This window comes from Selaginella moellendorffii, unplaced genomic scaffold, assembly GCF_000143415.4.
Source record: "Selaginella moellendorffii unplaced genomic scaffold, v1.0 SELMOscaffold_66, whole genome shotgun sequence".
NCBI lineage: Eukaryota > Viridiplantae > Streptophyta > Lycopodiopsida > Selaginellales > Selaginellaceae > Selaginella > Selaginella moellendorffii.
The window spans coordinates 742,202-875,269 of NW_003314327.1; the positions used below are offsets into that span (position 1 = coordinate 742,202).

The 133,068-nt window shown below is 43.6% G+C and overlaps 23 protein-coding genes across 26 annotated transcripts; 10 read left to right on the top strand and 13 right to left on the bottom strand.

The window, feature by feature from the left end:
• Nucleotides 1-34,639: 34,639 nt before the first annotated feature.
• On the bottom strand, nucleotides 34,640-36,794 carry LOC9649677 (ubiquitin domain-containing protein DSK2a). The gene is made up of 7 exons (XM_002985253.2): nucleotides 36,530-36,794; nucleotides 35,703-36,446; nucleotides 35,442-35,647; nucleotides 35,269-35,382; nucleotides 35,146-35,204; nucleotides 34,972-35,084; nucleotides 34,640-34,907 (listed from the first exon to the last, which is right to left on the bottom strand). The coding sequence occupies exons 1-7, from the start codon at nucleotides 36,750-36,752 to the stop codon at nucleotides 34,756-34,758; spliced, it is 1,611 nt and encodes a 536-aa protein (XP_002985299.1). The 5' UTR covers nucleotides 36,753-36,794; the 3' UTR covers nucleotides 34,640-34,755.
• A 1-nt stretch (nucleotide 36,795) lies between these two features.
• LOC112340554 (putative glutamine amidotransferase-like protein C13C5.04) lies at nucleotides 36,796-38,005 on the bottom strand. The gene is made up of 6 exons (XM_024659189.1): nucleotides 37,814-38,005; nucleotides 37,640-37,758; nucleotides 37,468-37,572; nucleotides 37,224-37,394; nucleotides 37,113-37,144; nucleotides 36,796-37,051 (listed from the first exon to the last, which is right to left on the bottom strand). Exons 1-6 carry the CDS (start codon nucleotides 37,983-37,985, stop codon nucleotides 36,838-36,840), a joined length of 813 nt encoding a protein of 270 aa, XP_024514957.1. The 5' UTR covers nucleotides 37,986-38,005; the 3' UTR covers nucleotides 36,796-36,837.
• Nucleotides 38,006-44,196: 6,191 nt separating this feature from the next.
• On the top strand, nucleotides 44,197-45,099 carry LOC9649678 (transmembrane protein 50 homolog). Its single transcript, XM_002985142.2, has 4 exons — nucleotides 44,197-44,368; nucleotides 44,431-44,521; nucleotides 44,635-44,787; nucleotides 44,852-45,099. Exons 1-4 carry the CDS (start codon nucleotides 44,239-44,241, stop codon nucleotides 44,895-44,897), a joined length of 420 nt encoding a protein of 139 aa, XP_002985188.1. The 5' UTR covers nucleotides 44,197-44,238; the 3' UTR covers nucleotides 44,898-45,099.
• Nucleotides 45,100-49,679: 4,580 nt separating this feature from the next.
• Nucleotides 49,680-51,131, bottom strand: LOC9649317 (equilibrative nucleotide transporter 1). Its single transcript, XM_002985255.2, has 2 exons — nucleotides 50,618-51,131; nucleotides 49,680-50,466 (listed from the first exon to the last, which is right to left on the bottom strand). Exons 1-2 carry the CDS (start codon nucleotides 51,099-51,101, stop codon nucleotides 49,724-49,726), a joined length of 1,227 nt encoding a protein of 408 aa, XP_002985301.1. The 5' UTR covers nucleotides 51,102-51,131; the 3' UTR covers nucleotides 49,680-49,723.
• A 777-nt stretch (nucleotides 51,132-51,908) lies between these two features.
• On the bottom strand, nucleotides 51,909-53,766 carry LOC9649680 (reticulon-4-interacting protein 1 homolog, mitochondrial). 2 transcript variants are annotated; one of them, XM_024659081.1, is made up of 8 exons: nucleotides 53,534-53,766; nucleotides 53,223-53,450; nucleotides 52,963-53,036; nucleotides 52,705-52,864; nucleotides 52,535-52,654; nucleotides 52,370-52,478; nucleotides 52,096-52,318; nucleotides 51,909-52,020 (listed from the first exon to the last, which is right to left on the bottom strand). In XM_024659081.1, exons 1-7 carry the CDS (start codon nucleotides 53,726-53,728, stop codon nucleotides 52,131-52,133), a joined length of 1,074 nt encoding a protein of 357 aa, XP_024514849.1. In that variant the 5' UTR covers nucleotides 53,729-53,766; the 3' UTR covers nucleotides 51,909-52,020; nucleotides 52,096-52,130. The 2 variants fall into 2 exon arrangements, with proteins under 2 accessions (XP_024514849.1, XP_002985302.1); XM_002985256.2 differs by having other exon boundaries at nucleotides 51,916-52,025.
• A 22-nt stretch (nucleotides 53,767-53,788) lies between these two features.
• Nucleotides 53,789-59,458, top strand: LOC9649681 (regulatory-associated protein of TOR 2). The gene is made up of 23 exons (XM_024659079.1): nucleotides 53,789-54,433; nucleotides 54,499-54,601; nucleotides 54,672-54,754; nucleotides 54,809-54,967; nucleotides 55,027-55,143; nucleotides 55,199-55,356; nucleotides 55,404-55,552; nucleotides 55,608-55,752; nucleotides 55,806-55,884; nucleotides 55,934-56,035; nucleotides 56,083-56,166; nucleotides 56,234-56,344; nucleotides 56,399-56,737; nucleotides 56,785-56,968; nucleotides 57,020-57,496; nucleotides 57,550-57,870; nucleotides 57,916-58,039; nucleotides 58,088-58,212; nucleotides 58,265-58,410; nucleotides 58,456-58,557; nucleotides 58,612-58,697; nucleotides 58,748-58,826; nucleotides 58,886-59,458. The coding sequence occupies exons 1-23, from the start codon at nucleotides 53,900-53,902 to the stop codon at nucleotides 59,243-59,245; spliced, it is 4,167 nt and encodes a 1,388-aa protein (XP_024514847.1). The 5' UTR covers nucleotides 53,789-53,899; the 3' UTR covers nucleotides 59,246-59,458.
• A 78-nt stretch (nucleotides 59,459-59,536) lies between these two features.
• Nucleotides 59,537-62,967, top strand: LOC9649318 (ABC transporter G family member 11). Its single transcript, XM_024659080.1, has 10 exons — nucleotides 59,537-60,494; nucleotides 60,565-60,644; nucleotides 60,707-61,168; nucleotides 61,226-61,351; nucleotides 61,443-61,571; nucleotides 61,644-61,838; nucleotides 61,899-61,985; nucleotides 62,037-62,309; nucleotides 62,362-62,469; nucleotides 62,529-62,967. The coding sequence occupies exons 1-10, from the start codon at nucleotides 60,155-60,157 to the stop codon at nucleotides 62,820-62,822; spliced, it is 2,094 nt and encodes a 697-aa protein (XP_024514848.1). The 5' UTR covers nucleotides 59,537-60,154; the 3' UTR covers nucleotides 62,823-62,967.
• A 1,222-nt stretch (nucleotides 62,968-64,189) lies between these two features.
• LOC9649319 (uncharacterized protein ycf45) lies at nucleotides 64,190-66,984 on the bottom strand. 2 transcript variants are annotated; one of them, XM_024659231.1, is made up of 11 exons: nucleotides 66,685-66,984; nucleotides 66,413-66,627; nucleotides 66,191-66,341; nucleotides 65,941-66,132; nucleotides 65,720-65,882; nucleotides 65,499-65,662; nucleotides 65,266-65,442; nucleotides 65,093-65,212; nucleotides 64,721-65,035; nucleotides 64,501-64,658; nucleotides 64,190-64,422 (listed from the first exon to the last, which is right to left on the bottom strand). In XM_024659231.1, exons 1-9 carry the CDS (start codon nucleotides 66,967-66,969, stop codon nucleotides 64,736-64,738), a joined length of 1,767 nt encoding a protein of 588 aa, XP_024514999.1. In that variant the 5' UTR covers nucleotides 66,970-66,984; the 3' UTR covers nucleotides 64,190-64,422; nucleotides 64,501-64,658; nucleotides 64,721-64,735. The 2 variants fall into 2 exon arrangements, with proteins under 2 accessions (XP_024514999.1, XP_002985303.2); XM_002985257.2 differs by having other exon boundaries at nucleotides 64,501-64,673.
• Nucleotides 66,985-77,092: 10,108 nt separating this feature from the next.
• Nucleotides 77,093-82,037, top strand: LOC9649683. Its single transcript, XM_024659149.1, has 21 exons — nucleotides 77,093-77,246; nucleotides 77,292-77,376; nucleotides 77,442-77,481; nucleotides 77,546-77,797; nucleotides 77,850-77,949; nucleotides 78,009-78,083; nucleotides 78,141-78,239; nucleotides 78,294-78,410; nucleotides 78,458-78,573; nucleotides 78,624-78,723; nucleotides 78,784-79,109; nucleotides 79,159-79,489; nucleotides 79,545-79,693; nucleotides 79,749-79,967; nucleotides 80,027-80,213; nucleotides 80,264-80,511; nucleotides 80,575-80,667; nucleotides 80,720-80,821; nucleotides 80,873-81,215; nucleotides 81,277-81,414; nucleotides 81,466-82,037. Exons 1-21 carry the CDS (start codon nucleotides 77,115-77,117, stop codon nucleotides 81,754-81,756), a joined length of 3,543 nt encoding a protein of 1,180 aa, XP_024514917.1. The 5' UTR covers nucleotides 77,093-77,114; the 3' UTR covers nucleotides 81,757-82,037.
• LOC112340546 (mechanosensitive ion channel protein 1, mitochondrial-like) lies at nucleotides 81,855-83,838 on the top strand. The gene is made up of 6 exons (XM_024659150.1): nucleotides 81,855-82,541; nucleotides 82,597-82,871; nucleotides 82,946-83,046; nucleotides 83,100-83,207; nucleotides 83,258-83,479; nucleotides 83,550-83,838. The coding sequence occupies exons 1-6, from the start codon at nucleotides 81,868-81,870 to the stop codon at nucleotides 83,643-83,645; spliced, it is 1,476 nt and encodes a 491-aa protein (XP_024514918.1). The 5' UTR covers nucleotides 81,855-81,867; the 3' UTR covers nucleotides 83,646-83,838.
• Nucleotides 83,839-84,384: 546 nt separating this feature from the next.
• On the bottom strand, nucleotides 84,385-85,222 carry LOC112340535 (protein FLOWERING LOCUS T-like). Its single transcript, XM_024659115.1, has 2 exons — nucleotides 85,144-85,222; nucleotides 84,385-84,869 (listed from the first exon to the last, which is right to left on the bottom strand). Exons 1-2 carry the CDS (start codon nucleotides 85,220-85,222, stop codon nucleotides 84,385-84,387), a joined length of 564 nt encoding a protein of 187 aa, XP_024514883.1.
• Nucleotides 85,223-85,379: 157 nt separating this feature from the next.
• LOC9649320 (F-box/kelch-repeat protein At5g26960) lies at nucleotides 85,380-86,854 on the bottom strand. The gene has a single exon (XM_002985259.2). It carries the CDS (start codon nucleotides 86,816-86,818, stop codon nucleotides 85,505-85,507), a length of 1,314 nt encoding a protein of 437 aa, XP_002985305.2. The 5' UTR covers nucleotides 86,819-86,854; the 3' UTR covers nucleotides 85,380-85,504.
• A 104-nt stretch (nucleotides 86,855-86,958) lies between these two features.
• Nucleotides 86,959-90,501, bottom strand: LOC9649684. Its single transcript, XM_002985260.2, has 4 exons — nucleotides 89,406-90,501; nucleotides 88,769-89,337; nucleotides 88,474-88,693; nucleotides 86,959-88,410 (listed from the first exon to the last, which is right to left on the bottom strand). Exons 1-4 carry the CDS (start codon nucleotides 90,495-90,497, stop codon nucleotides 87,100-87,102), a joined length of 3,192 nt encoding a protein of 1,063 aa, XP_002985306.2. The 5' UTR covers nucleotides 90,498-90,501; the 3' UTR covers nucleotides 86,959-87,099.
• Nucleotides 90,502-90,526: 25 nt separating this feature from the next.
• LOC9649685 (rhomboid-like protein 11, chloroplastic) lies at nucleotides 90,527-91,533 on the top strand. Its single transcript, XM_002985147.2, has 4 exons — nucleotides 90,527-90,796; nucleotides 90,854-91,147; nucleotides 91,207-91,269; nucleotides 91,325-91,533. Exons 1-4 carry the CDS (start codon nucleotides 90,533-90,535, stop codon nucleotides 91,454-91,456), a joined length of 753 nt encoding a protein of 250 aa, XP_002985193.2. The 5' UTR covers nucleotides 90,527-90,532; the 3' UTR covers nucleotides 91,457-91,533.
• A 2,243-nt stretch (nucleotides 91,534-93,776) lies between these two features.
• On the top strand, nucleotides 93,777-94,396 carry LOC112340555. Its single transcript, XM_024659191.1, has 2 exons — nucleotides 93,777-93,892; nucleotides 93,943-94,396. Exons 1-2 carry the CDS (start codon nucleotides 93,809-93,811, stop codon nucleotides 94,288-94,290), a joined length of 432 nt encoding a protein of 143 aa, XP_024514959.1. The 5' UTR covers nucleotides 93,777-93,808; the 3' UTR covers nucleotides 94,291-94,396.
• A 3,999-nt stretch (nucleotides 94,397-98,395) lies between these two features.
• On the bottom strand, nucleotides 98,396-99,867 carry LOC9649686 (chitinase-like protein 1). Its single transcript, XM_002985262.2, has 3 exons — nucleotides 99,414-99,867; nucleotides 99,144-99,297; nucleotides 98,396-99,090 (listed from the first exon to the last, which is right to left on the bottom strand). Exons 1-3 carry the CDS (start codon nucleotides 99,754-99,756, stop codon nucleotides 98,694-98,696), a joined length of 894 nt encoding a protein of 297 aa, XP_002985308.2. The 5' UTR covers nucleotides 99,757-99,867; the 3' UTR covers nucleotides 98,396-98,693.
• Nucleotides 99,868-100,075: 208 nt separating this feature from the next.
• LOC9649687 (peptidyl-prolyl cis-trans isomerase CYP40) lies at nucleotides 100,076-101,980 on the top strand. The gene is made up of 8 exons (XM_002985150.2): nucleotides 100,076-100,270; nucleotides 100,479-100,979; nucleotides 101,052-101,139; nucleotides 101,191-101,243; nucleotides 101,301-101,405; nucleotides 101,459-101,534; nucleotides 101,599-101,636; nucleotides 101,682-101,980. The coding sequence occupies exons 1-8, from the start codon at nucleotides 100,100-100,102 to the stop codon at nucleotides 101,733-101,735; spliced, it is 1,086 nt and encodes a 361-aa protein (XP_002985196.1). The 5' UTR covers nucleotides 100,076-100,099; the 3' UTR covers nucleotides 101,736-101,980.
• Nucleotides 101,627-103,602, bottom strand: LOC9649324 (lysophospholipid acyltransferase LPEAT1). The gene is made up of 8 exons (XM_024659073.1): nucleotides 102,908-103,602; nucleotides 102,757-102,852; nucleotides 102,634-102,671; nucleotides 102,502-102,566; nucleotides 102,373-102,441; nucleotides 102,194-102,327; nucleotides 101,999-102,142; nucleotides 101,627-101,928 (listed from the first exon to the last, which is right to left on the bottom strand). Exons 1-8 carry the CDS (start codon nucleotides 103,580-103,582, stop codon nucleotides 101,851-101,853), a joined length of 1,299 nt encoding a protein of 432 aa, XP_024514841.1. The 5' UTR covers nucleotides 103,583-103,602; the 3' UTR covers nucleotides 101,627-101,850.
• Nucleotides 103,603-103,611: 9 nt separating this feature from the next.
• Nucleotides 103,612-105,276, top strand: LOC112340524 (DNA repair protein RAD51 homolog 3-like). The gene is made up of 9 exons (XM_024659076.1): nucleotides 103,612-103,746; nucleotides 103,802-103,873; nucleotides 103,947-104,069; nucleotides 104,121-104,154; nucleotides 104,229-104,299; nucleotides 104,441-104,622; nucleotides 104,680-104,811; nucleotides 104,862-104,919; nucleotides 104,997-105,276. Exons 1-9 carry the CDS (start codon nucleotides 103,623-103,625, stop codon nucleotides 105,137-105,139), a joined length of 939 nt encoding a protein of 312 aa, XP_024514844.1. The 5' UTR covers nucleotides 103,612-103,622; the 3' UTR covers nucleotides 105,140-105,276.
• LOC9649688 (26S proteasome regulatory subunit RPN13) lies at nucleotides 104,897-106,832 on the bottom strand. 2 transcript variants are annotated; one of them, XM_024659078.1, is made up of 13 exons: nucleotides 106,769-106,832; nucleotides 106,614-106,706; nucleotides 106,498-106,557; nucleotides 106,386-106,424; nucleotides 106,228-106,302; nucleotides 106,092-106,155; nucleotides 105,997-106,042; nucleotides 105,812-105,942; nucleotides 105,722-105,751; nucleotides 105,567-105,664; nucleotides 105,424-105,501; nucleotides 105,309-105,363; nucleotides 104,897-105,242 (listed from the first exon to the last, which is right to left on the bottom strand). In XM_024659078.1, exons 1-13 carry the CDS (start codon nucleotides 106,769-106,771, stop codon nucleotides 105,148-105,150), a joined length of 867 nt encoding a protein of 288 aa, XP_024514846.1. In that variant the 5' UTR covers nucleotides 106,772-106,832; the 3' UTR covers nucleotides 104,897-105,147. The 2 variants fall into 2 exon arrangements, with proteins under 2 accessions (XP_024514846.1, XP_024514845.1); XM_024659077.1 differs by having other exon boundaries at nucleotides 105,997-106,045.
• On the bottom strand, nucleotides 106,776-108,041 carry LOC9649689 (ubiquitin-conjugating enzyme E2 32). Its single transcript, XM_002985265.2, has 5 exons — nucleotides 107,911-108,041; nucleotides 107,720-107,851; nucleotides 107,575-107,659; nucleotides 107,321-107,484; nucleotides 106,776-107,253 (listed from the first exon to the last, which is right to left on the bottom strand). Exons 1-5 carry the CDS (start codon nucleotides 108,025-108,027, stop codon nucleotides 106,843-106,845), a joined length of 909 nt encoding a protein of 302 aa, XP_002985311.1. The 5' UTR covers nucleotides 108,028-108,041; the 3' UTR covers nucleotides 106,776-106,842.
• A 22-nt stretch (nucleotides 108,042-108,063) lies between these two features.
• LOC9649690 (L-2-hydroxyglutarate dehydrogenase, mitochondrial) lies at nucleotides 108,064-109,843 on the top strand. Its single transcript, XM_024659074.1, has 5 exons — nucleotides 108,064-108,290; nucleotides 108,358-108,639; nucleotides 108,984-109,417; nucleotides 109,463-109,616; nucleotides 109,680-109,843. Exons 1-5 carry the CDS (start codon nucleotides 108,075-108,077, stop codon nucleotides 109,785-109,787), a joined length of 1,194 nt encoding a protein of 397 aa, XP_024514842.1. The 5' UTR covers nucleotides 108,064-108,074; the 3' UTR covers nucleotides 109,788-109,843.
• Nucleotides 109,844-119,516: 9,673 nt separating this feature from the next.
• LOC9649325 lies at nucleotides 119,517-120,136 on the bottom strand. The gene is made up of 2 exons (XM_024659177.1): nucleotides 120,021-120,136; nucleotides 119,517-119,970 (listed from the first exon to the last, which is right to left on the bottom strand). The coding sequence occupies exons 1-2, from the start codon at nucleotides 120,102-120,104 to the stop codon at nucleotides 119,623-119,625; spliced, it is 432 nt and encodes a 143-aa protein (XP_024514945.1). The 5' UTR covers nucleotides 120,105-120,136; the 3' UTR covers nucleotides 119,517-119,622.
• Nucleotides 120,137-133,068: the final 12,932 nt, after the last annotated feature.

A 133,068-nucleotide genomic window follows, 5' to 3' on the forward strand; every position in this document is an offset into this window, starting at 1 on the left:
GGATGAGGATCCCCATGCATTCTTTTCTCCCACCATTTGTGTTGTACAGCCTCAGATCCTTGCCTTCCATCCCGAAAGTCCAACTGGTGAGCTCCTCCCCCTTCTCTGCATCCACATTGACAGTGGCTGGAAGAAGAACGCAATTCCTCGCCTGTTCAGAAATGCACAACAATTAGAGTTGACAGATGAAAAGCTAGCAGCTGGAAATAACGTGAAGCCACATGCCATTCACCACTGCATCAGATGTCTTGAGGTTGCATCCTAAGATGGCGTGAGGCTACACGCCATCTGTAACCAGACTGCACTCGAGAGCCCAATCGGTGCATGCCAATGTTGCTACTGAATGGCATGTGGCCTCATGCCATTTTCTACTTGGCCTAAAAGACTTACCATTTGAAGCCGAATGGAGGCGTGACAATCGAGGCCAGACTCGCTGGCGAATGTGCACTGTGTGTGCAGCGGATCGTAGCAGCAAGGCTACTCTGCCACTTACAGTTGGAGAGTGGCGCTGAAATCTCCTGGGACGCCAAGTGGGCTGCGTGTGGGTGGCGGAGTGGGCGGCGGAGTTGGCGGCGAAGTTACAAACTGGGTGTGTCTTGAAGTGGACGCCGATGCACACGAGCGCGATGTGGACAAACGAAAGCTAGCTATAAACATGACGGGATGCAAATAGATTACTAGGCTGGTCCTGCGAAAATAAAAAACCATAATTGAAAACATTGAAAATGCAAAAAGAAAGGTTTATAATATTTTTGAATTTTAAGCAACCAAAGGAATGTAAGTAGGGCATGTGTTTGTAAGTTTAAAAATGCCTCAACCACTTAAATTCCCAAGTAAATAAAGCTGTATTTATTTTTGGTACAGGTAAACTTTATAGCGTGTGGGTTCATGCAATTTTAAAACCAAAAATGCACCAAAAAATGCTCGACTAGCATTATTCTTTGAATGGCGTGTGGCCTTATGTCGAGCATTATTCTTTGAATGGCGTGTGGCCTTATATTGCCATAAATGGACGTACACACACAGCATAATTATTCCTTTACACGGCGAATAATCTTGGCGCGGATCGCTGACATGGCATGGCAAAGTTCGAATCACTGACATGGCACAGCTAAATCGAGGCAAGGACATGATGTGACAAAGTTCAACGTCCGACAGCAAAGTCTAGAAGCTACTCAGTTTGAAATTTGTCAAAGGAATCATAAGATCTGGTTTGTCAGAGGATTTGATGTGACATTCAAGCGTGTGTTATTTTTGAATTCTCGAACTCATTCCTAAGTCTATCATTTTTGTGCGCCGTGTTCTTGGTTCCGCTGAGCGCAGTGAGCGCTGCTTGTTTAAGCAGCGTTGTGAGCTATGGTTTATGCGTCTACGAGCGGTTGCGGCATTGCGAGCGCCATTGCGAGCGGCAGTTTATGCAAGTGGCAGTTTGTGCGAGCGGCGCTACGAGCAGTTGCGGTGGTGCGAGCGGCGCTACGGTACCACTAATGGTATGAGGCCTCATGCCATTAGTGGTACCACTAATGGCATGAGGGCTAATGCCCATTTTGTGAATGCGAAATTTCACGTGGGTGTCAATAGCATGTTTGAATAATGGCATGTGGCCTCATGCTATTGAGGTTGTTTGGTATGTTATGATTTAGGCCATTCTCTAATCATTTTTTGTATGGTCTTAACTTCTTTTCTGCACTTTCAGAATGGCCTCCGCAAGTGCGACGCATGTTCCCTCCGTGGATCTTAAGAACCGTGCTACATGGATTCAGGCAAAGGTGTTTCTAAACAAACCCGAGGGGGAGGTGGTAGCTGAGGGCTTAGCCACAGTTGTCGATCCAAGAGATGCGGTTGCTAATCAAGAATTAGGCTGGGATGATATTGGAGTTGCGATTTTAGAAGTTGTTGACATAGAAGAAAACAGTCTGACTATTGGAAACATTGTGCGGTGGAAATTGAGGCACTTAGTGTTTGAGAATGTGAAGGATTCACAATCAAACACCACTACAACTGATGACAGAACATCTCTTCATGGGAAAAGAAAGTACACCTTCCTAAAGCACAGCCAAAGGGATCTGAGCAACGAACCGAAAAGGCAGAAAATGGCGATGGAGGTTCGAATGGTCTCGACAGTTGCTTGTTGCAAGAGGAGGTGCTGTCAACATGCTGATTGGGATGCTATTGAAGAGGAGAGAGCAAGATACAAGACATTGTCCTGGAAGGCAGCTCGCAATTTTGTGTATGAGGCATTACGGTCATCTGTTGATGCTTCAGAACATCAGGTGGGGGGCATGGTCTTCCAGAGGGGTTTGGTCTGCATGAAGGCATGGAGAATCATTTATGGATTCCCTCGAACCACATTCTACAGAATCAAAACTGAGTTCGAGGAACAAAGGGTTCAACAGGCAGTCCATGGGAACGACGGTACTCACAAAACCAGGGGTCATGTTGTATATGGAGAGGCAATCTTCAAGAGGTTTGTCGAGACATGTAGTGAGCAGCAACCACATAAAACCCGCCTTTTGGAAGATGGAACTCGAGACACCCAACGAGTTCTCCCTTCCATGTATACCAAGGGGGCCATATTGTGTGTGTGCGCATGCCATCGCTCTTCTTTAGCTTCAGATTCAGCTTGTTCACCTTGACAATGAGATTTATTATACAACCAGATGGACTCAGTCTAGACACAAAGTCACCGCGCTAGTCACCATGCCCCAGATATGTCTAGCCCCTGGACAAAAAACATATAATTTCACGTCATTTTCAAATACTTGAAAATTTGTACCTAGTCCCATTTTACTGAATAAATCCCACTTTAACGAAATAGAGCTTTATACTCTTTGATTCTTATGATTCAGTTTTATCCTTTTATTTTTATTTTTTATTTTTACACGTTCCTTTCGGTATTCTCATTCAGACTAGAAGGGTAACTTTACACTTTCTATCATGCCTTAGTAAATATTTTTAGGGATGAACTTATTCAATGGCTTAGGGAGTGGTTCCTCAATTTATATATATTTATTTTGTAATTCTATACATCAAAATTAACATCACTATTCATGGGTCCTTATATACCCATTGTTAACTGTACCAATATCTTTTTGTTTTTATCTACTTTGGATAGTTAGACTTACTCTATTTTTAGCTTTTGCACCCTTGGATATTAGATAGCACCTTTTATGCATTTTTCTTTAAAAACTTAGTCACTGGTGCTTTATTTAATGCCTTTATGATCCCAAACACCACTTCTTGGGTGTTTTAGAGTGATTAGGGGTCTTAATAATGGACTTCTTTAACAATGAGCATTTATTTTTATGACATTGACTTAGTATATTACAATATAAGCAATTTATCCTTTATGGGATATATTAAACTTCCTTCTTATCAAAACAAAAAGTCTTGGGAAGTCAACTTTCACCAATGTAATTAATGATACCATGCCTTTTGCTTAGTTGACTCATAGTCATCAAGTCCTATAACTCATTATTGATATTTCCACACCTCCATTATTATTTGGGTCAACGCACTTGAATTGCAATCTTTCCAACTTAAGTTATGCCAATCCTGTTCCCATGGGATTCCTTTAGCAAAGGGTTTTTATGAACCAAACATATCTCTTGAAACATTTGGCATCTTCACACTATTGGCTCTATATATTTACCCTCACAACACTTCCTACTCGTGTCTAAGTCTTGCCAAGATCATAGTAATCATTTTTTATGCCAACTATCAATTAGCATTACACCACAATGTTCACATATAACTTTTCACCAAAGTTGCTTTCTTCTATGAACACCTTTTCCACAACTATAGTAGGGCATATTCTGCCATGAATAAGATACCCATTGTTTTTATATTTGGATCTTATAATCCTCTTAATCCTTTGTAAGGTACAACACATCTCAATCCAAACATATTTCTACTAATCCTTTGAAACCATTCCTTAACTCCATTGAGTCATTTAGATTTTGGACTTTATTAATCTGACGACTCGTAAGGTTCTAGCCTCATGACTATTTTTAAAGTGCCATCTTACTAGAATACAACTTTTTGTATTCATGTCCTACTCATAAAGACCATCTTTGCAAGTGTTACTTCGACACTTAATTATTCTTTGTACCATATAAGTTATTTTTGCCCCTTGCAACTATATTTCTATATGATGAGAATATCATCTTATCCTCTAAGTACACCCCTAACTCCTTGCATTGTTCCAATATTTCTTAGAGGTAGCTTTAGATACCCTTTCAAGGATATATATCCTTGTCTATATTTGACCTCCTACGGTCTAACTCTAGTCTTTAATTCCTGAGCACCATCCTCAACTATATAAGGGTAATCTTATAACTTTTTTATCATCTAGGAGTTTCTATCATTTCTATAATCCTAATTGTAGTTGTTTATCACAACCATATTTTTAAAGTCAAATGTTTATATGAATTACATCCTCAACTCTCTAAGAAAAACTTTTTAATGTTCTTAAGGTCCCAAAGTCGTTCCCTTATGAGCCCCTTTCTATCCACCACATTTAGCATATCACATGGGGACGTTCAATGTAGTAGAGCCTTTTGTTAACATATGATAGACTAAGGGATCTATTGAGAGTTGCTTGGGTAGAGAACAAATTTTTATGGAGGTCTTATGAAAAAAGAAATATTGCTAATCTTTTGTATAACAAGGTTACTATTGTGCAATCGTAAGAAGTCCCTTTACTCCTCAAGATCTACATATATAAGATTGTATCACTTGACACTTGTTGACATGTTCTAATACCTCACAGCAAGATTACACTCATTTATCCAAAGTGTTTCAAAGTAAAAGAGATGCAAAGGGTATGCAAGCTGTGATGCGCCTTCAAGAGAATGACTTGGCCACTGACTTCGAAGGTTTTACCTTGGAATACAATGAGAAATATGTTTTGATAAGCAACTTTGCTTCATCTATCTTTGTGATTGTTTTCACATTGATTTTGTAGGCCTAGGATAAGGAGCTTGGTGAGGAGGTTAAAAGCTCGATTGTGGATTAAATAACATATTCTAATTGTAGTTTTGAGTTGTTTCTAAAAGCGATTCCAAAGATGAAGTGCATATTTAGAATGATGAGATCAACTTTAACTCATACAAAGGTACTAAGCACTATATGTTCTATGTTTTTCCAACTCGTAATATGTTTCTTATCTATTTATAATTGTGCAAAGAGCAAGGTTGCCTCCTTTGGATGAATTAGTGTTGACTACATGTATGCAAGGTGACCTCCTTGAGCTTCAGAAATGGCCGGACTTGAAACGCAAATAGTATTAAATGACAAATACTTAGTTGGAGATTCTTTATATAAAGGATGAAATACATGGATTGTCATTAAAGTGGAGAGTCATGCCTTCTCAATATGCTACTCCTTGAAGATAGGCCCACTTCTAAGACTTCCTGATGTTAATACAAGTGGTGATAAGAGTTAGACTAAGAAATAACTCTAATACCAAGTTATAAGTGACTAAATTTTTCATTCTACTTTAGTCACTTAACAACACCTTTGACCACTTGGAAGAGTTTCACTCACGACCTTTATAAGTCGTATTTCTAACTTAGGGATGTGCTAACTCCGTGAATAGCATTTGTGCCACTCAGCCTTTGCATTTATTCCAAGTGCTCCACATGTCCAATCTCACAAAGACACCCAAAGGTACTATTAACATGTCAACCCATTATGCTAAGGCCATGTCTATTCACTTTTGTCACATCAATAGTCCAAAACCATATATATCATAGTCTCATCTCCCAAATATTAAGCCATCTATCCATAAGTGGTCATCCCTTATCCCTTGACCACACCTTAGCACCCTTAGGATGCCTAGAAATATGGGGAACGCCCTTCCCTAATATCCCTTCTTCAGTCCTCACTAAGCCCTACTCTGTCCATAGCAATGCTTGCCATTGAGTCAGGGCCTGAAGGCCTGAACACGAAGTCTCATTGACCTCTAAGACTTCCTCACCACGTGACCATGCCCTTAGTGTAGCGCACGTGGTTTTTACCCTTTATCCTATGGTGATTTACCATAGAATAACACTACAAAGCGGAACCTAAACCCTCTTTCTGCCATGTGTCATATGCCATGTGTCCAAAGGACAGTGGTGCGGAACCCGAGGTTCAAGGCCTTAAGCCACTAAACAAATGAACGGTGCCAAACTCCCAAGCATGGAGCCAAGGATGATGGAACCGGACCATGGAGCAACTCCTAAGCATACAGCCCAAGGAGTGAAGGGACAGGAGCCCGGAGAGACTTGGAATAGTCCTAGAGAAACCAGCATCCCATTGCCAAGACCAACACGCAAAACGGAGCCAAACGGAGTCTGGTGCTATTTCGGCATACCGGTGGCCTAACGCAAGGACATGGGTACTCCACTAGCTAGCATGGAATGGAACTTAGGCTTAAACCCAAGCCAGACGCAAAATAAAGACAGGCACGCAAGCAGGAGCTAGACTATGCCTCAAGTTGGTCGGCCATACCCGACCTACCCACTATCCTTACTATACATTTGGAACCCCCCACAGCCGCCCCCCCCCCCCCCCCCTTGAGAAACACACGCTTTGGGCTTTCACCCCAAGCCTCCCTTAGTATCAGGAGTTAGTCTTTGGGACAAGTTCAAAACTTATTAAATATGGAATGTCCCTAGATTGTGAATTTGGACACGGGACGAACACCATTGTGTTCAGGACGATCTCTACATTCCGTAAATATGCCAAATGAGCAAATCTGGACACTTTCCATAAATAGCATTTGAGACCGAAATGAGACCAACACAAAGGGCATGATAGCAAGGGTGTTTGGCCGACACGGTAAGCTATCATTCAGCGATATTGAGGGACTAGTCTCAATACGCGAGGGTTCTTGTCAAGCCAGTGCAAGACAGAGCAAAAGAGAACTAAAAAGCCGGGCCAAGTATGTTTGGTTAAATAGACACTTAGGAATTCCGTCTTTATGTTCATCCGGCCAAGTACAGATGCAAAGTCCAGTTTACGAACACTTGAACAAGAGGGACTGATAAAGGGTCTAGCAATACTGACCTCCTGCCATCGTGGCAGTAAGGTAAGAGTGTCCGTAAGGATTAGCCGACAGGTAACTTTCGATACCCGAAGTCACATTCGCGACACTCTCCCCCCCTAGGGAAGATCGACGTCCTCGTCGATGCATACTCGAGTCTAGAATACCGCCAAGGAAACAACTCCAGAAAAAGTTCACGATATTCACACTATGTGAGAAATGCACCAACTTAAATGAGTTAGGAGGTTGTCTAACGCGGATGCGCTACCAGCTCAGACACCTTCCGGCCATCACCGACAAGGAAATGACCAACGGAGTCAACCACCCTTGTTGCTCTGGGAGTCACCCAGCTTACAAAAGTGTGATATGCTCCTGCCTACAGGTACATAGAGAGAGAAGAAAAAGGCCTCAGCCCTCCTGAGCAAAGAAATCAAACCCGTCGGTAATAGACTACTGTAAACAGGTAGTTAGAGTTGTTTACACGGTCACGCCCTTGTAACGGAATAAGGAACATCGACAAAGAGGCGGGTTATGTGACCAGTCTACAGTAGCTACCCCATGACTAGAGATTTCACCATGCACATGAAGTGTTAAAGCCAATTTGCCTATATTGGCCCAAACGTCAAAGATCAATAGATGGACAATATCAAAGTCATAAACAATGATATCGTAGAGACTTAATTATTAGTGAACATATTGTAGATTAGAACACAAAAGTATTCCAAATAAGTTATCATCTGATAAACTAGTATTATAGTAGACAAGAGCCACCAAGATCATCATAATTGGTAAACACAGAAATCACCATCCAACAAAATTCAATAGTAAGTATATCATCAAGGAAACTCAATGATGAGACTTAACTACTGAAGATGGTAGACAGTATGCCAAACAACTTACTAAAGAGAACTCAAAAACACAAAGTATCATTGACTGACAAACACAATGCTCGCGAATGTATCACCCAAAGGAAATATCATCCAACCTATCAGAACGAACTCAAGCAATAATCAACAGAATAGAATGAATGCGGTAAGACCAATAAACACCCATTCATGCCAACTATCATAGAAGCCAATCTGAACAGATCCCGGTCAACAATGCCAAGGAACTAAAGTTGCTCAAGCAAGCATCGGCAACATCCTATCGATGTCTCAAACCCAAGAGACCAATTCAGAGCAAACCACAAAGAAATATGTGGTATTGCGAAAAGCCAAAAGCTATCAAAGAGAACAACTAACCATTATGAAAGATTATCAATCATCCCATCAATAAAGAGATGCATAATCATCATTGAAGAAAGAATTTAACATTTCGAAGAATAGCAAATCATTCTATATCAACAACAATCAAGCAAAACCTTTGATAAGGATAATCAACTATCTTAGATGATAGTCAATCATCAACAATGATTGCCAAAATGCAAATATTAACTTCAACATCGAAGCTAACAAGCCAAAATGCCTTCCCCAACAACTTCTAACAAATGGACCACAAGCACAAAAACTCAAGGAACCAAAAGTTCGAAGAAGCCTATACCTAAGTCTTACTTAACAACAATCATGAGTCTTGTATAGACTAACTTCAATGCTAAAGAAGAAATCATGGTATAACCCACAATATCCTCCTTAATACATCCAAAAGCTAAACTTCATAATGCAAAGCTAATGAAGAGCACAGCTGCATCAATCAAAAGCTAAGCATAATGGAGCTATGCTCAACAAGTGATCACTAAACGATCCTCCATGAATCCATCTATAGCAAGACGTAACTCACTTCATAACAAGCACAAGAAGAATCATTAATGATCGATATATTCCAACTCAAACCCAATAAAGATTCAAACTTTCCAAATTGATCACTAACTCTTCCGCTTGTAGAGTTAGTATAACCCACGACTAAATCACTTTTCAAGGAAAAGCCAAAGCTCAACCCCTACTAAATAATCTCGTCTAAAACACAACTAACTCAAACTTGCCACTCAGTTCATTTGAACGTCAACATAGTTGCTAACTAGCAAATGCGCGAATGCTAATAACACAAAGCTACAACCAAATCATCAACACTATCTCTATCGAGACCAATAAAACTCAATATCAATCTTAAGGAGAGACATTTCATTTCACTTGAATCTCAACATTAATAATGTTAATGACAAGGCATCACTTCAATGCCATTATCACCATAACAAAGCTAGAAGAAAATAAGAGTGAATCACCACCCAAAGCTCTCTAGCTGTAGCGCACCTGAATTTGGAGCCGAACTCCAAGCCCGTTGCACTACTAAACGAGGGTCCGGTACAATCCCACGAGCACCAGCTCCTCGTATCCAGCACCTGCACGCAAAATGGTGTCAGACGGAGTCTGGCACAATTTTGGTATACCGGTGGCCTAACGTGAGGAGGAGGGTACTCCACCGACTAGAGCAGCGTGGAGCTTGGGCTTAGACCCAAGCCGGACGCAGAACAAGGAGCGACACAGCCCAGCGGGAGCCAAACTAATGTCTCAGGTGGTCGGACATGCATTCCAACCACTATCCCTACTATACATTTGGAACCCCCCACAGCCCCCCCCCCCCCTTGAGGGACACACGCTTTGGGCTTTCACCCCAAGCCTCCCTTAGTACCAGGAGTTAGTCTCTGGGACAAGTTCGAAACTTACTAAATATGGAATGTCCTTAGATTGCGAATTTGGACACGGGACGAACACCATTGTGTTCAGGCCGATCTCTACATTCCGTAGATATGCCAAATGAGCTAATCTAAACACCTTCCATAAATAGTATTCGGGACCGAAATGAGACCAACACAATGGGCGTGATAGCGAGGGTGTTTGGCAGACACGGTAAGCTATCATCCGGCGATATTGAGGGACTAGTCTCAATACGCGAGGGTTCTTGCCAAACCAGTGCAAGACAGAGCAAAAGAGAACTAAAAAGCCGGGCCAAGTATGCTTGGCAAAATAGACACTTAGGAATTCCGTCCTTATGCTCATCCGGCCAAGTACAGATGCTAAGTCCAGTTTACTAACACTTGGACAAGAGGGGCCAATAAAGGGAACCAGCAGTACCGACCTCCTGCCGTCATGGCAGTAAGGAAAGAGTGCCCGTAAGGACTGGTCGACAAGTATCTTTCGATACCCGAAGTCACATTCGCGACACTCTCCCCCCCTTGGGGAAGATCGACGTCCTCGTCGATGCATACCCGAGTCTAGCAAACCGTCAAGGAAACAACTCCGAAAGTTAACGGAAAGCACACTATGTGGGAAACGCACCGACTTAAATGAGGTATGGAACGACCTCTCCTCTACGTCCAAAGATGTTAAGACTCAAACACCCTCCGGCCGTCACCGACAAGGAAATGACTAGCAAAGTTAGCCACCCTTGCTGCTCCGAGTACCACTCGGCTTACAAAGGAATGATACATCCCTGCCCGCAGGGACATAGGGAGAGGGCCAGGGGCCCAACTTCCCCTGAGCAAGAAATCTACCCCGTTGGGAAGATTTAGATAACTACTATAAACTGGCAGATTAAGTTGTTTACACGACCACGCCCCTTTTCGAAAATGAGTCATCGAGAGAGAGGCGGGGACTTGTGATCAGTCTATAATAGTTATCCCCATGGTTATGGATTGGACCCATGCACCGAAGTGCCGAAGTCAGTCTGCCAAAACTGACCCAAGTACGAACGAATGAGAGGAATGACACTTTGATTTATAGAAATATATTACTTTATTAATTTGCAAGATTTATTACAAGGTTTTTACAAAACTAGTCTTTATGGCTATTCTCATATTCCGTGACAAGCTCACGGGCATGGGTAAGATTACTAAGGGGCTCCCAAGTTGATTCACAAGTTGGGTAACCTTTCCACTTAACTAGATACTCCCGACGTTTGGCACGTTTAAGCTAGCGCGAATCCAAAATAGCTTTGACTTCATACTCAGGTTCACCATCCACAACGTCTGGTGGTGGACGAATCTCCCGTTGACGTGCAACATCCATAGTGTAAGGTGCCAATAAATTGGCATGAAATACATTATGAACATTGGACATCTCCGCAGGCAGATCCAACCGATAGGATACATCACCAAGACGTTTTAACACCCGATAGGGCCCAACATATCTCGGCAAGAGCTTCCGAGACAAAGAACCCTTAATGTTCAAGTTTCGGGAAGATAGCCACACCTGATCTCCCACTTGATAAGATACATCCCGACGATGCTGATCCTTATCACGTCGATACCTATCCTGAGCTTTGCCCATCGCCTCAGTAGCTCTAGACCAACCTTGGCGTAGCTGCTCCGCATAAGTCTCAACGGCTGGAACCAACACTTCGGACATTGGTTTCGGTACAACAATCTGTTGAGGAACCCCACGAGCATTTCCTTGCAGCATCTCCCATGGAGAGCAGCCGATAGCGCTGTGAAATGTGTTGTTATAACATATTTCTGCTGTATCCAAATGCTCAACCCAGTCGCGTTGGTCCGCTGCGACATAGTACCGCAGATAATCCTCAACTTGAGCATTCACGCGTTCGGTCTGCCCATCAGTTTGAGGATGATAAGCCGTACTAAACTTCAACTTGGTACCAAACAACTGAAATAGGGTTCCCCAAAACTTCCCCGTAAACCTTGAATCTCTATCTGAGATCATTTCTTCAGGAAGACCACGAACTCGCACTACTTCATGGAAAAAGAGCTTTGCTGCTTGTTTCGCATTTACTGTTCCCACAGTTGGAATGAAGTGTGCAATCTTCGACAACCGATTCACAACCACCATCAAAGTATCATAACCCTTAGACTTCGGCAAGCAAGTGACGAAATCAAGTGTCACACTTTGAAATGGCCATGCCGGTGCTGGAATGCACTGCAACTTTCCAGCCTGCTTCTCAGCTTTGCGCTTACATTGCTGGCATATAGGGCAGGAACGGACATAGTCCGCTACATCACCTTCCATACCAGACCAGAAAAATCCCTTTTTCAATGAAGCTAGCGTCTTTCGCTGTCCACCATGTCCCACTGCTGGAACATCATGATGTTCCCGCAAAAATAACTGCTGCAGATCCTTAGAGGGAAGATACAATCTTTCTTGCTTATAGAATATAAGCCCATCCCGAACTGAGAAGTGAAGCTTCGCATTAGTGCGACTAGCAACTTTTGCTGCTTCGCTACCAGGGCTCTGCTTCAACAACCCCGCACGGCATAAGATTGCCTTCGCCAATGGATCACTTCCATACGAAGCTCGAACGTCTTCTAACCAGTCTGAACTTATTGCCGACATTGTCCGGAATTGAGCCTGACGACTTAACGCATCCGGAACAATATTGTCCTTACCAGGTTTATATATGATTTCAATATCATATCTAGCTAGCTTCTCTTGCCAACGAGCCTGCTTTGGCGTAAGCTTAGGCTGCGTAGCAAAGTAGCTTAGTGTGTTACTATCTGTATAAACCTTGGTGTGTCCACCCAAGTAGTGTCTCCAGTGTTCCAGGGCCGACACTATAGCAAACATCTCTTTCTCATGCGTTGGCCATCTTCGTTGGGTTTCATCCAATTTCTTGGAATAGAACGCAACGGGACAACCATGTCGCCTTAGCGTAACACCAACGGCTTTGTCACAATCTTGCTGTAACACGGCACCAATAGCATAACCAGATGCATCACAATGCACTTCGAAGGGTTTATCAAGATCCGGGATCCTGAGAACAGGAACCGTAGTCAAGATCTCCTTCAATCGTACAAAAGCACGCTGACAAGCTAGTGTCCAATGAAACGGAATATTACTCTTCGTCAACTCAGTCAACGGAAGAGCAATTCTTGCAAAATTGCAGACAAACTTGCGATAGTATCCCGCCAAACCGAGAAAGGAACGAACATCTGATACAGTGGTCGGGACTTCCCAGGACTTCACCGCTTCCACCTTCTTTGGATCGACTTCAATCACGCCACCACCAACTATATGTCCGAGAAAGTTTACGCGCAATTGACCAAAAGCGCATTTACTTTCCTTAGCATACAGTTTGTGTTCGCGCAACTTCTGAAACACCAGCTCCAAGTGTTTCAAATGATCCTCCAACGTCTCGCTGAAGACTAGAACATCGTCGATGTATAGGACAACAAATGCGTCCAAATAATCTCCGAATATTCTATCCATCATAGTGCTGAACGTTGCTGGAGCATTGCATAACCCGAATGGCATGACAAGGAACTCGTAAGATCCGTACCGAGTCTTAAAGGCTGTCTTCTCCACATCCTGATCCGCCACCCGTATCTGATGATACCCGGACCGCAAATCAAGTCGCGTAAAATACTTAGCCTTTAAGAGTTGGTCAAACAAGTCATCAATGCGAGGCAAAGGATAACTGTTCTTGATCGTGATCTTATTGAGTGCCTGATAGTCAATACACATCCTCATGGTTCCATCCTTTTTCATAACAAAAAGGATTGGTGCTCCATAAGGTGACTTGCTGGGTCAGATATGACCTTTGTCAAGTAGCTCCGTGAGTTGCTTATTGAGTTCAGCCATCTCCTTGATGTTCAACCGATACGGAGCTTTCGTAGGTGGTTTAGAACCCGGAATAACCTCAATCCGATGATCAACCTCACGGCTAGGGGGTAGCCCTGGTGGCAAATCCTTCGGGAAGATATCCTGATTCCGCGCCAACAACTCCAATATCTTCTTTGGTACAGGATCCACCCCGTCGCCAATTCGAACAGAGTCACCCACCCTCTCAGCTTCCATCACTTGAACCCAAAAGGTCCGACATCCCCTCTTAGTTGCTTTTTGAGCGGCCCTCGCAGTCAGGAACTTTCCATCCCAATCCTTTGAGGAACACTTTTGCAACTGGAAGGACACATCGGGTCGTCCTTCGGACTTCAACGTGATACGACTTTGTCCAGCACCATAAATCCCTTTTATATACTTGTTGAAGAAATCCATACCAAACACCATCTGAAAATCTGGTATCTTCAACACTACCAAGTCCACTCTTTCTTTCCACTTGGATATCTTTATTGGAACATCACTCACAAACTTTCTGGCTACTTGCCCACCTTCCGCAAACCGGAAGTGCATAGGCGACATTTGCTCAGCATTCAATCCTAACAACTTAACTAAGTCTTCGGATATCACGCTGTGCGTAGCTCCCATGTCAATCATCACTCGGATTCGGTGTCCACGGACAAAGCCTACCAGATACATCAACGGATCAGTATTTGCATTGACTGTAAGAAAAGCTTGAGGAAAGCAACGAAAGTTACTCACCTCTTGCTCCTCATAGTCTGCATTGACCAACTCGTCAACCCCTTCAGCTTCATCACCACCGTCTTCCCTCATGACATTAACTCGAGACCTTGTCTTATGCTTGTTGGGACAATCCGAGGACCTATGTCTCGACTCTCCACAATGGAAGCAATGACCCACACTACCCGTTCCGCTAGGAGCAAGTTTTGCAGGTTGCTGCTGCTTGTACCCACCAGGAGGAGGAACAGAGGGCCTAGGACCAGAAGAAGCTGCTGGTGGTCTCCAACCACCACCACCTTTGTTAACCGTTGCTTGTGAGCCTCCAGGGCGGAACCTACTTTCCACCCTCTGTTTCCGATCACCTTGTTTATTCCCAGAATTCCTATTCTTGTCCGAGTTACCAGCATACGGTTGCTGATATTGTTCCATGAGTGAGTGACTAAAGGCAACTTGCTGCGCTGCCTCCTTACACTCCAGATACGTCTTCGGCTTAAACTTCAAAATCTCATTGCGAGAAAGTGAATTTAAACCCTCCAGAAAATAACTCCGAGCATCTTCGTCACTCATATTTGCAATCATAATGCGCTTCTGAGCAAACGCATTAACGTAATGCATGAGATCACCTCGCTGCTTTAACCGCCGCAGCTCCGCGCGAAGTCTCAGACCAAGATCATCTGGCAAGTATTCCTTACGGATACGAGACCGCATCTTGGTCCAACTTCTAGTCTGCCCTTTTTCAGCACACACTTGGCGCCACCAAGTTTTGGCATGATCGGTGAGAAAGGATTGCGCGCACGCAACTTTCGTACGATCATCTACGTCTGTTGCTATGAAGTAGTTCTCCATATCGTAGACCCAGTCTTCCAAAACCTGATAGTCCCGCATGCCTCTGAAGTTGGGTGGTTTCGGAGGCTTGAACTTTGAAACTCGTGCAATCGGGGGCGGTTGCAGAACTTCTTCGTCCTCAGAACTTGAAGAGGAGTCTGGTTGCTTAGGCTTAGCTGGTTTAGCTGCCTCAGCTTCTTTCTTCCTCTTCTTGTTCTCCTTCTTCAATTTGCGAATCTCCTTTCGCAAATTCTCGATCTCGACTTCCTGAGCCGTACGCTGCAACGCCGCAGCATTTGGCTCTTCCTCTTCCGACTCAGCCTCTGCCTCTACCGCAGCATCTCTAGCAGGACTTTCCTCCTCTCGATTTGCCCGTCTAGAGGTTTCAGCGTCATCAGCACGGTTCCGTTTCACCATCCCGCTAGCTGCATACATGCCTCTATCAGTAACTGAACATGCATACAACGTTCTTACCGAATGGTGCAATCCAACTAATCCTACACAGGTCACTTCGGATCTACTAGAAAAGTCTCTGCGTATGCAACTTGAGTCAGAAAATCTGACAAAAGTTGGATAGGAATCGCTGAGACAATTCCTCTGATACCAAATGTAGCGCACCTGAATTTGGAGCCGAACTCCAAGCCCGTTGCGCTACTAAACGAGGGTCCGGTACAATCCCACGAGCACCAGCTCCTCGTATCCAGCACCTGCACGCAAAATGGTGTCAGACGGAGTCTGGCACAATTTTGGCATACCGGTGGCCTAACGTGAGGAGGAGGGTACTCCACCGACTAGAGCAGCGTGGAGCTTGGGCTTAGACCCAAGCCGGACGCAGAACAAGGAGCGACACAACCCAGCGGGAGCCAAACTAATGTCTCAGGTGGTCAGACATGCATTCCAACCACTATCCCTACTATACATTTGGAACCCCCCACAGCCCCCCCCCCCCCCTTGAGGGACACACGCTTTGGGCTTTCACCCCAAGCCTCCCTTAGTACCAGGAGTTAGTCTCTGGGACAAGTTCGAAACTTACTAAATATGGAATGTCCTTAGATTGCGAATTTGGACACGGGACGAACACCATTGTGTTCAGGCCGATCTCTACATTCCGTAGATATGCCAAATGAGCTAATCTAGACACCTTCCATAAATAGTATTCGGGACCGAAATGAGACCAACACAATGGGCGTGATAGCGAGGGTGTTTGGCAGACACGGTAAGCTATCATCCGGCAATATTGAGGGACTAGTCTCAATACGCGAGGGTTCTTGCCAAACCAGTGCAAGACAGAGCAAAAGAGAACTAAAAAGCCGGGCCAAGTATGCTTGGCAAAATAGACACTTAGGAATTTCGTCCTTATGCTCATCCGGCCAAGTACAGATGCTAAGTCCAGTTTACTAACACTTGGACAAGAGGGGCCAATAAAGGGAACCAGCAGTACCAACCTCCTGCCGTCATGGCAGTAAGGAAAGAGTGCCCGTAAGGACTGGTCGACAAGTATCTTTCGATACCCGAAGTCACATTCGCGACACTAGCAACCAAGCTAACCAAAGTCGAAGATACTTTAGTTAGTATCCAAGATCAATTCTTCAATAATACTCAGCTACAGATAACACTTCATCAATGAGTGATTCACCACATCCAAGACTCAATGAAATTCAACACCACAGACTAAACGTAACCAAATGATATCGATAAAGGTAGAATCGATATGATAACATAGAAAACCCATATAAGTCTAACAACATGATCCTCCGCAACACCATCCGGCAAAGTAAACCCATCACTGCTAAATCATCATCGAGTGAAGCAAGTGTCACAGTCTTTGATGAAGTCTACAAGCAATCACTAGTCGCAAAACAACCAACAATCACTCTTCAACTTGCTTTCACAAGGCCCAAACACTAAACTCATGCCATTAAGTCATATATTTGTCCAATATGAATGTAATACCTCATGGACAAGATAAAGATTCATAGACAAGCATAAACTAAATGACCACTTGAATCTAACTCAACCGCAATAAGCTCACCAATGCATTTAGCCACTAGCTCTGAGCATGCCTTGAAGAGGCTAGCTATGTGTGATTAACACTTAGTCAGAACTAAAGTGAAGACCACGAGATGGACTCCTATCGGTACACAACTTCCACTTTGACAAGGTATAATATAGGTACTAACATCTCAACCTCAAACAACTAAGTTGAACATCACCATCCTTAGCCAAGGCGCAAAACCACCAAGACCAAATCAAGATCAGTGAGAGCTCATTACTCTTATAGAGTCTAACGAAATGCAAGGTGCAACCTACCACCAAGCTGAACACTATAGAAGAAAGGCACAAGGGTCACCTTTCTAGAAAAATGCAATGGCCACCTTTCTACACCAACTCCAGACTCTATCCAACTCAATTGCCTTAGCCCCAAAAGTCAGCATCCCTTTCAGGCCGCATCATACAAACTATCTACTAGAATCTAAGCCAATTGAAGTCAACTCCAACCCCTTCACTAGTTTGTACTAGCTTTATGAAAACATAATGGTTTTTGAGCAAAGTGATCAATAGATCAGCCATTGAAAAAGTCTAAGAAAATTTGTGGAAAATTTCCATCTTAGAGAAAGAATGACTCTTAGTCTAGGACTGTAAACTTTCAAGACTCAACCAACTTCCTCCTACTAACAACTTCACATAAGTTCATTTTAACACAATATCTCATGACCCATAGTATGCTTAAGTCTCGAACATCTTTTTTTGCCCATACTTCTGACATCTAACACTGACATCCGCAAAATGCAAAATGAACATCCAAGGTTTGATCACGAAGACCATATCTTTGGACATTCATAATGCACTAACACTCTTCTTCAACCACCTTCAAGATCCAATGTGAAGCCAAAACACTAACAAGAAAAATGACATAGAAAATCAAGTTAAGGAAAATTCCTCATCACTTGAACAATAATGCCACTTCCACTAACACAAGTGCTAGCGATGTCAATACCTCAATTACACACTTTCTCCATAGAATAATTTACTCCAAGTGTTAACAGATCAACCGACAAGCCATAGCAAGTGAATGCTACAACCCTTTTCCAACACCTCAATGGGCAAACTTAAGGAACAAACTTAAGCTTAGCATAATGAACCATCATCGAGAATCCAGTCAAAGCTACTACAATGCTACTTTATGCAAGTAGACTAGCTTCACCATTAACCACTTTGGGGTTGATCATCGTTTAACAAAGCAACTTCGTAAACATATCGCTCATTATCACATGGATATGATATAAGTATCACAATGACTTGGTCATCAATTGAGCAACACCACGAGCAACACCCATGTCATTACTTCAAAGGTTTATGTGACTATCAAGTGCCAACTCGATCGACAAAATGCAACATAAATGCCACACTCCACTAATAGAGATTTACAACACTGAACACCACTAACTTTTGTTCACAACATGGACAAGCTCAAGCCACTCTCTATCCGACTAAACTCAACACTAATCTAACACCAAGTTACTCAAGGAGCAATAGCAAAGTTCCCTAGAAAAGAATTGAGCATTGCAACCCAAGTCTTCAATAGCAAACCTAGACAAAATGGTATAGCGCTTCACCACTATCCATCCCTTGGCTCACCATTTGCAAGACCATCATTTTCCATATGCACCAAGATAGGCAATCTTTATTGCATAATGTGACCACGAGCAATAAGTTATACCTTGCTGCGAATCATCTCTCCAAGAAGAGAAAATGATTTACATGTTTGATCCTTCGTCCTTGACGACTTTCTTTTCGGTCTCATTTTTTACTAAACCTCAAGCTTGCGTTCGCACTGCCTTCAGTCCAATCCAAGAAAAGTTTATGAGAGAGCATGACAATGATTATTTGAATCAATAGACTCATCCCTACAGTCTTAGTTAATCCACTTGTAATCATGCCTAGGAAGGATCCACTAGTGCTGTGCTAAATAGCTACGGACTAGCATATTTACCACTCATAGCAAACCCAGGGAAAGTTTACTTTCACCCTTGGTACATGGAACAACTCATAGAACCACCGATAGGCTAACATTAATCCTGCCAACTCAAAGTGTATCCTCGAGTTACTAATGCGCCTCACTCACGAGTCCAAGCTCAAACTCGTGCGAACAGAACAACTCAATCCCTCTTGTGAGCCCAAGCTCAAGCTCACAGAATATGGTACAACAAGGGAACCAAATCCATACTCAAGGAACGAATGTGAAGCCTTTGCACCAAACATGTACCCACTTGAATCATCATTTTCATCTCTGTGTATGCAATGAGACTAGTTGCCCAATCTCATTGTATAGTACTCGCTGAGACGTATCCTCTGATGCCAAATGTAGCGCATGTGGTTTTTACATTTTATCCTATAGTGATTTACCATAGGATAAAACCACGAAGCGGAACCTAAACCCTCTTTATGCCACGTGACACATGCCAAGTGTCATATACCACGTGTCCAAAGGACAGTGGTGCAGAACCCGAGGTTCAAGGCCTTGGGCCACTGAACAAAGGAACGGTGCCAAACTCCCAAGCATGGAGCCAAGGATGATGGAACCAAACCATGGAGCAACTCCCAAGCATACAGCCCAAGGAGCGAAGGGACAGGAGGCCAGAGCGACTTGGAACAGTCCTAGAGCAACTAGCATCCCATTGCCAGGACTAGCACTCAAAACGGAGCCAAACAGAGTCTGGTGCTATTTCGGCATACTGGTGGCCTAACGCAAGGACATGGGTATTCCATCAGCTAGCATGGAATGGAACTTGGGCTTAGACCCAAGCCAGACGCAGAATAAGGACAAGCACGCAAGCAAGAGCTATATTATGCCTCAGGTTGGTCAGCCATGCCCGACCTACCCACTATCCCTACTATACATTTGGAACCCCCCACAGCCCCCCCCCCCCCCCCCCCCCACCTTGAGGAACACATGCTTTGGGCTTTCACCCCAAGCCTCCTTTAGTATCAGGAGTTAGTCTCTGGGACAAGCTCGAAACTTACTAAATATGGAATGTCCCTAGATTGCGAATTTGGACACGGAACGAACACCATTGTGTTTAGAACAATCTCTACATTCCGTAGATATGCACAAAGGGCATGATAGCGAGGGTGTTTGGCAGACACAGTAAACTATCATCCAACGATATTGAGGGACTAGTCTCAATACACGAGGGTTCTTGTCAAGCCAGTGCAAGACAGAGCAAAAGAGAACTAAAAGCTAGGCCAAGTATGTTTGGCTAAATAGACACTTAGGAATTCCGTCCTTATGCTCATCCGGCTAAGTACAGATGCAAAATCCAGTTTACTAACACTTGAACAAAAGGGACTGATAAAGGGTCTAGCAATATCGACCTCTTGCCATCGTGCCAGTAAGGTAAGAGTGTCCGTAAGGACTAGCCGACAGGTAACTTTCGATACCCGAAATCACATTCGCGACACTTAGTCACTAAGCAAAAGGACTATTCCTTTTCCTTTCCATAATCTGTGACTTTGGGATGACATTTCGGAACACCATAACCCTATAAGAGCTTTGTGGTACTCTCCCCACCTTCTCCCTTTGAGTGTCCTAGCCATGTTGATAGAGCAAGGTTCTGATAAACCATGCTAAGTAACTAAGTAGATAGTGCCACCCACACTTGGATTGGGAGCATCGACCATTCGATCCCCCTAGGGAGCTAAAACCAGATCTTGAACACTTCACCAAGCTACATAATTTGTCTGTCTTCATTCACTTTATCTTGGGACTCTTTAGTGGTTATATCGTCATCCACCAAGTGGGTGTAGCCTTCCTAGGTCACACTAGCCTTTTCTTGGCTAAATTGGTTCTACTGGAGTCCAAACCTTACACTCTCTCTACTATACTTTTGGAACCCTTTGCAGCCCCCCACGATCGCTTTGGGTTTTCACCCACAACTTGTATTAGTATTCAAACTAGGGAGTTCAAAGTTAGGAGTGGCAATATGCTTCATTGGTTTGAAGGGGCACAAAGTCTGACTATAGGCCTAGTATAGAGATGCATTAGATGTCAAGGACAATATAGTTGGGGTATGTGAGTCATGTGGGACAAGATAGGTGTTGAAGTTGGTATGTCTATTTAGGAGGTTATGGGCCATGAGCATTGGGCGGTATAGTGAGCGATAGGAGTATTGGCATTTTGGGAGGCATGCAATCACTATCACTTTGACGGACAACAAGTGAAGATTTCAGCTATTGTGGCTATGTGGTAGAAATTTACTTTGGCAATTGTGCACCTTCACTATGCCATTCTGAAGGAATGAGTGAAACCTAAGTGGCTTGGAGAATGGTGAAGCTAGTGGCTCTTGTATTTTAGTAAGATGGTCGACAACAAGGTTCGCTACATGGAGGGCATTTGGACATTGACATGATCCACAAGAAACATCCATGTCCACTTTTACTTCAGAACTAGATCCATGTGAAATATGAGAAGAGTAGCTTAAAGGGTAGTAAGCCAGATTTTTGTATTAGCCTCCTTGAGATATTGAAAAATATACATACAAGTTCACTAAAATAAGACTTTGCATATGAGGAATGATAGTGCAAGTGTCTTGGTAGACATGGTAAGTTATTATTTAGTGAATACTGAGGGAATATACTCAATATCATAGGGGTTTTTAACATTAACAAGTATAAGTTAACAACATGAGTTTCTCATCACTATGTCAAGTATGTTTAATTGATAATTTAGAATTTCCTTCCTTAGTGCCTTTCTAGTCTAAGTGCAAATGAATGACTCAACTAGCTTGGGTGGAAATTATTAAAGGGTATAACAATACCAACCTCCTGCCATTGTTGTAGTAAAAGAAGAATTTCTAAAAAGACTTTAATACTTCACAACACACTTTATCTGCCTAATATTACAGCATTTGGTTTATCTAAAGAGATCTTTGCCTAGTGGAATGATTGTTGTGAGCTTTGGTATAATATTCAATAGGCCAATATTCTAGAAATTATGCACAATTGAAGCACTTTGTACAAAGGGATTAAGAATAAATTATACCACTTATAGATCTATCGGTGCTTCCTCTTAATCATTAATAAGAAAACCTTAAATTGCCTTTGATCCTTTTAAGAGGAGGGGACCATGTGAAGTTTAAGTGATAATATATATTGTTATTATAATGGGATTTTAATAACCATCAAATTGATTTAAATTCAGACCACTCACTCTTGTATATAAGTTAGGGATTTTGGGCTAATTGAATATATACATTTTTGTATTCTATGCACTTACATACCTTTAAATGTGGTATTTAAAATAATTTTAATCAATTAATCCCTCCCTGATTGGATCATGTTAGCTTATATAGAAGGTGTTGGAGGGAGTGTTCTAATCTTTTGACAAACTGGAAGACAAAACTAGAAGACTATAGCATTGTCTCATAGAGTATAATGATTTTACATTCACATATATTATATAGTGGAGTAGAGTTTTATGTAGTGCTCATGGATGCAAATGCCTTTGTGACAGAAACTCTAGACTAGTCTCTCATTGTTAGAAATATTATGCAATTCCTACTGAGATTGCTCGAATTCTTTGTTCAAGAGTTATGTGTGTCAAGAGTGTTATCCAAGGACTATATTATAAACATTAAGCAAGGAACTGGAAAGTAGAGGCCAAAGTCTAAGTACAATTTTCCCATCATATCTCTTGATCCTATTTGGAGGAGTGAGAGAAAACTAAAAACCCTAGCTCTCTTATATCTGGATATTTTAAGTATATTCTTTATACTCTAATCATTTTGAACTTCTACATTAATACACATCCCAGGTCTAGGCATATTTAAATTTTAAGTTGAGGTCTAGAAGGGGATCAAGTTTAATAGTGAAGCAACATTAACACCATTGGAACTCCATTCTTGGGAACTAGAGTCCTAGCAACTATGGAGTTGTGATGATAATCAGGTGATGGAATCATTGCAATAAGGAGGCCACAATAATCTTGGCTTGGACTTGAGAGTAAGCCCGACCATGCAAGCCTGCCCACTATACAAGAATGGCATGAAAGCCATGTGAGCTGCCAAGCTCCTATGCAAAGCACTTGGGATTAAACTCATTTGCGTCCTCTCCCCACATTTTGGCACTATATTGCATCATGGTATTGTGCACGGATACTAGTATGAAGAGGTGGTTGACATAGCAATCTTTGAGTGCTACTTGATGAATGATTGGGAACACAGGATGGAGTTGCAACATTTCCATGATATCATCTCAACCTGCTTGGAAGACCATGAGAAAACTATAGAAAGCATACTAGCTTGAACTTTTCTAGCACTTTGGCAATGAGCTCCAAGACTTCCACTCAAGCCTTCTCCTGCTATTCTGGATTCACAGCCAGAAGCAGCATAACCCACAAGTACAACAAAGTGAGTGAGACATGCCTAGTTGTATAGAAGGTTTTATGATATTAAGCTTGTCATAAGTTGTTGTCAAGCATCACACACTCTTGTAAGCAAGGTTGATCCCGATCATTATGAATGGCAACTGCCTGACTAATTGATTGTGGTTATTAATCAGCCGTGAAAGTGTTAAATGGCTGACTGGTTCTTTTTTTTATTTAAAAAAACATTTTTAGTAAAAGAAAACTAATAAATTTTTTTAAAAAACCAAAACATTAGAAATCAATTACTATTCATTTTCTTCAACAATTTTTAACAACTTCCTCAACATCTCCAACATCTTCCTCAACAATCCTTACATTCTCATTTGGAAGATCTTCTTTAACTTCCATCTCTAAATCTTTTATACCAATAAATTTAAACTTAGTTTGCATCTCTACAATCTTCATCCATTATAGTTCTATTGTAATTGTATTAAGATTAATCTCTAAAAATTTCATTCCTTCAATTTCAACACGATCCACCACTCTAGTGTTATAACTTCTTCAAGTTCTCGAGAAGCAAGTGATTCCATTATTTGATTTGGATCAAGTTTCAATTACTTCAATTTTGCTTATATGAAGAAGAATACATTCCTTGTCTCAACACATGAAGTGCAAACTTCCTCAACTCGGGTATCTCATACCTATAGAACTCCCATCAAAACATTGGGAATTTCTTTTTTGCTTTGCACTTTAGCAAATCCTGATTAATAGCTATTCTAATTCCTCGTCAAAACATATTGAATTATTTATCCAACTTCTCTTTCAGCTAAGTGTCCCTATAGCAATAGAGCTATGCATCATAAACCATTGAGCTTTTTGTCTACATTAGTTTTGAACCAAGACACACTTAGTTATATCAATTTTATCTACATCAAACTTGTTATTTTGAACTATAAGCTCTAATCCTTTAATCATACAATATATTGCTTCATAGATTAAATTTGTTGTTGCACCTTTGTGATTGGCAAGACATAACACCTTCAAAATAGGAGCTATTATAATCAATAAAGTAGAAACATTCTTCTAAAATTCATCATTAAAAATTATTGTGCAAACATCTTTGGCATCCTTTTGTAAGTGAATAATTTTTCCATTTTACTTTAATCACTTAACCACACCTCTAACCACTTGGAGGAGTCTCACTCACAACATCCATAAATCCTATTTCGGACTTAGGTTTGCTAGCCCCGAGAATGGCATCCCCGCCACTCAACCTTTGCACTTGGTCCAAGTGCTCCACGTGTCCGATCCCATGACTAACATCCCAAGATACCATTGACATATCAGCCTGTTACGCTAAGGCCATGCCCCTTCACCTTAGTCACACTGATGGTCTAACACCACCTGCATCATAGTCCTGTCTCTCAAAGACTAGACCATCCATCCATGAGTGATCATCCCAGATCCACTCCTTAGCATCCTTAAGATGCCCGTAGACATAGGGAATAGCCTTCCCTAATATCCCTTTTCCAATCCCCATCAAGTCCCTTTCTGTCCATAGCCGTGTTCACCAACACTACCACTACATCAAGGCCCACAAGCCCGACCATTAAGTCCCATGGTCCTCTGGGACTTCCTCTTCACATGACCCTATCCTTGGTCTTTACACTGGAGGACTGCTCCTCTTCCTTTTCACAGTCTAGGACTTTGGGGCAACATTTTGGAACATTGTGGCCTTACGTGAGCTTTGTAGGTATTTTCCCCGCCTTCTGCCTTTGGGTGCTCTAGCCATGGGCTTAGAGTGAGGTTTTGTTGAGCCACACCAGGTATCCAAGTAGGTAGTGCCATCCACACTTACACTGGGAGCATCGACCATTCGATCTCCCAGAGGAACTAAAGTTGGCTCTTGAACACTTCACCAAGCTACCCCACTTGTCGGTCCATATTCACTCTAGTCTTGGAATTCCCAATGGTCAGCTCATCACCTAACACCTAGGTACAGCCTTCCTGGGCCAAACTAGCCTTTCCTAGCCAAACTGGCTCCACTAGGCTCTAATCTCCACACTCTACCTAGTATAATTTTGGAACCCCCTGCAGCCCCCCCCTAGGGGACGATCGCTTTAGGCTTTCACCCAACAGCTTATATTAGTATTCGGACTCGGACTTGGACTCGAACTCGAACTCGGACTCAGTCTCAATCCCGGTTTTAGACTCGGACTCGGCCTCGGTCTTGGTCTTGGTCTCAGTCTTGGTCTCGGTCTCGGTTCCATCTCGGATTCCATCTCAGACTCCATCTTGGGTCCATCTCGGACTCCATCTCGGGTCCATCTCGGACTCCATCTTGGACTCCATCTCGGACTCCATCTCGAACTCCATCTCGGACTCCATCTCAGGTTCATCTCGGACTCCATCTCGGGTCCATCTCGAACTCCATCTCGGACTCCATCTCAAACTCCATCTCAAACTCCATCTCAGACTCCATCTCGGGTCCATCTTGGGTCCATCTCGGGCTCCATCTCAGGTCCTTTTGTGTCCCTTTTCTAGAGACTCACTTATCGCTCATTTTGTCCTTGTTCCTCGAGCATTTCGTTGGGAGTTCCCCTCCCGCTCTTGACCTTTCAAGTTGGAGCTTTTGGCCCAAACGTGTTACACTTGTTTGGCTTTCGCTTCGGCCACTACCATATAGCACCCTTCCGGCTCCACTTTGGGGCTTAAGGATTTTGTGTTTCACAACTCCACCACCCATAGACGAAGTTCGATGTCCTTATCTAACAATAAAATATTTGATAAAGTAATACCAATATGTATTACCCTTTCCATTCTTGGCACCTCGCCAATATTCGTCAATGGTTTGATACTGAAAGTTCACCATGCCTTGCCCATCCTCTAAGGAGGATATTCTCTCCAACTTAAAGACTAATTGGACCACTTGTGGTGGTTCTCTTTTTTTATTGGTTTAATTCTCGCTAAACCTATTAGAGACATCATCTCTATCTTAATCCCGCTACTCCTTCTCAAGTAGTCTCAATTTCTATCAATATAATCTTTGCACTTTGGAACTTTTACTTTTGACTTCTTAAAGTCAATTTCCTAGGTGTCTCTGACACCTTGTATTGCACATATTGTGCAACTCCACTTCCCCATCCTAGGAAGTCCTCTACTTGAGGGCACCATCATCCTCTGTTTTATTTCGTGCCACTTTGGGCACTAAATTCCAGTTATCATAATTTGTGCTAGGGCTATCCATATCCCTATTATTTGGCTACCTTATTGCTCCTTGCCTTAGAGTTTGTATTTTCGCCAAATCAGAGCAATTGGGAATTCATCCTTGGAAACACATTGCCTTTTCCACAATTCGTTAGCATTTAACACATTAGTGTTTTTGGCCAACTTTGCTTTTTTGGATTCTTTCCCATAATTCCCATGGCTCTTTTCTTAGCCACTAGTCTTTTGCTCCTCTCTTTGATTGTTGCACTCAGCAACATCGGATCATTACTTCCTTTCTCGAGGCATCCTTTCGGTTCCATAGCAAAGACTTTGCTTTGCCAAGTCCAAAGGGTGTTCATCCTTAGTACGTCTCTTTAGCATTTTCTACTGTGGGCTCTATTCCTGGCCCAACTTTGGGACCCTCCCAGGGGTCTCTTATAAAGACTACTTTCTTCGGATTCCCTATGCCATTGCATTGTCACAAATCATTTCCCTTAGGTGTTCTTCCTACTTGGTCACCTTGACCAAGCTACACCATCATCCATAGTTCAAATCAACATTTTGAACTAGGAACCTTATCCCTTTTACATCACAAGGACTTAGTCTTTATTTTTAGCCATAAGATCACCTTGTGATTTAACTTTGGCACCTTAACAGGTTTGCTAATAGGTGCTAAGTCCTCCAGACCTTTAAGTTGTTCACCATAACCTCAGGAACATCCCCCACACTTGGCGGTGCACCCAAGCCAGCCCTTACGGCTCCATAGCAACTAAGATTAAGTATCCCCATCCCATTCACCACGTCCTTGGTGCCACTCACACCAAAGTGTTCAAGTTAGATATGCCGAGCCACATTAAGCAATCTAACCGTGCATCACGACTTCGGGGCATCCCTCGCTTAGCAGTGTGCCCAAACCAATCTCCTTACTGAGAATCCATGACTACCGAAAAATGAGTGTCCTTATATTTCAAACCATCACCGCGCTCTAGTGAGTTGGGACTCAAACCCAAGCATTAGAGGGTCGAGACTCGAACCCGTGTGACTCCCCACGCCAGTGCACCAACTTATAGTTAAAGCACGCTATAAATCACAGCTTAGGAACCTAGTTCCTTTGCACTGCCAAGTCCTCTCACTTGACAAGTCTGTGATCATGCATGGACTCCTCTATGCTTGGCCCCATGGGCCACCCCTTTTGGAAGTTGGCACCTTCAACTAGGGGATTTATTCCTCTGACTTGCCAATCTCACTTAGTAAGTCATCCGACTAACGTAATATGGTTTCATGCACAAGCGTGAAAGTCCTCGACCATCGACTTTCATTCAAAGCTATCCCTTTGAGCACTCAGGAACTACTTCCCCAACCTGGATAGCATTGCGTTATGGCAAGCTTCAAGGCCACACTTCTGCTGCGCCACTTTAATTTCGCGCGTTCTATGAACCATTTACCCTTGCTAAGGCCTCTCCTTTCGCAAGCTTTTAAATTGTCATATGGTCTAACATAAACAATTCCATGCTTTAGACTCTCCATAGCATCACAGTTGCTAGTAACAACATGCTTGAGCACCCACTTGATTCTCCACTCCCAATTGACATAACCTTGGTTATGCAATTCAATTCTTATGGTTTAGTTCTATCCCCTTACTACTTGCTTTTAGCCTCACACCTTTCCTTCGGTTATTCTCCTCTAGACTAGGAGGATAACTTTGCACTTTTTACTATGCCGTAGCAAGTATTCTTAGGGATGAACCTACCTGATAGCCTAGGGAGTGGTTCCTCAATCCGGGTATGCTCAACTTATAATCCCACACACTGGGATTAACGTTACTACTTATGGGCTTTTATATGCCCATCACTAGCCTTGCCAAAATTCCATTTTGGCTTTATCCAATTCGAGTAGATAATCTTCTTCTGTCTCCACAACCTTGGACATTTGGATAACACCTTCTATCCATCATTCGCTAGGAACTTAGTCCCTTAGGCCTTATTTATTACCCTCGCGACACTAAACACCACCTTTTGGTGTCCTAGAGTGTTTGGGTGTCCCAATGATGGCCTCCTTGACAATGAGCATTTCCTTTTACGACATTGACTCACTATCTCGCAACATAAGAAATTTATCCCATGTAAGGGTATATCTAACTTCTTTATGCCATTAAGAAGTCTTGGGTAGCTACCTTCTACCCATTTAACTAATTATTTTGCACTTTTTGCTTAGTTGCTTTGTAGTTGTCAAGTTCTACAACTCATTGTTTGGTGCTTCCACACCTCCATCATTATCTGGGTCACCACACTCCAACCGCATGCCTTCCAGCTTAGGCTATGCCATTCCCATTTCCATTAGGATTCCTTTGGGAAGGGGTTCTCGTGAACCTGCCAACTTCATCTTAAGGCATCACGCCTTAGCATATTCGATATCTCCGCACCATCGACTCCAAGAGCCTACCTTAAGACACTTCTTTCTTGTGTCTAGGTCCTTGCCAAGATCAATGCAATTCTTTCTTATGCCAATTGTCCATTAGCACTGCACTATAGAGTTTACACATAACTTTGTGTCAAAGTTGTTCTCTTCTGGGAACACCTTTCCCACAACTTTAGTATGGCACATTCTACCATCCATAAGATACCCACTGTTCTCATACTTGGATCTTATGATCCCCCCGATCCTTCATGGGGCACAACACACCTCAGTCCAAATGCTTTTACCAATCTCTTAGGGCCATTTCTTGACTTTACTTGAGTCACCTAGCATTTTTGGACTTTGTTAATCCAATGACCCGTGAGGTACTATTTTTGAGGTGTCAGCTCGCTTGAATCCAACTTCATGTATTCGTATCCTATTCATAAGGACCATGTTTGCAAGTGTTACTCCAACACTTGATTATTTTCCATTCTCTATGGGCTACCTTTGCCCCTTAGGATTATCTGTTCATTTCATGAGAATACCGACTTTTCGTTTAAGCATACCCCCAACTCTTTGGGTTTGTTTTAGCATTTCAAGCGCCAACTAGCATTTCAAGGACTCGTGTCCTTATCCGTATTTGACATCTTAAGGTCTTTAATTCCGGTCTCAAATTCATGAGCACCAGCCTCAACTATATGAGGATAATCTTGTGACTCCGTTATTGTTTTGGAGTCTCTATTTTTCCCGTAATCCCAACTATAATTATTTACCACAACTACATTAGCCAACTTGCTAAGTCAAATGCTCATCTGGACCACATCCTCAACTCTCTAAAGAAACCCTTATACTGTTCCCAAGATCCCAAAATCATTCCCTTACTGACCCTTTTCTATTCACCACATCGCACCCAAGTTCACGCATGAACTTGAATGGAGAGTCATGTCCTCTTGACATGCTACTCCTCAAGGATAGGCCCACTCCTAGGACCTTCCGATGCCAACATCAATGGTGATATGCTTGAGTACCAATAAAAGTCAGACTAAGGAACAGCTTTGATACCAAGTTGTAAGTGACTAATTTTTCCATTTTACTTTAGTTACTTAACCACACCTCCAACCACTTGGAGGAGTTTCACTCACAACCTTTATAAGTCCTATTTCGGACTTAGGTTTGCTAGCCCTGAGAATGGCATCCCCGCCACTTAACCTTTGCACTTGGTCCAAGTGCTCCACGTGTCTGATCCCATGACTAACACCCCAAGATACCATTGACATATCAGCCTGTTACGCTAAGGCCATGCCCCTTCACCTTAGTCACACCGATGGTTTAACACCACCTACATCATAGTCCCGTCTCTCAAAGACTAGACCATCCATCCATGAGTGATCATCCCAAATCCACTTCTTAACATCCTTAGGATGCCCGCAGACATAGGGAATAGCCTTCCCCAATATCCCTTTTCCGGTCCCCACTAAATCCCTTTCCGTCCATGGCCGTGTTCGCCAACACTGCCACTGGATCAAGGCCCACAAGCCCAACCACTAAGTCCTATGGTCCTCTGGGACTTCCTCCTCACATGACCTTATCCTTGGTCTTTACACCAGAGGACTGTTCCTCTTCCTTTTCACAATCTAGGACTTTGGGGCAACATTTCGGAACACCATGGCCTTACGCAAGCCTTGTGGGTGCTCTCCCCGCCTTCTGCCTTTGGGTGCTCTAGCCATGAGCTTAGAGCGAAGTTCCGTTGAGCCACGCCAAGTATCCAAGTAGGTAGTGCTATCCACACTTGGATTGGGAGCATCGACTATTCGATCTCCCGAGGGAACTAGAGCTGGCTCTTGAACACTTCACCAAGCTACCCCACTTGTCGGTTTGTATTCACTCTAATCTTGGACTTCTCAATGGTCAGCTCAAACTCCATCTCGGGTCCATCTTGGGTCCATCTCGGGCTCCATCTTGGATCCTTTTGTGTCCCTTTTCTAGAGACTCATTTATCGCTCACTTTGTCTTTGTTCCTCGAGCACTTCGTTGGGAGTTCCCCTCCCGCTCTTGACCTTTCAAGTCAGAGCTTTTGGCCCAAATGTATTATGCTCGTTTGGCTTTCATTTCGGCCACTACCACGTGGCACCCTTCTGGCTCCACTTTGGGGCCTAGGGATTTTGTGTCTCACACCTTTATGTTATATGATTCAAATTCCACACTCACTATAAATCATCAAAGGCACAACAAAACATCTTTAACTTGGAGCTGGTTGACCATAAAAAAGATATAAGCAAATCAAGTCTTCACAAGCTTCATGAGTTCTCTAGAGCAAAACTTCTAATATAAAGCAAATATTTATGAATCCCACAATCTTTTCATAGTCATTTATGAACTTAAACACCCAATCAAACCTTTTAATATCCTCCAATATCAAATTCAAAACATGACATATGCATCAATTGTGTAAGATAAAGGAGAATTCTTCTCTCATATGTTCCCCCATCAATACATAATTCAAAGGATTATCAATAACTACTTGAACCACATTTTCAACACTAACATCCTAAATTATTAGTCTACACTGCTCATAAAGCTAAAGACCAATCTTCTCTTCTCTTTAGTGTTAACATCCTACCAAAATACCTAGCCATAGATAGAAGTAATCATGAAGTTTATGATTGATCTACTCTTTATATTAAACCATCCATCAGTCACTGTTATACATCTAAATTGAGTCCATCCATCAAGAAAGGGAGTTAACTTCTCATTGACTAGAGTATAATAATGAGTGAGTTGATTAGTAAAATGTTTGTAACTAAGAATCCTCGATGCAGCATTAAGTTTGGCACTACAAATGGTTGTGATCGTTGCATGAAAATATGAGCTTTTAACAACATTGAATAGTATAGTATTCAAGAAGATGAACTTTGATATTGCATTATCTAAATTCATGTTTTTTGCTTCATCAAACATTTCTCTAATGTTGTCATTTTGCATTCAACTAACAAATGATCTTTCATGGCTTATGTAAGCACTCATAGGCTGAAATTGACTACCACTCTATGTACTAGCTCCAGAAGTAGATGCCTTATCAAAATGCTGATTTTGTGGATTTGCTGTAGAAGGTAAAGCCAAAGAAGCATTTGCAAATTGCTCTATAAACATTTAACGAAATTATTCTTGAACATGAAAAGGAATGTTTGAAACATTACATGTTTCAATGTCATGCCCAAAAACTTTAATAAGATGCACCTTAATTCGTTTTAGTGGACCATTATATATTTTTTCACAATAATTACACTTCTAAACGCCTATCTCCTTTGCTAGAAGCATAAACAAAGAGCTTAATAATATAGGATCATGCTCAATCAAACACCATTGATTCAACTGTGCTAAAATCAATAATTAAATATTACAATCCAATCACTAAAATCATTTGAAGGTGCAAATTAGGGTTTTTTGGGAAAAAAATAAGTTGCTAACCTAAAATGAATAAATGAAAACGAGAAAAAAAAAGAACTACACTCCTGGGGTGTCATTCAATAAAATGCTGTAAAACGTTCAATCCCTACACGAAAGACAGTTTGTTTCCTCTGGAAGGGACAGCATACGCACCTTTGCTGGAATGACGTTAACCTCCTTTGACATTTCTGCAAGCGAGCGTGGTCTCTCGCCCCATCTTCTCCACACCATCCAAATGCTGGAATACTTGAGGTGCTCGTTGCCGAGCTGCCTTTTTGCTTGTTGATCTTCCTTAGCCCGCTACTTCGCCTCTAGTTTTCGTTCCCTGTAAAGAATCGTCAGGAAGAAACGAGAAAGAAAGAAGAAAACGCATAGGCAGAACTAACAGGAAGAACAAGAAGGAAAGGTTTAGAAGCTGACCTTACGTCTCTTAGCTCTCTGCCACTTGACGACATGTTGAACGATATCTTTGCGCATTGGAACGTCGAAAATGTCTTCAGCGATCGGCAGAGTCCGTTTGTCCTCTTGCTCCCAATTCGTGGCCGGCAGCACCATATCTCTCATCTCTCCTGGAAAGAAAGAAGAAATCACAGCACAAGGATCCATGGCAATGTGTCTGCCTCGCCTGAATTCATTTGCAGCAATGCTGGCCGACGGGGAGGTGGAGGAGCGCAACACCGTCTGGAGAATGCCTAATCAAGATGACACTGATCCAACGGATATTTCATTCAAAGAATCTATCTTACAATGTCATAGACTTTATAATAATAATAAAAACTCTCTTTTCTTGTGAATCACAACAAGAAGATGTCCTCGTATACCTCCTCCCAAAAGCCAGTTGCTTTGATCCTCCGTTGCCGGATCTTGGGAATTTCTAGGTGCTGCTCCTCCCCAGTGCGCCAGCCTCTTCTCCTCCTCGGGATCCAGCCCGAGAGCGCCTGACGAGCGAGGGGCGGTAAACAACCGCCTTCCTGTAATGCACCATCTCACCGACACTGTACTGCCCCACCGTCTCCCTCTTGCCACGGATGTAAAACCACTCGCCGCGATCCAGGTCGTACACCGCGGGTGGCAAAGGCTCGCCACCGCAATCACCAAGCTTGTGGCCGTCATCGTAGCGATCGGGACACTGTCCAGCAAGGCACAGGAGATTGCCTTCGGCCTGGCACTCTAACGCCACAAAATCGTCCCAGTAGACGTCCGTAAGGTCCAAGAAGGAACTTGCAACCTCATGGCAGTGGCCACTGCTCCAGGCTTTCTCAACGTCCAAAACGCAAGAAGCCTCTCTCTTACCCGCCATATCCATCGGCTCCTCCATTCTCCACACTCTGCACTGCCCTCGTTGATCCGAATGGCACAAGCCACATATGTGCTCCCATACGAAAGGGACACAAACCAGGGTCGGGTCGTTTAGGAGGGGCTCCTTGTGTGGCACGATGATGCATCTAGCAGTGTCGAACAAGAATCCTTCAGGGTACTCCGCAACCCGTGTCCAAGCCCGCGAGCTTGAGTCGTAGTTGAAGGCGTCTACAACCTTGAACTCTCAGGTGGCTAGGTCCGTGGTCATGCTGTAGACGCGACCGGAATGCACCTGAGACGCAAGGCGTGGGATCGACCCACTCGTTGGTTGCGGGATTTCCCACCACCAACTCCACCCCGGGAGAGGCATCGTCGGCCCAGGACGGGAGCCTGACGAGGACGAGGCCATTGGAGGAGGTGACGATGTCAAAGGAGCCGGGTGGGAGAGGTATCTTCATCCATGGTGGCTGTACGCGATTTTGGTCCATACACAGATTTGCTGTGGTCGAGGGATACGATCCCAGTTGCCGTTATAGGCAGTGAGGAGGACATAATCCTCGCCGCGCTGCTGCCTCCGCGCTGCGCTAAACTCGGGGGATTGAGTATGTATTCTCTGCACTCTGAATCTAAGATCTCCATTCCTTGCAGACGCCAATCCCAGGTATGCTATTCTTGCTAACCTAAAAGTGAATATATATCAGACTATATAGCCTAATTTATTAAATTCTGCTAAATTTTACAAACTATTAGCTTATATTTTTGAGAAAGCGGGACCAACTTTCATGCAATCCAATAAAATGCAAATGTGGCGCATTCAAAGTTCAAATAGAGGTTATGGAATGCCATAGAGAATTTATAGAAAAAAAGAGAAAAGAAAGCAATGAGACCAAAGACATGTAATCATGCCCCTCTGATTTTTTTTTTGTTTCGATTGAAATCTCGTCTCAAGGATTTCCTAGCAGACGCTCAACAGCTGCATGTACATTGCCATTGGTTGCCGACAAGGCGCGGATGTTTTCTTGCGTGTCATAGAAACCCATGTCTTGAAGTTGCGATAGCTGCGTCGCATACAGTTCCTCCGGGGGTAGAGCGTTCACTGCCAACACAAAAGAAAAACACGATGTACAGCACTGGAAAAACAATAAAATCAAAGTACAAACCTTCGGGAGTCGCACCAAAATTGCTTCCAAGGCCGCCAAACATTCCTAGCAACGAGTTTAAATCGACATTGCCAGCGGCTCCTCCCAAGCCTCCTTGCCCCAAGCCTTGGTCCCTAAGAGAGAAGGAAAACGGTGTAAGTAAACCATAGAGAGTTTTCAAGAGTGACAACTTACTGCCCTGGCTGCTGTCGACCCAGGTGGCCTAGCAAACTCTGCTGGAGCGCAAGCATTTGCTGTGACCACAGCGTAAACGAGAAGAAAGTTAACGATAGAAAAGGAGAAAAAGGAAAGAAAAACCTGTAAGCTCTCCGGACTGGTCATCTGCTGGAGAAACTCTGGGTTTTGCATCATTTCTCTGAACTGGGGGTTGGCATTCAGTATGTTCCGGAGCTGCGGATGCATGTTAAGGACCTGCAAGGATCACGAAAGCCATGACTGCATTTCAATCATCAATCCGCAAACACACAGACCTGCTGAACGTACTGGGGGTTGGAAAGAACTGACTGCATTGCCTGTAGCATTCCCGGGTTTTGCAACATCTGCTCGATCCCTCCCAGTCCTCCAAGCCCACCCAGCGCGCCCAGGCCTCCAGCGTTACCATCACCCATGCCTCCGAGAAATCCCAAAGGCGGAAGCGTACTGAGTTGTTGTCCTGGGGTGGTGGTCGTCTCTCTCGCTGTACAAGACCAAAGGAAGTCAATGGAAAGCTCGAAAGAGAAGGAACCAAGTACCCGCGGGATTCCAAGGATTTGGAAGAGGAGCGGTGTTGGGAAGCACGGTAGCTCCCGTCCCAGCCGCTGGTGTTTGGTTCGGATCGCCAGTCCCGGCCGCTGGCGCCGTGGTAGCCGCTGGAGCTCTTCCCATCAAAGCGGCAAAAGGATTGGCCTGAGCGTCGGCTCCCTCGGCCCCGGTGCCACCCATGGTGGCGGCATTGAGCAGCGGCTCCTGGACGGTCTCATACATCCTCCGCAGCATGTTGAATCCCTCGGGCGAAGCCTCGATGTTGCTCATGGCCCGGTCGGTGTTTCTCATCATCTCCCTCATGAGCTCCGGGTTCCTGGCGGCGTCGAGCGTCTGGCGGAGCGTGGCGGGATCGTTGAGGATGTGCGCCAGGTCGGGGTTGCGGTCGATGATCTCGCGCATCTGCGGGTTGTTCATGATGAGCGTCCGCATCAGCTCCGGGTTGCTCATCAGGCTCTGGATGGCGGGCATGTTCATCATCTCGCGCATGAGGTTCGGGTTTTGCATCAGCTGCTGCTGGACCTGCTGGAACTCGGGCAGCGTCGTGGCGGTGCCCAGCGGCGCCGCGGCCCCGCCGAAGAATCCACCGTGCATGTTGGCCCCAATCCCGCCGGGAGGAGCTGCTGCCGGGGGAGCCGCTGCTGGGGATGGCGACGCTGGCGATGGAGCGGCCGGGGCGCTGCCGGGAGGCGGGGCGCCGCGGACGAGGTGGACTGTGTGATCGTTTTGTAGATCTGGAAGAATTTCGCGAGGGGAGAAGGGAGGAGTAAATACCCTAGCCAGAGAATCCCAGAGAGGAAAATTTCTTGCGGCTTACCGTAGCTGTCGAGGGAATTCTCATCCTTGAGCACGCGTCCCTTGTAGATTAGGCGCTGCTGATCGGCCGGGACCTCGGAGCGCTCGACGAGGAGGGATTTCAATCCGCGGACTGTGCTCTTGAGATCCACCGTGACCGAGAACTTGGTGCCGTTGGAGCAGCGAATGTGAACCGTGGCCGCCGCGCTGGGAGCTGCCGTCGTCGAGGCCTCCTCCGCGCTCATTGCCCTATCGACGATCTAAAAACCCTAAATTGGCGAGAAAAAAGGAAAAGTCTACAAGGATTGGAAAAACTTTTTAGGGCGTGGATTACGGGCAGTGGATATCCGCCGTCGATTGGGCATCATTCCATAGATCACCCATGTAGAAGTGGAGGATCTTTTCTACGATCCACTCGTAGTCCGTCTCGTCGCCGATGGATTTGAGTCCTTGTCTCACGATCTCGTCCGTGACCCACCCATTTTTCCTGTCAATCTTGAGCAGGAATTCCAGGACTTTGGGATGGTGCGAGTAATCTGGATGCCTAGAGCACGGAAAAACGATCAAAACCTTTCCTTGCATTGTCTAAGACAGAGGGAACTTACCCACAGAAAGTGAGAAAGTGGTGAGGTTTGTACTGTTGGTTCCACGAGAGCGATCGTTCGATCGATCCAGATGAGTGTTAGAACCAAGGAAAGCACTCTTAGTTTGCTTACCAATGCCTGGTACTGAGTTATATTGTTGGAAGCAAGCACCCAGAAGTCCGGAGGAAGCGAAAGGATCGCATCGTTGTGATGGTAGTGAAGCTTGAACGATTCCTTGCTTGTTTCGAATAGCTGCCTGGCCAAATCGGTGAGCTTGGCTTCTTTCACGGACACCTCCGACCCCTGCCAAGCTGAGTCTATTTACTCAGTCCTCCGAGAGCCAAAAAGGAGAATAAAAAACGAAGAAAGAGTCTACCTTTGGATTCGGAGCCACGGATCCTCCAAAAGCAGCAGCAATCGCTTGATGCCCAAAGCTGATGCCGCAGGTCTTTACCTTGTTCTTGTCCAGCCATAAAATTTCCTGTTCCAAAGAAAGAAAGAAAAAGAAGGATTGGCTCTTTCATCGACGTGAAAGCAAGCTTGGAAACCTGAAGAAGCCGTCTGATCCATGGCTTTGGCTCGTACACGCCGCTGAGAGAGCCCGAGATGAGAACCCCATCGAAATTTTGGACTCGATCAGGATATTGGCGCTCCGTGACATCGAAGCCTGCATGGATCTGATTAGAGAACACGAATTTCGCCGGCATTTGTTCCTGCTCAACTGGTAAGCGTGATCGATGAATGCGGGATCAAGCGCGCCGCAACGTGATCGAATGCCGCCTGGAGGAGCGCGAGATAGGATCGGCACGATTCCGAAGCTGTGCTGGGCAGATGCTGCGCCAGATGCTCGCATTCGTAGAGCGCAATCCGGACTGCTCGGCGTCGCGACCACATCTAATACCCTAAATAAAACAAAAAACCCTAAAAACAGGGGATTTGGCTATGGCCTATGTTTCTTGTGCCAATGCCGCCAATGCTGATGCTGATGCTTTGCCATGAGCTCCAGCAGCTAAAGGAATCCTTTGAGCTCGCGTATATGGTTATCTGCTAATACTCTCATTAGACTGGTGTGATAGAGTTCTTCTCCTTCTCCAAAAGACATGCTCTTAGCTGCTGCTGTTTCCATTATCTGAGCCAATTCTTCCACATATCTAAGCCTCTTTAGGAAACAGAAGAAGGCATGTCATTTATTTCAGTCCAAGTACCTGAATGTAGATCATACGAGAGACTACTTACCCATGGCCAGCTTGACCACGGAAGTAGACACAAATATCGAGTCTATGAGTAATGTGATCACCTCACCAGACTCCACAGTAATTTCCTCAATTCTGAACTTACACTTCCGTTCCACATTGAACCACACCATGTAGAGCTTTCCCCTCCAATTACTAACAAGGCAGACCGACTCACCCTTCTTGACATTCAGACAGAGATTTGTATATGCAACAGAGTCACTTTGCAACATCAAACTGGACAGCATGGGTACAGGAGGAAGCCGAACACTTCCTATGACCATGGGCCATGTTTCACAGCACACCGTTATAGTTTCTTATTAAACTCATAGCATCGTGGTAGTTTTAATTTATATGTCTTATGCATTTGATGAAATCTATGTCATTAAATTTTGACAAGTTTTCTAGCATGAAGGAATAAAAAAATTAAAAAGACCATATCACATATTATTGTGATAATTTTCCTCAAGTCAATACTTTTTACACTATCTCTTATTAAACCACAAATAATAAACTTTTTGTGCGGTTTGATTTAGGTATCTAGAATATGCTTGAATATTCTAGGATATTCTATTATCTAACAAACAACTTTATTATTAAAAATACTAAATATATCATTAAGCAAGCCAAAAATTGAATAAATTATTAAACTTAGACCTTTTTTTTATATATTTTAGATTATTATTTTCATTTGAAAAACGTATTAGGTAAATCATAAAATCACAACATAATGATATAATTGATATTTCTTGCATTGCCTCACCTTTAAAATATATTCGAAACTATAATTAAATAAAGGCTTGCTACTAGGGTGTGTGAAAATTCCAGCAACTTCATTTGATTTTAGTACATTATATATTTTTGTGTTTTCACTTTTCATAAATGTCATTTTTGGTTTATCTCTCATTTCATGCAATAAATTATTATATATATATATATAGACCCACACACACACATGCGTGCACACATTTTTTATTACAATAATTATTTTGTGACTTTCTTGGACGATAGTATCTATTAAGTGGTACACTTGACCATAAATTTTAAAATAATATGGTCTATTATGTATTATTTCAATATTCACCACATAATGCCAATGCCAATGCATTCTTATAATTTTTTTCTTTAGCTTCTTTAAATTCTCTTGATATAACGTTCCATTTAGCAATTTATAAATCAAAATAAACTATTTAAAGTCGTGTGTTATTGCTACACATCCACCATAACAGCATTGAGATTAGATTTTGTTAAATATATTTTGCAATAAGTATAATGTTTTTGTGTAAAACTAATGTGGTCTCTTAAGTATTTTATCTTTATCCCTTCAATGTTTTCTTTAACATCCAAAGTTAAAGACTTAATAGAGTTTATATATGTGTTTTGTATTTATTAAATATGTGAAGTATTACAAGTAATATTTAATTTTCATGTCACAGATTTTTCATTTTTTTCACCAATTGAAATGTAATAGATTTTCTACTACATAATTATATTGTTAAGATCAAAATAAATATAGGCAATACATTATCAACTCACAAGCAGTAGATAACACAAATAAATAAAAAAAAATATTAACCAACCAATAATAAAATAAATACCACACTGTATAAGATTTTAATTTTTTTTTCAATTATTTAAATACATTTTTCATTCTATTAAAGCACTAGCCTAACAAAAAATAGGTAGAAATAAAAAAAAATTGCCTTACATGAATTATTTATCAAATCTTTTATGTCTTCTTAGTTCTTTTACAAATAAAAAATCTAAAATTTCCTTGTGCTTCTAGGATAGTAATATTTTAAAAGAATTTTGTTTTCAAGCTTGTAAGGTGCTAAAGATTTTTTTCATAGATATACTTTAAAAATACCACTTTATTCTCTAAAAACATCAATTGATAAATATGTTTTATTATATGTTCTTTATTTATTTGTAGACTTTTTTCTTTGAAAATAATTTCAAGTAAAATTTACTTTATGAAAACTAAACAATTTTTTTGGTTAGTGTGGTTTATTATCAAATGCAAATCCTACAATTAATTCTTTTATTTAATGTAAATGTTTTTAATTATATTTTGATATTTAGCATAGCCTTATATATTGATCTTGTACACCAAAATAATCCCTAACTATGCCATAACTTTTAGATGCATTTTAACATATATTTAAATATCTAAAAACTTGATCCAGCTTTTATAACACTCCCGGATTAAATGATTGAGTTTAATCATTTTTTCTTAGTTGAAATATATATATTTTATATATTTGTATTTGTGTATATGAAACTTTTAATTTATTTTAGCTAAAGAAGTTTTGAATTAATTTACCCCAAAGTTTTAAAAATTCTCATTTGAATCTATGTACTAACACATCTTTTATGTGCATGTGTATGAAGATTTAGATCTCGATAAAAAACTATAGTGATCATTTTTACATCTCAATAAACAATATATATATATATATATATATATATATATATATATATATATATATATATATATATATATATATATATATTCTAAACAAACAAATAAAAATAAATTATTATTCTTAGGCAAGTATGATTTACATACAATATTGTTAAATTAAATTAAGATGTAGTAAAGAGATTTTTAAACAAAAATTCATATGAATGAAAAACTTTCTTTTAACAACCCTTGTTTTGGCTATTAATAAATATTTATAATATAAACTACTTTATTATAAAGGTTTTTTTAAACAACATCAAAATGGCATAACTATAGAAATTTTAGATATTGTGTTTTTAAATGTAATTGCTTATCCTAGTTTAGCATATTTTTTATCCCATAACAATATAACATTTTTTTAGGGATAATATTGTTCCAAACTTTGAAAAATATTACACTTTGAATTATTGAGAAGCCATCCCCGAGCTAGAAAATAAAAAAAATTAATTAACAATTTTAAATATTCATTTATAAAACTTACTAAATATTGAAGTTTTTTTGTTTGGGCCTCAAAATGATGTTATGCTTATAAATTAATGAAACATTGATCAAAATTAGAAAAATTTAGTTTTTGATAAAAAATTAAAATTTTGCAACTAGTTTTATTCTAAAAATAAATGTAAATATAAAAAAATTGTATAAAAAGTTATTAGGTAGTTTTTAAGTCATTTCAAATACATTTATATACATATCTTAAATGGTGGCAAATAATTATGGAATATAAACTTTAAGTGATCGGATTGTTCAAGTTTAAAGTTTATCGAAGTTATAACGTATTCTTTCCGAAAGATTTTATTCATGTTACTTACAAAAGAAACTAATATAATAATCTACATATGAGTTCATCCATAAAATTTTAATTTTTGTATTTGTTGTAAGCTCAGAAAATTTTTATCATTTGATATAAACAAACAATTTAATTTATATGCAGTGAGTGAGTTTAATTAAGAAAAAATTGATTCTTTTGCTTGCTCATAGTTGGCATATGCGTGCATCATAATGAAGAGCCAATAGTTATATATACTAATTAATTATTTTTTTACACTTGTAAAGTTTTATATAATGATGTTTTTCATTTTAGTTCATTTTAGTAAGTTTAACCAAGATATTTATGAAAATTATATTCCAAAATAATTAATAAAAATGATTGTGTATTTACTTGCATAACAATCATAACTGATCAACATTATGGTTCAATTGTCATATTGTGAATAGAAAAATAACTTTCAATATCAATAATAACTAATTTATTATATTAATAAATAAAATAATCTATTTATAAAAATATAGTACATAAAGTAATAAAAAATTGTCTTTTAGTAGGGATGAATGTTAGCTTATAAGTACTTTATTCCCAATATAATAGCCAATTTATAATGAGTGGATTATGCTAGTTGTTTTTTAAGTGATTTATAGCCTTTTTTTTAATCATGAGACTTTATTAAATTTACTTTAAATTTCTCTTTATTTTTATTTCCAGTTTTACTCTACTTTTTAAAAATTCTTTAACATCTTTAAACTTTTCTATATTTTAGTATTAGGAAAAAAAATTGTGTATGAGAAAACAATTTTCGCATATATCTTTTGAACTTCATAGCTCTTAATTAACATTAAAGAGAGTTATAAGCATTGGGAAATACTAAATAAAAATTTGCATGTATGCCTTTATATTCCCAAAACTAGTATGCTATTTTTTATAAAAAAACAAGAGTATTTAAAATTTGAAAAGTAAACAATTTCTAACAGAGGTGTGATATCTTTGAGTAATTTATGCAGCAATTTGCTTTGGTTTTTATATACCTTTTACTGATGATGGGCAAAGTGTATTATTGAAATCATGAAAAACTAGCTGCTAATGGATTTGGAAGAGGAATTAAAAGTTTAGAAAGGCCTTAAATACTACCATTCATGCGTTGCTTTCAAGCTACATGGCTATATCAAGCGTAATAGCAAGGAATTATCCTTGAACATCAACGTAAATCCAAGTTTATCTTTCTAAGCTACCACATGTTCACCAACAATGGTGATACAGCATGTAGTCATTGGACAAACATGTCCCTTTCCCCTCAAAGGAAGTCCCGGCACTTGTCCAAGGTTTTCCAGGCATGCATAGGAACAGTGGAAGCTGACTCTCATTCATGGCTCTTCTTGTTGTGAGAAGTTGGTGGAGACCTTGGAGGAACAGCCACCTTGATATGGAGTTTAGGATAGTCACAATGTGAGAGGATTACTGCTTTTGTGTCAAGCTTCCAGACTGAAACAAGCAGATTAGCCATTGATAAAAAATTCAAGACCATAGATACATAATTTTTCAAGAAGATAGTTGCTTACGACAAATTTCACACTTTGGGATTAGGATAACATGATGAATGCAAACACAGATGAGGAGCATGGCCAATTTACCTTGAAAGAGAGGGCAGCCTTATTTGATGGGATATGTGTTTGTTACTTATAAGAAGATCTTTACATGTCAAGGACCTTAAGGACATATTACTTTATTCCTCAGAAGAGATTACTTCCATGGAGAGCTGTTTAATGTTGCAAAAGCACATGTTCGAGATGAGTATAATGTGCTGGCAAGAGTGGGACGAAGAACTCATTGCCCCTAGCTGCACTTAACTTTGAAGCTACTGAGTTCCACTACTGCTGATTATAATTCTAACCCTACTTTTTAGGAAATATTTCACAGTCATTAACCCTGATTAGCAAGTTGAGATCATCCTAGAGTATATGGCAAATCTCAATTATTAATTGCTAAGTCCCATCCATCAAAGCTTAGAGTATGGCAAACATATTGAAGCATATGTTGAGAAGATCAAGATGGTAAGGTAGAAACTATTTTCTTGTTGTTTTTCTAGGAAAACTATGCAAATATGTGAGATAAGCTCAAACCTTCTACCTCAAATGCCAATTTTGAGGATCTCGCTGAAACTCTAGTTCCTTGAGAAGAGACAAGTGAGTTTTTATTAAAATTGACTTTCTCAATTTAATTTAATTTGATATTATTATTACATGTTTTAACACACATGGTATTCAGCCTTGATTACAAACGAATTAAAGAGAAGTTTAACAGCAGAAAATTGAAACCATTGATATCCTAGAATATACTATATTCCTTACACTTACTTATAGCAAACTGAAAAGGACATGTGGAGCAATGGTCACAAGCAGAGAAAAGCTTTGCAACCGGCAAAACTCCAAGTCCCAGTTGTGTGGAAGATGGAGGCTTCTGATCTAGATACAACCTTAAAAAAAAAAAAAAGTCGATCGAACATTTCTCATTCTTTCTATGGATGAATGCCACGAGCAAGTAGAGTTGCTCCATAAGTACATGGCGAGAGTAGAAAACTAGAGTAGAAAAAAAGAGTATGCAATAGCAGAACATTCTATAATGGAAGGATTAGGGCTCTAGACCCGAAGTAGGGTTCTTTTCCCAAATTACGATCGATCGATGAGGAGCGATGTGTGGAGCGCACTGGGCCCGTCGCTGGCCGGCGCTGTGTTTGGCGCGGGATGGTGGTTCTGGGTGGACGCCATCGTTTGCAGCAATGTCACGGTGCCCTTTGTACAGTATTTGCCAGGTCCGCAGCTAGCTCTGGCTCTTTCTGTGGTGCTCGAATTTGTCCTTCTCTTCCTCTGGCAGGGATCTGCGCGTCGCTCGCTGCGCTCATGTTCAATTGCGTGAGACGAGAGGAGCTTCAGGATTACTCTCCCTACGATGATGAGAGCTGCAGGTACTTTGCGTGATTTCTATCTCTTTAGCTTTGTTTTGTGCGATTTCTATCGATCTCTCGAGCTTGAGTTGGACGTCTAGATATGAAGGTAACCAATTGCTATGTTTTGGCAGATCGAGGGCATGGCTGTTCATCGCCTACGTTGTTTCGTTTGTGTCATTGGCTGGATCCGTTGGAATTCTCATCCAGGATTCTTTGCTTCCGACTGGTCCTAGCGCGTGGACGGGCGTGGCTGGAGTGTTGCAATGCTTCTTGGTACTCGTGAGGTAATCAAACACGATTTTTCATCTCGTGCCTTAAGTTTTTGGAAAACTTTCTTCTCGATTGCAGTGGTCTCATATTCTGGACTTCAAGATCGCCCTCTGATTACTACTGAGACAATGTGATTCTAAAGTGTAAACTAAATGTGAAAAGCGTTTTTACCAGATACATCCAGGGGATAGCGAGGGTCAAGACTGAATCTGAAGGTCGAGAGTGTTCGATCCACGCTCATCACACCATGGTGATGTTTCATTTTTGATACCAAAATTTACCACATGGGTAACTATACATCAATTTAAACTTAACACATTGGAAAATCATATGGGGTTGCTACGATTGCGACACCTTATATAACATTTTATTTGAGGTTCTCTTTCACTGTCCGATTGAAAACCACTTTTGTCGTGACAAGCAGATGAGAGGAAGCAACGCCAGACGAGGCCGAGAAAGCAGCTACACCAGAACAAAGTTGTGACAACGCCAGTTGACAAGTCAAGGAAGTAAACGCACCTAGTGTGGAGGAAGAACCAAGACCAACCGAGGTGGAGAATCCAACAGCAGCAGAAGATATTCCAGCCAAGGAAGAAGACGCAACGGCCGCTGACCCTGAGGAGGCAAAAGTTGATCCTGTGGAAACCACTCGATCCTGTGGAAGCGGCCACAGATCTTGCCACTTCCTTTGCTGAAGGAGGCAAAGTTGTCACGGCGCTTGTAGTTTGGATTTGGCCACGTCTTCCCGCTGCCGTATTTGCTAAACGAAGAGCCGCCAAGCCACACGAGAAGCTCTCGTCCGACGGCTTGTACTTGGCCAGCCGTCTTCGTCACGGCAAAGCGAGGCCCCCGATCCGCTGGAGACTCGGTCGGCGTGGAAGAGGTGGCGGCAGTGACAGTGCTCATATGCCGGCGTAGTACCCCCGAGTGAACTTGAAGCAGTACTCCCTGTAGCTCGTGGTTACGGAAGAGTTGAAGTGCCCCCAAACTGCTTGTTCCATCCAGTTCCAGCGGTAGTGTTAGAGCGGGAGCAGCGGGAGTAGCGGGAGTAGTGGTGTTTGTGACAGCAATCACAGCATTGGCAGCGCTGCTCCACGAAGAACCACCACTCGACGTACTTTGGTTCCACTCGTTGGTTGTTCCATCCAACCAGCGCTCTGCGGTTTCCAAATCTGCTGCGAGCCAGCACCGCTTCTCCAGCGATTGCGGCTGCTGGCCGTTGCCTCCGGCGGCATTTTGGTTGTTCCACTGAGAATCCCGCCTGATCCAGCATCGCTATATCCCGGCCCTGCCCGAGCTGAGTGGAAGATCAACGCAGACCTGCATTGCTGCTGCTGCTGCTGCTTCTTGGATGCTTGATACCGCATCCTTGTCCAGCGCCGCCGCTGCCGCGCGAATCCCCGCCTGCTTAGTACAAATATCTCTGCAAGAATATTCGAGAATAAGCCCATAAGCCTAACAAATATACTTTTTTTCTAAAGGCATATTCTGGAATAAACCCGTTGACTCTTAGACTGTAAATACTCAAATATTTAAAAGAAAACAAACAGCATGGAAAAACAAAAGAGCATCCGACCAGATTCAATGGGACTCTTTGCAGTGATGGCATCCACGGCAAAGACCTGTGTCAACTTCGAAGCGCCCCGTCGTTTCGGAGCATAAAGGACTGGATGTAATACAGATCTATGCACACACCATCGGCAGGGAAGCAAGCAGGAGTAGGCTCGTCATCCATAACCATGTCTTTGGCCAGCTTCAACTAGAACACTAGAATCCCCACTCTGTCACACGCACCATCGCTAAGCCCCACGCCCCGCAGCGATCCCCCTCACTCCGCAACCAGGCGTCGAGCAATATCAACGCTGCTGCTCTCCAGGTCTGCGGTCCCAAAGCTCACTGCGTCCCTCAATACAATTCTCACACCACCACCACTGCTGCTGCTAGCACCACTAGTGCTCTTCACTCTCTCGAATGAGAGTGCCAGGAGCTGTCCCCACGTACTCTTTGAAGCCCAGGTAGAATCGGATCCCTCGACCGAAGCTGCCATCGGCCGAGGCGGCGAGGAACTGAGCACTCCCTGCGGCCAGTCATGCCCGACCACCGTCCTTCCCATCTTCACGTCCGCTGGGCGATGCATGAGATCCAACATGTAGAAGAAGCCGCTCGCGTTCATCCTCACTGGAAAGGCGTGCGTGCTAGGGTGTGTTCCAGCTGATTGAAAGCATCGCACCCAACGTCCACGCCCATGGCCTCGACGCACATCATCTTGGAGTTGTCAAGCACCAGGTACTCCTGCTTGAGTCCCGAGTTATAACCACTGTCATCCCTTGGGAGACACGTTCCTGAAAAGGACGAGGTTCTTTTCGTTGTGCTCAGGCTTGCCTTCGAGCTTACAGCCGATAGTACAGCCTTCTCTATTTTTGGCTCTTTTTACTAGGTAATTCTGTTTAACCAATCATGTGGATATGTCAATTTTTTATTGTGCTATGGATTTTAAAAAACAAAATCTTTTATTTTACACATCAAGCTTGTATGGAAAAGCGACTGGCTTGCTACTGCTCCCACTACTATGGATTTGGCGGTGGAGGTTGCGTACGAGAGACGTTCGGTCTACCTTCCAGGTGCAGCAGAGGATAGCGTCCCTGCTTCCTGGATCCGACTCGGTGAGATCCGACGCAAAATTTGCCCTGTATGATTGGTGGTTGTTTAGTGATATCAACCAATGGATACAAAATTCTTTACCTGAGCTAGTAACCGATGCGGGGCCCGAGGCTTTGCATGACGCATTGTCGCCACCTCGTCTCAGAAGAGAACCTGGAACGCCAAAGTCCAGCCAGACTCGTCGAGAAATTTTCCAATTGTGGGCATCCTGTCGAAACGAAGCATATACATTGTCATCTGATAAACATGCGTCCAAGTTTCAGCTTTCTGTACTCACCACACCACTCGGAAGCCTGACAGTAGTAAAGGAACGTCAATCATACAGGGTTTTGCCTCGGATCTCACCGAGTCGGATCCAGGACGCTATCCTCCACCTGGAAGGTAGACGAACGTAGTTGCAAGACATAACAAGTATATCAATAAACTTTGATAGTGGAATTATAGTAATCAAAACTGTAATCAAAGGCAAGCATAAACCTCATCCTTTTTCAGTGTCTAGACACTAAAATTCCCTATGTTTATTGTCTTTTAGATATATTGTTACTCTTTTAGAGGTCTAGAGTTTTTCTAACATATCTAAGTAAGTGGATTCAAGCAAAAAAGAAGGTGCTATAGATCTTTCACCAGCGGAATCAGATATTCTCGATTATGTCCAGTTCAATGAGAGGAAATTTGTTCTTTTCAGCGTTTTGATCTTTATTCTTAAATCTTAAATGTGAGATATTATCTATAAAATTAGCTTATGAATGTGGGAGAAGAAAGCTCCTTCCGAGCTCGAGGTGAAAGAACTGTGCTTTTGCAAGCGATGGCAAGTGCTAGTCTTTCTTTTCCGCAAGGAGCAGGGACCTCCACCCAATGCATACGACGATGCCGCCGTGGATTTGGAGGAGAAGCAGCCAAGCGCCAGCCCGTCTACAAGCGATCGGATCGATCGGCGAGGCTCCTGGAGGCTCTGGTGCGGGGAGATCGATGCAATCCATCACGAGATGGCTGTGGCGACCATCCAAGAAGGGCCTGTGGATAACGAGAGCGAGACGTGGAATTGCCAGGCTTGGATTGAGGAGGCGCTCAACACTCTCGCTAAAGGAGGTTTCTTCCGGCTGGTTCCAGGCGCTTTGGACGAGCTCAAGGCACGAAAGTGACCGAATATTCCAGCCATTTGAACGAGAATTCCGTTAGTAAATATTCCTGAACACCTTTTCTGTTAACCTTAAAAGGATGTGTGTCACCGTTGACAGGTTAATTAGGGCTTCGGACATGAGCTATCCGGCGCCATTCGTTCGCGACGCTACCGCCGAGCACAGGCACACGATCATCCTTCTCCACGGGCGTGGAAGCAGTGGCACCGAGCTCGCCGAGGAGCTGGAGGAGACGCTGGGCTCGGGCAGCGCCAATCTCTTCCAGCGCTTCCCGGGCGTGCGCTGGGTGTTCCCGAGCGCGCGCCCCCGCTGGTCGAGCGTCTTCGAGGAGGAGATGAGCGAGTGGTTTGACGCACCATCGCTGTGCGATATAGGGTATAAGCAGCACCTCCAGGTCGAGGGCCTGCGCCAGTCGGTCGACTTCCTGCTGCGCGTGATCGAGGAGGAGATCGATCGCGTTGGGAGCGCGAGCAAGGTGGTGCTGGGCGGGATCAGCCAGGGGCAAGCAACGGCCTTGCACGCGCTAGTCTGTGGGCGACACAGGCTGGGAGCGTTTGTGGGCGCCAGTGGATGGCTTCCCTTCGCTGATAAGATTGAAGAGGTTCTGGCCGATCATGATCAAGGGGAGGACGCGGACTCGAGGCCGATCGCAGTCAAGCGCGTGTCCGAGTTCTTGCGAGGCGAGCTCGGTCTAGAGGTTGAGGATTTGGGCGATTCGTTTACGAGTTTGCTGGCCACGCCGGTGTTCTTGGGCCACGGCACGGATGATAACCTGATCGAGTTGGATCTGGGAAAGCAGGCCCGTGATCTGCTGACCAGGATGGGGATGAGCGTCTCGTGGAAGGAGTACGAGGGCGCGGATCAAGACGGCCACTGGATCAAAGAGCCGGAAGAAGTTGATGACATCGTAGCGTTCTTGAGTGACGCGCTCGAGGACATTGTCAAACAAGGTTGAATCTTAGTCAATTGAAAATTCATTAACTACCAACATAATGAAGTAATTATAAGCGGGGATAGCTCACTGAAGATCTGAAGGCCGCGTGTTCGATCCACGCTCACCGCATTCCTATTGTTCTACTAACCTTATTCTGGAAATTATATTTGGAGAATCAACGTTGTGCATTGTATTGAGAAATAATGTACATACAAATCATAGCACCCAAACCCATCCCACTATAGAGCCAAGGGAGAGTCCGGCCACGAGGAACACAACCAGTAAGATCCCAGTCGTCTCGGACTCCTCCACGGGCACGAGCTTTGGTGCCTTGATCATGATCGCGCTCGTGTAGTATCCATTTGTGATCCCCAGCAGCGCTGACACCAAGAACACCGGAACCTCGGTGCCAAGTATCCTGGGCCCATGGAGGCAGACGAAAAACACTGGGAAGAAGATCAGCCTCGCGATGCAACCACCAATGATGGCTTTCGGGTCTTCGATGAGGTAGACCGCCGTGATCGACTTCCCGAGGAGGTCGCAAACGTTGTAGCAAGCGATGATGAGAACCGGGAACCAGTCGCCCAGAGCCGCCGAGTGGACGTCCTCGGTGAGGGAGCCGGGAAAGATTGAGAGTGTGATGAGGTAGACGAGAGCGAGAGACAGCAGCAGTCCTTTGTTCTGGCTCCAAACCCGATGGAAGCTCACTCGTCGATGAGGCGTGGAATCGGGTAGGAGAAGTGAGTCCGAGACTTCCTCTTGCCGTGCTACTTTAGTGGAGTTCTTCTTGAGGTGGTAGCGGATGACGGGAAGAGTGGTGACGAGGTTGTAGGAGACGAGGCAGATCACCATGAAGATGACGCTGGTGATGAAGTAGACGTTGGCACTGCTGCGAAGGCCGTCGGGTGTGGAAGGCAATGCGGCCTTGGTCACAACTCGCAGGCACGAAACTAGAACACCTGTTTGAAAAAAGGATAACTTGTGAGAGTGTGAAGCAAGTTGCAAAGAAGAAATCGTAAAACACAGTCACACAAGGAAAATGAATAGAACTAGACGCAAATCTCAAACAGTAGAGTGACAACGATCTAGCGAACACTATGGCAGACTTACCCGACGCAGCAGTGCCGGCAACGAGCGCTTGCATGTAGCGCTCCGGTAGCTCCCCCGCCGATCCCACAAGGCTGCCCTGGACGAGCGCATCGGCGAGCCCCGTGACTCCAGTAGCAGCGATTGTGATGTAATGCGTGGCGCTGGACGGCTTGCTCACGCTCTCGTCCATGATTGGAACGATGAGCATCATGAGGAGGAAAAGGACGAGGCCCAGATTGATCCGGATCCGCGGCTCGATGGCGCCGGCCTTGAATGTGAGGTAGAGCAGCAGCAGGAGGGCCGGGAACATGTAGAAGATCGAGAATACCCGGTCGATGTGCGTGCCAGGGTAAAGGAAATCGAAATAATCCACCGCTGTGATGAAGGCGTTCCACGGCAGGAGGAATCCGGCGCCAAGGATGAAGAAGCTGATGTAGGCAAGCTTGAAGTGATCGCGCGGCTCCTTCTCATCCTGGAAATCCAGCTTCTCCTCGTCGCTCTCCATCGCGTCAGACGAATTCTTGGAAGAACCCTAAAATCTGGGATCTAGGGCTTTGAAAAAATTATATTTTGGCCATGAAGAGGAGGGCCCCAACGGCGTCGTGCGGCGCCAGGCGCGCAATCACTCCGGGTAAGAAATTCGTGGCCGCTGCAAATGACGCGCAGCCAAATCCCGTCACGCCGCCCCTCCAGCAATCGACATCGCCCGAAATGCCGCTGCCAGAGACTGGATCCAAGCGGAGGAGGATGAAATTGGGGGCTGCGAGCAGGGATTCTACCGCTTCGTCTAGCCGATCGATTTCTTCCAGCGAAGTGGTTTACGGGAGCCCCGTGATGGGCCTGGCAGTGGGGCGTTTCAGAGATCGGCGCAAGACCAGGCCAACGGCCACTCTCACCACGATCGATGGGAACGATTGTTTGACTTTGAGGCCTGCCATGGCGTCCGTTCGCTGGCTGAGCTCGTCCACCCTGGACAGGAGCTCCTCCAGGGATGGCAGTGGCGACAAGGAGAATGAGACTAGCTTTGAGTTTCCATTGGCCGGAGGTGAGGGAGGAGGATCGATCGAGCAAGCTGACAAACTTTCTCCAGAAACTCTGGAGGAGACAAACGTTTTTCCCGGGACTCTGGAGGAGAATCTCTCGAGAAACAGCTCGACAAAGTCCTGGAAAACTCCACTATTAACTCTTCCAGGAACTCTGGAGGAGAATCTCTCGAGAAACAGCTTGACAAAGTCCTGGAAGAAGCCACTTTTAACTTCTCCAGAAGAGAATCTCTAGAGAAACAGCTTGACTTTTAACTGAAAAGGAAGCGTTGGCGATTTCTGGAAGATGGATTTATTTGCAAAGAACCTGGATGACGAGAGTTCTCTATACGTAAACTCTGGACAAAATGTACAAGCTGCTGGGCTGAGCGTCGGAGTCGACTACTCTGATCAAGAAACAAAAGAAACACGAAGAGATTTTAGAGCTCTGACAAGGTAGAGAACAAAACAACTTACCTTGTGTAAGTGCATTATTTGGAAAAATCCTTTGCTTACTCCTGCTGGACTTGGAGCACCACTTTGCCCTGTGAATCCTTGTTTTCTCTCACCGTTTGAGCTTTCGCGGCTTCATCCAAACTGAAAGTTTCTCCGACTGGGATCTTGAGGCGTCCTTCTTTCGCAAGCCGAGCTATTTGTTCTAGGCCTTCGGCATCCGTCCTCATGATTATCCAAGAGTAGTCTGCGCAGGCTCGAATGTTAAAACGTATGCTGAGGAGAGATCAAGCTTTACCAATGCCATGCGACTGAGTGTACTGCATTCGCTTCCGCAAGAGCGTCGCTGTCGCAATGCCGCCTCCAACAATGAGGCCGTATTTATCTGCCAGTTTCACTGCTTCTCCCTGCGACGAGTGCTTCGTTTGAGCACGAGGAGGCTATAATCTAAAAAGAGATTCACCTGCAGCGTCATGTAGTGACCACCACGCTTCAGCACGTTAACTCCAAGTGCTTCTGTGGTCTCCACACCGATTGTGTCGAGCACAGCATCGAATCGCCAGGTAAGTTGCTCTCTTGTGTTCTGGAAGCGTAGACGTTATTCGAAAGCTTTGTAGTAAAGGTGAGTTATACCTCGGAAGTGTAGTCCACGATAAGCTCGGCGCCAGCTTCCCCGACGCGACTACAACTTCGCTTGCCACAAGTGGCAGCCACCGAGCAGCCAGCAGCTCGAGCGAGCTGAATGGCTGCTAAGCCCACCGCGCCTCCCCCGCCCATGATCAGCACCTTCTGCCTGCACCCCAAAGTCTAAGATTGCAACTGCAACAGCCATATCACAACGAAATGATAAAACCTCTGCTCTCTCATTCATGCTACACGCAGAACGTTTACCCGCTCTTCATTCTGGCAGTGCTCCACAGTGCTCGCCACGCAGTCAGTGCAGCAAAGGGAATGGCAGCTGCTTCCTGGCACATAGACACAGCAGCGTTTAGTCAACAAAGCAAACAAGTGCAAAGTCAACAAAGCAAGGGGAAAAACAACGCTAACACGAAGAAACAGCTAGAAAACGGAACACCGAAGCATGGAACCAAACTTCGCGAAGAAACAGCAAGAAACCAGCAAAAGAAAAAAAAAAAAAAAACATCACATACCACATGAGTGAGTGACTTTGGCTTGAGGGCAAGCTGTTCCTCTTGGAGTATCGCGTAGTCACTGTAAGTACCTCGCACAGCAGTCGGGTGAAGCGCTCCAAAGACATGCTGGCCTACGTGGAGCCGCTTCACTCCATTGCCGATGGCCACAATCTCTCCACTCACATCTCTTCCCAGAACGATTGGAAGAAGAGGCTGGAAAAGAGACCTCCCGTATCCTTCTCTCATCTGTGACAAACAAACAGTAATTAGATGTGATAGAATTTCACAAATTTCTGGTGGAGATTGCTACGCGCTCGATCGTTTCTTACCTTGATATCCAGAGGATTCACGCCGGCGGCGACCGTGCGGACAAGCACTTCCTCGGCCTCCAAATGCGGCACGGGCACATCCTTGCGCAGCTCCAAGACCTCGGGGCCGCCGAATCGCGGCAGCACGACCGCCCGGCATGTCGAGATGCTCCTGCTGTGGCCACGGCAGTAGGGCGAAGCGAGCCAGCGCCTCATGAATCGATCGCGAGGAAGAAATTTAGGGTTTATGGCACTGAGCAAACAGAGCTAAAAACCCCGTGTCGGGTTTAGGGTTGAGGAGAAGAAAGCGGAGAGAGCGAGATAGGGGGGAAAAAAGAGAGAGCGCGCCGACGATGATGGCGATGGCGATGGCGATGGCGATTGGCAATGGCAGCAGCGGCATCGGCCAGGTTTTGCAGACAAGCGCTCCCCAGCTTGTGTGATAATGCTGCCAATGGTTTCAGATGGGAGCGTGTGGGCGGCGCTGCCCTCCTCCTCTTCCTCGTCCCTGGCCGTCGCTGCGATACTCTCGGCAATCTTCTCGCATCGCTACTTCACCATGCTATGCTCAACCCTTGGGATAGGAGTCGTATCGTCGTCCGTGACTTAGAACAGGGAAGAGATTCCGACGCGCGTGGCGCTTGTACAGAGAAGGGGAAGGAAACGAATTTGTTGGATGGGATCAGTGCTGGAGGAGAATGTCCGATGATGGAGATCGCTACTCCCGATGATACAGAACCGGGCCAAAATGCGGGGCCGTCGCCCCCAGGTGAAGAAGACCAGCATGGCGACGAAGCTTGCGGTGTCTTCGCCCAGCACTGTACTTATCTCGCGGATCTTCGCCATCACTCGCTTCAAGCTTTGATCTCTTTCGGCCCTCCCGACACCGGGCTCTTGTCAAAATGGAGGATGAAAGACCGGGTACGCTGCTTCGGTTAAGAAAAAAGCTTAATCGGTTTGTATCCTTTCCGTCTCTTGCGTTTCAGATGAAGACTGTATCTGTAGCACTGGTCGTATGTCTGAATATCGGAGTGGATCCACCTGATATAATCAAGGTATCACCATGCGCAAGGATGGAGTGCTGGATAGGTATTTTCTTTCTTCTTTTTCCTTGATGTTTTTGCTGTTCCTTGTGTTTGATGGCTGTTTCTGTTGATAGATCCGTCATCTCTGGCGCCTCAGAAGGCTCTTGATACAATTGGCAAAAATCTGCAATCGCAGTATGCGCTCTGGCAGCCGAGGGTATGGCTATGCATGTTTTGCATTGAAGGGCTAAGTTCCAATGCTTCCATGCAGGCCCGCTACAAGCTAGCGCTGGATCCTACAGCCGACGAGGTGAAGAAGCTGTGCTCACAGTGCCGGAAAAATGCGAAGTCGGACAGGGTCTTGTTTCACTACAACGGGCATGGTGTGCCTAAACCCACTGTCAATGGCGAGCTCTGGTTTTTCAACAAGGTAGGCGTGGCGTAGCTGTTGCTCCTGGCTGGTTGATGGATGAAGCTCTTCTGTCACAGAGCTATACGCAATATATACCGCTCTCGGTTTATGAGCTGGAGTCTTGGCTTGGCGTACCGTCTATCTACGTTCTTGATTGCTCGGGCGCTGGTGTCGTTGTCAATGCATTTATCGAGGTAGAAAGGTTTGTCTTGACTGAATTGTTTTTCCGTGACATTTCTGTATGTATAGAGACCCGATTGGGCACTTGGGAGTTCATCAGTTTCGGCAAAAGACTGCATATTGCTTGCAGCCTGTAGAGCAACTGAAATGCTTCCGCAGAGTTCGGGAATGCCTGCCGACGTGTTCACAGCATGTTTAACGACTCCAATCAAAATGGCGTTGAGATGGTATTGCCTATGATTTCAGTTGGATTGCTTATACGTCTTCCATGCAGGTTTTGTTCGCGGTCTTTACTTGAGTTCGATCCTGAGCTGATTGACAAGATCCCTGGAAGTCAGAACGATCGGAAGACCCTCCTTGGAGAACTAAATTGGATCTTTACGGCAATCACCGATACCATAGCATGGAATGTGCTTCCTCCAGGTGCAAATCTCACTCTATATGTTTTGTTGTGTGTACTGATTTAGAATGTATGCAGACCTGTTTCAACGATTGTTTCGACAGGACCTTTTGGTGGCTAGCCTCTTCCGAAACTTTTTACTGGCAGAACGGATTATGCGATCCGTGAATTGCTCTCCTGCTTGTTACCCATGCTTGCCTTTGACACATCAGCACTCAATGTGGTAAGCAAGCATACTGAATCTTGTGGACTTGAACGCTGACGTTTCTTAACAAGGTTTGCATGGGATATGGCTGCGGAAACCTGTCTTTCGCAACTTCCGTCGTTAGTGAAAGATCCAAATGCTGAATTTCAGGTATTGAGCATTATCCTTGTGAAAAAAGCTGAAAACGTGTCCTGCGCAGCCGAGTCCATTTTTTACGGATCAGTTGACAGCGTTCGAAGTATGGCTTGAGCACGGATCAGCGAGTAAAAGACCACCAGAGCAGCTTCCAATAGTTCTTCAGGCAATTGTCCATGTTGCTTGTCCTAAGCCTTTTTGTGTTTTCAACAGGTTCTTTTAAGTCAATCTCATCGTTTTCGGGCTTTGGTACTTTTAGGAAGGTTCTTGGATATGGGGGCATGGGCTGTGAACCTGGTATGTATATGTTTAATTTCTTTTGTTTGTGTATGAATCCCTTGATTAATTTTATTTTCGTTTTCAGGCTCTTTCGGTTGGCATTTTCCCTTACGTGCTTAAGCTGCTTCTGACAACCGCCACTGAACTCCGGCAAATTTTACTATTTATTTGGGCCAAAATTCTTGCCCATGACAAGGTAATGGCATTACTGAGCAGTAGATTGCATCCTGCTTCTTGAACTGTTTTGCAGTCCTGTCAAGTTGATCTGGTTAAAGATGGTGGGCACAAATATTTTATCAGATTCCTGGACAGTCCAGACGTGTACGCTGAACAACAGGCAATGGCAGCTTTCGTTTTATCAGTTATTATCGATGGACTTCCTCGGGGCCAAATTGAATGCTTTCAATCTGGATTGATCGACATTTGCTTGAGACATATCGTTCCTGCACGTGGAGAACCGTTGCTCATGCAGTGGTTGTGCTTGTGTGTTGGTAAGATCTGGGATGGTTTCGCCAAAGCACAGCTGCTAGCTCTTCATACAAATGCGTCTTCCACGCTAGCACAACTCCTGTCCGAGCCTCAACCAGAGGTATACATTGGAAAACCTGACTTTGTCTGACTTTATAATTTTCACAGGTTCGTGCCGCAGCAGCTTATGCTCTGGGAACGATAATAAAGGCTAAGAGCGTTAACGAAGAGGATTCGGCCCTTGATGACGACGACGAAGAGGCTAGGCTTAGAATGGAACAGGATGTTATGAAGACATTGTTGAAAGTAGTAAACGACGGGAGTCCTCTCGTTCGGGCTGAACTTGCCATTGGTAAGCATTTTCTATCTCTTTTTCTCACTAACATTGCAATTTGTATTTCAGCGTTGGCCAGATTAACTGTCAGACATGACCAGAATCTGCGATTTGCTGCCGCAGCGTACTTAAAGCCTCCGTCGAACCCCGGAATCATGGCTTTGGCAGGATTGAATTCCAACAGAACTCCGACGAGCAGTGTAAATATTTCCGGTCAGTTTTTCTTCTCTGGAAATGCTCGTGGTGCCGCTTCGGCTCCTGCTTCACCGGAAGGCTTCAACTTCGTCGAGAATGAACTTATCAATGGGTTGATGCGGCCAAGAAGACTGCAAATGGAAGAGAGTGGCGTTTACGTTCGGTGCGTGGCAGCTGCTTATTCCCTGGTAAGGGATCCTTGCCCGTGGGTTGCTAAACTCGGCCACGAAGTTTTGAGGAGAATAGGTGTCGAAGCGTACGTCCTGCAGACAGGCAAAACTCTCAAGTCCGGAGCCAAACAAGCCACCAGTGCTTTTCCACGTTCTTCTTCCTGGTTTGACAGCAATATAGGTGAGCAGGGTCACATGTTGTTACTCTTTACTGAGTCTTCGCCGATTTTTCAGGAAGTTTAACAATGCCATTCAGAGGTGCTTCCAGTTCTGCTAGTCCTCCGTCTAATTTGCTTTCGGGAAGTCCAATGAACATGAGACGCGTACCTTCTCTCGAGTTTCCTTCGGAAAGTGATTCCGGACTTGGTTCATCTCAAGTTCCCGCTTCGGACGATTTGAAAGAACTTCCAGAGTCTGTTTTATACAGGTGGAGCTGCGGGCATTTTGCTCGGCCTTTACTCGAGACTTCCCACGACGAGGAAGAAACGGCATTAATTGCCAGAGAAGCAAGGGAAAGGACTGCTTTAGAAGGAGCATCCAAATGCCGACATTCGAGTGAGTTTGAAACAGATTTCATCAGTTTTAATTTGGTTTCTGCAGCTGTCAATGTAGTGACGTACCAAATGGCAACATGGGATATGAATTCTGAGTACGGGACCAAGGCTGTTCTCCTACATCCGTTTCTTCCGCTTGCTTGTACCGCAGATGACAATGAAACTATCAGGTGAGCATTTGTTGGAATTCTGAACTGGCATTTATTTTATGAAAGCAGAATTTGGAGTCACGAAGATGGATCTTTACTAAACGACTTTCACAATCACGAGTCGCATAGTAAGGGTTTTTCTCGGCTTTGCTTAATCAACGAGCTTGATGAGAGCTTGCTACTCGCAGCATCAAGTAGGATGAAATCACCGTGATTTTTTCTCGAACTGAATTGTGCAATTCTCAGGCGACGGAAGCGTTCGAGTATGGAGAGACTACCTTGTGAAAGGTGAACAGCAGCTTGCAACTGCTTGGCAGGCCATACAGGGTCACAGGCCTGGCGCTCGAGGAATTAACGCAGTTGTGGAATGGCAGCAATCGACTGGATATCTGGTATGCACTGCGTCCTTTAAATAGACATTACGATGGTCCTTGCAGTACGCGTCTGGAGATATTTCGTCGATCATGATATGGGACGTTGATGCCGAAACACTCGTGTTAAGGCTGCCTTCTCAACCCGATACAAGTGTTTCTGCGATGGTAAGGCCGTGTCACTAACTTCTTGGCTTAGTTTTTAAGAAGTTCGTGTTCTAGGCTGCCTCGCTGATCCATAATGGCCTTTTTCTGGCGGGTTGTGGAAACGGGTCTTTCATGATGTTTGATGTTCGGAAGCAAGACAAGTAAGCTGTTTTTGGATTATTCCGATTGTGAGTTAACTGTGTCTTGACAGGCAAGTGTTCTCCCAGAAGGCGCATTTCCAGAGAGTCGCGGGCATAGATTTTGTCCAGTCAGGAATAGACACAACCGAGGTCTGGATAATCTGTCGCTCACACTCCTCAAGAATCCGTGACACGGATATCCTTTGCAGGTGGTGTCTGCATCTCAAGCTGGGGACATAAAAATATACGACGTCCGCAAGCTGGACCTCCCCGTCGTGAGTGTTGAGGCTCACAAGGGGCACTTGACGTCGCTGGCAGCGCACCGCTACGCGCCAGTCCTTGCCAGCGGCTCCTCCAAGCAGTCCATCAAAGTTTTCAGCGCGACCAGTGGCGACCAACTTAGCATGATACGCTACCACCAGAGCATCTTTGGGAAGAGTATCGGCCCCGTGAGCTGCTTGTCGTTTCACCCGTACAGCGTTCTCCTAGCTGCTGGTGCTTCCACAGACTCCATCGTTTCCATTTACGCCGAGGACGGTGCTGCCGCTAGTAACTCGTCCACTTCTTGAGGCCAGGCAGGGAGGAAAAGAGCGGCAAATGGCGCTCCTTTCTTTGTACAGAGTCTCTGCTCGCGCGGCCGCTCGCTCCTGCCGCTCCGAGCGTGACTTGTATTATAATTGCGAAGGTATACCAGCTGCTCATTTGATACCTGCTGTTGGTTTTTTCTTTAAATCCTTGACTTACTGAGAGTTTGATTCCACAATAAAACAGGTTTACTACTACTATATGCTCTACTTCTACTCGCTCGCTCTACCTCGGTGGCTGCGGTCTTTAAATAGTCTAAAGTTGACCCAGGCATTTAATACCAGCACCAGCAAACTAGGCTCTTCTTCTGGGAAACTTTGGGAAAGATAAGAAGACCATCTCTCTCTTTCTCTCATCTTAATCTTCAGCGGTCACGAACGACGACGGGACCGAGTCCAGCTCTTGGTCACTTGCTGCTGCTACAAGTATAATGTGACTACGAGGAGACTGTGACTTAAGATTTTGCTCCGGTCAACAGCAAGGTGCAGCATGGGTAGTGCATGACCAGCCAAGGTTGGTGACTGAGAGGAGCATAAGACAAAGACTTAGCCGGGGGTGTTTTGTCATCTCTCTCCTTCCAGAGATGGTATAAATATGCTCCTTCTATCGAGCTGGCCTGGGGGCACAACGAGCAGAGAAGAAGATATCTGATCTTGTGAAGCAAAGTTTTGACAGGGACTTTTTGAAAAGCTCTATGCTGCTCGTGAAGTGATCGGTATCAAGAAGATCTTGTCTCGTGGAAGAAGAAGAAGCCACCTCTCTGAAGAGAAGGGACTCTTTTAAGTTCCCGGCCATTCGAGGAAGAAGAAGGCGGGATGGTAATCTCCAGCAACAGAAATCAGCAGTGAGAGAACTTCGACTTCAGAGTCAGTCTTGTCAAGGGGAACCGAGAAATGGAGCGAGCTGGTTCCGACGGGGCGATTTTCGCGAGCAAGTTTAGTACCGTTCCTGCTGCTGGTGATGGAATTGGAAGGGCGTCAACCGCCAACAGCAATGGTGTTGGTGCTAGCCCCCTTACGAGAACAGTGTGGAGGGCGCTCACAAAGCAATCCAATGTCCAAGACTTCGTTGCAAAACTTACATGGAGGGATTTGAGCGTCAACGTGTTGACGGACAAGGGAGCTTGCCGCACTGTTCTGGATAGTCTCACAGGCTTTGCGGAGCCCGGATCGCTGACCGTAGTCATGGGTCCTTCCGGATGCGGCAAATCAACTCTGCTGGATGCTTTAGCTGGTGAGTGGAAACTTGTTTTGAATTCGATCTCTGTGTCTCACAAAAAAGCTTTTGTTTCGTTCTTTCTCAGGACGACTGGCCAAGAACGCTATTCAAACGGGAGACATTCTTCTCAACGGGCACAAAAGGAAGCTGTCATACGGGATTGCTGTGAGTTTTTTATTGTTTCTAAAGTTTTCTCTTCAATGTGCTAGATTTCTGCTGACAAACAGGCATACGTTACTCAAGATGACACGCTCATTTCTACACTCACCGTGCGAGAGACAATCTTCTACACATCCAGGCTCCGCCTTCCAGACGCAATGCCAAATTCGGAGAAGCAAGCAATTGTTGAGAGGGTGATAATAGAGATGGGACTACAAGACTGTGCGAACACACCGGTTGGAAACTGGCATTTAAGAGGACTGAGTGGTGGCGAGAAGAGGAGGCTGAGTATAGCAGTGGAAATACTCACTCGTCCCAGGCTACTCTTTCTAGACGAGCCGACCAGTGGCCTGGACAGTGCTTCAGCTTTCTTCGTAACAAGGACCCTTCGAAGGCTTGCTAGGGACAAGAGGACCGTGATTTGTTCCGTACATCAGCCCAGCAGCGAAGTTTTCCAGCTTTTTGACAATCTTCTTTTGTTATCAAACGGAAGAACTGTCTACTTTGGTCCGGCTATCAATGCACAGCAAGTACGTAGTAGTCTTTCTCATCTTTTTAGTTTTTTTTTGAATTGGTGCTTCGTGCAGCACTTTGCGAGTGTTGGATTTCCTTGCCCCCCGATGCGCAATCCTTCGGACCATTTTCTTAAAGCCATCAACGCGGATTTCGACAGAGTAAACGAATCGTTGAAGGAGTCCTGCCTCCCACACGAGGTAAGCATGCCTCCATGTCACATTCTCAACCAAATCCTTTCAAAATATTACCCACTCGTGAGTTGTTAACTTTGCCTTTTTCCCGTTCCAGGATGAGGAATCTGCCGATGTGTTTGAAACAACCACCACAGCCGAAGTGATCTCCGCTCTTCTCACAGCCTACGAATCCTCCGAGCAAGCCCAGTCTGTAATGGAACGGGTGGAAATAATGACCTTAGTGGTAAGTGAGTGGCTCACTTATTCCCTGGTATACTCGACTAACAGTTTTATTTTGTTTTATATCGATTGATAGAAAGGAGATTTTCTGGAGTCCAGTGGAAGCCAAGCGAGTTTCTGGATGCAGTGTGCTACTCTCACACGAAGGTCTTTCACCAACATGTCCAGGGACATGGGATATTATTGGCTTCGAGTTCTTGTCTACATACTACTGGCGATCTGCGTTGGAACCATCTTCTACCGGGTTGGAACAAGCTACGACTCTATATTCGTGAGTAAAAAACACACAGTTTGTTTCCTTTTTCTAACGGGGATGGAACAACTTTTGCAGGCTAGAGGCTCGTGTATGGGCTACCTGTGGGGATTCTTGACGTTCATGGCAATCGGAGGCTTCCCATCTTTCGTAGAAGACATGAAGGTCTGTAAAGTTTTAGCTCTTACAGAGTCTCATACTTTTTGGTTGCTCCAGGTGTTCCATCGAGAAAGATTGAATGGCCACTATGGAGTCGTCGCTTTCGTTGTTGGAAACACCCTGTCTTCTATCCCGTTCCTGCTCCTCATGTCGCTAACTTCCGGCGCCATCACTTACTACCTCGTTCAACTCCATCCGGGCTTCACTCACTTCCTCTATTTTGTTCTGGGCTTAGCGACGTGTGTGACGCTAGTGGAGGGGCTGATGATGGCCGTCGCGAGTGTAGTTCCAAATTACCTCATGGGGATCATTGTGGGAGCAGCAGTCCAGGTCAGTCAAACTTTTGTCCCTGCTCATCTTTTATGCGCTTTTGTCCTTCCAGGCCGTTCTCATGCTAACTGGAGGCTTCTTCCGTCTACTAAGCGATTTGCCTAAGCCTGTGTGGCGATACCCAATCTCCTACTTAAGTTTCCACAGCTACGTTCTTCAGGTAAGGAGTTCTTTCCATTTTCCAGGCCCGGTTTCTAAAGTTTCTACTCGTTCTTCCAGGGAATGTATCAGAACGATTTCCTTGGCATCCAATTCGATAGCAAGTACCCGTTCCTCCCCAAGATCAATGGCCGAGACATCCTCATCAACAACGACGTGGATATGAGCCGGACAAAGTGGGACAACCTGGGCGTGCTGGTAGCCATGGTCGTGGGATACAGGCTCCTTTTTTTCGTGATGATCAAGCTCAGCGAGGACGTAGTTCCACACCTCCGAGCCTTGCGCGCCAAGCACAACGCGAAGAAGGCCACTGCTATAAACAGCCAGCCGGATCCATCCTTCTCGCATGCGTGAAAAAAGCTTTTGTTTCATTGACCAATCTTCTCAAGGGAAAAAATTATTTGGAGGACGATACAAGTGATACATAATTCGTGTGCGTAACAATAAAAAATAAAAAGGCTTAAAACAATGGAAATTCAAATGACTTGCTTAATCGTGAGATCCCAGTTCCACAATATGCCCCAATTGGATTAATCTTTGCTTGAAGCATCTTTGCCAATTATTGTTTTTGCATACTTTTGCATCTAAGTGCTGGTAGCCATTAATATTGAGGGGTTATTGGAAAGTAGAAGCTAAAGTACAAGTTTTAATTTGTCACTTTTCTTGACCCATTATTCATTTATTCATATGGTCTCATGCTTCATAGAGATCCTGTCTCCAAGACCCATCTTGTGGTGGTGGTAGCAAAAACAGAGCCTACAACCACTGGCTCCCCTCGCTCGCCTGGACCTGGAAAGATTTAGAAATGCTGTTTTTGCAATTGTCCCACCGATGTTGTCCATCTTGATCTTCCATGCTCCATCCTGGTATGAAAATCTTTGCACTCTTATTGAACACCTTCCTTTTCCTTTCTCCCTACTATTCTTATTGACTAGGCTAAAAGTATCTTAGACCTTTATTACCAACGAATAAAGACTATCCTAAAATATTTACAGGTTTTTTTAAGAAAATAAAAGTACTATGACTTAGAGTGCCAAGCAAAACAAAGCTATTCGGAAGAAGGTGGCGTAGCTGGATGCTTGTGAGACAAATCCTTGGCAGACTCCCACTTTTGAGGAAAGAGGCGGTGGACGAGCCTAGGTTCCGGCGGTGCCTCCGCTTGACGACGTTCCCGACTGTTTATGCGCCGTAACTGGTCACAGGCTGGACGATGAGAATTCCTCCAAGGGCCGTCCTATTGGAGCAGCATCATGGTGATGGTGATATCCACACCTTCACTCGTGGCCAAGCGGAATGGTGTCGCTTCAGTGGAGGGTTGGCCTGTGAACCATGGCCCGTGCTCATAGAAAACAAGTTGGCTTCTTTGTCTTCCTTCCATACCCACTTGATCCAGTTTGATGTCGCAACCAACAGTTTGCATATACAAATCTACGTCTCAATGTCAAGGCCGGTGAGGCCGTCTGCCTTGCTAGTTGGAGGGGAAGCCTCTCAACGTGGAACTCAAGTGTAAGTTTGTAATTGAGGAGATTTCTGTGGAAACTGGTGAGATGGTAGTGCATATGACCACTTATTCAGTACCTCCTAGACCGGATTTATGTCTCTCCTTCCGTGGTCATGCTGGTAACTATTTGAATTCTGAAGGACGTGGAAGTATCCTAGGTTCAATAAGTCATTCTGGTATGATCTAGATGCAGGTACTTGGACTGAAACAAATACAAGCCTTCCTTGGATGTGTACTGATATAAAATACCAAATATAATTTCTATGTCAACCACGTAAAAGGTTTGTAATCATTAATTTTGCTGCATATTAAAGAAAAAATCGGTCAACTTGCGCGAGGTCGAGATCTTGGCCAACAATCCCTTCAAGAAAGGTAGTCTAGTCCCTCGAGCTCGTTGATATATTTTTGCGTTATCTGTTTTGACGTTGTTCGTCATCCAATGGGTTCCCGAAGCTGCACCAGGAACAAAACACGAAGTGAGGCTTTCTGGCAAGCTTTTCAAAAGCAAGTGGAGAAATATTTCTTTCACACCTTGTGTAGGTGCAGGATCCCCTCGAGGATTCTAAGGAGGTGATCATTGACGCGGTTCCTCTCCACTGCTGGGATTGCTGTCAGTTCGAGTGCAAAGGTACTTGCGGTTTGGTTGTCTTTCCTTTGAGACAATGCGCAGGCGACAAGCTTGTTTTCAACTGGATTAGCTCCTCCTGGAAAACTTTGTAAATCTTATCCGACTAAAACGAGTAATGTGTACCTTAGAGTTCCATTTTTAATCTTCCAGAAAATCAGTTGGTAGCAATGGAAGCTTGGAAACGCTCGTTCCACCTTGAACTCGGCCCTGAGATGATTCTTCCTTTGTATTGTTAATGCTCGAGGATTGCCGAGAACCTTGCTGTAGAAGTGGCAGGATTCTCAGCCGTACTTTGGGCTCAATGCCTGAAGTTTCCGATGCGAGCTGGTAGCTCTCGGCTAGACGTATCTGGAGTGCTGTGATTCCTGCGGACCTTGGAAGTAGCTCCACCGCTTGGCCTTTAGCAATGACAATTTGCTCAATTGCAAGCCTCGCTTCCTGTGTAAAATAGCAATCATGATTATTTGTAAACAGCAGTTATTCCAGAATTCGTACCTCTAGAGCGTCGATCTCATCCTCAACTTTAGATTTCCTGGTTGATGACGAAGTTCCTCTAAGCATTTCCATTTCCAGGACTGCTCTTGTTGCTCGGATCATTTGAGCTAGAGTGTTTGCCTACGAGATAAAAGCTGAAGTACATAAAAGATGCACATTTTAGTAGAGTTCACCTTGATTGCAAAGACTGGAAGTTGTCGAAACTTTGCAATGTTTCGCACCCATACATTCTCTCGCAGCTTTGACCGTAGCGTTAACACGGCGTCTGCTGCACCTATGTCAGAAGCAACACCGATTGTTTCTTCCAGTTCGAGAACCTCAATGGCCTGCTTGAGGAACTCCTCCGAAATCTGGAACAAAACATATAATGTTAAGCGAAAAACGTAATGTTCAGGTGTAGACAAACCTGGTATGGATACAAGGAAAAGAGTTTGCTCTCACTTCCATTGTCTTGGAGTTTCTTAAAGACATCTTTTTCCTCATTCTCGATTTGATTCAATACCGGCAGTTCTTCTGGAGCAGTCCCTTCTTTGTCCTTCATGTTTCGAATTTCTATAGAAGGGGATCGTCCTGTATAATAGTATTACGTATTAGCTACCCTGAAGAGATTACAAAGATTATATTTACCAGCGAGAAGAGCGTCTATTGTTGCCGTCAAACTGTGATGTATTCTCCACTCAGTTCGAGAAGCCATTTCAATCGCAGTGCTAAAAGCGGGAGGTCCCTTCCTTTCCAAAACACTCTTTTGGACTCCCCTCCTGCGAGCTTCATCGTCACCCAGCGTCACACTCTATAACAAAACAAGATCCTCGCGTCATGGGAGCCATGCAATGCCACTTTGACAGTACCTGAATGCCACCAACAAGAATTTCCAGCGAAGGATTCTTTATCAGATTCTCGACGCTGGTTCCATGAGCAGTAGCAACCAGCTGCACGCCTCGCTGAGCAATTGTCACCGCTGCTGCAGCCTCAAGCTCGGTACCGATCTCGTCAATCACGATCGTCTCCGGCATATGATTCTCCACAGCCTCAATCATTATCTACGCAAAACCTTCTTGTGCTCTAGAAACAAACAATAATAAAGGAGCCAAGACTCACCTTGTGCTGGAGACCAACGTTGGTGACTTGCATTCTTCTGGCACGGCCGATTCCCGGGTGTGGGATATCTCCATCGCCAGCAATCTCATTCGAGGTGTCCACAATCACAACTCGACGATCGTAATCGTCGGCAAGCATCCGGGCCACCTCCCTGACTAGTGACGAAAGAGAAAGAGGGAAAAATCAAACCATACATGCAAGGAAGAAAGAAAGAACAAATACCTGATGGCCGTTGTCTTGCCCACGCCAGGAGGTCCCATTAGCAGCAAAGAAGCTCCACTGCTCACGAGATCTCGAGCCATCTCGGCGCTTCCAGTCACGGCACGCCCCACTCTACAAGTGAGACCAACGATCCGGCCTCCGCGATTGCGAATCGCGCTAATCCGGTGGAGCGTCCGGTCGATTCCAGCGCGGTTATCATCCACGAAATCCCCGACCTAGAGAAACATTTCAATCAATCACAAGACCTCTTGCTTCTTTGATCGATCGCGTACCATGCAAATCGCGTCCTCCAGGTCGGCGATTGTCACCGGCTCCTGCGACATGGACCAGTCCCCGCTCGGGAAGCGAGCGATCGGTCGGCGGCCAAGATCGAGAACAATCTCGACAATCTCCTCCAGCTGCGGGTGATTCTGGACGCTACGCTCTAATCTCTCGGGAAGAACGCTGAGAAGCTGCTGGAGCTCGCAGCGCCTGGAAAACATAGCATGGGCATTGGCGGCAATGGCTGCATTGGCACAAGAGACATAGCCCCCAAACGAGAGACACACAGCAGCCATAGCCAAATCCCCTGTTTTTAGGGTTCTTGGCTAAATTTAGGGCACTAGATGAAAGCGTATCACCTTTAAGGGTGAAATTTAAGGAATCATGTACAACCCTAAATTATGTTAAGTCACTAGATGACCTTTAAGGGTGACATTTAATTTAAGGGTGAAATTTAAGGAATCATGTACAACCCTAAATTATGTTAAGTCACTAGATGACCTTTAAGGGTGAAATTTAAGGAATCATGCCAAGATTTCGTGGGGTGACGATCACAGCGCAGGCACTTGAAGAGGAATTATATTTGGAGCTCGACTGGAGACCCCCTTCGAACTCGGGTTTCCCGACTGGGTCTTATGCCTTCCGGACGGGGCTTGTTTGTCACGTTTATGGATACAAATGCTATCTATATCCCACGGGGAAGCATGAAGATGAATTATACACGCCAATACATATTTTAGGATCTAGCGATGTCTTCAGCAAGACTCCATCGCTCCGATTCGACGTTACAGAGAACGAAAACCTGTTCAAGCATGGGAGGATGCATTCCAAGCTTTCCAGAGGCATGAGAGTGGAGGAACTGCTGGGATTTGCGAAGTATAAGCTGATTGGTTGCTAGGAACAGCACAGTGTAAGTACGAGTCTGACCTTTCCTGCTTGACAAGCTCGGACAGGACATCTAAAGCGGGACTTGTCATCGTGCATAAGACGTGCCGCTGCCTTATAGGGGGCTTGCTGGGGGAACGATTTTTTGGACGACGTGGGTGACTACCTGCAGCACCTGCTTGGAGACCGATGGTATCCTAGGACTGCATTCCTCGTAAGTTTCGCCATTTCAATCACTTCGTTCCGTGGGCAAAGGGTGTCAAGCTTTCCACGCAGAAACTGTGAAACTTTGGGTTCATGGAGCTGCATTAGTGTATGTGCCAGAGGAGATCGCAAGTGGGTGGAGTTTGACGAAAATCCTTGGTCGTGAAGGGCAGAATTTTGATGACTAAGTTGCGTTGATTATGAATCTGAAATACACTTATCCGTTCCTGAAAAGTGATGTTATCCAGAGCCTAACCGCTTGCTAACTATTTGCAGATCCTGACGTTCTCAATGCGGAGGACTTTGGTCAGGCAGAGAATGTACTGTTCAGAGAATGTATGTCGTTTGTGCTTGTGATACAATATAATGTGAATTCAATAATCCTTATTACAAGTTTAAAATTCTTAAACCATCCTTTTTAACTTGAGCCCTTTATCTCATTATTTATTATCAATGCTGCTGAGAAAGCACGATGTGCTGAGATCCCAAGCCCAAATAATAATAATAATAATAATAGCTATTTCAAGTCACGAGGACCCACAAAAGGCATCAAACCATCCTATCTACTGTTGGTGTGGAGTGCAAGTTCAAAGATAGCAAGCACCTCATTGTGGAGGTGTGGTGGCAGTGAGGTACTCACAAAGTGGCTGGTGTTGCCATTGCTAAAGGAAGAGAGGGAGGGGCAGCTCAAAATTGAGGAGCAGTTCTTTGTTGTAAAGCATTTAAGAAGCAGGAATGGGACAAAGTCCAATGGCAAGTGTTGTGATATCAACGTTGTGTTTCCTGGACAAGGATCTCAATGTCATGCCTCCACATCATGTCTTAATCCACCTGTAGCATTTGTAGTGTGGAACGTCCATCTTGTACTGCCGAGGATGACATGACGGTTCATTATATCAAGGACTAGCAGCTTATGTAAATCTCTTCGTCTCATGCTTCTTACCAGAAGACCATGTAAACAGCATATGAATGAGAAGTTGTTGGCATTTCTAAGTTCATGCTCAAGTCCACATTGATCAAGATGGAGCATAAACTGCTTATCAATGTCCATTATAAGATTACAAAAGCAGGTTCCTGAATTTTTATTATTATTAGTACATGTTAAGATCATTAGTGCCCAGGAAATTGCACATCTTGCACATTGCATATAAATAGGCATGCTGTCTTTCGTCGAACAGGAGCACGACATTGCAATCACACAAATATGAGATATCAAAATAAAAGACTATATCATGTTGCCCTTAAATAGTTGCCAGAGTGGAACGCTCTTGTGAACGTTTTATGTTGCAATCTTTTAAGCTTCCTTCGCTGAACCACAATTGAATCAAATTTCCAAGTCAGAAAAGAGCAGCATTGTGCAGTACCTGATGAAAAAAGTTGAAGTTTTCTTCCTTGGCACTCTAAGCTTTTGCATGCTTCGAGAACTTTGTTGTACTCTTGGCCAGAACGGGCGGCTAATGCCTGGCTATCAAAATGAAAAAGCAGAATAAAAATCAGTGGAAGAATTTTGGACCTGTGAACAAAAAGTGGCTCAGTTTTTGTGTTGTTTCAACTCTATAATCACTATCACATTTCTTATCCTCTACCAAAATCCAGCCCATCACCCTACAAAGAATATATGTCCACGATGACCATAAGAAAAAATAGAGAGAAGAAACCACTTTCATAAGCAATGAACTTGAAATATGAATATGATTTGGAATTCTTGGCTGGCTTCAGAATTGTGAGTGTCATATAATTGTCATAGAAATATCTGACAATTTGAGGATTTGCTTAATTTTTAAAATTCACTTAAACTTGTCTGTGCTAATACTTAGGTGATAATAGATTAAGCTAAAAGTCAATATTTGTCAACAGTCTTTGAAGACTTTCTTTGATAGTTATTGACTTTGACTTTCATTAGACACACTTCTTTACAGTGTTCAAATCCACCTACCAAGCCTGAAGATCAGTACCAAGCCTCACCACAATCTTATATTGCATCACAGAGTTATCTTTATCAAAATATTATTCTTTAAGTCCAAGAGATTTATGCAAATTTAATTAATATTATAATTGAATATAATAATAAATTCAAGCATAGCAAATTATTTTTGGATTCTAATCATCCACAATTGAAATAACTGTGCTTTGCATGCAATCTATTCTTTTCTCTTCTTGGTTTTCTTGTGATAACTTCTACTTACTATAGCTTACTTAGCTTGTGTAAAGCACTTCTTAAAAATAAGAAAAGGTTAGGAAAGAGCAAAAGGTAAAAAAAGAATTAAATAGTAGATTAAAGGACTGATACTTACCTGTGAAATCTCTAATTTATCTCTAAATTTACTTTCATAATAATTAAATTCTTCATCACAATCTAGAATCCATTCAAATTATAAACATCATCTTCCCATAAATTTAATCCTCAAACATTCTCCAAGAATTAGATTGCATTATTTATAGCTTGCCAATTGACGTTATAATTATGCTCTACATCAATAGGAAATTGTAGAACATTGAGAATAAGACACCAAAAGAAAGAACAAACCTAAGTATAATAATAACTAGAATTCTAGATCTTGCAAAAAACCAATACAAATCTAGATTTAAAAGAGAATGAAGAAATAAGAATGAAAAGCATAATCTTGAACACTAGAGCAAAGCATTGCCAAAAAGCTTTGCAGTTCAAGGATAAATTATATAGGAATAAATATATTAATTAAGGTTTATACCCTTACTTATATACAAGAATGGATAGACTGGATTTAGTTTTAAATAAACAATCTATATGTTATAGTACTATAATTAGTGTATTACCTAGCCAAAGTAATACATGTATATTTGCAAAAGCTTCATTAAGTAAAGTTTGAGTCAATCGAGAAATATACAACTCAATTTAATAAGCATTATGGATTATTAGGCACTAGGTCAAGATAATAGGATAAAGAAAGGGCTCTACAATCAAGTGATCACCCCTTTAGCCAGTTGGCTTAGGGTGTAAGGGATAGGATCCTAACAATGGTATCAAAGAAACATTGTAAAGATTTAGTGTCTAAGGATTAAATCAAAATTGTTTGCTAACTATTTATTTTAGATGACTCTGTGTGTGTGTGTGTTTTATAAATGTAAAGGAATATCCTATAATATAATTTCCTTAAAAGCTTTATGTAATGCTTATTAATGCAAGTGTGTCTATAACAAATGCTTTAAACTAGTCTTCGGTGGCTAGAAATATTATCTAATTTCTATTATGATTACTCTAATTCTTTACCCAAAAGCTGTGTGTATAGGGAGTACTCTCCAAAAACTATATTGTAAGCATCAAGTAAGGAATTGGAAAGTAAAGGCTAAAATCTAGATGATTTTTTTGATCTTAGTTGAATGAGAAGTGAGAGAAAGCTAAAACTTTAATTATTGATTTTATTTTATATTTTATATTTTATAGTAAATTAACCACAGAATGGAATTTAACCCTTGGATACATGTGTCAAGGACAATAGAATAAGACCCAAGTTTCAAGGCCTTGTGTTACTAAATAAAGGGACAGAAAGCATATAGCTTAAAAAGTGAAGGGTTAGGAGTCTAGAGTAATATTAGAACAGTTTTAAAACATTCAATATCCCAATGCTAAAATTAGCATATAAAATGAAGTTTAATAAAGTTTGATACTATTTTAGCATACCAATGACTTATCATGAGTTATACCACTTATAACTCCCCCCTCTTCCCAACACACAAGAAACCCCAAGACTCCTCTATATATAGTTAAATCATCTACATTTATAAAATATATTTATAGAACTATGTTAATTATTATCTATAGATGGTCCTACTATATATAATATAAATTTTCTTTTTTAATTATTATGCAGAAATTGTTCTTGAAAGCTATACTTATACAATATATATATATATATATAAAATATAATTTATATAATTTATATAATTAATTTTATTTGTATTGAAAGAAAACGATGTGTACCTAGCTAAAGCTCATATGCTACTGCCAAATGCAGTTGTATGAAAAAAGGCATTAGTCTTCATATCCAATGAATCTATCTATATTGGCTTCTAATTTTTTCAGACCAATCAATTTGCATTCTCAATTGCTAAGGGGGCACCACTCATTTTAATGGAGCTGTGGTGTTAAAGTGTTGACAAATGAGCAAAAGCTTCTTTGAGGAGCTAAAGTTGAGTTGTAAGTGTTGATCATCATAAGCCTTAAGACAAGAAAATAATTAATGCATTATAACTCACCTCTAGCAAAGGCAACATCATTCACTAGTGATCTTATTATGTGTTTTTTGCATGTCTTGTAGATTTTCTTACATTATTGTGACCTACAAAAATAAAAGATGTTACTAAGTACTTAAAACCTCAGAATTATCTAGTTTTTTAAAGCTATCTCAATGACTACTCACTTTTCTATCCTCAAACATAACATTTAAAATAAATAATAAACTTGACTTTCTTGCACAATTTGCAACTCACTCATCTATGAGTAAAGTGAGAGATGAAAGTATAGAACTTCTAAATCAAGCCTAGAGGAGAAGAGATTTTTCTTATTGAACCTTTGTGAGAAAAGAGTTTCTAAAATGACCACACTTGATTTTATATAAGTCACTGTAGTAAAACATTTATAGCTCAATAAAAAAAAAGAAGAGAGACAAGCCTATTTGCTAAAGCATGGATAGTAAGTGCAAAATTACCCCCCCCTAATATGGAGAAGAATAAATAAAAACAATGTATAAAGCCAAAAATAAGCAGTAAAAGGATGGCATTAAACCATAAAAATTAAAAGGCATAGTCAAAGGTGGTTATGTAAGTTGGGAATGACGAATTAAATGTAAATTCAAAGATTTGTTATTTACAAATATGGTACCATGAAGAAACTAAAGTATATAAATGTTCATATTAGACCACATGCAAGTAGAAAATTTATGAAGGGAGAAGCCTTAACAAGTGAAAGGGTGGAATCCCCTCGATGTTTCAAAGGCAAATTTGAGTATCTAAGGCATTTTGTGTGGGGAGTCACATTAAGGATTTTATATGGGGAATCACATTAAATATTTTGTATGAGGAGTCATGCCAAAAATTTTATATGATACCATTTATAAATGCATATATAGAGGTTGGGTTAGAGTCCCAACTATTTAATACTTAAAGGGCACTAAAGCGTAGTTATAATTTAGGATATAAGAACACTCATTTTTTGGTGGTTATATACTTTTAACAAGGAAGTTGGTGGGAGATGCCTTAAAGTTGTAATTCATAGTTAATATGTTTAATATGAAAACTTGATATATTTAACTTGAATACTTTAGTGCAAGTGGCACAAATGATGTGGTGAATGGGATAAGGATATCCAATCTCAATTGCTATAGGCCAAATAAGCTAGCTTGGGCGTATTACCAAATGTGGGGGATATCCCTAGGTCAACAACTTAAAAGTTGAATAAACATAATATTTATTGGTAAATATATTGAAGTTTTTATTTGGGATCACTAAGTGATCTTATGGCTAGTCAAGGATAAGCTCTTTATTGTGTTTAAGAAAAAGACTTTTAGTTCAAATTAATGATTTTAATAAATGGTATAGTGTAACTAGGTTAAGGTAATTGAGTGGGAAAGACATTTAAGATGAGATGGTTAGGTACAATATAATGATATTATGAATTCAAGAAAATAGTCTCTAAAAGAAGGACTTATAAAGGTTAAGAGATTAGGCAATAAATAAGGCCCACTATAATAAATGTTGGTAAGACTTATGAAAAAGTGAATACCCTATAGACTTAAAAAATTAAAGTCTTTGTTATGGAATAATAAAACATCCTAAATATATTCTGGTGTAAATAACCAAAGGATAGGAGTAAAAAATTAATAGCCAAGAATAACTTAGTAAAATGTTGAAACAAATCTAAATGATAAGTTAGGTGAGAAACCATTAAAGGGTGGTTGCTAATGAATATATGAGAAAAGTCATAAGGTTCCAAAGGAAAGAAAGCCTTAATGCTCCAAGTTGGTGAAAAGTGAAAGTTTTAAAAAATAGAATAGCAATGTAGTTAGATGGTAGAGCTATGAGCAACCCTAGTATAAATTATAGATCTAAAAAGTGATAATACCTAACAAACAAGTAAAAGTATAAGATTAAGAGATTCTAAGATAAATCCCAATTATGTGAAAGAGGGTAGATGCAATCAATTTTGGAAGATAGCTATGAGAACACCATAGGTGATAGAGTTGTATTATGGATATTCTAAAAGAGAAAACTCTATAGAAAGTTCTACTATATGATAGGTGGAACTTAGTGCCTAAGTTAACATAGAATAAAAGAAAGAATGATAGTGTACTTAAATAAAAAAAACTCTCTAAAATGAGGAAGTAAAGTGCACACCATAATAATATGTATGGAAATGTGTCAAAGACATTTAAAAAATTGACACAAGGAGTCAATATTAAAGTTCTAAGAGGCAAATCCTCATATTGATATAATCTGAAACTACTTCAAAGTGAGTAGTAAGGTTGAGATGGAAAAAGGACCTTTAGTGGGTTTAGTGAGATCTAACCAAGAAAAGAGAGGGAACCTTTATAAGTGAGGCATTGAGTCTATAAGTTGGGGGTGCAAGATATGTAAAGTATAATGAACCTTTGGTGTTAAAGTATTGCTTGATGCCAAAGGTAAAATGGTAATCCATGATAAAGTTAGTTAAGAAAAAAAGTTATTATTCAATAAGGACATCAAACTTTGTCAATGTGTGGTGAAGTTGTAAGACACAAATCCTTAAGTTTCAAAATAAAATCAAAAGTTGGTTACATGGCAGTGGCTAGAGCAAAAATTCAACAAGTGTTTAGACATCTAAATAGAAATTTACAAATTAGTATTATAAATAGCTATAAATCCTTCATTATTTACACACAAGACACAATGAGCATTTAGAAAGTATTTTTCTAAATATTTTATGCTTGCAAGTATCCTAGTAAATATTTTATTCTTCAACTTACTCAACATTTAATTTCATCCTTTAACAATAAGTTTATCAATTTAATTGAAGTTATACAAAAATAGTAATTTCAAATAAAACTTATTTGTATATCCTGACTTTTACATTAAACTATAATTAATTAATTTAAGCAAGGAGTGTTTAAAGCAAAGCACCAGCATAAATTAGGATTGAATTGTATGCAATAATTGATTAAAGGTGCTAGGGCAAGATTGAGGATGACTGTACCATCTTAATTCACTTGTAATTCGGTATTTCTTTAGTAGGAATATTGTATAGAAAATCTATTGCAAAGCAAAGAGATTTTATAAGTTATAAGGTAAGTTCTAGATATAAATTTGAAAGCTAAAAAAAAAACTTTCTTCTTTGTTTTCAACTGATGGAGCTACAGTAGCTAATTTCTACTGATTAATAAAGCACGTAACTCTTAAATTTTGATAACTAAAGGTTCTAGTATGCAAATAGTTGCAAGGACCTTGATAAAAAATGAAAGACAAAGACAAGGTGTAAAGACGATTTAGTTTTTTATTAATTTTTGCAATTTTTTTTAACTCCACTTCCTTTCATTCCTCATAATCTGAAAAGTTTAAAGATTAATTTTTATAATATAGAATTACTTACTAATGATTACTTAAGAAGTGACATATTCTCATTCTTCTTTCAATTTCAGAATTATCTAATTATAAAACCATCTGTAGGGTATGTTCCCTCATGGGTATCTATTCAATTTACCTGAGAGCATTATTACTGATGCAAATTACACAGCTATTATTGTGGGGTTACATAAAAATGTAAGCAATATTTAAATTTTTTTTTTCTCATCCCATCACCATGGTTGTAAATTATACTATGAATTCACACTAGCACAAAACTGCCACACATGTCGATGAACTCTTACTATATGAAGGAATTCATAACAGTATTTTATGTGGGGGTTATTAAATGATATTTAAGTTTAATTAGTTTTAGACCTCCAAATAGAAATTTGTAAATTAGTATCATAAACAGCTATAAATCCTTCATTATTTACACACAAAGAAAACGTGACCCAAATATTTTTCCAATACAAATTATAGGACCATACAAGTTTGAAATATTTATCATAAATTACTAAATTACCATCTTTTTGTAAGTGAAGAAAACATTTAATTCCTTTACCATTAGTTTTGGTATCCCAGATATTAATGTTTTTAAAATAAAGCACTAAGTTACAATCAGATTGCATAATCAAAATAAAAAACATATTAGGTGATTGCAAAAATTCTCCAGTATACAATTTTGAAAAATAAGTATAATGTGGTCCACTTTTAATACAAGTTTTATGAATGTCACAATCTGATATTAATTTTTCTTGATGATAATTATTAAAAACTGGGACTATAGTACTAAATTCATTTAATTCAAAATCTACAGTATATGATATTGAATACCGAGAAGCTATATACTTTACAGAGCTATAAGTTATAAAATCATTTATAACATATGTATCTAATATATGATTAAATTCACGTTGTAAAGCTGTTCCACTATTTAGATTATACAAAAAAGGAATAATACTACAAAGATAAATATAATATTTTCTATTTTCTTGTATATCATAAGCTTCTATTAAAACTATTAAACTCTTTTTTTCTTCATATAACACTCTAGAAAATGAAAATCCCAAGAATATTTCTTTACGTTTTCCTACTTCTTGAATAAGATTTTTTATGATAGGTATTATAACATTTTGTCTATATTCAATTGTTATACCTTCTTTTGGTCCTTCATAATATTTTCTTATACATTCAATAGATTGCATGATTAAAATTATTAAAACAAATATTTTATTAAGAAACATAGTTTAAGAAAGTTAATAAATTTAAGCTTCTAGAGTTTGGAAAACAATATAGCAAGAATGTTTTTTAAATATTTTTTCTGTATACTGTTTCTTATTTTATTAAGTATTTTGTATTTTAAATGTCTTTTAAGTAGAATGGTTGTTAGGAAGCTATGCTTAGACATATGGCAATATATGCCTACCTATATGCCTATATATATATATATATATATATATATATATATATATATATATATATATATATATATATATATATATTGCCATATAAAGTTTGTATTTAAGAATAGTGTCTTAATATAGTAGATCGATATTCAATTGTGCCTTTGAAATTTGAGGTTATTAGCAACTCTTTTATTGCTATTTCAAAGGTTGCTCAGTGTGACACCATGTTTTTATTGAAAGGGGCTTGAAAGTCATCATCTGTGTGTCTAAAAGGCCTAAAATCTTTATTTTGTTAAAATTATTTGATACACCATAAAATTTAAAACGCTCGCCAAAAAATAAGTAGCCCTAAAGTTCTATTTCTCCTCATCATGCTGAGGCTACGCGCGTTCCGCCCCAGCAACGACAAGATCGTGAAGATCCAATTCCATCCCACGCAGCCCTGGCTCGCAGCTGCCGATGGATCCGACGCCGTCGTCGTCTGGGACTGGGAGAATCGTCAGGTGAGCTGCTCCTGCTCGGGAAATCTCACAGATCTGGGGTTTTAGGTCCTGTATGAGCTCAATGCCGGGGGTGTGGACGCCAAGCGCCTTGTCGGAGCACAGCTCCAGAAGCTTGCGGAGGGAGAGTCGGGTAAATATTTTAGGATGCTCTCGCATTTTCTGCTGCTCTTGATCCATTCTATCCTCTCTTCATAGAGTCCAAATCCAAGCCTACCGAGGCGATTCGTGGAGGAAGGTACCCAAGTCTGTGACCAGCTTACACTTGGTTCTAATGGTGTTCTCCTTTATTTCCTTGGCAGTGTGAAGCACCTCAGATTTTACGATGACGATGTCCGCTTCTGGCAATGGTGGATCAGTCGAACAGCAGCAGTGGACGCTCAATCCTCTCCAGCACAGTTTTCTCCACCCGGTTCTTCGGGTAGTTCTGGCTCCACTCGAGGCCGGCGCTTCCTTGTTATCTGCTGCGAGAACAAAGCCATCTTCTTGGATCTGGTCACAATGCGTGCTCGAGACGTTCCCAAACAACTCCTGGAAAACAAAGCTCCTCTTTGGTATGGCTTCAAGTTTCAGTTCTTTTTATCTAGTGTCGTTTTGGGATGACAGTGTCGAGTTTCTTCCACGCTTTACTTCTGGAGATGGCACTTTTGCGGCATTTGGTGGCTCCGACGGAAATATTCGCCTTCTGTCTCTTACAAATTGGCAGGTTCTCGGACTATAGTTACTTCGTATCGTTGTCATGTTGTAGTTTCGTTTGTTTTTCAGATGGCTCAAAAGTATATTGGCGGCCACAAGGGATCAGTCGTGTGTCTGATGACTTTTATGACGTCTAGTGGGGAGGTATGTTAAGAGCTCTTGTATTTATACCGAGCTTAGTGTAACTCTCTGAATTTCCAGACGCTTTTGGTGTCTGGGGCTACCGATGGTTTTATTGTTGTATGGAATGGCGACAATCCTCTGGCATTACGAGAAATTTCTCCAAAGCTGTCGTTGAAGGTAGTCCCTTGGAGCTTATTGTTCATTCCTGAATATTACATGTTCCCTCTACAGGCTCACGATGGTGGTGTGCACGGTATGGAAATGGCAAAAATACAAGGGGGACCTCCTCAACTTATAACCATAGGTGCTGACAAAACATTGGCCATCTGGGATACCACTTCTTTCAAGGTAAGAACGGTTGCTCTTGGAAATTAATTTTCAAGTTATTGCTGCAGGAACTAAGAAGAATCAAGCCCATTCCAAAAGTTGCGTGTCAAAGTGTTGCCTCCTGGTGCCATCCTCGTGCCCCCAACGTGGACATCCTGACTTGTGTGAAGGACTCACATATTTGGTACGTGCTTTTGGTATGTCTATTGGTCTACAAAGTTTTTGCTTCTGCAGGGCTATTGAGCATGCAACTTACATGGCCATGACACGACCATTATGTGACTTGAGCTTACAAGTTCCCTCTGCCTTTATAGCAGCTACCAAGAAACTTAAGGTTTTCCTTGTGATGGTCTTGTGTTTACGTTCTTACGATGAATTATTTGCTTTCTGGCAGGCATATTGCATGACAGTACACCCGTTGCAACCCCATTTCGTTGCAACAGGAACAAACATTGGAGTCATTCTGAGCGAATTTGATGCGAAATCAATACCACCAGCGGCTGCCTTGCTACCCGTGCCTGGAAGCAAGGAACATTCTGTTGTATATACTGCTGAGAAGGACCTCAACCTGCTTTCTTTTCAACTCTCATCTCCTGCAACAGACGGACGGCCGAGGACAGACATCGGGGAGGCACCTCAGATACTCAAACAAGTGAGGACCAGAGTTTGCCCCGTGCCTCATGAGACCTTTTCACAACTTAGTATAAGCAGTTCTGGGAAGTACGTGCTCTAATACTTTTGTAGGATTGCTAACATGCTCTTGTTGCAGGTTTGTTTCGGTTGTGTGGCCAGATGTGCCATATTTCGCCGTCTACAGAGTGAGTGACTGGGCGATGATAGACTCGGGTCAAGCAAGGTTTTTTGCATGGGACTCGTGCAAAGAAAGATACGCACTTGTGGAAGCTGTTGCAGCCCCCAGAATACTTCCTCTGGGAAAAGGTGGATCATCAAAGAAGGCTAAAGAAGCAGCTGCGCAGGCGGCCGCTGCTGCCGCTGCTGCAGCAAGTGCAGCAGCTGCTGCTACAGTTGAGATACGAATTTTGCTGGACGATGGAAGCCCAAACCTCCTAACGAAGAGCCTGGAAGGGAGACCCGAACAGGTATTGTATGCACGTCGAGCTCGTAAAACTCAATTGCCTTTTTTTGAATTTCAAGGTTATCGGACTTCAAGGAGGTGCATTATTGGGTGTAGCCTATAAGCTCCCTCGGATGTCAATCGTTCCTAGCTCATCGACATTTTCTACCCTTGAGGATATGGGAAGGACAACGATCGCAGAAACTTCTGCAAATTTCGTGCTTTACAGGTACTGGTTGCAGTGTTAGTATTTAGTTAGTATAACAATGCAACACTCTTTTCAGCTGGGAGACGTTCAAGCCTATCAGCGGCATGCTCCCTCAGCCTGAGTGGTCTGCTTGGGATCAAACTGTGGAGTATTGCGCTCTTGCATATCAACGTCACGTTGTTATTTCGTCTCTACGTCCTCAGTATCGCTATCTCGGTAATGTAGCAATTGCAGGCGCCACTGGTGGTGTATGGCATCGTCGGCAACTTTTTATTGCTACACCAACAACTATCGAGTCAGTTTGTGTTTTCTATGAATGCACATCTGATTTTTACTGTTTTTTTTATCGTGCAGGTGTGTGTTCGTCGATGCGGGAGTAAGTGCCATTGATGTTGAAAGAATGAAGAGGAAGGAAGAGATGAAAAATCGTGCAGCTCAGGGAGCCTCCACGGCAGAGCACGGGGAACTTGCTTTGTTGACAGTGGACGCTCCAAAATCTTCATCACAGGATCGAATTGCTCTTCGACCACCTATGTTACAGGTACGTTGATTGTTGGCCTAAGTTGCTCGTTAAATTTATTTCTGTTGCAGGTTGTCCGACTTGCTTCATTCCACACTGCTCCTTCGATTGCACCGTTTGTATTTACCAAGCACACCAAAGGGGAGGTCGAGGCCACCGGCAGCCAAAAGGATTTGGAAGACAAGAAAGTTGCAGACGTTGCGATAGGCGGAGGCGGCGTCGCTGTAGCCGTATCCAGATTACCTATAGAGCAGAAGCGTCCTGTAGGACCTCTGGTGGTGGTGGGAGTCCGAGATGGCGTCCTTTGGATTGTTGACAGGTAACTGGATTGCATACATTTAACGGAGCGTAACTTGAGTGTGGACGTGCACTTGTCCTACAGGTTCATGGTTGCCCACGCGATATGGCTTAGTCATCCTGGTATCCGCTGCCGATGTCTTGCTGCTCACGGAGACGCTGTTAGCGCTGTGAAATGGTACGTTTTTCTGCATGATAGTACTTACTTTACCGGCATTTTATGTTTGCAGGGCTTTCAGGCTTGGACGAGAGCACCATGACGACCTTGCTCAATTTATGCTAGGCATGGGATATGCTACTGAAGCTTTACATCTGCCGGGCATTTCGAAGAGGTTTATCACTTACATTTTGGTTCTTTTGTTGAGTGAGTTCCTGTTCTGTAGGCTGGAGTATGAGCTCGCGATGCAGAGTGGGGATTTAAAGAGAGCTTTGCAATGCCTCGTCACGCTAAGCAATAGCAAAACTCTTGGACAAGAAGCTGATGCAGTCAGTCTCGCCTTGACAACGAAGGAGAAAACAAGCGACGCTTTACAAGGCATTGTGAAGTTCTCTAAGGAGTTTCTTGAGCTGGTAGATGCCGCCGATGCCACCGCACAATCTGAGATCTCAACTGAAGCGCTGAAGAAGCTGGCAGTGGCTGGTGCGGTCGAAGGTGCTCTAGATCCTACCGTTCTTCGAGCACTGTCTCTGAGGCTTGCTGCACACGGAGAGATGACCCGTTTAGCGGTAAAGCTTTATACTTCTTTTCGGTTTTATTGCTCGATATCTGATCGCCTTGCCAATGCAGCTACTGGTGAACAGCATGATGGGAGCAGGCCATGGTCGGGAAGCAGCCATTGCAGCCGCACTTCTAGGAGATCCTGCTATATCAGAAAAGGCATGGCAAGAGACGGGCATGATCGCAGAAGCGACACTTCACGCATATGTAAGTAACTTCCTCCAACAAATTCAAAATGTCTTATGGTTTCATTCACAGGCTCACGGAAGGCCGTCCTTGAAGTCACTGCTTGAGCGCTGGAACCGCATGCTACAACTGGAGCAGGAGATACGCCCGACCGAGCTGCTCTCCATGGAGAAGGAAGCGGTGCTGGAAAACCTGGCAGAGCCGACGAAGAAGGCAGCAATTGAGATTGTTCCGCCGGGTCTTGTGGCTTCGACGCAGCAAAAGAAAGCAGCACCATCAACAGCGGCAGCAGCGGCAACTCCGGTTCTCATGTTGGAGGCTCCTCCTCTCCGTGCTCCAGCTCCACAAACGGTTGCAAGTTAAAGGTCCGACGTGACAGCAGCAGGGAATCGACGACAGGAACCACTTCTCCAAGTTTTCAGGGTCTTCGTGCCTTTGGAGCATGACAACGAGTGTGCCAAGTGGCGGAGGTGCATGGTTTTAGGGTGTCAGACGAAAGGACAGGTCACCGCTATGAGCAGGAGGACAATGCTTCACGCGGCAGTGATGCGGTATCTTTCCAACGTCACAAGCGGTGCCAGTTCTCCGTCGCCCTCTTCTATCTCCGGTAGTTTTCGCAAGAGCTCGAGATCATTGGCCGGGCTTCCGGGTTCCAGTCCACGGGTGTTGGGTGCCAGCTCTGGATTGTCTACTGTCAGTCCTTGGAGTTTTGGATTACTGGGCATTGAGCAGCGGAGGCATTTTGCGGCTTCTTCAGCTCCCGACACTCCTGCTGCCAGTGATCCCGAGGTTCCGGCGAGTGTGATCAGTAGTACCAGCAAAGAGTTGTGGGAAAGCGTGAAGGAGATGAGCGCTGAGGCGTCCAACTACACAAAGCAGACGGTGATCCCCAGCTTGCAGCAGTGGCTGGATCCAACGTCTCCCTACACAATGCAAGGCTTGATTCCTACCACCCTCGCGCTGGCCTCGTGCGCAGCGGCATGGCTTGTGCTCCCGAGAGTTCTTCGTCGGCTCCACAAGTACGTGGAGGAAGGGCCTACGACTAGTTTGCTTGGAAAGTCGGAGAAACACCCGTATGAGATGAGTATGTGGGCAGCATTGGAAGATCCAACGCGCCTTTTCCTCACGCTCGTAGCCTTCTCTCAGCTGTAAGTTGTTTTCTTTTGCTTGATCTTGTTGAGGGACTCGAGTTTTTCGCTTCAGGGGAGCCCTGGTCGCACCGACCACCGTCGTATCCCATTTGGAACTGGCGTGGCGAGGTGGACTATTGCTCAGCGGGCTGTGGTTCCTCCACAGATGGAAGAGTGTATTTTTCTCTCGCCTCCTCGTCGGAAAGGCGTCTAGCAAGGAGGAGCTAGAGCGTTATCTGGTCTTGGACAAGGTTTCATCGATTGGTATAATTGTGCTGGGAGCCATGGCTCTGGCTGAGGCATCTGGCGTTCCCCTCCAATCTGTTCTCACCGTCGGAGGGATTGGAGGTGAGTTATTACTACTATAATTCTTTCCTCGTTTCTATGCCAACCTTCTAACTCAAGTTTCCTGTGACACGCAGGTATAGCAACAGCATTCGCAGCCCGTGACGTTCTTGGAAATGCACTGAGTGGTATAATTCTCCAGTTCATCAAGCCATTCTCCGTGGGGGATTATATCACCGTAAGTTGCACTCTTTTTGGCTCCGTTTCTTGTAACACGAGAGCTCCTTGCAGGCTGGAAACATCGACGGACAGATCGTCAAGATGGGACTCCATTCGACAACGCTGTTGAACACAGACAAGATTCCCATGATGGTTCCAAACTCGTTCTTCTCCAGCCAGGTTTGTTTCTCTGCCTGTTGGTTCGCTAAACAATACTGGCCTTCTTCTAGGTGATTGTCAACAAGTCTCGCTGTCCAAAGCAGGCAATTAAGTCGCGGATTTACATCCGGTGCTCGGACATCGACAAGGTTCCCGTGATCACAGACGAGGTCGTAGAGCTCCTCAAGACTCATCCCAAGATCTTGTCCGAGCAGGATAGCCCTCTTTGCTACCTCTCCAAGACGGCCCCGACTCATCTCGAGCTCACATTCTCTTGCGACATCCAATCTCTGGTTAGTGAGCCAACTCAAATGATCTCCTTGCCCAAGCTTCTAGTTGACATTCTTGTTTCCTTGCTGGCAGAACAAACGCGAAGTGTTGGCCCTGGAGCAGGAACTTCTGGTGAGAGCAGCAGAGGTGGTCCGAAAATCTGGTGCCGCTCTTGGAGCTCCCGCTTAAAAAGGTAGCCTTTCAATCTTCTTCCACCCGAATCAATGCCTCATATTCCTGCTGCTCGTTTTGGTTTTCACCATCGATTTGATGGATTGTAAGTACAAACGTTTGAAGGTTTTGTTTGCTCCATGGTCAAAGATGAAACAGCTCCTTGTCACGCGATGTTCTTCCTGTTTGAAACAATATAGGAGTCCCTCCTTGTCCTCGTGTCCGCCATCGTCTAAATCAACGAGTATGAGATCGCGGTTGGCGAACTACAGCCAAATGGCCTCGTGAGACAAAAGCATACTTATTCATGCAACCAAAAGAAAGGAACTTAAACATCAAGACAACGATTTGAGCCAAATGGTAAATTGCAGTTTAATGAAAGTTCTACTTTTAAAAGCCTAAACCTTGGACGTGAAGAAAATAGAATGAAATAATCCAATGCCACGGGACACCTCCCGTGGCCTCCACTACAATAGCCACGGCATCTTCCCAATCCTGGGAATCTAAATCATAGAAGCGATTTGTCAACGCTTGTGGAAAATAAATTCTCGTACATGGCAAGCCAGCGAGGGCAAGGCATGTAGCAGAACCATTGCCTGTCAATTCATTGTTTTCTTATAGATTGTGTCATCTGAGATTTTTCACAAGTCCATAGTCCCTTGCTAGTTTTCACAAACCACACAGTTTGTCACAGTTGTGTTTTGGAACTCAAGAAGAATTTTCAACTTTTCATATTACAATCAGGATTACATCAAAACTAGCAAGAGTAACCCCCTGTTCCTGGATTTACATGGAGCTCCAGAACAAAAGACGTTTGTGTAACTAAGCTTGTAAGATGATTTTCTGACACTAGACTATCGAAGTCCAGGACAAACCTGTCCGGCAAGCGACCTGCGATCGGCTGCTGCTGTGAGTATAGCAAAAACTCGTAGGTGTGTTGTATGAGATCGTGCGGAGACGGCCTCACGTACATCTCAAAGGGATCCCCGTTAAGAAAGCGCGTCCCTGGAATGTTGCCAACCCAGTAGTGAACGTAAGTCTCCTGCGGAGCGCCAGGGAATCTGGACGCTTGGCGATCGATCATTAGAAGCGAGTAGAGATTGTCTTGATCAGATTGTCCAGTGATTTGAATTCGTGGTGTGCTTGCTGTTTGCTGGCAAGTGAGAGATTTCCCTTGGGTGACCTCAATTCCTCCATAACTTATGTCCAAACTTTGAGACAAAACTATAGATTGACAGAAAACTGTAAGCACACTCGATCGAAACAAATTCATTTACCTGTAGTGACAGAAACGAGGAAGAAGAAAAAGACCACAACTAATGAGTCCATGAGCTACAAAACAAAAATAATGAGATTTTGCTGACTTGGCATTTTAGATTAGATTAGCTTTGTTGCTCTATAAATATAAAATTTAAAAGGCTTAGATTAGGCTGAATCTCCATTTTCATTCTGTTCATGAGACAAGCAGCTCAGACCCCACGGGCGCATTTTCCTTAATCTTGCAGCATTAAAGAACCATCAGAACCATCAAACAAGGTGGAGAACACAAATGGTTTATTTGTTGCTGCGCGATCTGGAGGCCTGGTTTCCCGCATCGGCTGTTCGGGAGCTAGCGTTGTAATCATCCAATAAGTCTAGAAACCTGGAGATCAGTGCAGACTCTGAAGTTTCTTTGATCCGATTGTTACAATCAGACTCATTTTGCGAAAAAACTTGTTGACAAATTCTCGCACGATCTGTTGCATTCTGGAGAACTTCATGGTTGGCAAGGAGGATTTTCTTTCCTTCCCAATAGCATTTAGAGTACAAGTGAATATCCTACAACAACAAAGAATCAAAGTTAATGGCAACCGTTGACCGGTCGCAGACCGGCGTCGTCAGCACTGGACGACCGCGCACACGGCACCGTTCCTCATGTCGGGCAAATGCGGCGCCTTGGACCACTCTTGCCCGCGCGTGTCGTAGACGAGCACCAGCCCCTCGCGGAGCCCCCGCGGGTTCCTCCCGCCGCGGCGCAGCAGATCGTCGATGCAGCCCCCGACCTGGATGATGTGCACAGCGCTGCCCACCGTGACGCACGAAAACTTGAGCAGGTTGTCGATCCTCAGCGGCGACGGTATGGGCGGCAGATTGATCCGGCTCCACGCCTGGCCGCGCGTGTCATACCGCCAGAAGGAGAGCTCCACGGCGTGGCTGGAGAGCATGTAGATGCAAGACCCGACCACGGTGCACGAGATCACGCAGCCGCCCCCGATCGGCAGCGGGCGCGACTTGAGCCACGCGTTGACCCGGGGGTCAAAGCAGTCCATGGAGCTGAGGTAGGCGTACGGACGCCTGATGCCGCCGATGACGTAGAAGATGCCGTCCACGGCGGCGCCGATGCAGCCGTAGCGCCGGTGCCGCATGTCCGGGAGCCGCCGCCACGTGTCCAGCTCGGGGTCGTACACCTCGGCCTCGTGCATGACGACGTCGCGGCTGGCCCGGCAACGGCTGGCGCCGCCGGCCACGTAGACCCGGTCCCCAATGACGCAGCAGGCGAACTTCTTCCGTGGCAGGAGCATGGGGGCCGCGCGGGCGACCGTCCGCCGCCACGTGTCGTAGACCATGGTGCAGTCGCCCGCCAGCGTGGCGCCCAGCACGAGGATGCGGTGCTGGAGTACCGCCGACTGCGCGTGGATGAAGGTGTGGTCGGAGGATGACGTGTCGTGGTCGTGGTCGTGGTTGTCGGGGAAGAGGAGGCCGGCCTGCCACTGGCCCGTGGACTGGGAGTACGTGGCGGAGGAGAGCCCCGAGCCAATGCCGCCAAAGACCACCACGAAGCTCTCGAGCATCCGGAGCTTCCCGCGCGCGCGGTAGTAGGGGTCGGACTGGACGATCGCGCGCCAGTGGCGGCACACCATGGCGCACTGCCGGATGGAGCCACGCGGTACCCTAGCCAGGCATTCCACCAGGAGATCGTCCGGGAGGGACGCCATGAGCAAGCTCTGGAGGGAGGAGGAAGGAGAAGGAATGCGAGGCGGCGGCAAGAGCATTGCCGAGTACTCCACCACTACCTCTTGGCGATCGCCGTAGCACTCGCAATCGGACATGGGCGGGCTCCAGCACGCCCGGACGAGGCTCCGGAGCCCCATTCTCCTGCCGCTCTTGGAGCGCTGCATTGCCGCCGCCGCGCCCGCCGCTGGCTGCCCCATCCTGTGTAGCAATCGATCGATGTGATCGACCGAAACCCTAAGCTAGGAGCTGCGCTCGATCTACGCTATACCAACACCGGCATTCCTCCACCAAACCCTAGCGAGATAGCTCTGCTCGAACGGACCACATTTTCCCACCATTTTCTCTTCTCTTTGTGCGATTACCATTCTATCCGAGCAATCGATTAAATGCGCGCATTCTCCCAGATCTTCTCGATCGATCGAGCCAGCCAGTCACCACCAAACCCTAGCGCTCTTTCTCTTTGCCGCGATCCATCAATTCAAATGTACTTCATTCCAGCGATCCTAATCCGGCGCGAGATCATGAACTGGAGGAGCGCGTAGATCACGCCCAGCAGCGCCAGCCCCCGGATGCTGCCCACGTCCGCCGCCACGATAGCGGGCGCGTTGAGCGGACTCGTCACCAGCAGCGCCATGTCCGACGCCCGCGCCTGGTTCCACAGGAAGAGATTGAACACCGCGTGACTGGGGATCGCCATCGCCAGCAGCACCGTGTTCTTGGCCGCGTAGATCACCCCCGCCCCGCCCATCTCCATCCCCCACGACGAGCTCTCGTGCCCGTGCCACACCTCGCCCCACACCTTGATCGCCGAGGAGATGGCGAGGTAGATCGACACCGCGGCGCACAGCGGGAGGTAGCGCTGCCGATCGCCGAATCCGGTGACGAGATTAGTATCCTGGTTGAGCAGCAGGAGGATCGGCGCCAGGAACAGCACCGCTCGATCGGATCCGCCGGTGAGGTGCCGGTTGAGGACGATGCACAGGAGGAAGCTCCCGATGGTGGCGATGTTCCCCACCGCTGGCATCCACGCCCCCTCCGCCGAGAGCTTCTTCACAGTGAGAGGGCTCATGTGAGAAGCTCGCTGCTGCTGTAAAAGCCGGTGCTTTGGCACGAATCCAGCTCCTCCTCCTCCGGTGTGGACTCCTCCCTTTTCTCGGAGGATCGAAGCGAGCTGGAGCTTGATCACCAGCGCGATGAGCATGAAGATTGCGGCGTAGAGACCCAGCAGCGAGCTGCGTGCTCCTCGGAGAGCCAGTATCGAGACGAGCTTCTCGTCGCCATCGCCACCTGTTTGATCCCATCCTCCCCGGAGCTGGCCTTCGAGGAGATACATGACCGGAAGCAGCGAGACGAGGAGTCCAAACAGCCACGGCACGAAGCGGGGGCTGGAGGCCGATGGTAGCAGCACGAAGACGAGGAAGAGCGAGGCCGACACCATCGCCACTACCAGGAGGACGCCGATGATCACGAGCTCAGGGAAGTAGCGCGCCGCGATGTAGATCCCCAGGTTGGCACCCACGCCGATCGCGTAGAAGAAGCGAAGTGTGACGAAGTGCTGGACCGGGAGAGCCGAGGACAGCGCCGCCAGGGTCGTGATCGCCGTGGCGAGGAGGAGCCATGTCGACCAAGTCGGCACTGCTGCTATTCCGCCATAGATCGCCTCGTCGTCAGAATAGTCGATCTCCCTCACGTAAAACGTTCGCCTCGAAAAGGACCACGGGAGAGGCGGCTGCAAGAGCATGAACAGCAGGCCGGTTGCCAGGACCAGGACGAGTGATCTTCTCGCTGCCTGCAGCGTAAAAATGTGATTCTTAGAGAAGAGAAGCTGTGAAAACAGAGTTTTGAAAAGTACCTGCAAGTGGTTGAAATGCTGGACTACGATCGGGGCGCTGGCAAAACCCGCCAAGAGTATCATGGAACCGAGAATAACACTGTCCGAGGGACGTCGACCGAAAGACCACTCGAGAGCCTCGATGATTGTCGACTGGCACCAGAATACAGCCGCGAGAATAACGACTGCGTGAGCGATTCCTTGCCATGGTTTCATCCGACTTCCAGTTTTTCCTTTTTGTCTGTGAAGGAAAGAGCGAAAACTTTAGCTTTCTACCTCCAACGAACAAACTTCTCCCTCGAAAGAACAAACTTACTTGTAGAGAAGAACGGGTGGCGAGACGGCCAGAAGCAACACCACCGAGGACCACAGCACAGTTCTGGAAGATAACAGCAGCATCCCAAGCTTGGAAGCGTAGAGGCAATAGATCACCCAAGCTCCGAGAGATGTGACAAAATTGTTAGCAGCCAATCTTCGAGTGACTAGCAATCCAAAGGTGGTGGAGAGCACCACCGCATAGCTTGGATAAATAACGTCGTCCGTGTAGCCATAGTAGATCCCGGGGTAGTTGTAGAGCTTGTTCTCGAGGTTGCAAACCAGCGCGGCATGCCCGATCAAAGAAATGTCGGTGAGGTAGCGAGCCTTGCCGGGAAGAGTGCTCAGCCCTGGAACTGCCAAGGCAATGCTCGCGCTGGCAATGAGAAGCTTGCAAATCGACTTGATTTCGCTTCCTCCAACCCAGATGCTCAGTGACCAGTAGTTGTGGAACACAAACCAGGTGACTGAAACGCTTGCCGAAACCGCGAAGAGAAAATACGATCCAAGGTTTCTGGACGCGAGGTAGTGGCCCAGGAACGCGGCGGAGATGATCGGAGCTGGGAGAAACTGCAGCAAAAATCTTTGAGCACCCAAGAAACGATTTTCCCGAGAGCTGGAGCTCTAGAAGCACGAACCTTGAGTGGCATGCCAAGGACGAGCGAGGACGAGAGCGCGGCGACGAGGAGGAGAGCGGTGAGAGGAGCGTTTCCAACGCGGCCGAGGAGGAACAATCCAACAGCGGCAGCTCCTCCCAAGAGGCCGAGCGTGACGAGCAGATAGTTGAAAGGTGGCGGGATCTGGATGTACTGGTGGAACGCGAAGAACACCACCCGGACCTCGAGACTGAGGATCACCGCCACCAGAGCGATCGCGCCATTGACGAGGCGAAAGTGGTCGAGTTGCCTGTGATCTTTGGCCAGCCACCACAGAGCTCCTTTCGTGGATGCGTAGAGCTGGAAGAGCAAAGGCACGAAGAAGAGGAGGACGAGCTCGGCGATGGCGTTGGCGGATCCAAGCCGGCGGTGGTGGATCCCGAGATGGAGCGCCAGTGGGAGAAACAGTAGCATCAAAGTGTGGAGACATCCTTCCAGAGGCCCGATGAGTAGGGACTCTTCGGGGATCTGTCCGCCATAGCTCTTCTCGGGCTTGGACTTAAACGAGGACGTCCTAGGCAGCGAGAAGAGCCAGTAGAGGACGAACTGGACGGCCATGAGATAGAACGCGGCGTGCTCCACCCCCGCCGCCGCCACAATTCCCCACGTCTGGCACGCGCCGGCGACGATCGGTGTGGTCGCGAAGAGCAATCTCTCCAGCGCGATCACCACCGAGGGATTCTCGAGCTGCAGCCAGCGGAATTGGAGCGATGCCCAGACGCCAATGAGAAAGATGAGCTCCATGAGCACGAGCAGTCCCAATCCCTGGAGAGCCCAGCTGGAGCTGGAGAGGTTGATCCCTGTGACGAAAAACGCGATCCCGGCCGCGAACAGCGACCCCCAGACCCCGAAGAAGGCCGCGCGCTTGAGGAGGAGAGAATCTAGAATGTAGGAGATCATGAGTCCTACCGTGAGCGTGGCCGACACCGGCTTGCCGCCCATCCCGAGCATCAGAGCCGCGCACGGTGCCAGCGCCATGCCCATCCTCGCATTGTGCTTGAAGCCCGTGGATCGGAGCTCGTCCACGGGCGGGCGCCTCGACGCCGCCATCCCTGTTCTTGAGGAAGAGCTCATAAACCCTAAATTCTGGCGAGATGCCCTAGGCGCGGATGACAATGGCGATGACGATTCTAGCTCTCAGAGCGCCGGCGCCGGCGTTGTCGATCGCTCCTCGATCGAGTAGGCTGCTGCTACTGAATCGCTGGATGGCGCTTCGCGGCGATCGCTCCTCCTTGCGTGCCCGGGCGTCGAAATATTCCAATTATATTGAGGAGGGAGAGGAGAAGGGGGAGAAGCGCAGGAAGCCAGGGAATGCTCTCTACCTCCTCCTCCTCGCAAATCTCGGCGTCTACGCGCTGGATCACTGGCTGGAGGTGAGTTGCGCGCTCGCGATTCCGGGATTTCCATGGCATTGCTCTTGATGGATCTAGGTACCAGGTATGAAGCTGCTCTACCTCTATCACAATTCCCCACGCTGGTACCAATTCATCACCGCGACCTTCTGCCATGGAAACTGGGGCCACATTTCCAGCAATCTCTTCTTCCTCTACATGTTTGGCAAGCTCGTGGAGGAAGAAGAGGGGGGATTTGGGCTGTGGGCGTCTTACATTGTGACCGGGGTTGGAGCAAATCTTCTCTCCTGGCTGCTCCTCCCTGGAAACGTTGTGTCGATCGGAGCCTCTGGAGCGGTGTTTGGATTGTTCGCGATCAGCGTTCTTGTCAAGGTTGGTTTTCTCTCCGGGACAATTGTTTCAAGATTTTTTATCTTTCACTCTTTCCATAGCTGAGCTGGGATTGGAGAAAGCTGCTCGAGGTGTTGGTCTTGGGACAATTTGTTGTGAACAAGGTAAGAACATAACTCCATTTGCGCTGACAAGAGAATTCGAGTTCCTGGGAAAAAGGTGGTGGAAGAGACTCAAATGCTGCAAGCTGCGTCGAGTGTGAATCACGTAGCACACTGCGCTGGAGCAATGGTTGGCGTGCTGCTCATCTGGGCTCTAAGCAAAATTCCAGCTCAAAAACACGACCATTGATCTATTTTTTGTATGTTCACATCCAACGGCTCTGCTTCTTTTAGTTTACACCATTAAAGACCATTTTTACGTAAAAAGTTGATAATTTAGTGAAAATGGAGGGCGGAGCGGTATGCAATTTGGTTGATTGTCCATTTGGTTTTCAACATTAACAACTTGCTTGAATGCATGGGTTGAATGGGTTTATGGGCCATGAATAGCACATAGCATCGATCATTGCTATGGGCATGATGCCCCATCTGGGGCATAAGGATTGGATATTCATAAAATATTTTATACTTCTGTTTTTTTTACACTCATATTACATGTGGACTAATAGCAGCCAGACACGTGGTATGAGTGAAATCTACTGTTGTACTATCCACCCTCACAGTCAGAGAGATTTTTAGTGCGCCTGAATGGCTGAGTCAAATCAATTACTTCAGGCGTCTTCTTCGTTTGCAATTTCTTGGAAAATTTACACTGTGGCGTTTGTTTTCGATTCCAGACTTACAATCAAATGAAAAATCTTGTGGAACAGAAATACGGACTTCATCTAGATGCCATACATCTTCCTGGACAGACTTTAGAACAAGGGGTGGATATTCTGGAGATTATGCGTAACATTCACATCTTTGTAGCTTGCTACACTTACAACCTCAACACTCAGGTGCATTATACAACATTCACTGTGACTGTTTCTGTTGATCATATGTGTAGATCTTTGTGGAAAAACCTTCAAATGCTCGGAGTCGGAAGCACTTGAACCGTCAACGTGAAACATGTTGCAAACTCGATACGTACACACGGCACGGGAATAATGAATGCCACAGTCAATTTCGCATATCAATATCTGGCTCAGAAATTTGTTGTCTTTTATCAGTTTCTGTTTGATGATCACATCAAATCTCGTTTGGTAAAGGAACAACGATTTTACAAGGTTTGCCGAGTTTTGACGTTTTTTTTTCTTGACTAATGGTTTTAATAGGAACACAAGATAAGACCTGACTATGGCTACCCCATGGCAAGAGCTGAGAAGCTGAATAAAGACATAAAAAAACTGAGTTTTCTTGATCAATTTCGCTCTCTAATATCTGAAATGGGGAATTCTCTCGGCTTTGTTAGAATGGTGAGTCTCGGAGGTCTGCATTACTGCACTACAGCATGCGGGTATGTGATTTTGAAGTTATAAAACCAACTTATGTATATCAAAACCTCTTCCGGGTTTTTATAGTTCTATACCGGATCAAAACATCAAACAGAATTTTGAGGAGGCAGCCAGGAGCCTTCATTTGCCTTCTTTAGCAGTTCAGGCCGGGCAGCTACTAGAAAAAGCTTTGAACAGCCAAAAGCTATCCGTTGACGAGAGTAGCTATTTCGCCATCCTCACAAATGTTTTTTATCAGGTTGTTTTCATTCTCACAAAGTTTGACAATGGTACTATTAAGTTTTCATCGGTTCCGCAGGAACTTCAGAGTAACGGCAATGTACACCTGAAGGATTTCTTCTTGATGGTTCCTGCTTTGACGATAAATGCAGCAGACGCAATGCATCAGTCGAAAGAAAAGCTTCATAAGCGCGGGCGAGATGCTGTTAATGCCATGTCTACAGAAGACGGTTTTGCTCTTGGAATCGCCTACATTCTCAAGGTTCATAACGTTGTTGATTGTAAGACTCACTTATGATTTGCTGCTTGTGTTAAGCAGGTGCTTGATCAGGACAAACAGTTCAATTCGTTGCATTGGTTTCAATCTGCGAGAGTTCATTTTCTGGCCGAGCGAACACGTCTTCAGGATGGGTTGGATATGGACAGCATTGGAAGCGGGATGAACGGTTTGCAAGTTTGGAGTCAGAAGCTGGCTTTGCTTTCCAAAGAAGAAGCTCAGAATATGCAAACGGTTTGTGAACAAATCTGTGAAATTCACTAACCGTTTTGTTTTCAGGCCATGAAGAGGCTAACAAGTATCTTAATGGAGATCGAAGGCACAGTTTAAATCTTCAACTCATTTTGCACAACTGAAAACAACTCTTTCTTTGGCACTGTAGATAATTGATGATGCTTCTATGGCTTCATGGGTGTGTTAGACTGATGTCTGTCATCACATGGGTGAAAACCAACTACACAATCGAATACTTTATTCAATTTGACTTGGACTTCACATTTTAAATCTCTTCGTATTTATGTACTTAATTCGTAGTCTTTTTAGAACAATTATTTGTGGTTTGGTTTATTGGTGTACGATTTTCAACATTGCCACGGTTTTCAAGTTGAAAAATGTGATCCACCAATTACCAAACTTGAAAGATTAATTTTGAAGATACGATTTTTTTAGCCTGGTATTTAAAAGTCATTAATGAGTGTCTGAAACTACAATGGCAAAGATGGTTTCTTTTAGTGTGGTGATGGCTGTGGTGATGATCTTGTTCGGAGGAGTCCAACGCACTCTTTCTCAGAGTGTAAGAATTCTTCAAAATGTCATAAGTTTCATTTTAAACTGTTTTTACAGACTTGCACCTATACCATCAAGATCAGAACAGGAACTACAGGCACGGATGAAAGGGTGGATCTCCGCTTGTTTTCTTCAGATGAATCTGTCTTGGATTTCTCTGATCTCGATGGTCCAGGGGATGACTTTGAGAGTAACCAAGTCAATACCTTCACATTCACAGGGCGTGAATGTCATGTCATATGTGCTGCTAAGCTTACTCTCGCCCGCATTAGCATTGCTAATGCAGGCATCTGGTCATTTGAGACGATAAGCGTCACCGTGAGTAATACTTCTCAAACCAAGTTTTTTGCCGTAGGGGAACCAATACGAGGTGGAACGAGTCGTGTCGTTGGCCCCTGTACCTGAATACTACTAAAACTGCATGCAGCACTTCAAGTGACAGGGTTGGATAACCAGAGTCACAAATAAGTTGCATAATAAGAAATTATATTTGTGTTTGTTATCACTTAAATCCTGCATTCTCTTGTCCATCAATTTCTTTCTTTACAAATATTAAGAATTGCAATATCAGTAGTACTAAGGTGCTCCGGGAGCCCAATTATGCAGCGGTTTGTGAATTTTTACAAATCGCACAGTTAAATTTGAAATTTGAACCTGGATCTGAGAAACTGCGGCTAGATTTGATTATTGGGGTCTTTGGGCAGTTTAAATCTTTGCTCCTTTTGCACAAGTGAAAACAGCTCTTTCTTTGGATTGATGATGCTTCTATAGGAAACAGAGAAACAAGAAGAGATCTGATTGTGGCTACCCCGTGGCGAGAGCTAAGAAGCTGAATTAACACATCAGAAAACTGGGCAGGCTTAGCGACGACGGATTCAATTTTTCCATCTCTAATATGTGAAATGGGGAATTCTCTCGGCTTTGTCAGAATGGTGCATCTCGGAGGTCTGCATTACAGCATGCGGGTATGTGATTTTGAAGTTATATTACCAACTTATGTATATCAAAACCTCTTCCTCGTTTTTGTAGTTTTATACCGGATCAAAACATCAGGCAGCCAGGAGCCTTCATTTGCGGGCAGTTACTGGACAAAGCTTTGAACAGCCAAAACCTATCCATTGCCGAGAGTAACTATTTTGCCATCCTCACAAATGTTTTTTATCAGGTTGTTTTCATTCTCACAAAGTTTGACACTGGTACTATTAAGTTTTCATCGGTTCCGCAGGAACTTCAAAGTAACGGCAATGTACACCTGAAGGATTTGTTCTTGATGGTTGCTTGGTTGCGTTTCAGGCTCTGATAACAACAGGTGAGCTTCAAACACCCACATTTGTGTTGAGTTACATGGCTGATCTTAGTATGCATTTTGCAGCCTACTGGAAAGGTTTTTATTGCTGCTATCAAATTGTGTTCTGTCTAGTCTGCTGTAGCGACAAAATCCCCGACAACGACCAGAGCACGGTAACATTCGCCATGAACAAAGTATATTGTGCGTTAATGGATGTTATTAAAATAGAAATTAAATTTTAGATTCAATTTTGTTTTCTGTAAAACTATGTTAATATCTTATAATTTGGAAGTTGACCTGTTTTTGGGAAACTTTCTTGGTTTCAGAAAAGCAATTTGGTAGCTAGCTCATATATGTCGGCAATGCGTTATCATCTCGTCTTCTTCATGCAATATAGTCCTCTCCAATCGTCGGTCGACATCCAGTTAATATATATAGATTCGTGATTTAATTTCGTCAATCATTTACGTTTGCAACTACAACACTTCAAACCACATGCTAAACAAAATGTGAGATGCTCACCTGATCCGATCCGGATAAATGGAATCACGACCACCTTCACCAGCCTTCAACTTCCCAAACCTGAGGTGCCTGTCCATAAACTCAACAACTCTTCGTAATCATACTTGTCAAACATATCACATGTATATGGCCATACGTCACAGCTGCACCTGTTTAAAAATATAGCTTCAGGAATGCATTGCTTCGGGAAAGAAGATCTGTGTACTAGCTGGGCCGACGTTTTCCTGACCTGTTATTAAACAGTCGAAACTTCTGAACCTCGTTTACCGTACGCGTGGATCTTAACATAGCCACTCCCCCATTTCTTAAATAAACTGGAGCCTGTGAAATCTGAACTTCCAGAAATGAAGGGATTTAGGGCATACTAGCGTGCAAGGCCCATAACCTGTTGAGAGAAAAACGGAAACTAAGCTTTTCTGAATTGAACGAATTGTGAAATAAAGTTTGATGATGCCACATGGCATGCATCCATTCAGCCATGTGGCTGAGTTAATGTTGAACTTCAACAGGATTGCCCCACGTGCTCCTTATCCCACTGTTGGTCGTGTCAGTTGTTCCAAATCATGTAATTATACACTGGCTCATAAACTAATAGTTAGTTTATGAGATGCATAATTTTACACATGGTTTATGAACGAGAGCTGACGGCTTTGATCGGCCGTCGCCAAGGTGCCGGCCTTAGGGCGCGGGGACAATCGGGTGCTGCAGATCTTTAGGGCGCTAGCCAGGATCAGGGTTTGATCGCCATTGCCGCTCAATGCCATCTCCGCCTCCACCATCGGATCTTTGCCTCCACCATTGGATCTTTGCCTCCACCACCCAACACCGCCCAGAAGATCGCCGCAGTGCCATCTCCGCCTCCGCCATCGGATCTTTGCCTCAACGCCGCGCAAAAGAAGGGTTGATCGCTCTGCCACTCCCAATAGATAAGGCGGTTAACCATTTCCGTTAGCAATTTCGAGGATAATCCTTATTGAAATCCCTAATTTCCTATGAAAAATATAAATGTTTAGGGTTTATCTTGTGCAGATTGCCACTCGAGATTATCCTCGATAATTGCTAACCTCGGTTGGTTATCCCTTCCAAGAAGTATTTTTGTTTGTCATATTCAAGGCTGGCCATGCCAAATCTGAACCTAGTGATTTGTATATGCCTTTTTTTAATCAGTGGTTAAACCGTTTACCTAGTCATTTTACCTGTTTAACGTTTTGTCAAGGGATATTCCCAAACTCCTCGAAGATTAAATAAATTGCTATGCGTTGCATGTAGCAACACTTGGTTTGCGTAATGGTAGTTTCATTATTACTTATTAATCTAATTGATCAGATAAAGTTTATAATTATAAGCATGTTTGTAATTTATAAACACAAGATTAATCTTATTGCATATCAACCATTAGATGATAAAATAAAAAAGAATATACTAGAAAGGGTTTAAGAAAGTTTATAAATTATAAACATGTTTATAAATTATAAATACCAGATTAATCTAAATGAATACCAACCGTTAGATTGTAGAATATCCTAGAATATCCAAGCATATTCTAGGTATATTCACTACCATTCCTATAGGTTTGCTTAAGCAAACCAAAAAAGCAGCTAGGCCACTAAATACATTGAAAACAGTAGTATGAACCGCGCGTTTGAAGCTCAAATGGTTGATTGATCAAGCGTTGTTGTTTGTTCGCTCTAGTTGCAGCTGCAAGAATTTCCTGTAAAGTGCAGCCTGCTTGTACAGGGCACCCTCCTGTTGAAGGTGCTCCATCTCTGGATCCTCACAGAAGAGCACACTCGCACTCTTGAACCTCGCCCACTGCGCCGCCGAGGGGCCTCCTTTGAAGCTCCTCAGCTCAGGAATGAATCTCATCTTCAGCTCGTTCGACCGCCCTTCCTCCATCTGCAGCTGCTTCAGCAGCCTCCTGCTCGCCTCAACGCCCTCAGGAATCTTATACACCTCATGCATATCAACGGAAGAAGCGCTGCAGCAACATCCTCCCAAGCCTCTGCGTAAACCATCCAAAAGCTCAGCTCCTCGTCATCCGGATTCGCTTCCTGATCTGTTGTTGCAGCGCCAAGCACACTCTTCCAGATCTCATCGACCTGCGGCTTGGCCTCGCTCGAATCGGCAAGAAGCGTCTCCACTCGATCCTGCAACGAGAGCTTCCTGTACCTGCGCGTGAATCCTGCCGCTGCGACATGAGAATCCATAAACCCTAAACTCTTTTGCACTACTCCTAAATGTGGATGGACTCCATATTTCAATAAAATTTGTACCTATGTAAGACGTGGACATCCAGTTACGAAATCTTTGGATAAGTTTGTGGGGTAAATAACTAGCCAAATGCTAGTGAAAATGCAAGTCACTAGGGTAACTAAACCTCTGTTCGGTTGTTTTCACCAGAGTGTAGTTTCACTGAAAGAGGGCTGAGTAAAATAAAAATGATATATATGTTAATAATTTTCGGTTGACATGAGGGGCGAAAATGGCGGCTGGAGTACCAGTTGTCTTTGTACCCTGTTGAGAGTGGAGAGTGCTGTCGCTACTAACCACTTAGTGCCAAAAAAGTAAGGGAAACCTTGTAAAGAAAAATCAAACTGAGTCCCAGTGTGCTCTATTCTGCCTGGTATCTGGTTTATTGGATGTTGTCTGATAAGAGTTTAAAGATGACAAAGTGATAATTTATACGTAAAAAGTTGATAATTTAGTGAAAATGGTGGTCCAACTTTATTTGACGCTTTTTAAAATCCTATACCTTTAATACACACATGATTTGACAAAGAATTCAATCCGGTGTAGCAAGCAGTACAACCACATACCTCTACAAACCTGCTTGCCTGTTCCTCCTGTAGAGCTATCTTATAAAATTCTCGTCGCAGCAGTAGCATGGTAGCGAGAGTCTTCTCTCGTTATTCATTCCTCCCAGTACTACTAAAGCTTGGTTTTTCGATCGAGAGGAACTTCCGATCGAGCGTACCGCAATCCACCTGTGTGTGTGTGCTCACTGGACCGGGTTGGGAGGATTGAGAACTCCCTGCGATCCACAGTCGAGGTTGAGGCCCGGATCCACGTCCTTGTCAATGATGTTGAGGAAATAGTTGTAGTGGGCGATCCGGTCCTCCATCTTTGGATCGCTGCCGTGGCCACACTCGTCGTCTCCAGCCATGATGTTGATCGTCATTCCAAATCCGGGGCTCCTGAACGACAGAGTGTCGTTCCTGGATGGCTTCCACTTGTTGACCATCACCTCGTGTGGAGATGGCTGCTTGGGCTTGACGGGAGTGATCCACTTGAAGATCGCCGCCTGGAACGCCACTGTCGCGTTCTCGCTAACCATCTCTGGGTGATTCATGAGGTCGAGCTTGAGGTACTTTGCAGCGGGTCCATAGTTGTAGTTCCTGGCAAAACACAAGGAATAAGAAAAATCCCGGTTTTGGATCGAAGAACTTACCAGTAGAGTGGGAGAGCTCCTCGTCCATGGTAGCTGACACCTTTGGAGCAAGGATAGAGGAAACTATCCTCGCAGTAGATCTTTGGTGGACTAAGTTCTTCCTTGTAGCAAAGCCCCCACGCGTAAGGTCCCCCTTTAGCTGCCGAATAGCCACCTGAAATTTTCGCAAAGCAAAGCATTAGCCACGAGAGAAATTTTAAACTCTTCTCTAAAAGAGATCTAAGAAATCGCTTGTTCTTCCCTGGAGCTCCAGCAGATCTAAGAACTTACAAGTCGTCTCATGGGCCACATGAGCTAGAAATGCCGCAATCTCCCTCTTCTGGACCGTCTCGCCGCCAGTGACCCCAAACCCCTCTTTCTCCATGGTTTTGGCGGCCGTGATGAATGAGTAGTGGTCATAGAATCCCTGCGCGTGCGTCTGCGGCTCATTCCTGTGATTGAACATCAAATCGAAGAGATCACTGGTGAAGATCTCGGCCACCGTCTTGTTCTTGGGCTTGGCGGCGAGCTCTACATTGCCCCCCCCCTTGGCCGCGGCCAATCCCGCGAATCCCAGCGCCACTAGCACCCCAAGGAGCGCAATGCAGGAGGAGGCCGCCATACCTCGATTCATCCCCTGCCCAATCGCTAGAACCCTAGCTCTCCCAAGCCCTGGACTAGAATTTTTCTAGAGCGCCCTTCTTCGCTCCTCGCATCGTGTGACTTACCATCTACTGCATTGCAGGTGGGAAAATGGACCCCTGGCCAGCCAAGCTAGCGCTTTCACGAATACAAACGTGCCACGTGTAAGATTCGGAATAATATTTACCACCGGACGGCAGATGGTTTGTGGGTCCGAGGTCGAGGGTTCGAATCCCATCCCCAGTACGCGCCGACACGCGAATCTACTGATTCTCTCTTTCTTCCTCGTAGGGTTTAGGGTTCCAACGAACAGGGTGAGTAAGAGCGTGGTAGCAATGGCGCCGAATCCTCGGTGCTACATGGACATCAGCATTGGAGGCGAGCTCGAGGGCCGGATCGTCGTGGAGCTCTTCGCGGATATTGTTCCGCGCACCGCCGAGAATTTCCGGGCGCTGTGCACTGGCGAGAAAGGCGTCGGTTCTTCCGGATATCCGCTCCATTACAAGGTATCTGTTTCTTCTCGATGAAAAATCCTTCCTTTTCTTCACTTTCTCACTGACTTCTCTGCATTTTCATTGCGAGAATTTTATCTCTGTGTGAAGTTTTTCTTCATGCCTGTGTGAGATCATCTAGAAAAGTCATCTCCTTTTCTTCCAGCATCTCACTGACTCACTGACTTTTTCGCTTTCTCATTGGCTTCTCTCTTGCAAACAGGGCGTGGCTTTTCACCGCGTCATCAAAGGCTTCATGATCCAAGGCGGCGACTTCACCGCTGGCGACGGCACCGGCGGCGAATCCATCTACGGCCTCAAGTTCGACGACGAGAACTTCAAAGTGAAGCACGAGCGCAAGGGGCTGCTGTCCATGGCCAACTCGGGGCCCAACACCAACGGCTCCCAGTTCTTCATCACCACCGCTCGAGCCTCACATCTCGACGGCAAGCACGTCGTGTTTGGCAAAGTTCTCAAGGGAATGGGCGTGATTCGCAGCATGGAGCACGCTATCACGGACGACAAGGACCGGCCCGTGAATCCCCTGGTGGTGACCGAGTGTGGAGAGCTTCCGGAGGGAGCCGACGATGGAGTGTCGCTCTTCTGGAAGGACGGTGATATATTCCCGGACTGGCCAGCGGACTTGCCCGAGCAGCCAGAGGAGTCGGCCTGGTGGGTGTCGGCCGTGGAGACCGTCAAGAGCCTGGGAAACGATTGCTTCAAGGTGTGATTCTTTTCTTTCCTTTTGTTCGTTCGCATTCTATAGAGCTTTGGAACGTTATGTTTTTCTTCGTAGCGTGGCGACTATAAGATGGCGCTTCGCAAGTACAGAAAAGCCTTGAGATATTTGGACGTTTGCTGGGAAAAGGAAGAGATAGACGAAGGTTTGTCTCGCTCTTGTTTCGTTGGTTTCGAAAAAACGTTGTTTTTGGCAGAGAAGAGTAACAATCTGCGGAGGATTAAGTCCTTGGTTCTCACCAATAGCGCTGTAAGTCTCTATCTTTCTCTCATCTTCCTGCTTGGTCTCACTCTTTTGGTGCTTCAGGCCTGCAAACTTAGAGTTGGCGATGCTCGGGGTGCTCTGGTAGACACGGAGTACGCCATGAACAATGGAGAGCCCAATGTGAAGGCACTGTTTCGACAAGGCCAGGTGATTCTCACTGTATTTTTCTGCTTTTTCTAAGCTCTTCCTATTCTCTGTAGGCGTACCTGGCTTTAAACGACCTGGAAGCAGCAGTGGCAAGCCTGAGCAAAGCTCAAGAGATCCAGCCCAACGATGGTAAGTTCGATCTTTGCTCGTTCTTCTTCCACTTCTAGAAACCAATCGTTGTTTGACTGAGCAGCTGGTATCCGGAAAGAGCTCACAACAGCTAAGAACAAGGTAACGAAACGTTGTTGCTGGATCGCTTACCTAGTGGTATTACAGATACTAGCGAGACGGGATCAGGAACGCAAGGCCTACTCTAAAATGTTCCAGTGAGTACCTAGCCGGTGGAGGCGACCAAAGTTTTGTCTGCGTGGTAGCATGTGACAATGTGCACGGGCCGCTCAAAATTTGCTCCATTGTAAATGCTCTCCCCTCTCTCTTTCTCTCTTCAAGCAGTCGTTTTGCTCCGGATCGCGTTGAGATAGATCCGCTTTTCTTGCAGTCCAATGTCTGAGATTGTAAGCTTCTGCCGCAACGAACAACATGAAAATACTTGTCAAGCTAACATGACAAACCCATGATTTCACAAGCTTGACCTCTGCAGTTGCCATCAAAGTTCGTACACTGCTTGCGTAGAGCTTTGGATCTGCCTTCTCTTTGTCTGATGGACTGTAAACTGGCAATCTCGTAACCTCGAGGAAGTTGATTGGCTGGCATAGTAACAAGAGAATGTGGCGTACCTGGAAAAAGGTGAAAAAAGTCAGAAAGGATAATCGAAAGGAACAGCTTACCCCGGATATGGATTCCCAGGCCGGACTGAAACGAGTGTACGGGTATCTGAGCACAACGGGCAAGACTGGCGTCTGGCTTAGAAACGCACCCGTCTTGAACGGAAGGAGGTGCTTTCCATTAGTGGTTGTCCCTTCTGCAAAGTCAAATTTGCTGTGCGCCGGAAAAACTCTTGTGTTACCTGGAAAGAGAAGCATGATCTGAGCTCCTGGATCGCTGTGAGCAGCTCGAAGCCTCTCGCTGACGATTCCTGGAAAACGAAAGAAAAGGAAATCAAAAGCTTGCTTCGAATCTTCTTTGCTTCACTCACCAGAGACTCCTTTGGTATCCGATGTCTTTGATTCTCTCTGGACGTAAACGCATCCCAAACACTTGCTGCGCAGCCAAACAACGCCAATTAGACAAAAGGACATCACGTTTGTGTGAAGAAAGATCGTTCTACCTTATCAAGCCGACCAGAGGTAACTTGGCCACTGATTTCTTCGAGCCGGATGGAAGAAAAATTGCGTTAACCAGGCAAAGTACTACTATAGATGATTTCTTTTGCTACGAAAGAAGAATTCACCTTAGCAACGAAGCTCGGGAACGAAGCAGACATGTGGTAGAGGATGTCCAAATAGGATACATGATTTGAAACGATCGCTCCTGGTGTATCTTCCGCCTGGCAAGAGAACTTGGATCATCAAAGAAAGAATTACCATAAACTTAGATCTTACAGCTATGTGCTCGTATCCATCCGGACCAACTTGCGCTGCCCCTTGCTGCAAGGACGCTGCCGAGGAGGGCGATTCTTTCACCTTGATCCAATAGAATCCCAGCACGAAGAGCATCACCCGCGCGAAGAACCTCCCCGAGGACGCGATGATCCAGCGCCGGAAGCCCCGCAGATACTCGTAGTTCTCCTGACCCTCCTCGTCCGATGGCGATCTAAACAGCGTGAAAATCCGGCAGATTACGTAGTAGATGAGCAAGACCAGGAAGAGCAGCACGAATCGGAGAGGAACGATGGTGAGGAGCGCAGCAGCCAGCTTCGCCCTCTCGCCCCAGGGCAATGCGCCGCGGCCGAGGGCGCCATAGCAGTCGTCCCTCACATAGGCCGCATATTTCGACTCCATCTCCTCCAAGCTCTCGATCTTGCTCGCCGCCGCTGCCACTGCCGATTCTGGCGGCGCCGCAGCCGCCTCCGCCGCTCCATTCGCCGCGGATTGGAGGAGAGGCGCTTCGTCTGCCCTGCTGCTGCCGCTATCATCCTCTTCTTCCACGGCTTTCCCCTCGGCGACGCCATTCGCGGGATCGCTGGCCTTGTGATCTTGGCCACCGCCACTATCGATCATCTCCACTCTGGATTCTTCCTCGGTGGCCTTGGCGCCCATGAGCTCCATCTCCCTCATACTGTTTTTAGGGCATTTGCTTCTTTTGCCCTAAAGAAGTATGGACGACGGTGGCAGCATTGCGCGGCTCGGCCTACCGCCATATCTCCGATCCAAGCTCCTTGCTTGCGGCTATTCTTCCATCGCGGATCTCCACGGCGCATCGCCTCTGGATCTCGCACGAGGTGTGTTTCTTGTGAGAAAATGCAGCCATGCTTGAGAATGTATTTCCATTTCCAGACGCATCGATCTCTTCCGATGAGGCGCTCTCTGTTCTGCGGCGAATCGGAGCTACTCCAGCGCCTATTGCTGGTAAGAGAATTCGATTGGAGTCCCTGGAATGAGCCTCTCGTTCTTTTTTTTCTCTCCCTCTTTTTCCACTCAGGAGCAAAGACTGCTTGGGATTTGATGTCGTTTGATCGATCCCGGAGCCGGATTGGAACTGGCTGCAGTGGTTTGGATCGAGTTTTCGGCGGTGGAGTCGCCTCCAAGGAGCTGACGGAAATTTGTAAGGAGAAGAGTGTATAGAGACGAGAAAATCACGATCCTTCTTCTCCAGGTGGTGCTCCGGGGATTGGAAAAACGCAGCTCGGGTATGGACTCACGCTTTTCATTCTAGATCACAGCGAGATCACTTCTAAAGTCTCTAATTTTTTCTTTTTCACAGGATGCAGCTTGCTATAAACGTCCAACTCCCTCGATCTCTAGGTGGTCTCAATGGTCACGCTGTCTACATTGGTACGTATGGAAATTCTTATCTCTTGGAAACGAGAACTTTGCTACTGTGTGGAAGTTTTGTCTCTTCTTTTTTACGAGTGATAAGAATGAGAGAAAGCTTCGTATGTTCTAAAACACTAATCCTTTTTTTTGCTCGAGCAGACACGGAAGGCAGCTTTATGATGGAGAGAGTGCTCCAAATGGCTCAACGAAGTGCTCTTGTGACGCCCGATCAAAGCGTCGAGTCTCTCCTCTCGCACATTTTCTACTTCCGCGTCTTCGATTCCACCGAGCAGATCGCCACCATCAACAGCCTCAATAAGTTCCTGGAAGAACACAAGGAGGTACTATACCACTAGACTCCGTTTGCTCCTCCCGCTTCTACTTAAAACGATTTCTAGGTGAAACTCCTTGTCATCGACAGTGTCACATTTCACTTCCGCCAAGACTTCCACGATCTGGCTCTCCGGGCCCGGCTGCTCAACAGCATGGCTCAGAAGCTCATGGCATTGGCTCACCATCATGAACTCGCGGTATGGCAATACTTTCTAGTCTTTGACAAGTTTTGCGATACGAATCACAGGTAGTTCTCGTGAACCAAGTGACAACCAAAGGCAATGGAGAAATCAGGCCTGCTTTAGGTGAGCTAGATTTTCATTCATCGATTCAAAAGGTCTCGTTATTTGAGATTGATAGTTCCTTCTTTTCTTTCTTAAAGGTGAAAGCTGGTCTCATGCTTGTACAAACCGCGTGATCTTACGCTGGGAGGGAGGAAAACGCCAGGCTTGTATGTTCAAGTCCCCATCTCTTCCTCCAGCAAAATCCAGTTTCTCAATTACTACTAGAGGGATCGGAGAGTGACAAATCACTCACTCGTCCATGTCATCCACGTCGCGCTGCGAATGGTCCCCAGCTTCCACCTGGTTTTGTATCGCTTCTAGAAACGATGCTACAGTGAAGTCACCTGTTGAAAAGCAATAAATTTGTTTCTCAAGATCTACAAACAGTAAGAAAGTGAATCCACACTCACACTGACTCGGATCAATGCCAAACTGTTGCAAATCCATTTGACCCGACCTGAGAGCCTGGATCATTGTCAAGTTGGTGAGAAACAAGCAAAAGAAGTTAAAAAAGTTTTTACTTACGTGAGTGAACATGTCAAGCTGCTGACGAAACTGTGGGCTCTGCATTAAATCCGCGATGGCCTCGGGTGTCCATTTCCCCTGCTTGGATAAATGCAAGTTGCTTCAGTCGTGGGGACCAAGGACCAGCAAAAGTATCGCATTACCTCGGGAAGATACTGAGACAGTCTCTCCTCCCATTGGTGGGAGTTTTCAAGCAGCGGGAGGACATGATCCGGTTTAAGAACGTCCGTCAGACTAGGCCCTGCAGAAGAGGGAATGAACGAAACAATGTATTTGTTTATAGGAAAGGAAAACTCACCTGGATCTTGGAATGCTCTTGATGTCCCCCCTACAAGAAGAAAAAAGAAAAATCTCCATGAGTATAGCAGAGAATTAAGTTTTGCTCTACCGTGGCCATTCAGGCTCTGGCCGAGGTTTGCCAGTATCTGTTGTAGCTCGGCGAGCTGCACGGGAGGATTTCTGATGTTCTCGACCGCTCCTCCTCCGGACGGGGTGGCTTTCCCAGTATCGTCAGCAGTGCTGGCACAACCATCATCAGACGTGAAAGAGCAAACACAGAATCTCAGGACTTACTTGACAATGTCACGCTCGATACTTTCCTCTACCGACGCTTCCTCCACTACTAGGAAAGAACTTCAATGCAGTCACTGTCAAAGGAAACGACATACCCGGCTGATTGATTTGGATGTTCACGGCGTCGCACAGCCTCTCGTCACCCGCAGGATTTGGCTCCTGGATGCAAGAAAAATGCGACACGAGAGCTTTAACAGCTGTAGAAGAAAATCTAGAAGCAGTTCTATCTACCTGGAGCCAGAAGAACATCTTTCTATCATCAGTCTTGAACTTTAGGATGTAAACTCGGCCATTGGATTGCTGGACCTACACCATAGAAATCACACTGCCTAATAAGACCACCTAAACGATCGAGACTCGTGAAGAAAAATAAAAAATCAAGTTCTTACCTTCTCAAAGATTGCTTCATCCGCGAAGACGATTTGATCCTATTGCATTGTCCATGTCAGACACAAAGAAGAGAGAAAAGAGAGAAAATCCAAATCACAGAGCTATGCTTACGTCCTCCACAGCTCCCGACACGCGATCCTGCCACTGGACGTGCACAAGCCCGGCCTCGTCCTGAGAATTTCGATTGCGCGAGCTGAGAATCCACCGAAATTTTATCAAATCCTTACCCTGGCTATGCAAAACAAGCCCTTCCTTGGATCCGCGCGGACCTGGACTCCCTCCATCAGCATTTTGCCCGCCTTGAATACAAGCACCGTCTCCTGCAAGAGCACACGCGAGCGCTGGTGAGAAGAACGCGACGCGACGAGCGCGAAGTGAGAACCATGGCGGAAGAGAGAAGAAGAGATTCCTTGGCCCGCCTCCTAGGGCTTTCTTAAACCCTAGTTCTTTATTTTGCTATATCACATAGCCGTAGTACCGGAGGGCCTTCCTCACGAGGATGCCAACGATGGCTATCGCCAGCCCAATCGCCAATGCCGTCAAGCCGAAATCGCTAGACTGCTGTACCGCTTGCTCTTCCGATCTCCCCGCTCGAATTCCAGCCGCGGGAATCGCCGCTACTGCTGCTGGTGGTGGTGGTGGATTCACAGCGTTGATCGTTGCTGGAGCTGGAGCTATAAGAGCTGGCGCTGGAGCTAGAACTGGAGCTAGAGCTGGAGCTGGATCTAGAGCTGGAGCCGGAGCTAAATCTCGAGAAGCTGGAGATGGAGTAGCTTCCACTTCTACACGATTATTTTCTGCGTCTTCCGGCGGTGATTCTTTCGTGTCTGGCACGGGATGCGCTCTCTTCATCATCTCGACATGGATCTGGAAAACCATGGAAGTTATGGCGATTTGATCGCTTCGAGGGCGATGAAAATAAGTAAATGCTTGCCTCGTCGATCAGCTTCTGGCGCTCGGGAGTGCTAACTCTTGGAGCGGCATCGCGGGACTTGATCGCGAGAGCCCTCCTTTCTTCCTTGGTGTAGTCGAGGGATCCGATAGCTCCTTCTGGCTTTGTCGGCATAAAGGCGATGAGAGCTACCAGAGCAGTGCGAACTACACGAAGAAAAAGAAAAGAAAAGCGTCAGTCCTTCTCACTCGATCGAATCGAAGGCAAAGTAAAGAACTGGACAAAGCTTCACTCACCACTCCAAGAAGGCTGCCAAAACTCTGGATGATGCGCTGATATGCTCAAGCAAATCTTTGTTTTGGTCTCAAATCTTCCATTGGGCTGAGCGAGAGAGACATCGAGAGATTATCGCCAAAACAATCGTCACAAGTAGCCACTCACCGTCAAAAGCACGAACTCTGGCGGCTTGAGAGGATACTCTGGAGGGAGCTGGATCCTGCCATGGTAAATTCCGCCCTCGAATTCGGTGTCTTTCGGACCCCGGATCGCGAATTGCCACTCAAAAATGTTGTCCTGCGACAGATCGAGAAGAAATCAAGAAGGAAATCTGGAAGAAGAAGTCGATCGCTCACCTCCAGCGGCATGCTCACGTAGTCATCGTTGGGATTGTTCTGGAGCTCCTTCACCTCCTGCAAGATGCGCTTCACGGCCGGATTGCGCACGTTGAAGCGCTCTCCCCCCTCAGCCATAAAGAACCCTAAAATTTCCTCCAAGAGAGGAAAGTCTAGAACCCTAAATGCGACGATGGTGTTCGATCCGGGCTCCCAGGGAGGCGGTGGAATGCGTCGTGATCGGCGCGGGCATCGTCGGGATGGCGATCGCGCGGCAGCTCGCCATCGCAGGGAAGAATGTCGTGGTTGTGGAAGCTGGATCCGCAGTAGGGACAGGCACCAGCTCCAGGAACAGTCAAGTAATCCATGCCGGGATCTACTATCCCGTTGGATCGCTCAAGGTTTGCTCGATTTGTCGCTTGAAATTCCAGCTCCGCGAATCTCTCGCTCTGTGCCACTGTCAGGCAGGCCGCTCTGTGCGTTCTAGGGAACAAGGCGATGTATGCCTACTGCCAGGAGCGATCCATTCCTTTCAAAAGATTGGGGAAGTTGATCGTGGCCACTTCGCTCCAGCAGGAGAAGACGCTACTTCGATTGCAAGAGACCGGTGTTGCGAATGGCGCCGAGGATTTGCGGGTGATCACAGCTGCCGAGGCGATGGCGATGGAGCCCGAGCTGAATTGCGTGAAAGCGCTGTGGTCGCCATCCACGGGAATTGTTGATAGTCACTCTTTAATGCTCTCACTCCAGGTATGTTCTTACTCCATCTTTTTTTCTCGCTTCTCTTGTTCTTCTTTAGTTCTACGTGATGCGTGAACTCTATTTTTCTTTTCTCAATGCTCTTCTATGTTCTTCGTTTTGTTTTTCGTCGGCTTGTTTGCCATTAAGTTACAACCTTGTCCTCTAGTTTTTTCTCTCGCTTTTTACATTTAGTTCTTCTCTGCATGCTTCGAAACTTCTTTGGTTGTCCATCGAATCTTATGCGTGAACTCTAGTTTTTCTTTCTCAATCCTTTCTTTTTTTCCTCTCTTCTGTGTTCTTCGTTTTGTTTTTGCTTTGTGGGTGCGACTTTGTGGATTTTTTCTCTTAAACAGGCAGATGCCGAGGAGAAAGGCGTAGCACTCGCGCTCAACAGCACTGTTCTCGGTGGCACAGTTCGACCCGACGGAGGACTGAACATCGTCGTCCACGAGACAAGCAGCGCTGCAAACAAACCGGTTGACGAGCTCGTGAGCACAGCTGAGATGGTACTCTCCGCAAGCTATGTGATCAACTCCGCTGGCTTGCACGCAACAGCCATCGCTCGAAACATCGAAGGCTTGAGCAGCAGTAGCATTCCTGAGAACTACTTCGCCAAAGGGAACTACTTCGCCATTTCATCCTCCAAGGCACAGTTTTCGCACTTGATCTACCCGGTTCCCGAGGAAGGAGGTCTCGGAGTACACTTGACTATCGATCTCGGAGGTGCCACAAGATTTGGACCGGACGTTCAGTGGCTAAACCTTTCGACGACAAGCGTGACAACCGAGTAAATGACCACTCTTTATCTTTCGTTCATACCTTTGTTCCACAGGTTTGACTACAGTGTGGATCCAGCGAGAGCTCGCAGCTTCTACCCAGAGATTCGGAAATACTTCCCAGGACTTCCAGATGAAAGCTTGGTTCCAGATTACTCTGGAGTGCGTTCCAAGCTCCGTGGAGGAAGTGGCTTCGACTTCATGATCCAAGTGAGTGAATCAAATTTTCGTTTTTGTTTTCCGGGTTTCACGTTGGATCTATTTATGTCGCAGGGAAAGAAGCATCATGGCATTCCAGGCCTCATCCATCTATTCGGGATTGAATCGCCGGGCTTGACCGCGTGTATGGAAATCGCCAAGCGAGTTTGCCAAATTCTTTAGGCTGACACGTTGTACGAGTTCAGTACGAAAGAAAATTATGTCTCGTTCTCTCTAAAGTCTTTTCTATGTTCTCCTTCCAGGAACTGGTTACTTGAGGGAGCGCAAGAGCTGGTTGGATCGCTCAAGCAGTGGACAGCTTCGAGCGTGAGGTATGTTCTTCTAACTAGCAAGGATGAACAACTCATGATTGTTAGTAGCCACTGGATTACAAATGAGAAGGCCTCTTGCTGTGCAAAAGTTTTGGAGTTTTATCTAAGGAGATGCAACCTGGATAGAACTTCATCAATTCGAAAAGAACGCTTCGCCACTTTTCAGGAATGTCTTCCACGGTGTCGATCATATCAGAGCAATGGACCACAAGCTTACGGGCTCCCTGGTCTCTGAACAAGACCCCCAAGAAAGAGATGTCGCCATCAGGGTAAAAATAAACATTCAACCAAAGGTGGAAATCAAGTGCCTAAGCTATGTGGATTGCCTTGGCATTGGAGTGCCTACAAGAAGAAGATCAAAGGATAGAAAAATAGAAAACCATAACGAGTGTAGTGTTTCACGCACCTGTAACGAGCTGGCGTCGAAATGGACGCTTCGCAAGTTGACCAAGGGCTCCAGAAGAAGGGAAATGCTCATCTTGTGCTTGCTTTCCAGATTCATGAAGGTAATCTCTGTGATTGTGGGCATGAGCTCGAAGAGCCTCACCAATTCATCCAGCTCCCAGTATCCTCTGATTTGCAAGCTCCTGAGCTTGTCAAACTTCGAGTTTGCAGTGAGCGTACATCGTCAGAACTTCTAGGCTCTCCGATTGGAAACTGAGGCAGATGTCCTGTTTGAACCTGCCAACCTTGAAGGTAGTCAGCCGGGGAGTGTCGAGGAAAATTTCGAAAGAGCTCAAAATGCCGTCCAGCCATATCCACATCAAAGTGAATCTCTTGAGGCTGGCGCTCGACACTGTGAGATGGGCCCTGGCGAGAGCCTCAAGACACTCGACGGCAAGCTCCTCACGTAGCGAGAAGACGCCTGAAGTAATTGATTTGACTCAGCCATTCAGGTGCACTAAAAATCTCTCGACTGTGAGATGTTTATGGTGTGCAATTTGTAAAAGGGTGGATTTTACAATAAGCAGATTTCACTCATACCACGTGTCTGGCTGCTATTGGTCCACATGTAATATAAGTACAAGGATAGAATATTTTATGAATATCCAATCCTTATGCCCCGGATGGGGAGCAATGATCCATGCTATGTGCCAAATGGAGCTATTCATGGCTCATAAACCCATTCATCCCATGCATTCAAGCAAGTTGTTAATGTTACAAACCAAATGGACAATCAACCAAATTGTGTACTATACTACCTTATCTAGAGCATTATGTTCTCACTTCTTGCTCTTATTGCTCATGGCAATAGCTCCATTGCAAAGCCGTGGATATATACCATTTAGAGTCATGTCTCTAATGCATCTTATTGGCACAATTTTCAATTATTTTACTCTATTGTAGAAAAAATTTTAAGCAACTCTATAAGAGTAAAAGGAGTGGAACTACTTCCCTCTAGAAAGGGGGGTGGAAGCACACCATAGCCTTTAAGGTTTTCACCATCATTGTCATATGTTAACATTGGCTTATTTACATTTAAAAATCAAAAAATAAAGAAAATATTCATTTGTGTAATGCATCTTACCAGTCGTATGGCTTAGAGCCACTATCTCCAGTGACAAGGATGTCTCTGGAGATTCTTGGTGTGATTCATCCCCACCATCACTTTGTTCTTCAATTTTGGTGATATCCATATTATCTTATACGAGGAGAGTTTCTTCTGGCAATGGAAGAATATCCTCATCCGTAGAGTTTTCTTTTTCATTATTCTTGTCGTGGTTTGGTTTTTGCATGGCTGGCCTTGGGAGAAATGACTCTATCACTAAGGGATCATCATTTGCAGTTAAGGCATTTATATCAATTACAATTGCAAAGACCACAACTTATATTTGTGAAGAGGGGATATAAAAAAGATAATGACTTATATTCGTGAACATCTTTTAATTCTAGTGCTCGGGCTTGTTTTTGATAACTTAGCCAATGTTTGTTAATAAGATGCTCCATAACATTGTATAAATAGATTACTGTTTCCTGGTTGCTACTGGCTTTGTTTGCTATAGCTCCCCATGATGTTTAAAGAGGCTAGTAGCAAGGCTAAATAGAGTTGAGGCCAAATTTTGCAAACTCGACATGAGCTTCACCACTATTAGACTACCTTTCAAGTCGGACAAATGCTCCTAAATTGGTCATGGATAAAGGTTGAATTCCTAAGGCTTGGGGTGATAGTAGAATCACATGTTGGGCCATGCTAAGCTAGAAAGGAATACTGGAGTATAAGCCACCCCATATGAGAGACTCTAAGAGGTCTACTGCCAACTTGTCAAGTTTCATCACCTTCACTAATGACTCTTTTTTCCAGCTATACAAGTGTAGATGCTAAGTCTTCGGGATTGCAATCCACTTGGTGACAAAAGCTGTAGTGAACAGCCAGGGGGACAAAGGTTGTCATAGATGACATACCCTTTGGATTGACTACCATAACATCCACAATGACAAAATAAAAATTGTTAATTGTTATTGGCATAGGTGCCACAAGCGGTGAGAGAGTCTAGCATAGTGAAATGAAAATGAGTCAATGAATCCAAGGAAAAAAAATGAAGAGTGCATGAGGTCATGTTATACCTATAGCTCATATGGCAACCCGCCTTGAGGGTCAGCTTGAAGATATTTAGATGTTGAAGCTCCACTGGGTAACAATATCAATCCAGTAGTTATAAAATACTAATGGGGAACTATGAGCTCGCTCGTGTGGTGGCATTATTAACTCACCCTATACAGAAAAACACATGGAAAAATTATGGGTACAAATGAAAACTCACTGAGCTAGACCACTTGTTGCTTCAGGAGGTAGATGGCCAGGGACTGGCACTTGTACTGGTAGATGGAGTTGCAAGAGTTGTAGTGGTTGGTGGAGTTGCAGGGTTGGTAGTAGTGGCACTATATGGGCTTGCGTGAGCACGCCACATAATTGGTGTTGGTGGCAACATTCAAGATTGGACAATACCATGGGCATGAGGCATCTGGACTTGCTCATTTCAGACACTCAGGCTGGTGTTTTCTAGGGAAGGCAAGGAGAATGAAACATGCTGGAGGTTTTGCATATGTTGTAGTGTATGCAATGTTAGGTGGCGCTCTACTTGCTTAAAAGCAATCGAGAGGTATGGGTGGGATGTTGTTGGAGTTGATGTCCCTACTACAGAGCTTGGAAATCAAGTGGTTGGCACATGTCTTGCAGGACTATTGGCTGTACAGAGTGCAAAACATTGAGTGCTTTGTGTGTTTGCAAAGCATTTCCTGCACAATGTCTACTACTGTTAAAGCATGCAAGGTTCTTGCTTTGAGCCTGGAAACAACAAGGGATTAGTTATGCAAATCTAATTGAAGAGAAGCTACCCACCATCACAACTATGGCACTTTTACCTATGTGGTGGTCCTACGATTGGGGGAGTGTGTGCTACAAGCCTTGCCTCTTCTTAGATCATGCAAATCGATTGGAAGAATGAAAGAATTATCAACAAAATCATATTAAGCATTGTCATAAAATAAAATTGCCATAACACAATAAATATAGCACATAATATAATATAATATAGGCACATTTAATATAGGTGGGATTTGTGGCAACCCTAAAATTGGGAAAATCAAGAATTGAATTTAAATTTTAAATTTACACTAAAGAACACTAAATTTTCTCCAAGTATGGCCAAGTAAAGTTTTTTCAAAGCTTGTTGCTTCACTAATGTTGCTGTAGGCAAGGCATTCTCGATGTAAAATGGTAGATCTACACCCAGAACATCAATCATTGCACACTCCATTGTTAGATCCAAATGAAGTAGATGTTACTTGTCCAAGTTGAGTCCCTCCTGATGCATAAAAAATGCTTGGTTTCAAACAGTGTTGAGAGTCTGTAAAGTAGTTAAGCACAATGAAATAGATTAAAAGAAATTGTTCTATTCTTATTTTAAAGATTACCTCTAACAGAGTTGCATCTTCGACATTCAAGAGAAATGGTCTAGGTATGATTTCAATATCTTTTCCACCAACAACTAATATAATCCTACAAAAGCACAATATATGTAAAATTCTATAACATTACCAAATTCTTACCTAAGCTCTTATTCCATTGGTTGAAATAAGTTTTCTGAAACATGAGATGGCTTGAAGTAATCACCACATCAATTCAGACAGACCTCATGAAGGTTCCAGGTTGCAACCCAGTGCAAAATATCTTTCTTGAGTTATAGAGCAAAGACACAACGTAGACTCTGGTTGTGCCATGGATTAAATACATCGAGAATTCTTATGTCTTCCATGAACTCAAAAAGGTGCTTATAAAACCACACCACACACTCAAAGAACTCTCTTCACAAATGCTTTATACACTACAAAACAAATTCAATTTAGTCCTTATTAGAACAAACTCTAACATTGTGAGTACTTAGTTATATGTTAATGTCCCATATATGAAGCTCCTAACTGCAAGACCCCAACAATGGATGTTCTTCTCGACCTCATTGTATTCTAGAGTATTGTCACTCCAGATGCGTTTAGGCCTTCCAAATTGATGAATAGCCTATGCATATGTATTGAATATTGCATAGGATTCTTTGGAGGTAGCCATCTTACAAGCTACAATATAATTAATTGCTTTGCAAATAATGGCATGTACATAGAAACCATAACTTACAAGTTCGCAATATACTACAATAAACATGTTACCACATATGCTCACAAAAAAGCAGAAATAAAAGAATATTCACAATCTATATAGCAAATGCATAAGCCTCCTCGTTCTTGTAAATCTGTTGTCAAATCCTTGTCATGTGCCTCTGTTCCAGCCTAGTTGGATTGTGAGTGGCTAAGGCCTCACAAATTTGGCATTGGCTAAACTGGTATCCTCTAGTTCAATAGCTAGATTGGGAATTGATAATCCCTTAGTTTATGTCATCTCGATTCATGGCATAGTTAGTCTAGATGTGATGAAGTACCTCTTTGGATGGTACCTTATAGTACAAGGTAAGTAGTAGTCTTAGTTTCAAGGATCTTTAGGTGCATCCAAATGCCAAATGCGGCCGGACTATTAAATTGTAAATGATTAAATCTTTCATTCTACTTTAGTCACTTAACCACACCTCTAACCACTTGAAAGAGTATCTCTCACAACCTCCATAAGTCCTATTCTAGACTTGGGGATTTGTTAACCCCAAGAATAACATCTATACCATTCAACTTTTGCACTTGGTCCAAGTGCTCCACGTGTCTGATCCCATGACCAACACTAAAAAGTACTACCGATATATCAACCTGTTACACTAAAGCCATGCCCATTCACCTTTATGACATTGGTGATCCAACATCATTTGCATCCTAGTCCCGTCTTTCAAAGGCTAAGCCATCCATCCATGAGTGATCATCCTAGGTCCACTCTTTAGCATCCTTATGATGCCTATAGATATGGGGATTAACCTTTCCCAATATCCTTTTTTCAATCCCTACCAAATCTCTTTTCGTCCACGGCCATATTCGCTAACACTACCACTAAATCAGGGCTCAAAGGCCTAACCAATACATCCCATTGACCTCTAGAACTTCCTCACCATATAACTGTATCTTTGGTCATTATATTAGAGGATTACTTCTTTTTCTTTCCATAGTTTGGGACTTTGAGATGACATTCAAAATATCATGGCCCTACACAAGTGTCGTGGGTGCTCTCCCCACCTTCCGCCCTTAAGTGCCCTAGCCATGTGGCTAGAGTGAGGTTTTAATAAGCCATGTATCCAAGTAAGTAGTGCCACTCACACTTGGATTAGGAATATTAACCATTTGATCTTTAGGGGAGCTAAAGCTAGCTTTTGAACACTTCACCAAACTACCTAGTTTATCTATCCATATTCACTTTAGCATTGGACTCTTCAATGGATATATCATCACTTAATACACAGGTATAACCTTCTTTGGTCACATTGGCCTTTCCTAGCCAAATTAGCTCTAATGTGGCACTCTTTTAGCTCCACTTTGGGGCTTAAAGATCTATGTCTCACATAAATCCCTTTGATTGCAAAAAATTATAGAAAGCCTAGAAATGTGCAAATCATGAATCTAAGAGGTTAAAAACTAAGTAAACCTTTGTGTAGCACACATGAATTTAGAGCCGAATTCTAAACCCATTGCACTATGAAACAAAGGTCCTGTACAATCCCACAACCACCAACTCTTTGTATTCAGCACTTACAAGCAAAACAGTGTCAGAAGGTGTCTAGCACAATTTTGGCATACCGGTGGCCTAACGCGAAGAGTAGGGTACTTTATCAACTAGTTTGTTGCTTTTGACAGCTTGTGCTCGCAGTGGAGAAGTGGGCCATTGACTGAAGCTATGTGGCCTTCTTTAGAACCTTGAAAGTATACTATGGAGCTTGGGCTTAGATCCAAGCCGGACACAAAACAAGGAGTAACATAACCTAACAGAAGCTAAATTAATCTCTCATATGGTCAAATATTATACATTTGGAACCCCCCATAGCCCCTGCCCCCCCCCCTTTGAGGAACACATGCTTTGAGCTTTCACCCAAAGCATCCCTTAGTACCAGGAGTTAGTCTTTGGGATAAGTATGAAATTTACTAAATATGGAATGGTGCTAGAATTTGAAAGCAAGAATAACACCATAGGTTTAAAACACTCTCTACATTCTGTAAATATGCCTCTTAAACGGATCTAGACACTTACCATAAATAGCATATGGATCCGGGAAAGAACTAACATATAGAGCATGATAGTGAGGGTGTTTGGCAGATACAATAAGCTATCATGTAGCAATATTGAAGGACTAGACTCAATATGTGAGGGTTTTTGCCAAGCTAGTGCAACAAAGAGTAAAAGAGAATTAATAAGTTGGGCCAAGTATGCTTGACTAAATAAACACTTGGGAATTCTTTCCTTATGTTCATTCGGCCAAGTGTAGATGCTAAATCTAGTTTACTAACACTTGAACAAGAGGGGCCAATAAAGGGAACTAGCAATACTAATCTTTTACCGTTATGACAATAAGGAAAGAATATTCATAAAGATTAGCCGACAAATATCTTTTGATACCCAAAGTTATATTTGCAACACTTTGGGAGAGCACATTATCACTATCCATACTTGAACCATAGTATGAATCACTAAAATTGGATGGAAGGCTCCTTTTCCTTTATGTCTTCTATGGAATAAAAAGTTTCAATAACACAAATTTGAAGTAAATTGGGGAGGGAACTATATTCATGAGCAATTTAGTAGAAAATCAAAGCCACTTCCAACAGTACCCACAAAAACATTTGAAATCAATCACTAGAAAACCAAGTTACCTTTCACATCTAATGCCAAGAAACATGCTGAATAATAGAGCACTAAGACAAGGCACTAAAGCAAGGAAGTGTCTTCTAAACCCTATGACCTAATGAATCCCTATAATGATATGTGGCATCTATATATAGCACAATGCTCATATTATAGGGACATTATCAACCCATTGGGCTAGCATCCATGGGACATCCATTGCAATGGGATTGACATTTAATGCCAAACCAATAGAAAGTTGCCACATGGACACTGTATTGTGAGTAAAATCTACCACAGTAACATCCACCTTTTTACGAATTGCATCCATAATATTAACATTTCCCTGAACAAACCTTTTAGGTGTTACATGTTGCTGTTAAATATTATGGAATTTATGAATATTTATATCTAAGTTGTAAACGATGTCGCTGTCTATTGCACATGGGGCAATCCTGTTGAAGTTCAACATTAGCCACATGGCTCAATGGGTGCATGCCATGTGGCATCATCAGACGATCCTGTTTTATTTCATAATTTGTTCAATTCACAAAAGCTCAATTTCCATTTTTCTCTCAATATATTATGGCCTTGCACGCTAGTATGCCCTAAATCCCTTCATTTCTGGAAGTTTAGATTTCACAGGCTCCAGTTTATTTAAGAAATGGGGGAGTGGCTATGTTAAGATCCACGCATACGGTAAATGAGGTCCAGAAGTTTCAACTGTTTAATAACAGGTCAGGGAAACGTCAGCCCGGCTAGTACACAGATCTTCTTTCCCAAAGCAATGCATTCCTGAAGCTATATTTTTAAACAGGTGCAGCTGTGACGTATGCCCATATACATGTGATATGTTTGACAAGTATGATTACGAAGTGTTGTTGAGTTTATGGACAGGCACCTCAGGCTTGGGAAGTTGAAGGCAGAGAGTACAGTGGTGGTGAAGGTGGTCGTGATTCCATTTATCCGGATCGGATCAGGTGAGCATCTCACATTTTGTTTAGCATGTGGTTTGAAGTGTTGTAGTTGCAAACGTAACGGATTGACGAAATTAAATCACGAATATATATATATATATTAACAGGATGTCGACCAACGATTGGAGAGGACTATATTGCATGATGAAGACGAGATGATAACGCATTGCTGACATATATGAGCTATCTACCAAATTGCTTTTCTGAAACCAAGAAAGTTTCCCAAAAACAGGTCAACTTCCAAATTATAAGATATTAACATAGTTTTACAGAAAACAAAATTGAATCTAAAATTTAATTTCTATTTTAATAACATCCATTAACGCACAATATACTTTGTTCATGGCGAATGTTACCGTGCTCTGGTCGTTGTCGGGGATTTTGTCGCTACAGCAGACTAGACAGAACACAATTTGATAGCAGCAATAAAAACCTTTCCAGTAGGCTGCAAAATGCATACTGAGATCAGCCTTGTAACTCAACACAAATGTGGGTGTTTGAAGCTCACCTGTTGTTACCAGAGCCTGAAACGCAACCAAGCAACCATCAAGAACAAATCCTTCAGGTGTACATTGCCATTACTTTGAAGTTCCTGTGGAACCGATGAAAACTTAATAGTACCAGTGTCAAACTTTGTGAGAATGAAAACAACCTGATAAAAAACATTTGTGAGGATGGCGAAATAGTTACTCTCGGCAATGGATAGGTTTTGGCTGTTCAAAGCTTTGTCCAGTAACTGCCGAGAAGTCGTCAAGTCCGGTCGCAAATGAAGGCTCCTGGCTGCCTTGTCTTAAAACTCCTTGATATTTTGATTCGGTATAAAACTACAAAAACGAGGAAGAGGTTTTGATATACATAAGTTGGTTATATAACTTCAAAATCACATACCCGCATGCTGTAATGCAGACCTCCGAGATGCACCATTCTGACAAAGCCGAGAGAATTCCCCATTTCACATATTAGAGATGGAAAAACTGAATCCGTCGTCGCTAAGCCTGCCCAGTTTTCTGATGTCTTAATTCAGCTTCTTAGCTCTTGCCACGGGGTAGCCACAATCAGATCTTTTCTTGTTTCTCTGTTTCCTATAGAAGCATCATCAATCCAAAGAAAGAGCTGTTTTCACTTGTGCAAAAGGAGCAAAGATTTAAACTGCCCAAAGACCCCAATAATCAAATCTAGCCGCAGTTTCTCAGATCCAGGTTCAAATTTCAAATTTAACTGTGCGATTTGTAAAAATTCACAAACCGCTGCATAATTGGGCTCCCGGAGCACCTTAGTACTACTGATATTGCAATTCTTAATATTTGTAAAGAAAGAAATTGATGGACAAGAGAGTGCAGGATTTAAGTGATAACAAACACAAATATAATTTCTTATTATGCAACTTATTTGTGACTCTGGTTATCCAACCCTGTCACTTGAAGTGCTGCATGCAGTTTTAGTAGTATTCAGGTACAGGAGCCAACAACACGACTCGTTCCGCCTTCTATTGGTTCCCCTGCGGCAAAAAACTTGGTTTGAGAAGTATTACTCACGGTGACGCTTATCGTCTCAAATGACCAGATGCCTGCATTAGCAAAGCTAATGCGGGCGAGAGTAAGCTTAGCAGCACATATGACATGACATTCACGCCCTGCGAATGTGAAGGTGTTGACTTGGTTACTCTCAAAATCATCCCCTGGACCATCGAGATCAGAGAAATCCACGACAGATTCATCTGAAGAAAACAAGCGGACATCCACCCTTTCATCTGTGCCTCTAGTTCCCGTTCTGATCTTGATGGTATAGGTGCAAGTCTGTAAAAACAGTTTAAAATGAAACTTATGACATTTTGAAGAATTCTTACACTCTGAGAAAGAGTGTGTTGGACTCCTCTGAACAAGATCATCACCACAGCCATCACCACACTAAAAGAAACCATCTTTGCCATTGTAGTTTCAGACACTCATTAATGACTTTTAAATACCAGGCTAAAAAAAGTGTGAAAATCGTATCTTGAAAATTAATCTTTCAAGTTTGGTAATTGGTGGCACATTTTTCAACTTGAAAACCGTGGCAATGTTGAAAATCTGACACCAATAAACCAAACCACAAATAATTGTTCTAAAAAGACTACGAATTAAGTACATAAATACGAAGAGATTTAAAATGCAAATTGAATAAAGTATTCGATTGTGTAGTTGGTTTTCACCCATGTGATGACAGACATCAGTCTAACACACCCATGAAGCCATAGAAGCATCATCAATTACCTACACTGCCAAGAAAGAGCTGTTTTCAGTTGTGCAAAATGAGTTGAAGATTTAAACTGTGCCTTTGTCAATATACAGTCCACAAAGTTGTTTACTGAAGGAAAACTCTGGCCCCCGTGAAAGTAAACTCCATAAGCTCGATCTCCATTAAGATACTTGTTAGCCTCTTCATGGCCTGAAAACAAAACGGTTAGTGAATTTCACAGATTTGTTCACAAACCGTTTGCATATTCTGAGCTTCTTCTTTGGAAAGCGAAGCCAGCTTCTGACTCCAAACTTGCAAACCGTTCATCCCGCTTCCAATGCTGTCCATATCCAACCCATCCTGAAGACAAGTTCGCTCGGCCAGAAAATGAGCTCTCGCAGATTGAAACCATTGTCAAACTTTGTGAGAATGAAAACAACCTGATAAAAAACATTTGTGAGGATGGCGAAATAGCTACTCTCGTCAACGGATAGCTTTTGGCTGTTCAAAGCTTTGTCTAGTAGCTGCCCGGCCTGAACTGCTAAAGAAGGCAAATGAAGGCTCCTGGCTGCCTCCTCAAAATTCTTTTTGATGTTTTGATCCGGTATAGAACTACAAAAACGAGGAAGAGGTTTTGATATACATAAGTTGGTTTTATAACTTCAAAATCACATACCCGCATGCTGTAGTGCAGTAATGCAGACCTCCGAGACGCACCATTCTAACAAAGCCGAGAGAATTCCCCATTTCAGATATTAGAGAGCGAAATTGATCAAGAAAACTGAATCCGTTGTCGGTAAAGCTCAGTTTTTTTATGTCTTTATTCAGCTTCTCAGCTCTCACCACGGGGTAGCCATAGTCAAGTCTCATCTTGTGTTCCTATTAAAACCATTAGTCAAGAAAAAAAAACGTCAAAACTCTGGCAAACCTTGTAAAATTGTTGTTCCTTTACCAAACGAGATTTGATGTGATCATCAAACAGAAACTGATAAAAGACAACAAATTTCTGAGCCAGATATTGATATGCGAAATTGACTGTGGCATTCATTATTCCCATGCCGTGTGTACGTATCGAGTTTGCAACATGTTTCACGTTGACGGTTCAAGTGCTTCCGACTCCGAGCATTTGAAGGCTTTTCCACAAAGATCTACACATATGATCAACAGAAACAGTCACAGTGAATGTTGTATAATGCACCTGAGTATTGAGGTTGTAAGTGTAGCAAGCTACAAAGATGTGAATGTTATGCATAATGTCCAGAATATCCACCCCTTGTTCTAAAGTCTGTCCAGGAAGATGTATGGCATCTAGATGAAGTTCGTATTTCTGTTCCGCAAGATTTTTCATTTGATTGTAAGTCTGGAATCGAAAACAAACGCTACAGTGTAAATTTTCCAAGAAATTGCAAATGAAGGGCAAGCTGCGGGGAGCTCCCCAAGCACATTTGCGTCGACATTGGAGAGCAACAATCTCCGCAGGCGCCGGAGAGGCGCTTCATTCGCCATGCGCGTCAGATTGTTGCTGTAGAATCCCCCGCTAATCTGGAGGCTCTGGAGCGCACCCATGCAGGACACCAAGTCCAGAACAGCGCGCCCTAAGTGAGACATAATATGGAGCTCCAGCACCGTGACCGAATCCGCACATGCAAGCCAAATACCCTGCACCTCGTCCTTCTCGTTGCATAACAGACTGACGTTGAGCTCCTTGAGGTAGCCCGGGGCCTTTTGCTTGGCGCGGCAGAGCACGCAAAAGATGATGTCCTCCTTGTCCCTCAGCTCCTCCTGGCTATCTGCCCAGAAGTAGAAGCGTAAGCGTGTCACAGCAAAGCAGACTAAAGCGCAGCTTGCAAGGTACTCAGCATTGTCCTCGGCCACTCTGGACAAGATTTCCACCATATCGTCCAGCTCCGCAATATGTCTCCCCATTTCTAACCTAACTATAACCCTTAGAACTTATAATCTATGGGATAATTGTCAGGGTTATTTCTTTAACCATCTATAATAATAAGAACGGAGAACCCACACCTCCGCAGCCATCCGATCCCAGGCCCGGGGCAGCCTCGGAAGCCATGGTTCTCGGCGAGGGGAGGCCAGCCCAGGCTCGGGCCAGGGCCGGTGGCCATGGTTAGCAGGAATATCGGCTCAATGTTGTGGCGGCCAATGGGCAGGATGCACGCGTGGCCGGGAAGGGAAGAGGGCGTGGTGACAGGTGTTATGCCATGCACTCCTAGGGCTCCATGGCTGCTCTGGTCGGACACGGTTGTGTGGGCATTCCCGTGAGAGCCTGTGCGTGGTAAGTAACAGGGGCAAGAGTAATGGTAGGATGATCGTCGTGGATGGCTGGCTGGAGTTTGAGGCCGCAGCTCGAATCACTGTGCACATCAAGGAGGGTGGACGCGCTGCTGAAAAGACTGATGGCTTCTAGCATGGTAAGAAAAAGTTCTATATAACTGATTCAGTTTCCTTTTGTTAGAGCTATGGCCCTAGTGACTCATGAAACTTTCCTGTAGAGATTTTGGAAGCCACTTCCAATGCACGTAAGTAGAACTGTGCCTGTCGCAGGGTCAGGCTTGATACTAAACTGCACTCCCAGGAATTCTTTGATGTGTTGCAGCGTCTTAAGAAGAGAGCTTACCAACCCTGACTTTGGAAACATCTTCCGGGCATAGAGCACAGAGGATGAACAGCAACCCCTGTATGGCAAACAGGAAAGTTTGTGAGATCGCCTTCTTTCCTTTCCAGCTTCACAGATAGATACCTGGTGAGTTGAATCTACAACTCCTCCCAGCTTTATCTCCTGTAGGAAGGACATGGCTGCTTGCGTCCCCAGGTCCTCTGGAAGCTGGAGCTCGGATGCTCCTGAATGCGTAGCCATGCACTCGGAGCTTAAAATGCAGCCGGTGGTCGTTTCTGCCACCAATGACATCCCATAGCCTGGAGATCTGTGCCATGACAAAGGAAGCAAGATGAAAAAAGTTTACTTTGCAACACAAAATCATGGAACTTACTTCCCAGATTCTGAACTAGTGTAGTGATTAGTAAGCGACGAGTGCTTGAGTTCAGGTAAGAAACATATTTCTGGCACATCCACCTCTTTGTAAACCACCTAGCATTTGCTGGGCAAGTACTCGTCTATACATATAAAGCGATAGTGGGTAGGTTTGCTGGCCGTTGGATCCCAGGCCCGGGCCAGGGTCGGTAGCCATGGTTGCGCGAGAAATTTTTCTGATGTTTGCTCCCGGCCAATGGGAGGCGGCCAAGCTGCGTGGGGCGGGAGAAGAAGGCACAGCGACACGTGTGCCAGTGGTGTCCTGCCCCCATGCCCGTTCTTCTTAGCTCGCCCTGGATGCCCTGCCGCAATTGAGCTAACGCTTGCTTGCTGGATCAGTGGCAATCGCAGCAATTGCGCTTCTTCCTGCAAAGGTCTGTGTTCACCATCAGCCCGGCAGCCGCTAATTTGGCCCCCAACCCCAACAATCTGGATTTTTGTGTGCTGTGAAAATTTGAAATGTCTTCATTTGGGTTTGTGGATGCTATCTAGTGGCAGAGCTGAAGCCAGAGCCAGCCCTCACAGCCAGAACCATCAGAGAGTTTGCAATCGTTGTCCTTTTGCGAGAGAGAACAAGCCCAAGGTGGGTTCTCTAACTTGCAAACCCCACCCACCTCTCACAGTTGCTCACCACACCCTGGAAAAGGTGTGCCAGTCCTGTGTCTAGGTTTTATTGGTTGCTAGATTAGTCTCTTTTGTTTACAGATTAAGGTGTGTACAGATTGTGCTCTCATTGTATAGTCTTCGTTTTTATTTTTTTTTAATTTTTTTTCCAGTGTAAGAAGAAGGCAAGTTCTGGCTTTACTTAGAATCTCTGAAAATTTTAAGATAAGTGCTTTGACACTAGATAGGTTATTTCATCTCATTTATCATCCCTAGCAAATATGCCTCGGCTTCGCGAAGTATTAAGAGGCATACGTCACCATTTGCCTCCAACTATTGACATTAGCACATATAATCATATTCACAACAACCTTGCATATGGTAATGAAGAAACTAATCTAGACCTTGAACATGCTAATGCAAAAATTACTTCAAATCTTGACAATGCTAATACAAACATAGCATGCCGATGAAGGTCATACAAATATAAACCTTGAAAATGCTAATGAAACTAATACAAATACATGTAATCATCACAGTTATACTATCTATAAATTAGCACATCAAAAGAATTATAATGACCATACAATACAACTGTTTAATATTGGAAATATGTGTCTTTTGTGGTGCATTACATTTTGAAAATGAGTCAAAATCAATGTGCTGCCAGAATGGAAAGGTTTCCCTTCCCCAGCTTTCATCTTTACCTACTATATTGCGTATGCTTTTTAATGAAAATAGAAACTCCAATTTTAAAATTAACATAAGAAATTTCAACAGTGCTTTGGCTTTTGCATCAATGGGTGCTAATATTGATAATTTAAGTGGTAAAGGCCCATATTGCTTTAGAATACATGGTCAAATTTATCACAAAATTGTTTCAACATATCCTGCTGCTAACGTGCCACCATCATATGGACAACTTTACATGCTTGACGCTTCTGAGGCTACAAATATTAGAAAGCAAAACCCATTCAACACAAACTGTGATTCTAATTTATTATTACAATTAGATAACTTGCTAAGAATAATAAACCCGTATGCACAAGCTTTTCAAATGATGTATAATCTTGAATCACAAGAACAACATTGCTCAATTTGCAATAGAACCCCAAAACGTGGTGTTTACATGATTGTTAGAAGTGAAAGTACTAATCTACATCGTTATAATTTGCCACAGACTAATGATGTTGCTATTGTTTTCGCTATTGATGAGGGTGAGCCATCTTTTGACAGAGAAATATGCATACATCCATATAACTCACAGCCAATAAAAATCTCTATTCTTAATGAAAATTGTGATCCTATGGTTTATCCTTTACTTTTACCATTTGGTGATAAAGGTTGGCATGAAAAAATCTATCACAATGAGTCGCATGTAACGTTACTCCAGTACTATGCATATCGATTATCTCAACGAGATAGCATTGGCAACTCTTTCCTTTATGATCAATTGCTACATGCTGGGAAACTCACTCAACAATTTATAATTGATGCTTATGTAAAGGTTGAATCTAACAACCTTAATTTCTTTCGCACTCATCAAAAACACTTAAAAGTGGATTACTATACAGGTTTTATGGACTATGTTAGCAACAGAGCTGCTACTAATAATGTTGAACCTGGAAAAATTGTAATTTTGCCTTCTACATTTCCTGGTAGCCCACGAGCAATGCAACAACATTATCAAAATGCTATTGCTATTATCACACATTTTGGAAAACCTGACTTATTTATTACATTTACATGCAACCCAAAGTGGCCTGAAATTGTGCAAAACTTATAGCTGAATGAATCACCTGAGGATCAACTTGATCTTATTTCAAGAGTTTTCAACTTAAAACTTAAAGAATTCCTACATGACATAAGTATCAAAGGAATTTTTGGGAAGTGCATCGCATATGTTTATGTTATTGAATTCCAGAAAAGAGGTTTGCCTCATTGTCATTTCTTAGCAATGTTATCAAGCGAAGATAAGATAAGAAATCGAGACTCAGTTGATGAATTTGTCACTACACAGTTGCCACACCCACTGTTAGAACCAGAATTGCATAACATAATTATAAATCATATGATACATGGTCCATGTGGTAATTTAAATCCTAGAAGCCCTTGCATGGAAAATAACAAATGCTCTAAGAATTATCCAAAAGAATTTAATGTTGAAACCATTTATTGTGTTGATGGTTATCCTGATTACTACCGTCCCAATAACAGGCGCACTTTCATAAAAAATGGTTGTACTATTGACAACAGATGGGTTGTTCCTTATAATAAATACCTTTGTAAGAAATATCAAGCACACATCAATGTAGAGATTTGCGCTTCTATTAAAAGTATTAAATATTTATTTCAATATGTATACAAAGGTTATGACTGTGCAACATTAGAATTCCTAACTGCATCTGAAGAACGAGGGACTTTAAATTGGGACGAAATCTCAAGTTTTGTCGATGCTCAATATATTTCTGCTCCTGAAGCCATGTGGCGTATATTTAAATTTCATATGCATGATAAATCACTAACTATTATACGCCTTCTAGTTCATTTACCCAATTTTCAAAACATTTATTTCAGACCAGGTCATGAACAAGAAGCACTAGAAAGAGCCACTCAAAATGGAACAATGCTTACACAATGGTTCAATTTAAACATGCAAAATACTAATGTAAGGCAATATACATATGCTCAAATTCCATTACATTACACATATAACAAATCCTCTCATAAATGGCAATTACACCAGCAAAAAGCTAAACTCATACCAAGAATGTATTCCATATCTCCTTCTAATAGTGAGTTATACCACTTACGGCTTATATTACTCTATAAAAAAGGTGCTATATCATTTGAGGATGTATGTACTGTCGAAGGTGTTACTTTCTCTTCTTTCAAACAAGCAGTTATGGCAATGGGACTTTTAGCAGATGATTTAGAATGGCAACACTGCATGCAAGAAGCTTCTACTTTTAAAATGCCATCCCAATTAAGACAGTTATTTGTTTTTATTTGTTTGTATTGTTCACCAAAAGATCCAAATCTATTATGGGATCAATTCAAAATTGATATGTCTAAGGATTATGCTAGAAATGACATAAACTATTTTGACATTGCTTTAGTCGATATTAATTCAAAATTCCAACTACACAATAAATCTAATTGTGATTTTGGTTTACCACTCCCAACTCTTACTCCCATTATCAAACACATGCTTAATATAGAGATCCCTGACCCATCACAAGAGCAAATAAATGCAAATATAAATCAATTCAGTTATGAACAACGTTATATTTTTGAACTCATTATAAATGCCATTGATACTAACCATGTTTCTTTATTGATGGACCTGGTGGTACTGGAAAAACTTTTCTACTTAATACCATCATTATAGTATTACAATTAAAAAAAATAAAAGTAATCAGTATGGCATGGACTGGGATTGCAAGCATTTTGCTAAAATATGGCCAACGGCACATATGACTTTTAAACTTCCTGTTCCTTTAAATGAAACTTCTGTCTCTGCTTTAACAATTAATAGTGATGCTGGAAAAACCATCAAACAAGCAAATGTTCTCATATGGGATGAAATTAGTATGGTTCATACACATGCTTTCTCTGTGGTTGATAAATGTTTAAAACATCTCAAATGTAATTCTAAACCATTTGGAGGCGTTATAGTGATTACAAGTGGTGACTTTCATCAAACCCTTCATGTTGTTCCCCATGGCCATAGAACCTCTATTATTTCAAGCTCAGTTAAAATGAATAGACTATGGTCACTCTTTACAATACTAACATTAACAAAGAACATGCGTTCAAGCAATTTTTGTTTTTCTGAATGGCTTCTCAAACTTGGCAATGGTGATAGTAGTTTACAGCTGCCATGTCTCCCACCAGATATTATCAAAATACCACATGCATTATCTATCACTACATCTGTTGTAAACTTTGTTTTCCCAAATACCGATGATATTATAAATACTCATACAGCTGCATCAAAGGTTATTCTCACCCCACTCAATGATGACACATTCAGAATAAATAATGACATTGTTGAAAGACTACCAGGTGATCCATATGTTTATTTGAGCATTGACATGGTTGACTCAGATCACCTTGAAGAGTTCCCAATTGAATTCTTAAATTCAATCACCCCATCGGGACTACCACCACACAAATTAATTCTAAAACAAAATGTGATTTTGATTCTTCTTAGGAACATATCTCCACAAATTGGTTTATGCAATGGCACTCGCCTCATTCTCAAGCAAGCATCTCAAAACGTTTTAGATTGTGAAATTATCACGGGACAATTCAAGAGATCGCGAGTTTTTATTCCACGTATTACCCTTACACCTTCTGATGTTGAAATCCCTTTCAAGATGTCTCGAAGACAATTCCTAGTTCGTCTAGGTTATTGCTTAACTATTTCTAAAGCCCAAGGCCAAACTTTCGACCGTGTTGGCATTTACCTCCCCCAACCTGTTTTCACACATGGTCAACTTTATGTTGCTCTGTCAAGGTGTAGATCACCTGAACAACTTCGTGTTCAAGTGCTTGCAACCCCCCTTCAAGGCAATCTTATACCACATGATCAACACTTTTACACTGTGAATACAGTCTATGCTAAAATTCTTAAGTAGACTGGCAAAAAAATGGCACAATTCACCACAACAAAGTTGGCATTGACAAGTGTGCCTTGGGTGCTATCCCATTTTGGTTATGGCAAGTGCTATTTAGTTGCTAATGGCAGAGGTACAGTTTTCATCCTATTGCTTTTTGAGTGTAGCTCTTAGGTTCCTAGCTCATCCCAGGAACCTCTCTAGCAGGCTGAGGAGCAAGTACCAACACTTGCACCAAAGATGGATTTGGAAGTATTCTTTGGGCTTTTTGTGTTCAAAATGGAGGAATGCAACTCAACAGTTATCTAATCTAGCTTATATAATGCTCATAACACATTTGGTCATGAGAATGTCTTTCAATTGTGGAGTCGATCAGACAGCAAACATAGTTAAGCTCAGAAAACCTCTTCAAATGGCATCAAATTTGCCAACCACCCAGCATTTGCTGGGCAATTGCTAGTGTCTTAATAAATTTGCTCTCAGCCAATGGGAGGTTGCCAATTGCTTGGGGCAAGAAGAGGAGGTGCTGTGACATGTATCATATGCATGTGGAGTTAATCTGGCACCAAGAAATCCTTCTTGCCTTATCAGATGTGGATAATCTTCTTCATTTAAGTTCTTTGCTTTGACAGGGTTCTTTAGTGCAGCTCTTGCAAAGAGGAAACTTTGTTAGAGATTTGATTTAAAGGAAGAGAAATTGACAAACTTGGCCATCAGATTTTCTAGATTCTTCTTAAGCTGCTTGATTGAAGGGATATATATTGGCCTAGTTTATACTGACAATGTGTGAGACACAAATCCCTAAGCCCCAAAGTGGAGCTGAAAGGGTGCCATGTGGTAGTGGCCGAAGCAAAAGCCAAACGAGTGTAACACGTTTGGACTAAAAGGCTCCAATTTGAAAGGTTGAGAGCGAGAGTGGAACTCCCAACGGAATGCTCAAGGAACGAGCATGAAGCAAGCAATAAGCGAGGCTCCAAAAAGGGACCCAAAAGGACTAACACATGACACGTGGAAGTGTCCGAGATGGACTGAGACGGAGTCCAAGATGGAGTCCGAGATGGAGTCTGAGGTGGACCGAGATGGAGTCCGAGGTGGACTGAGACGGAGTCTGAGATGGAGTCCGAGGTGGACCGAGATGGAGTCCGAGATGGACCCGAGATGGAGTCCGAGGTGGACCGAGACGGAGTCCGAGATGGAGTCCGAGATGGACTCGAGATGGAATCCGAGAAGGACCCGAGATGGAGTCCGAGGTCGAGACCGAGACCAAGACTGAGACCAAGATCGGGACCGAGACCGAGGCCGAGGCCAAGTCCGAGACCGAGGCCGAGGCCAAGTCCGAGTCCGAGTCCGAGTCCGAGTCCAAGTTCGAGTCTGAGAGGGTGAAAGCCCAAAGCGTTCGTCTCCCAGACTCTGGGGGGTTTGGTGAGCTCCAAAAGTATAGTAGGGGGGAGGACTGTAGTGGAGCCAGTTTGGCCAGGAAAGGCCAGTTTGGCCCAGAAAGGCTGTACCTAGTGTTGGGTGATGAGCTGCCCACTGGGAAATCCAAAACTAAAGTGAACACAGACCGACAAACAGGGTAGCTTGGTGAAGTGTTCAAGAGCCGACTCTAGTTCCCCCAAGAGATCGACTGACCGATGCTCCCAGTCCAAGTGTGGGTGGCACTACCTACTTGGATACCAGGCGTGGCTCAACGGAACCTCGCTCTAAGCCCACGGCTAGAGCACATAAATGTGGAAGGTGGGGAGAGTACCCATGAGGGCCGTCACTTTGGGCTTTCACCCCATAATCTATATTAGTATTTAAACTTAGTTTCAAACTCAATCTTAAACATTGTAGCACACTTTATTTTTCTCCCCTTAAGCCAACTGAAAAAAGGGCAATTGCTTGATGAAAGAGCCCTTAGTGGTTATTTAATCCCCATTTATCCCCCAAGGTTCCAAGGATCCACGGTGACAATATATCTAAATCTCATTTCATGATCATATGCGCTACAAATATAGCCTCAAATGATAAGGCATAGAAGTTTATCAATAAGCACCACTATAAATAATATAAAGTGATATAATTAGATGGGAGACCTTGTTTTTATATGTATGATTTTTCTATCAAATATATAATAGAATACTTTTTGCAAAGTGGGAAGAGTGATTAATTTTTTTACAATATGCTGGTCTATATGAAGTGTTGAAGAGTTGGATTATCAAGTGCAATTGCTAACTAGGGTGAAACTTTATCTAATATTTTATGTTAATTAGTTGAAAGATGTATTATCTCAAAATGAAGCACCCAATGCTCCTTGATATATGTAGTTGTGTAGGAGGTTGAGTAGAGTTCCCCAGAAAAAGTGATCATCAATACAATTTATCGTTAGAATAAAGACTTTAAGAATTGTTAGACATTAGTTTTGAACGTGTGGTTAACATGGGTCAAAGGTAAATTTAAAGGTATATTATAATATAATGAGTGCTAGTACAATGGTGCTTTTGAAGTGGTTCAGGAGTGATTGGTGTTAAGGAATCTCAAAAGAAGGTATAACATAGTCTAGGAAAGCTAAATGTTTTTTTGTTTTTAAGTGTTAGATTATAACATTAGTATTAGAAGTTAAATTTAGCTTCAAACTTGATCTTGGACTCAGCTTTGAACTCAATTTTAGACTTGGTCTTGAATTTAGTCTCAATACTTCTTTATATAAACCATCATTAGATGTCATAATTTTTGCCACATGTTGATCAATTTTTTATCCTTTTTTAGAGACTCATTTATTGATTGTTTTGTGCTCATTCCTCAAGTGCTTCTTTAGGAGTTCTACTCTCACTCTCAATTTTTCAAGTTGGAACTTTTAAATAGATTACACTCATTTGATTTCCATTTTGGCACCATGTGGCACACATTCGGCTCCATTTTGGGGCTTAAGGATTTATAGTTTACACTTAAAAGATTAATGTTGCAAAAGATATTAAAGATTTGTAAATTATAATCATATATGTTGAGGCAATGACAATAAAACCCAATCTGAATCATCTGAAAACATTATAGTTGTCATCTATAAGAATTATTGATAGTCACTTTTTAAAGCTCTCACTCTTGAAGTATGTTTTTCCTCTTTCCTTTTTTTCTTGCTTTCTTTTGTTTTATTTTATTTTTTGATTTTGTTTTTAGTTTTATATGATGTATTTATGCCTCAAAAATTCATTGGTTTTTTGTAGTATTTTAGCAAATCTTATATGTGAACTCTAGTTTTTTTCTTTCTCAATCATTTATTTTTATTTGTTTTTCTTTTATTTTTTTCATTTTGTTCTTCCTAAGTATGTTTACTTTGCTTTACAGTTTTATAGATATGATTTTGCTAATTTTTTTCTCTTGAAAAAACAAATACTAAAGAGAAAGGCATAGAATTTACATTTAACAATACTATTCTTGATGGCATAGTTTGATCTAACAAAAAATTGAATATTGTCATCTATAAGATAAGTAAAATTATAAATAAATTATTGTGAGGACAGTTAAGATAGTATTCTTTACACATGATCAACTTCACTAATTTATATGCAACAACTATTACTTGAAAAGGCTTGAGCAATAATAACATTTTTGAGAATTATTTCATCAAAGGAAACTATTTGTCATTTTATCTTCTAAAGCACTCAAACCTAAGGATATTTAACCCTAAGTATCCTAAAACTTTTAACCGATTAAAAAAAAATGTACTTTTATTCATAGACCCTTTTTCTTTTATATTTGAACCTCATGGATTGTATTTGAAATTCTTCTTTGTGGTTGCTTACAATCCACCACGTTTCATTACAAATTTACGCCTTTGTGAACGAAAGTTGAAAGCCGTAACTCTCTCGAGCCTAACAAAAGGTAAATTGGACTTACTAAATGTCAATTTTAACATTTAATGTAATTCCCCTACTCAACCAACATAGTCAGACTCAAAACCCCCTTTAATACCAAATGAAAACTCATAAATTTAAACTTCTTGGGAAGCTATCCACTATTCAAACCCAAAGACAATTAATCCTAAATATCTTAAAACCCTTAACTGATTAAAAAAATGATTATTCATAGGCCTTTATTTCTTGATATTTTAACCCTATAGATTGTATCTTAAATCATTCTCTTTGATTGTTTACACACTACTCTAAAAATATGTTTGATCTATATAGTCTTGAGAAAGGAGGCTTCAAGAGGGTCTAAACAAATTTGAATAAAATATTAATGGAAACTCAATAAACATAAGAATTAAGTAAGTGATCACTTATTATTTTTCATAACCTTTCCCACAAATTTAACTATAGTTTGGATTCTTTATAGTAATTGCTTTGATTATATGGCCTTTTTGAGTGGTTTTGGCTATATAAATTTGTATAATTTTTTATGTTTGCACCAAAATTTCATTT

Coding starts and splice junctions, on each gene's coding strand:
- LOC9649678 (XM_002985142.2), top strand. CDS start 44,239: ATGAGGAGCGATGTGTGGAGCGCACTGGGCCCGTCGCTGGCCGGCGCT. Junction 44,369..44,430: donor CTTTGTACAGTATTTGCCAG/GTCCGCAGCTAG, acceptor TTCCTCTGGCAG/GGATCTGCGCGTCGCTCGCT. Junction 44,522..44,634: donor TACGATGATGAGAGCTGCAG/GTACTTTGCGTG, acceptor ATGTTTTGGCAG/ATCGAGGGCATGGCTGTTCA.
- LOC9649685 (XM_002985147.2), top strand. CDS start 90,533: ATGACAATGGCGATGACGATTCTAGCTCTCAGAGCGCCGGCGCCGGCG. Junction 90,797..90,853: donor CGCTGGATCACTGGCTGGAG/GTGAGTTGCGCG, acceptor TGATGGATCTAG/GTACCAGGTATGAAGCTGCT. Junction 91,270..91,324: donor GACAATTTGTTGTGAACAAG/GTAAGAACATAA, acceptor CCTGGGAAAAAG/GTGGTGGAAGAGACTCAAAT.
- LOC9649324 (XM_024659073.1), bottom strand. CDS start 103,582: ATGAGGGAGATGGAGCTCATGGGCGCCAAGGCCACCGAGGAAGAATCC. Junction 102,672..102,756: donor TCCCGAGCTTCGTTGCTAAG/GTGAATTCTTCT, acceptor TCCGGCTCGAAG/AAATCAGTGGCCAAGTTACC. Junction 102,143..102,193: donor CCTGGGAATCCATATCCGGG/GTAAGCTGTTCC, acceptor ACCTTTTTCCAG/GTACGCCACATTCTCTTGTT.
- LOC9649686 (XM_002985262.2), bottom strand. CDS start 99,756: ATGAATCGAGGTATGGCGGCCTCCTCCTGCATTGCGCTCCTTGGGGTG. Junction 99,298..99,413: donor TGTGGCCCATGAGACGACTT/GTAAGTTCTTAG, acceptor CGAAAATTTCAG/GTGGCTATTCGGCAGCTAAA. Junction 99,091..99,143: donor GGAGCTCTCCCACTCTACTG/GTAAGTTCTTCG, acceptor GTGTTTTGCCAG/GAACTACAACTATGGACCCG.
- LOC9649687 (XM_002985150.2), top strand. CDS start 100,100: ATGGCGCCGAATCCTCGGTGCTACATGGACATCAGCATTGGAGGCGAG. Junction 100,980..101,051: donor TGGGAAACGATTGCTTCAAG/GTGTGATTCTTT, acceptor TTTTCTTCGTAG/CGTGGCGACTATAAGATGGC. Junction 101,535..101,598: donor AGAGATCCAGCCCAACGATG/GTAAGTTCGATC, acceptor TTGACTGAGCAG/CTGGTATCCGGAAAGAGCTC.
- LOC9649684 (XM_002985260.2), bottom strand. CDS start 90,497: ATGAGCTCTTCCTCAAGAACAGGGATGGCGGCGTCGAGGCGCCCGCCC. Junction 89,338..89,405: donor TCCTTGGCATGCCACTCAAG/GTTCGTGCTTCT, acceptor TTTTTGCTGCAG/TTTCTCCCAGCTCCGATCAT. Junction 88,694..88,768: donor CCACCCGTTCTTCTCTACAA/GTAAGTTTGTTC, acceptor TTTCCTTCACAG/ACAAAAAGGAAAAACTGGAA.
- LOC9649318 (XM_024659080.1), top strand. CDS start 60,155: ATGGAGCGAGCTGGTTCCGACGGGGCGATTTTCGCGAGCAAGTTTAGT. Junction 61,169..61,225: donor CGGCTATCAATGCACAGCAA/GTACGTAGTAGT, acceptor TGCTTCGTGCAG/CACTTTGCGAGTGTTGGATT. Junction 61,986..62,036: donor CTTTCGTAGAAGACATGAAG/GTCTGTAAAGTT, acceptor TGGTTGCTCCAG/GTGTTCCATCGAGAAAGATT.
- LOC9649690 (XM_024659074.1), top strand. CDS start 108,075: ATGCGACGATGGTGTTCGATCCGGGCTCCCAGGGAGGCGGTGGAATGC. Junction 108,291..108,357: donor ATCCCGTTGGATCGCTCAAG/GTTTGCTCGATT, acceptor ACTGTCAGGCAG/GCCGCTCTGTGCGTTCTAGG. Junction 109,617..109,679: donor GCTTCGACTTCATGATCCAA/GTGAGTGAATCA, acceptor TTTATGTCGCAG/GGAAAGAAGCATCATGGCAT.
- LOC112340546 (XM_024659150.1), top strand. CDS start 81,868: ATGGTTTTAGGGTGTCAGACGAAAGGACAGGTCACCGCTATGAGCAGG. Junction 82,872..82,945: donor CACCGTCGGAGGGATTGGAG/GTGAGTTATTAC, acceptor TGTGACACGCAG/GTATAGCAACAGCATTCGCA. Junction 83,208..83,257: donor ACTCGTTCTTCTCCAGCCAG/GTTTGTTTCTCT, acceptor GCCTTCTTCTAG/GTGATTGTCAACAAGTCTCG.
- LOC9649680 (XM_024659081.1), bottom strand. CDS start 53,728: ATGAGGCGCTGGCTCGCTTCGCCCTACTGCCGTGGCCACAGCAGGAGC. Junction 53,451..53,533: donor TGAATCCTCTGGATATCAAG/GTAAGAAACGAT, acceptor TGTTTGTCACAG/ATGAGAGAAGGATACGGGAG. Junction 52,479..52,534: donor GTCACTACATGACGCTGCAG/GTGAATCTCTTT, acceptor CACTCGTCGCAG/GGAGAAGCAGTGAAACTGGC.
- LOC9649320 (XM_002985259.2), bottom strand. CDS start 86,818: ATGGGGCAGCCAGCGGCGGGCGCGGCGGCGGCAATGCAGCGCTCCAAG.
- LOC9649317 (XM_002985255.2), bottom strand. CDS start 51,101: ATGGAGAGCGACGAGGAGAAGCTGGATTTCCAGGATGAGAAGGAGCCG. Junction 50,467..50,617: donor TGCCGGCACTGCTGCGTCGG/GTAAGTCTGCCA, acceptor TTTTTCAAACAG/GTGTTCTAGTTTCGTGCCTG.
- LOC9649688 (XM_024659077.1), bottom strand. Junction 106,558..106,613: donor GCTTGTTTTGCATAGCCAGG/GTAAGGATTTGA, acceptor CGAAATTCTCAG/GACGAGGCCGGGCTTGTGCA. Junction 106,046..106,091: donor CATCCAAATCAATCAGCCGG/GTATGTCGTTTC, acceptor GTTCTTTCCTAG/TAGTGGAGGAAGCGTCGGTA.
- LOC112340535 (XM_024659115.1), bottom strand. CDS start 85,222: ATGCGGGAAACCAGGCCTCCAGATCGCGCAGCAACAAATAAACCATTT. Junction 84,870..85,143: donor CTTGTTTGATGGTTCTGATG/GTTCTTTAATGC, acceptor GTGTGCTTACAG/TTTTCTGTCAATCTATAGTT.
- LOC9649325 (XM_024659177.1), bottom strand. CDS start 120,104: ATGGCAAAGATGGTTTCTTTTAGTGTGGTGATGGCTGTGGTGATGATC. Junction 119,971..120,020: donor AACACACTCTTTCTCAGAGT/GTAAGAATTCTT, acceptor CTGTTTTTACAG/ACTTGCACCTATACCATCAA.
- LOC9649689 (XM_002985265.2), bottom strand. CDS start 108,027: ATGGCTGAGGGGGGAGAGCGCTTCAACGTGCGCAATCCGGCCGTGAAG. Junction 107,852..107,910: donor ACGTGAGCATGCCGCTGGAG/GTGAGCGATCGA, acceptor GATCTGTCGCAG/GACAACATTTTTGAGTGGCA. Junction 107,660..107,719: donor CAGAGTTCGTGCTTTTGACG/GTGAGTGGCTAC, acceptor TCTCTCGCTCAG/CCCAATGGAAGATTTGAGAC.
- LOC9649677 (XM_002985253.2), bottom strand. CDS start 36,752: ATGAGCGCGGAGGAGGCCTCGACGACGGCAGCTCCCAGCGCGGCGGCC. Junction 36,447..36,529: donor GAATTCCCTCGACAGCTACG/GTAAGCCGCAAG, acceptor AAATTCTTCCAG/ATCTACAAAACGATCACACA. Junction 35,383..35,441: donor ACCCCCAGTACGTTCAGCAG/GTCTGTGTGTTT, acceptor TGATCCTTGCAG/GTCCTTAACATGCATCCGCA.
- LOC112340554 (XM_024659189.1), bottom strand. CDS start 37,985: ATGTGGTCGCGACGCCGAGCAGTCCGGATTGCGCTCTACGAATGCGAG. Junction 37,759..37,813: donor TTCATCGATCACGCTTACCA/GTTGAGCAGGAA, acceptor AGATCCATGCAG/GCTTCGATGTCACGGAGCGC. Junction 37,145..37,223: donor TAACTCAGTACCAGGCATTG/GTAAGCAAACTA, acceptor TGGAACCAACAG/TACAAACCTCACCACTTTCT.
- LOC9649681 (XM_024659079.1), top strand. CDS start 53,900: ATGGCAGCAGCGGCATCGGCCAGGTTTTGCAGACAAGCGCTCCCCAGC. Junction 55,144..55,198: donor TTGTCAATGCATTTATCGAG/GTAGAAAGGTTT, acceptor CTGTATGTATAG/AGACCCGATTGGGCACTTGG. Junction 57,497..57,549: donor CTGGTTTGACAGCAATATAG/GTGAGCAGGGTC, acceptor CCGATTTTTCAG/GAAGTTTAACAATGCCATTC.
- LOC9649683 (XM_024659149.1), top strand. CDS start 77,115: ATGCTGAGGCTACGCGCGTTCCGCCCCAGCAACGACAAGATCGTGAAG. Junction 77,247..77,291: donor GGGACTGGGAGAATCGTCAG/GTGAGCTGCTCC, acceptor CTGGGGTTTTAG/GTCCTGTATGAGCTCAATGC. Junction 81,415..81,465: donor AAGCGACACTTCACGCATAT/GTAAGTAACTTC, acceptor TTTCATTCACAG/GCTCACGGAAGGCCGTCCTT.
- LOC9649319 (XM_024659231.1), bottom strand. CDS start 66,969: ATGGCTGCTGTGTGTCTCTCGTTTGGGGGCTATGTCTCTTGTGCCAAT. Junction 65,443..65,498: donor TTTCCTTGTATCCATACCAG/GTTTGTCTACAC, acceptor GTTTTGTTCCAG/ATTTCGGAGGAGTTCCTCAA. Junction 65,213..65,265: donor TTCCAGTCTTTGCAATCAAG/GTGAACTCTACT, acceptor TTTATCTCGTAG/GCAAACACTCTAGCTCAAAT.
- LOC112340555 (XM_024659191.1), top strand. CDS start 93,809: ATGGCAAAGATGGTTTCTTTTAGTGTGGTGATGGCTGTGGTGATGATC. Junction 93,893..93,942: donor AACGCACTCTTTCTCAGAGT/GTAAGAATTCTT, acceptor CTGTTTTTACAG/ACTTGCACCTATACCATCAA.
- LOC112340524 (XM_024659076.1), top strand. CDS start 103,623: ATGGACGACGGTGGCAGCATTGCGCGGCTCGGCCTACCGCCATATCTC. Junction 103,747..103,801: donor GCCTCTGGATCTCGCACGAG/GTGTGTTTCTTG, acceptor TTCCATTTCCAG/ACGCATCGATCTCTTCCGAT. Junction 103,874..103,946: donor TACTCCAGCGCCTATTGCTG/GTAAGAGAATTC, acceptor TTTTCCACTCAG/GAGCAAAGACTGCTTGGGAT.